General features: G+C 45.9%; 3 protein-coding genes and 1 pseudogene across 3 annotated transcripts; 1 reads left to right on the top strand and 3 right to left on the bottom strand.

The window, feature by feature from the left end:
- Window positions 1-4,066: 4,066 nt before the first annotated feature.
- Window positions 4,067-11,034, bottom strand: LOC132079169 (monocarboxylate transporter 1-like). The gene is made up of 4 exons (XM_059481652.1): window positions 10,774-11,034; window positions 7,255-7,398; window positions 5,931-6,791; window positions 4,067-5,537 (listed from the first exon to the last, which is right to left on the bottom strand). Exons 1-4 carry the CDS (start codon window positions 10,985-10,987, stop codon window positions 5,284-5,286), a joined length of 1,473 nt encoding a protein of 490 aa, XP_059337635.1. The 5' UTR covers window positions 10,988-11,034; the 3' UTR covers window positions 4,067-5,283.
- A 9,411-nt stretch (window positions 11,035-20,445) lies between these two features.
- On the bottom strand, window positions 20,446-27,415 carry LOC132079141 (monocarboxylate transporter 1-like). The gene is made up of 4 exons (XM_059481605.1): window positions 27,163-27,415; window positions 23,644-23,787; window positions 22,320-23,180; window positions 20,446-21,916 (listed from the first exon to the last, which is right to left on the bottom strand). Exons 1-4 carry the CDS (start codon window positions 27,374-27,376, stop codon window positions 21,663-21,665), a joined length of 1,473 nt encoding a protein of 490 aa, XP_059337588.1. The 5' UTR covers window positions 27,377-27,415; the 3' UTR covers window positions 20,446-21,662.
- Window positions 27,416-31,097: 3,682 nt separating this feature from the next.
- BEAN1 (brain expressed associated with NEDD4 1) lies at window positions 31,098-83,238 on the bottom strand. Its single transcript, XM_059481670.1, has 5 exons — window positions 83,092-83,238; window positions 81,474-81,548; window positions 44,687-44,896; window positions 42,212-42,353; window positions 31,098-31,791 (listed from the first exon to the last, which is right to left on the bottom strand). The coding sequence occupies exons 1-5, from the start codon at window positions 83,120-83,122 to the stop codon at window positions 31,533-31,535; spliced, it is 717 nt and encodes a 238-aa protein (XP_059337653.1). The 5' UTR covers window positions 83,123-83,238; the 3' UTR covers window positions 31,098-31,532.
- A 10,895-nt stretch (window positions 83,239-94,133) lies between these two features.
- LOC132079262 (pre-mRNA-splicing factor SLU7-like) lies at window positions 94,134-99,838 on the top strand (annotated as a pseudogene).
- The last annotated feature ends 10,501 nt before the right edge of the window (window positions 99,839-110,339 follow it).

Raw genomic sequence — 110,339 nt, 5'->3', positions numbered from 1 at the left:
TCAGACTAGAAAATTTCAATTTCCCCATCAGAAAATAATATTTGAGAACCCAAGTCTGTTCTGAAAACCCTGTGTAGGGCTGCTAGATATTTTAGAAAAGTCCAAGCATGTTAGGAAGTAGAATTAGGGTTTTTTTTACACCATGTAGAAAAGGTGCCACTCCAGCCTCTACTGAACACATTGAAGCTTTCAAACATACTTGGTAGTATTTGAAAAGTTCTTAGACCTCCATCAGAGATTGAGGACCTGATGTCTTCCACTCTCCTTGAGCTCCATGAGGTAAAGAAACAGCCACTTCTTGCAGATTCCTATGAGCTGCATCTTTACTTCATTTGCATTTTGCTGACCCAAAGCCTGGTGAATTTATTTAAAATCTCTCCTCAGGTTTTGACTGATTTAATCAGGCTAACAGAGAGCACTTACTGGGCCTGTCAGCACAGCTGCTGGCAGGGTGGTTTGAGTGATGCTGGAGGAAGTGTCTCTGCAGCCATGGCTCATCTCAATGCCTCTGTGGGAGTCAGGATGGGCACTGCACAGCTGTGGTCATCCCCATACACCCACCTGCAGCAGGAAGGTGGCAGCTAGCAGTAGCAATGTGGGTGGCACTGATCACCCTGCCATTTCTTGGAAGTGTTCAAAGCCAGGCTGATGGGGCTTGTAGCAGCCTGGTCTAGTGAAAAAGTGGCCCTGCCCATGTCATGGAGGGGAATGAGATGAGCTTTAAGGTCTCTTCCAACCCAAACCAGTCCATGATTCTCTAATTCTCTCTGCCTCTATCGCAGCCAGGGCAGACAGCCCCAGCCAGAGGCAGTGCTGGCCATGGGTCTGACCGGCCTTTGCCAGCAGCTGCCCACCCTGCTGGGCCCCACCAGCATCTTGGCAGCGGCTGGGAACAGCAGCATTTGTTTGCAGAGTAGCGGCCCAGAGTGCTTGGACAGAGATGCACACTCAGCATAACCCAAATCTCCCAAAATAACTGAATAAAGTCCCTGGGCAGAGCAGGAGCAGGCAGGGACCCAGATCCCCTCCTCATGCTTGTCACACGAATGAGCTCTGCAGCCAGGCTCCCCTCTCCCCAGGAAGGGGATTGTGATGTGTTGTGGGGAGGATTAGGCTGTTTCTGTTTCAGGAGGCTGGGAATGTCTGTCGGTGAAGGGCTGTAGGCCTGCCAGGCCTCTTGCAGAACCACAGGCACCATGGCCCCACAGAGTGGGGAAAACGGGCTCAAGGCAGCCATGGGTTTGGGGTGCATTTGGCAATGGAGGATGGCCCAACAGCACAGCAGAGGCAGCAGCGGCCTCCCAGCCCAGAACCACTGTGTTCAGAGGGCTCACAGAGGGAAGAAGGGAAAAGAGGAAGGACAGCTGAGGTCTGCCTGCCTTATCCCACTCCCACCATCAAGAGGCCTGGCTGCCACCAGCAGTCAGCAGCCAGCAGCAGTTCCAATCCAGCAGCTGGAGCACAGCCTGCTCCTCTAGGAGCCCCTCAAACCCTCCCAGCTGCTGCTGAGCAATCCAGGCCGGCAACTTCAGGTGTTTGGGAAAACAAACTCCAGGGGAATTAGCTCCCAAGTATTTCCTCAATTCTGCTCGCTATGAAGAGAATTTTATTTTGCTGTCCCTGGAGGAAGGAAGGCAACATGGCCAGGTGCATAAAGGAAACCTGTGGAAGAATGGTGGGAATCTGGCCAGCAATACTCCCACTCCTCCCAACTCCTGGCACGGGGAGCAGGGAAGCACACATGTCCCCACGGATGTACTGTGGTCCTTTGCAAAGGAACCACATCCAGCAGATCTCCATCTCCTCCAGTTAGGCAGCACAATGGGTTCAGCCTGCAGAGCAGCCCTGGAGCACAAGGGCTGGTTTGGGCATCCACTGTCCACTCAGCCATCATCATGGGTAAAGCCAGGGCTCCCATCTCCTTTTCGATCCCTGTGCCTAATTTTAGCTCCTGTTTTACAGGTACATAACACTGAGAGAGGCTCTGGGAGCCCAGGTCGTGTACTTCCCAGCACTGTAGATAACTTTGCTTGCAGAAATAACATGACTAAATAGAGCTCTCCTGCTCCTGAGAGCTGAACCAGGAGCAGGCACAGGGGCAGCCCCTGAGGCTGTGCCCTGAAGGGGTGCCATGTTGGAATTTATAAAGTTAGAGGGTTTTTAGGAAATGGTCAAAAAAGTATAGGTTTTAGATTGAAGTTTTGTTAGTATTGTAAATACAGCAGAAAAGTTTCCTAAGCAGTAGAGCATATGTGACAAATAACAATAGGCTTCTGTAGAATTAGTTTATGGATGGTAACAAGGTTATTTAATGTGTATCTTTAGAAGGTTAGCATGAATAGAGCTCTGTTCTTTGTCTCTTATGAACCAGTCTTTGTTTTACCTACCATCACGTGTGTTTCATATGATTAGATAGAATTCTTGTCAATATGTGTTGTTCTATGTATGATTGGGTGAATTCTAAGCTGAGATGGTTTTATGCTATGCTGTAATGCCACACCTCCTGGGCATTCCCTGTAGATCAGCGAGCTGTTAACATCCTGTCTCCATTGTCTAACAATGTCCTGAAACTGATGTGCTGAAAATAAAAAAGCTCTTCACTAGTGTGGTTTGTCCAGTATTGTCCATATCTAAATGTAATTACCGCAACCCATAATTTCCTTAATAATGCGTAAATTCCTAACACAATTAAACATATATTTTCCCATATATACACCCCCCACATGCCACACCTGCCATAGCAAGGACTGTGCTCCACCCCAATCAGGGCACTTCGTTTCTGGCCTAATACAGGGCCAGAGCAAGTTTCTCCTCCCAATCCAACCTTCCACTCTTACCTGCATTTCCACAGCATTGGATCAGAGGAACAAGTCCCACAGGAGATCCTGGAACAAGGACAGGGCGGACACCCAGCTCCAGAGAGGGCATGGAGGTCACCAGTAGAGAACAACCAGGATTTACTACTGAAGTGTTCCCAGCCAGCCACATCCAAGCAGCAGGAAATTATTTAAACACTTTTTTCCTTAGAAGCAAGGTTGGCTTCCTGCCCTAGCTAAGTGAGCCTCTTCCAGTGGCCCTGGCTACAGGAACACCCATGTCAGCTGTGGACACAGCCCAGACAGGACCCCCAATGACCACAAGAGGTAGGGACCCGCAGAATAGAGCTGAGCACATTCTGCATTTCACAGAACAGATGCTCTTCCCAACAGGCATCACCAATGTTTGATATGGCAGAAGAGCCCAGGCCCTCCTGCAGCTCTGTCTGAATCCCACCAGACACCACCCCACACACAGAGGGGACCTTGTCTGTAGATACAAAAACTTGGATAACAGGGCAAATTTCCCAGAGGTTGGTTATTGTGATGTGAGCCCATCTCTCTGGGGGTCCACCAGACACCCCATCTATAAAAATACAATTACCTGGCTTTGCAATACCACAGCTCAGTAACTGTACATCCTCTTTTGCAAAATACTCCCCTGGCTTAATAATCTACAGTCTTTAAAAAAAAAAACCAACAATTCAGGGTGCTTTATGAGATATTTAGACCAAAAAAAGCAAAATGGGCCTTGCAGACAAGGGAGAGCAAGGAGAGCAGTTGCAATGCAGGGCTTGAAGCTGCCACAGACTCAGAGACCCCAGAACAACTCCCTCATGACCACCTTCATTTAACCCCTCATTTAGTTTCAGGCCCATACAGGTGTGGTTCCACTCAGCTTGGAAGGAAACAGCAAGAGGATCTGCACACTATTCAGACCTTTAAGTGCACGTCCCTCCCCCTCACAATCAAGGCAGTTCTTGAGGCTTTTTATAGGTTTCTAAAACTAGAGTGCATGAGGACACTATGCTGTTGCCATCCTACTGCTGAGCAAAGCCTCCTCTTCCAGCTGGAAGGGGGCATCTCACCCTCTCAGTATGTGTCCAGCTTCCACAGGGTGCTCGAGCAGCAAGTGTAGAGTCAGGCCCTACCACAGCCCCCCTCACCCTATCCTCAAAATTGACCCTAAATCTATGCGATCTGGCGCACAGAAATCTCACTTCTAAGAAAGAAGTTCAACATCTGATAGGTAAATTGTAAAAAAACAAGTTTATTTGAAAAAACTCAAGCCTCTTAACATGAATTCTGATCAACATTACTAGAACTTGAGAGCCATTTACCTGCTCCATGTACGTTGAGATATTTTCCAACACTAAAAAATAAAAAATAAATATGTACAAATTCTTTCCTCCCTCTTAGGTGTCCTAGATGTGAGAGGTTCAGCATCCACTGCCTTAAGATCTCAGTTGAACAGAAGCAAGTAAAAGAGGTTTCTCTAACAGATAAAAGAGCAAAAGCAGAAAAAGTCTCAGGGATGTACCATCTCCACTCACCTCACCGCTCTGCCCAAGGCCAGGCACCCAAAACACCTGGCTGGATGGGATGCTCTGGTGGAAGCCCAGCCCATGGGCGGGATGGGCCAGCACAGCCACCAGCAGCGTGAATGCCAGCAGCACAACCTGAGCCCTTTTCACATCACCTAGCACTGGGCTGAGAAGAGGCACTCTTGAGGCAGAGTGGGGAGGCAGGGGGGACTCCAACAGTCCCCAAGGAAGGCTTGGGCAAGCCCTGGAGTGGGTGACACTGCCCAACAAGAACTCCAGCCATCTTTCTTCAACCTAAATATCCCATGAGAGAACACCTACAAAAACAGCGATTTTAAAGAACTACAATAGCTAAAGTGTTTTCAAAACAAATGCCTAAAGACCACCTAAAGAGCCGGGAGGCACTGGGCATGAGGGTTAAGGAGCACCTTGCCCCATGCCTGCATCTCCCCTGCAGAGGACCTGCAGTAAGAAGTGTATGAAGCAGTATTCATCCAAGGCCGGCCCTGAAGCACATTGTGCTTCAACAAATCCAGTATCCTGCTTTTTAAGGCTTTTTAACAAAAAAACTCCCCAAAACACACACATATCCCCCCGTCCCCCAACCCAAGCTAAAGCACAGTTTAGAGTTAAGGCTCGTTCAGATTCAGCTAGATATGGAGACTGTAAGGCACATATTAGTACATTCATGTTACTGTTAAACAGCCAGACTATAAAAGCCCCCTGCCCCTGGACACACGAGGATACTGCATGTGTAGTCCTGTTACCTTTAACACAGATGGAAAGACAATTCAGAGCCTGTTTAAAAATGAACACCCGGTTTAAACACTTCTTACAGCCCCCCAGCACCAGCGGAGCTCTGCCCTGGCTGCCACACCAGGGCAGCAGCACTTCCCCCACACTCTGGGGTTAAGACTGGTCCGTCACATGCGGCTCTCCTGCTCTTTGACATTCTTCTGAGGTGAGGAGGCTGCATCAGTTTTTTCCTCTTTCTTCTTCCCAGCCTCATCCATGTTGGTCTCGTCCTCCATCCTTTCCTTCTTCGCTTTCTCCTCCTTGGCCACCAGGCGATAGTTGATGCCCATCCCGATGAAGAGGTAGGTCCCGGCGATGATCAGGACAACCCCACAGGCCCAGTATGTGTACTTGTAGTCACCATACATGTCATTGAGTTTCCCTAAAAGACAAGAGTATACAGTTCAGCAAGAAGACCCCAAAGCAGCTCCAGGTCATGGAGATATTCCCAAGAGCAGCCCAAGCCCATCACCCTCACATTCAGACAAGGACCTGTCCCACATTCCTTTACTCCCTGCTCCCCTACCCTCTGCCACGGGTTCAGATCCCACTTCCTTGGCCATTCCTCAGTGGTCTACAGACTACTGCCCCAGTGCCATGGGCTGCCCATGGCTCAAGGGAACCCACCACCACTAAGGGAACCCACCAGAGTCAAAGAACCATAAAATCATTAAGGTTGGGAAAGACCTTTAAGATCAAAGTTCAATCACCAACCCAGCACCACCCCACTAAAACCATGCCCTCAAGTGAGTTCTCCAGGCACAGCACATCCTACCTAGCACAGGGGGTCCCAGAAGAACAGGGCAGCACTCCACGATGGTCACCAGGCCAACAGCACTAGAGAACCGCTGAGCTCCCACCAGGTCCATCAGGGTCTCAAAGAGAACCGAGCTCAGCCAGCCAAAGGCGTAGCCAAAGAAGCCAGCATAAATGCAGAAGCCAGTATAGTTGGGGGACATGGGGAGCAAGATGTGGCAAACACCATTGTAAATAATAGCAATGGCAAAGAAATATTGGATGCGGGGTCTGACCCACTTGGTGTTTGCCACCAGTCCCATGGAAGGTCTGGCAAACATGTCCACAAAGGCCAGTATGGAGAGCAGGAAGGCTGCCGAGTCACTAGGAATCTTCTTGCTCTTTGCATAATTGCTGAGGAAGACCAAGGGAGCAAACACCCCGAAGAACATTATTACATTGCCTGACAGATAGAGCAGGAAGCCCCTGTGTTTGAATAGAGTCAGGTCCAAGAATTTGTTGATTGTCTGGAAGACTGAGCCCTTCTCTTGCTTGGCCTTTCCATCAGTGGGGTCCGTGCTGGTGTCACCATCATCCTTTTTCCCCGCTTTCCCAGCCTCCTGCTGTGCTTCCTTATTGGTCTCTTTCTTCTGAACTGGCTTGGGACCTATGGGCCGCATCAGGGATCCAGCCACGCAGCAGTTCAGCAGGAGGCTACCCAGGATGAGGAAGCTGCCACGCCAGCCAAATATGCCAAAGAAGAACTGGTTGAGGGGTGCCAGGGTAGAGAGGAAGACAGGGCTGCCTGCCATTGCCAGCCCATTGGCCAGTGGACGCCTCTTAAAGAAGTACTTGCCAATCATGGTTAAGGCAGGGTTCAGGTTGAAGGCAAGTCCAAGACCTGCAGGAGAGAGATAAGGGGCTCAAGTCTGGGATGCCTCCAGCAGCACTGGCAGAAGGGCTAGTAGGACAAGTGGGGTTTTACTTCTGGGGAGTTCACAGCTCCATTTCCAACTTAGAATCATGGAATCATTCAGGTTAGAAAAGTCCTCTAAGAAAATGGAGTCCAACCATCCCCCCAGCACTGCCAGGTCCCCATTAACCCATGCCCCAAGTGTGACATCCACATGCTTTTTGAACACTTCCAGGGATGGTGATTCCACCAGTGCCCCAGACAGTCCATTCCAACAACTGACTCACCCACTTCCCAGCTGCCATAAGCAGGAGTCAGCCCCTGCTGCCAGCTAAAGAGGCACCCAGGCAGTGACAAGAACCAGAACTCATGCAAATTCAGACATCAACTAATAATTACTGGGTTGAAGTTGCTCCTTTCACTGCCCCACAAGGGCAGAGCTGTCACTTACCCCCTATGACCCCAATACAGAAGTAGAGCCCCTCCACCGTGTTGCAGAAGGAGGCTGCGATCAGCCCACAGCCGGAAAGGCAGCCGCCTACCAATATGATGGGCCGGCTGCCGTACTTGTTCACCAGGATGCTGCTGATGGGACCTGGGCAAACAAAGGAGATGCACCAGAGAGGAGTTATCTTTGCATGAGAGACCAAACACACACACAAGCACACTGCATCTTTACTGCCAGATGATTCCAGCTTTCACACAGCATTGTTTCTCCCAGGGAGGGAACTGGGGTAAGGGGAAAGGACAGAAGGTTCAGAGGCAGCTGGAGACAAGAGAATCACAAAATGGTTTGGGTTGGAAGGGACCTTAAAGATCATCTTGTTCCAGTTCCTTGCCATGGGCAGGGACATTTCCTACTAGAACAGGTTGCTGCAATCTAACCCAGTCTTGGCCATTTCCAGGGATGGAGAAGACACAGCTTTTCTAGGCTTCTCTGTGCCTGGGCCTCATCATCCTCATGGAAGAATTTCTTCCTAAATATCTAATCTAAACCAACCATAAGAGAGAGAAAATTGTTGAAGCCCAGAAAGCTTTGACTTCTCTGAGCAAGTTGCCTTCTGTGGGCTGAAAGAGGAGCTGCCCAGCCACCACCTGCCCCCAGAGACAGGGCTTTGGGACAGGCCGAAGCCACCTGCCTCATGCTGCACTGGGGGCTCTGCCCTACTTGCAGCCACCCACTCGCCATGAGCTGGGGTCTCAGCCACAAAGCAACTGCACATCTCCTGACAGAGGTTTCTGATCAAGACCAGATGAAGCTGTGAGGAAACACCTTCTCTGGGAGCAAGTGGAGCTCCTCAGGGCTTGGGGAGAAGCAGCAGTGCCCCAGGAGAAGGGGTGCTTCTGTTTTCACTGCTATCCCTAATGCAGACAGGGGCCAATTGCCCTTTTAAGTGCTTCAGTATCAGGCGCTTTAATCCAAAGCAAACAGTGATTAGAGACTGCCAAGCATGCTCTACAGACACTAAAATGTATTTAAATACACTGAATGAACATCCATTGAATATTAACAGACCTTGCTCTGCCATTAACAGACAGAGAGGTTGTCAACATGTTATTCATTGGTCCTTGGACGGTACTTGACCTTTTTGCCCAGTTTAAACAAAGTCTGGAGCAGGTTACAGAAGCCTTGGTGCTGCAGAGTCTGCTCCCAGCCTCGCAGCATTCTGCTCTCTGCTACCAGAAGCTCCAGTGCAATGCCACCAGGGATGGGCCATGGCTCTGGGTCCTGAGAGGGGGCAGCAGCAGCACCTGAGAGCTGCCACATCACAAGGTGCACAGAGCACTCAGCACTTTGCAAAACCTGAACCTTGAACTCAGCAAATGTGATGGCCCTGAAGAGTCTAAATGCAGCCACAGCCTTTCTTCCGGGAAGTCCCCCTGAAAATAGCAGGCTCCACAGGGCAATCAGCAGGAAGCCACGCAGCTGGGCAGTGCCAGGTACTCTAGGGGCAATTCTCCTCATCCCCCCCCTCCCTTTTCTAAAGGAAAACAATACCCATACCTGTTTTCTAGATTCACTGGAAGTGTTTTTGACTAAATGTTACCTGATCTAACTTGATTGCTCAAGCTGCCAAAAACACATAAATAATGGAATCTAATCCCAACATGGCGCTGACAAAGGAGCATTTGACACCATGACATCCATGCATCCTGATGGTGACTGCACAGGGCAGCTGGAGGGAAATGTGCTGCTTCCTCACACCTAGCCCTAGCCAGGACAGAAGCTGCCCCAGCTCTGTGAGATTCTACTACTCCAGAGGATGAACTACTTTTTCAGCCTCCAAGCAGGCAGGTGTCCTAGGAGACAGGGAAAATGGGATGCACACTGGGACTGCTCCAGTGCAATTCAGACTCTGTAAAGGGTCTGGTTTCAGGCAGGAATGAATGGGGCAGCAGCAATTCCAGTGCTTCAGCAGCTGGGGGATGAATAAAAAGTTCTGAGATGGAAGCGATCCTCAAGAATCGAGTCCAGCTCCTGGCTCTTCAAAGGACAACCCCAACAATCCCACCTTCTGCCTGAGAGTATTGTCCAAAATGCTCCTTGAGCTCTGGCAGCCTTGGGGCTGTGGCCACTGTCCTGGGAAGCCTGTTCAGTACTTGAACACCTTCTGGGGGAAAAATGCACCCAGGTAGATCTGGGGTACTTTCAGCATCCCTTCCACCAGCATATGACCAAGCAGACCAAGACCAGCAGCTGCTGGAATTTAATGGCTACAGCTCAGTGAAAGCAGGAGGGACAGAATCATCATGGAGGGAGGGGGACATGGGGACAACCACTAGTCTAGTACTGGAGAAGGGAGCTCTTATCCCTGCTGCCAGGCAGCTCCAGACAGTGCCCCCAAAAGAACCAGCTCTGAGCTATTGGGAGAGGAGGAATGGCCCAGATTGGGTCTCATTAAGGCAGTTGCACAGTTTACAAGCTTGCTACAACATTGGAGCAGGGAAAGGTGCTGGTCGCTTCGCTAGCTGAGCGAGGACAAAGCAGAGCCTGTAGAGGAAAAGCCTCGTGCTGAGCTGGGAGCTGATGTCAGCTCCTTTGGATGCACAAATCCAACAAGGCTGCAGGCAACCTGCCAGCTGGGGACTGGCAGCAGGGACAAGCTCCCATTTGCCTCTGAAGTGGCCACAGCAGCAGGCTCACAGTGTTTCTTTCAGCCCAGCACAAGACTGTGTTTGCAGGCACATACAAGACCCCAGGCTCTGGAGACCAGGAACACTGCATGCTGTTTGCCCATAAAAACATGCATGAAGGACTCAGCTAGAGAGTTAAAAGTCTTCAAAAGGCAGCTTCTGAAGGACAGGGGAGGGAGTGGAGCTGTTTTAGTTTATGTGGGTTTGCCTTATTCTGCTCATGTCTCTGCACTTCCAGTGCACACTACCATTCTCAAACAGCACAAGCTGCCTACAGCACTGCTTGGCACCAGCAAGCAGTAACATGTGGCACGAGGCTTCAGTGCACTCCAAGCACAACTGTGCTGACAAGAAACTGAGGACAGATGCCTACATACGCCCACTATTCCCTGAATTGAAAAAAAAAAAAATAAAAATCAATGTCTTATCTGAAAGTGCCCCTAAGAGCAGAGTTGCCACATTGCCACATGTGGCAGAGCAGCTCCCTGGCCTTCAGGAGGATGCTGGGAGTAGACACAGCATCTGCAACTCACTGTAACAAGGACAAGGGCAGAATTACACAAGTCATAATTCTCTGGAAAGATTTTAAAGCTTTGCAGAGGACACATTAACCCGGTTTTTGCATTCTGGGCATTAAATGGAACTTTCTGAGCAGCCTCCTTTAAGAAAACTCATTAAGGGAGGTTTTGCTCTCAGATAAGGAGAGAATTCAAAGTGTTAGCAAAATTTTGGTAGTTGTCACCACAGCCAGGTGGGAATCACCAGTCCCAGCAGGAGAGTAGCATCTTGTGCTGTGATGCAGGAGCACAAGTACCACTGCCTCCACCCCACTTACCTCCTGCATACATAACAGCCAGCATGATGGAGGAGATCCAGGACACTTTGCTGCTGGAGGCATTGAAGATGACCTCAATTTCTTTGAAGAACACTGTGATAGATTTGGGGAAGGCATAGGAAAAACCAATGGAAATGAAGGCTCCGACGACCACAGCCCATCCCCATCCTCCTTCAGGAGGAGTGTATCCTGCAGGGCCTCCGATGGGGGGCATCTTGAATCAAGTCGGCGATGACTCAGTTGGGGATCAAAGATCTGCAAAGGACAAAGCATTTCCTCAGCTGAAAGCACAATCCCTGCTCCTGGCACACAGCTGCACGGCTCAAGCTCTGTTTGCAAGGCTGGCATAGCACCGGTGTCCCCACCACCATGGGGAAAGTTGATCCGTGAGGTGAGAGCAGCCCAGGATCACCAGCGCAGTGGGCCACTCCAAAGCGCACGCTCAGATTGCAGCTGGCCTTTAAGAGCCCAGTCAGCAGTCAGCACACATTTTCAAGTGACAAATTTAAGACGTGACACCCTGACCCAAGCTGGAAAGGACAGGCAGTGTCTGTGACAGCAGCCAGGACTTATCTGCACAGGCAGAGCTCCCAAAGCATCTGGGTTGCTGGAGTGCAACCCCAGCACTGCAAAATCCCAGGAAGCCCCAGGCCACCTAGAGCTGGAGCTGCACACCGAGGATATTAAATGCAGAAGTACTGAGGGGAAGTAAGTCCCCATGCACGAGCTGAACAGGACACCCCTTTTTCTGCTGAAAAAGGGCAGTTGGGTGTCACAGCACACCCACCATCCCCAAAGGTCAGTGGCTATGGCTAAACTTAGCCTGAGTGCTGACCAAGGAAGGCTCCCATATGCCACCAGAGAAGGCAGAGGTGGATCCACACAGAGAAGTCCCAGCAGAGCCTGGTTCCCCTGCAGGGCACTTCTGGACCCAACTGCATCCAAACTCTCCTCCTTGATCAAAAAGGCTAAGGCAGGTTTCACAAAGCACCCAAGTATAAAAACAATTCACTTAAAAATTTCAAAACTAGAAGTGACTAGAAAACAAAAGGCAGATGGAAGCCAATCCCATTCTGCAATCCCATTCTGCACAGAGCCCCCTGTGCTTCCCTCTCTGCCGACTGCTCTGCCAGTAAACCTGACTGAGGCACTTCTGTGCATCTCTGCCCCTCTGAGCTGGGGCAGAGGGTTGTTTCTCTCATTGCAGGGTGCTGTGCATGCCATCGCTGTTGAAATGAAAACTTTATGGAGAGGAGCAGTTCTCTCTGTTAAAAACACAAATGTGAAATAGAGCCTTACCTTCTAGCAATGCGTGCCAGCAGTTCTGCAGTGCAAAATGGTGAATTGTTTGTTCTTTTGGGTATAGTACTGAGAATATTGAAAATCTTGCTGAACTGCAAAAGAATTGTCTCATTTTAGCAACATACATATTTACTGTCATCTACTCAGCAAAAAATGCATGCTTACCTTATATCTCATCATGTGCATATGACTCAGTAATGGTATAATTTATATAGCAGTAAGAACCATATAATTACTTCCCATCTAAGTATTAATTGTAATTGTGTCAATCTTTGGAGTGTAGAAATGATGATTACAGTTGAAAATTATTTAGTATTTACAGAAAATCCAAGTGCAATTTTAATAATTTGGATGCTGCTTCCTTTTAAACATCATTATATATTTACTGTACTGAGCTTTACATATCCTTTAGTGGGGACAGAAAATGAAGTCCATTTTCTCTGTGTAAAAATCTTTTTTTTTTTTTTTGTATGTTAGTGAAAATGCCTCTAAGAAATTTCCTGGAGATGAGCCTGTGATAACTCTGCTCCCCTGCCACAGCTCCTTGGCTCCTGTCCCTGGTCCCAGATGGAGCCCCAAGGGCTGGCTGGAGCTCCATCCCTGCTGTTGATGTGCTGGCAGCCAGTTCTGCTTCCTGCCAGCACCCAGACTCACCCTGGGGTTTGCCATTAGACACAGAACTTAAAAATTACTTTAAAATGTAGAGTGCGTTCCCTGCAGTAACACATTTCAAAACAACACAGCAAAGAAGTTTTCCAGGGGAAAGTCCCAAGGAAAGCACAGGGTTGAGCTCTCCTTGCTCTCATGTGGGTTGTGTGTTCTAGGCCAGACACACAGAAGCTTTCAGACACGGAATGGGACTATTTTAGAAGAGGAATGGGACTATTTCAGATGAGGAATGGGACTATTTCAGATGAGGAAAAGGACTTTCCAGGCAGAAGTGAACAACAAGATCCCAACTGTTTCATTTCAGGCGATAGACAGAAACCTGTCCTTGGCCGCCTGCTGTTGGATGTCGGGACTGGCTCCTAGTGTGAATCTTGCAGCATTTTTTTTGCTTTCCACACAAAGGAAGCAGATGCTCCTGTCCCACCCATGGATCGTGCCCAGCTCAGGATGAGCAGACCGAGGCTGGGGGATGCGCTGTCCCTCAAGCCCAGCCCCAGCCCCGGGAGCTGGGCCCAGCGGGCGCCTGGGGCTCGGCCAGCGGCTCCGGGAGGGGAAAAGCGGCAAGGGGTGCCCATGAGGGGCTGGGTACCTACTGCCCTGCCCGCCCCAGAGCCAGTGCCCGTTCTGGGAGGCCCTCGGTGCCACACTCGGTCCCCTCTGGCGGGGCTGGTGCAGGGGAGGCTCCGGCGAGTGCAGCCCCGGCCGGCCCTGGGGACGAGGTCTTGCTGTGCCCCGGCCCTGCCGTGCCTGAGCTGAGCTCCCACTGCCCTGGCCCCGCTGTGCCCCGGCCCCGCTGTGCCCCGGCGCCGCGGTGCCTGAGCTGAGCTCCCACTGCCCCGGCCCCGCTGTGCCCCGGCCCCGCTGTGCCCCGGCCCCGCCGTGCCTGAGCTGAGCTCCCACTGCCCCGGCCCCGCTGTGACCCGGCCCCGCTGTGACCCGGCCCTGCCGTGCCTGAGCTGAGCTCCCACTGCCCCGGCCCTGCCGTGCCTGAGCTGAGCTCCAACTGTCCCGGCCCTGCCGTGCCTGAGCTGAGCTCCAACGGCCCCGGCCCTGCTGTGCCCGAGCTGAGCTCCAACGGCCCCGGCCCCGCTGTGGCCCGGCCCTGCTGTGCCTGAGCTGAGCTCCCACTGGCCTGGCACACCGCCGGGGACCCACGCACTGCCAGCCCAGTGTCTGGCCTCACTCGTTGGGTTCCTTTTCCTGGTCCCTTCTCTAAAGCTGGGAACGCTCCGAGGCCCCTGAGGCTCTGTTACTGAGCCCAGCCCGGTGTCTCTGTTTGCACGGCGCTCACAGCGCTCCCAGAGCTCACCCGGGAACACTCACAGAGTGCTCCTCACGGGAAAAGAGCCGGGATTGTGTCTGGGAGTGCAGCCGTGTGCGGAGCCGGCCTGCAGCACCCTCTGGGGTCGCTGTGCCTCCCCCTGGCTGCAGCGAGGCCGGCGAGGACGCGCAGCTCCCGCCTGCCCAGCCGTGCTGTACCTGGGGACCCAGCGCCACTCTCCTCCACCCGTGGTGCGTGGTGGCTTTTGAGGAAAACTTGCAACAGGTTTGCAATGGCCGGGAAAGCCTGGTACCAAAGGAATAATGTGAATATTATTTTTTTTTCCTTTTGTTTCTAGTGGTACTGATAAAAATCTTTTTTTTTAGCCAGTGCTTTGCCTACTGAAACACACAGACAAAGAGTTATTTAAAAATGCTTTGTTGTCAATACACCGAATGAGCTGTACTAGTGACACCTGCAATGACAACAAAAGGCTCTTCTTTTTCCATCTGTTCTAAAACATGCAAAGTATCATAAAATCAACAAGTAGGCTTGACTGGATAATATTTATCTTCATTATGAGTGGCTAATTTCAATGGGTTCTGCAATGCTTCAGAAAGGTCAGATGCACTACTTGTCTCGGCTGCTCTTTTATGCTGTGTGATGCCATGGAACACTTTGAAGCACAAACGGGGAAATTTACGTAAACTTGCAAAATTCATTGTAAAAAAAAAAATCCCATTGGGATTCACAGGGGTGCCATTACATCCCTGTTTAAAGATATAAAATCGGTAAAACTTCCAGAGGCTTTATTCTTCTGTTGGTCCGAGTTCTTCAGGAGAGGCGCAGGAAAGCGGCGCTGTCACTGCGGTGCTGGGGCCCGAGGGGCAGCGGGGTGTTTGGTGTCAGCGGAGGGTGTTCGGTGTCAGCGGAGGGTGTTCGGTGTCCCCTCGGACACACGCCGTGCCCACACGCTGTGCCCACACGCTGTGCCCACACGCCGTGCCCACACGCCGTGCCCACACGCCGTGCTCACACGCCGTGCCCACACGCTGTGCCCACACGCCGTGCCCACACGCCGTGCCCACACGCCGTGCCCACACGCCGTGCTCACACGCCGCTGTCCCGCTCCCCGCACCGGGAGATGACGGCCAGGGCCGGGCCGGGCTCCCGCAGCCTCCCTGCGGCACGGGCTGCCCCCTCCTCCTGCCTGCTACAGATGTTTCCAGGTGTTTCAATTCTTTGGCAAGGGTCCGTCAGGGAATATGGGAGGGGGATCATCTGTGGGAATATATATCTGTGTTGCTCCTGGCCCCACACATTCGTCGTAGCTGGAAGAAAAAAAGGAATATTCATTAAATTCCTGGGAAAAAAAATGCTACAGTACATTACTTCAGCATAACAGAGGCAAGTAAAGTGAGAAGAAAACGAGTGTCTGGTGTTTTCCTCAGCCCACATCCTTGCTGAACCTGCCATGTCAGACACTCAAGCGTATAGCACTTAAAACCACCCAGAGGTGCAGTCACCAGAAGTGCAGGGCAGCCAGGGCTCACTCCCGCTCTCACCTGCCTGTGAGAGCCAGGCTAGAAAAGCCCGGGGGCAGAGGAGGTGCTACTGCTGTTTCAGCTGTGAAATGAGGCACGGAGGTGATGCAGTCTGCAGCAGACATCGCTGTGCTGCCCTGGCTGCAGTCCCTGGAGCTCAGCCCGCAGCCCTGGGAGGGAGCTGAGCGCTGCCAGGGCGGAGCTGCATCACTGCACACGCTGGGGCTGCTCACTCTGGGCTGGCACAGTGCCCCTTGCGCCCCTCCCAAAGAGCAGGGACAGGCCAGGTGCTTGGGGGGTTCCATGGGGTGCACCAGGCTCTGTGGTTCTGTCTGTTCCCTCCTCACTCTGCTCTGTGCTCCCTGGTACAGGCAAGAGCCCTAAAGAGTCACAACAGCATGATCTTAAATGTTAGACCTGCTTTGTGGCTGCTGTTTACCCATTCCAGCATCATTTTAACTCCAGTCCTGAAGAAGGAAATGTCTCCTATCAAATACCCTTTCTCTACTGAGTTAACCTGAAAAACATTTCTGCTGGAGCCAGACAAATTAAGAACCTATTTCCTCAGCCACACTAACTGCAGGGCAATTAAGATCTGGGATATTTCCTGAAAATTGGGATATTGAGCATGTGTCTTCTCAGCAGACTGCAGCACACACTGTGCCCCTGTGTTACTGCCAGGCTCCCAAACCCCAGGCTGGGTGATGGAAATGGTTCTTGGGGAAGGGAGAGGTTAGAAAGTGAAATCAGAGTGCTACATAACTAGACTCAAATATCCATGGGGGTTTTTATTTTTACCTCCATTTCATCTTACTTTTATATTCATCAGGATAATGGCTTTAAATTCAGACTAGAAAATTTCAATTTCCCCATCAGAAAATAATACTTAAGAACACAAGCCTGTTCTGAAAACCCTGTGTAGGGCTGCTAGATATTTTAGAAAAGTCCAAGCATGTTAGGAAGTAGAATTGGGGGTTTTTTTACAGCATGTAGAAAAGGTGTCACTCCAGCCTCTACTGAACACATTGAAGCTTTCAAACATACTTGGTAGTATTTGAAAATCAGAGATTGAGGACCTGATGTCTTCCACTCTCCTTGAGCTCCATGAGGTAAAGAAACAGCCACTTCTTGCAGATTCCTATGAGCTGCATCTTTACTTCATTTGCATTTTGCTGACCCAAAGCCTGGTGAATTTATTTAAAATCTCTCCTCAGGTTTTGACTGATTTAATCAGGCTAACAGAGAGCACTTACTGGGCCTGTCAGCACAGCTGCTGGCAGGGTGGTTTGAGTGATGCTGGAGGAAGTGTCTCTGCAGCCATGGCTCATCTCAATGCCTCTGTGGGAGTCAGGATGGGCACTGCACAGCTGTGGTCATCCCCATACACCCACCTGCAGCAGGAAGGTGGCAGCTAGCAGTAGCAATGTGGGTGGCACTGATCACCCTGCCATTTCTTGGAAGTGTTCAAAGCCAGGCTGATGGGGCTTGTAGCAGCCTGGTCTAGTGAAAAAGTGGCCCTGCCCATGTCATGGAGGGGAATGAGATGAGCTTTAAGGTCTCTTCCAACCCAAACCAGTCCATGATTCTCTAATTCTCTCTGCCTCTATCGCAGCCAGGGCAGACAGCCCCAGCCAGAGGCAGTGCTGGCCATGGGTCTGACCGGCCTTTGCCAGCAGCTGCCCACCCTGCTGGGCCCCACCAGCATCTTGGCAGCGGCTGGGAACAGCAGCATTTGTTTGCAGAGTAGCGGCCCAGAGTGCTTGGACAGAGATGCACACTCAGCATAACCCAAATCTCCCAAAATAACTGAATAAAGTCCCTGGGCAGAGCAGGAGCAGGCAGGGACCCAGATCCCCTCCTCATGCTTGTCACACGAATGAGCTCTGCAGCCAGGCTCCCCTCTCCCCAGGAAGGGGATTGTGATGTGTTGTGGGGAGGATTAGGCTGTTTCTGTTTCAGGAGGCTGGGAATGTCTGTCGGTGAAGGGCTGTAGGCCTGCCAGGCCTCTTGCAGAACCACAGGCACCATGGCCCCACAGAGTGGGGAAAACGGGCTCAAGGCAGCCATGGGTTTGGGGTGCATTTGGCAATGGAGGATGGCCCAACAGCACAGCAGAGGCAGCAGCGGCCTCCCAGCCCAGAACCACTGTGTTCAGAGGGCTCACAGAGGGAAGAAGGGAAAAGAGGAAGGACAGCTGAGGTCTGCCTGCCTTATCCCACTCCCACCATCAAGAGGCCTGGCTGCCACCAGCAGTCAGCAGCCAGCAGCAGTTCCAATCCAGCAGCTGGAGCACAGCCTGCTCCTCTAGGAGCCCCTCAAACCCTCCCAGCTGCTGCTGAGCAATCCAGGCCGGCAACTTCAGGTGTTTGGGAAAACAAACTCCAGGGGAATTAGCTCCCAAGTATTTCCTCAATTCTGCTCGCTATGAAGAGAATTTTATTTTGCTGTCCCTGGAGGAAGGAAGGCAACATGGCCAGGTGCATAAAGGAAACCTGTGGAAGAATGGTGGGAATCTGGCCAGCAATACTCCCACTCCTCCCAACTCCTGGCACGGGGAGCAGGGAAGCACACATGTCCCCACGGATGTACTGTGGTCCTTTGCAAAGGAACCACATCCAGCAGATCTCCATCTCCTCCAGTTAGGCAGCACAATGGGTTCAGCCTGCAGAGCAGCCCTGGAGCACAAGGGCTGGTTTGGGCATCCACTGTCCACTCAGCCATCATCATGGGTAAAGCCAGGGCTCCCATCTCCTTTTCGATCCCTGTGCCTAATTTTAGCTCCTGTTTTACAGGTACATAACACTGAGAGAGGCTCTGGGAGCCCAGGTCGTGTACTTCCCAGCACTGTAGATAACTTTGCTTGCAGAAATAACATGACTAAATAGAGCTCTCCTGCTCCTGAGAGCTGAACCAGGAGCAGGCACAGGGGCAGCCCCTGAGGCTGTGCCCTGAAGGGGTGCCATGTTGGAATTTATAAAGTTAGAGGGTTTTTAGGAAATGGTCAAAAAAGTATAGGTTTTAGATTGAAGTTTTGTTAGTATTGTAAATACAGCAGAAAAGTTTCCTAAGCAGTAGAGCATATGTGACAAATAACAATAGGCTTCTGTAGAATTAGTTTATGGATGGTAACAAGGTTATTTAATGTGTATCTTTAGAAGGTTAGCATGAATAGAGCTCTGTTCTTTGTCTCTTATGAACCAGTCTTTGTTTTACCTACCATCACGTGTGTTTCATATGATTAGATAGAATTCTTGTCAATATGTGTTGTTCTATGTATGATTGGGTGAATTCTAAGCTGAGATGGTTTTATGCTATGCTGTAATGCCACACCTCCTGGGCATTCCCTGTAGATCAGCGAGCTGTTAACATCCTGTCTCCATTGTCTAACAATGTCCTGAAACTGATGTGCTGAAAATAAAAAAGCTCTTCACTAGTCTAGTTTGTCCAGTATTGTCCATATCTAAATGTAATTACCACAACCCATAATTTCCTTAATAATGCGTAAATTCCTAACACAATTAAACAAATATTTTCCCATATATACACCCCCCACATGCCACACCTGCCATAGCAAGGACTGTGCTCCACCCCAATCAGGGCACTTCGTTTCTGGCCTAATACAGGGCCAGAGCAAGTTTCTCCTCCCAATCCAACCTTCCACTCTTACCTGCATTTCCACAGCATTGGATCAGAGGAACAAGTCCCACAGGAGATCCTGGAACAAGGACAGGGCGGACACCCAGCTCCAGAGAGGGCATGGAGGTCACCAGTAGAGAACAACCAGGATTTACTACTGAAGTGTTCCCAGCCAGCCACATCCAAGCAGCAGGAAATTATTTAAACACTTTTTTCCTTAGAAGCAAGGTTGGCTTCCTGCCCTAGCTAAGTGAGCCTCTTCCAGTGGCCCTGGCTACAGGAACACCCATGTCAGCTGTGGACACAGCCCAGACAGGACCCCCAATGACCACAAGAGGTAGGGACCCGCAGAATAGAGCTGAGCACATTCTGCATTTCACAGAACAGATGCTCTTCCCAACAGGCATCACCAATGTTTGATATGGCAGAAGAGCCCAGGCCCTCCTGCAGCTCTGTCTGAATCCCACCAGACACCACCCCACACACAGAGGGGACCTTGTCTGTAGATACAAAAACTTGGATAACAGGGCAAATTTCCCAGAGGTTGGTTATTGTGATGTGAGCCCATCTCTCTGGGGGTCCACCAGACACCCCATCTATAAAAATACAATTACCTGGCTTTGCAATACCACAGCTCAGTAACTGTACATCCTCTTTTGCAAAATACTCCCCTGGCTTAATAATCTACAGTCTTTAAAAAAAAAAACCAACAATTCAGGGTGCTTTATGAGATATTTAGACCAAAAAAAGCAAAATGGGCCTTGCAGACAAGGGAGAGCAAGGAGAGCAGTTGCAATGCAGGGCTTGAAGCTGCCACAGACTCAGAGACCCCAGAACAACTCCCTCATGACCACCTTCATTTAACCCCTCATTTAGTTTCAGGCCCATACAGGTGTGGTTCCACTCAGCTTGGAAGGAAACAGCAAGAGGATCTGCACACTATTCAGACCTTTAAGTGCACGTCCCTCCCCCTCACAATCAAGGCAGTTCTTGAGGCTTTTTATAGGTTTCTAAAACTAGAGTGCATGAGGACACTATGCTGTTGCCATCCTACTGCTGAGCAAAGCCTCCTCTTCCAGCTGGAAGGGGGCATCTCACCCTCTCAGTATGTGTCCAGCTTCCACAGGGTGCTCGAGCAGCAAGTGTAGAGTCAGGCCCTACCACAGCCCCCCTCACCCTATCCTCAAAATTGACCCTAAATCTATGCGATCTGGCGCACAGAAATCTCACTTCTAAGAAAGAAGTTCAACATCTGATAGGTAAATTGTAAAAAAACAAGTTTATTTGAAAAAACTCAAGCCTCTTAACATGAATTCTGATCAACATTACTAGAACTTGAGAGCCATTTACCTGCTCCATGTACGTTGAGATATTTTCCAACACTAAAAAATAAAAAATAAATATGTACAAATTCTTTCCTCCCTCTTAGGTGTCCTAGATGTGAGAGGTTCAGCATCCACTGCCTTAAGATCTCAGTTGAACAGAAGCAAGTAAAAGAGGTTTCTCTAACAGATAAAAGAGCAAAAGCAGAAAAAGTCTCAGGGATGTACCATCTCCACTCACCTCACCGCTCTGCCCAAGGCCAGGCACCCAAAACACCTGGCTGGATGGGATGCTCTGGTGGAAGCCCAGCCCATGGGCGGGATGGGCCAGCACAGCCACCAGCAGCGTGAATGCCAGCAGCACAACCTGAGCCCTTTTCACATCACCTAGCACTGGGCTGAGAAGAGGCACTCTTGAGGCAGAGTGGGGAGGCAGGGGGGACTCCAACAGTCCCCAAGGAAGGCTTGGGCAAGCCCTGGAGTGGGTGACACTGCCCAACAAGAACTCCAGCCATCTTTCTTCAACCTAAATATCCCATGAGAGAACACCTACAAAAACAGCGATTTTAAAGAACTACAATAGCTAAAGTGTTTTCAAAACAAATGCCTAAAGACCACCTAAAGAGCCGGGAGGCACTGGGCATGAGGGTTAAGGAGCACCTTGCCCCATGCCTGCATCTCCCCTGCAGAGGACCTGCAGTAAGAAGTGTATGAAGCAGTATTCATCCAAGGCCGGCCCTGAAGCACATTGTGCTTCAACAAATCCAGTATCCTGCTTTTTAAGGCTTTTTAACAAAAAAACTCCCCAAAACACACACATATCCCCCCGTCCCCCAACCCAAGCTAAAGCACAGTTTAGAGTTAAGGCTCGTTCAGATTCAGCTAGATATGGAGACTGTAAGGCACATATTAGTACATTCATGTTACTGTTAAACAGCCAGACTATAAAAGCCCCCTGCCCCTGGACACACGAGGATACTGCATGTGTAGTCCTGTTACCTTTAACACAGATGGAAAGACAATTCAGAGCCTGTTTAAAAATGAACACCCGGTTTAAACACTTCTTACAGCCCCCCAGCACCAGCGGAGCTCTGCCCTGGCTGCCACACCAGGGCAGCAGCACTTCCCCCACACTCTGGGGTTAAGACTGGTCCATCACATGCGGCTCTCCTGCTCTTTGACATTCTTCTGAGGTGAGGAGGCTGCATCAGTTTTTTCCTCTTTCTTCTTCCCAGCCTCATCCATGTTGGTCTCGTCCTCCATCCTTTCCTTCTTCGCTTTCTCCTCCTTGGCCACCAGGCGATAGTTGATGCCCATCCCGATGAAGAGGTAGGTCCCGGCGATGATCAGGACAACCCCACAGGCCCAGTATGTGTACTTGTAGTCACCATACATGTCATTGAGTTTCCCTAAAAGACAAGAGTATACAGTTCAGCAAGAAGCCCCCAAAGCAGCTCCAGGTCATGGAGATATTCCCAAGAGCAGCCCAAGCCCATCACTCTCACATTCAGACAAGGACCTGTCCCACATTCCTTTACTCCCTGCTCCCCTACCCTCTGCCACGGGTTCAGATCCCACTTCCTTGGCCATTCCTCAGTGGTCTACAGACTACTGCCCCAGTGCCATGGGCTGCCCATGGCTCAAGGGAACCCACCACCACTAAGCAAGTCCAGGCAGGACAGCCAGAGTCAAAGAACCATAGAATCATTAAGGTTGGGAAAGACCTTTAAGATCAAAGTTCAATCACCAACCCAGCACCACCCCACTAAAACCATGCCCTCAAGTGAGTTCTCCAGGCACAGCACATCCTACCTAGCACAGGGGGTCCCAGAAGAACAGGGCAGCACTCCACGATGGTCACCAGGCCAACAGCACTAGAGAACCGCTGAGCTCCCACCAGGTCCATCAGGGTCTCAAAGAGAACCGAGCTCAGCCAGCCAAAGGCGTAGCCAAAGAAGCCAGCATAAATGCAGAAGCCAGTATAGTTGGGGGACATGGGGAGCAAGATGTGGCAAACACCATTGTAAATAATAGCAATGGCAAAGAAATATTGGATGCGGGGTCTGACCCACTTGGTGTTTGCCACCAGTCCCATGGAAGGTCTGGCAAACATGTCCACAAAGGCCAGTATGGAGAGCAGGAAGGCTGCCGAGTCACTAGGAATCTTCTTGCTCTTTGCATAATTGCTGAGGAAGACCAAGGGAGCAAACACCCCGAAGAACATTATTACATTGCCTGACAGATAGAGCAGGAAGCCCCTGTGTTTGAATAGAGTCAGGTCCAAGAATTTGTTGATTGTCTGGAAGACTGAGCCCTTCTCTTGCTTGGCCTTTCCATCAGTGGGGTCCGTGCTGGTGTCACCATCATCCTTTTTCCCCGCTTTCCCAGCCTCCTGCTGTGCTTCCTTATTGGTCTCTTTCTTCTGAACTGGCTTGGGACCTATGGGCCGCATCAGGGATCCAGCCACGCAGCAGTTCAGCAGGAGGCTACCCAGGATGAGGAAGCTGCCACGCCAGCCAAATATGCCAAAGAAGAACTGGTTGAGGGGTGCCAGGGTAGAGAGGAAGACAGGGCTGCCTGCCATTGCCAGCCCATTGGCCAGTGGACGCCTCTTAAAGAAGTACTTGCCAATCATGGTTAAGGCAGGGTTCAGGTTGAAGGCAAGTCCAAGACCTGCAGGAGAGAGATAAGGGGCTCAAGTCTGGGATGCCTCCAGCAGCACTGGCAGAAGGGCTAGTAGGACAAGTGGGGTTTTACTTCTGGGGAGTTCACAGCTCCATTTCCAACTTAGAATCATGGAATCATTCAGGTTAGAAAAGTCCTCTAAGAAAATGGAGTCCAACCATCCCCCCAGCACTGCCAGGTCCCCATTAACCCATGCCCCAAGTGTGACATCCACATGCTTTTTGAACACTTCCAGGGATGGTGATTCCACCAGTGCCCCAGACAGTCCATTCCAACAACTGACTCACCCACTTCCCAGCTGCCATAAGCAGGAGTCAGCCCCTGCTGCCAGCTAAAGAGGCACCCAGGCAGTGACAAGAACCAGAACTCATGCAAATTCAGACATCAACTAATAATTACTGGGTTGAAGTTGCTCCTTTCACTGCCCCACAAGGGCAGAGCTGTCACTTACCCCCTATGACCCCAATACAGAAGTAGAGCCCCTCCACCGTGTTGCAGAAGGAGGCTGCGATCAGCCCACAGCCGGAAAGGCAGCCGCCTACCAATATGATGGGCCGGCTGCCGTACTTGTTCACCAGGATGCTGCTGATGGGACCTGGGCAAACAAAGGAGATGCACCAGAGAGGAGTTATCTTTGCATGAGAGACCAAACACACACACAAGCACACTGCATCTTTACTGCCAGATGATTCCAGCTTTCACACAGCATTGTTTCTCCCAGGGAGGGAACTGGGGTAAGGGGAAAGGACAGAAGGTTCAGAGGCAGCTGGAGACAAGAGAATCACAAAATGGTTTGGGTTGGAAGGGACCTTAAAGATCATCTTGTTCCAGTTCCTTGCCATGGGCAGGGACATTTCCTACTAGAACAGGTTGCTGCAATCTAACCCAGTCTTGGCCATTTCCAGGGATGGAGAAGACACAGCTTTTCTAGGCTTCTCTGTGCCTGGGCCTCATCATCCTCATGGAAGAATTTCTTCCTAAATATCTAATCTAAACCAACCATAAGAGAGAGAAAATTGTTGAAGCCCAGAAAGCTTTGACTTCTCTGAGCAAGTTGCCTTCTGTGGGCTGAAAGAGGAGCTGCCCAGCCACCACCTGCCCCCAGAGACAGGGCTTTGGGACAGGCCGAAGCCACCTGCCTCATGCTGCACTGGGGGCTCTGCCCTACTTGCAGCCACCCACTCGCCATGAGCTGGGGTCTCAGCCACAAAGCAACTGCACATCTCCTGACAGAGGTTTCTGATCAAGACCAGATGAAGCTGTGAGGAAACACCTTCTCTGGGAGCAAGTGGAGCTCCTCAGGGCTTGGGGAGAAGCAGCAGTGCCCCAGGAGAAGGGGTGCTTCTGTTTTCACTGCTATCCCTAATGCAGACAGGGGCCAATTGCCCTTTTAAGTGCTTCAGTATCAGGCGCTTTAATCCAAAGCAAACAGTGATTAGAGACTGCCAAGCATGCTCTACAGACACTAAAATGTATTTAAATACACTGAATGAACATCCATTGAATATTAACAGACCTTGCTCTGCCATTAACAGACAGAGAGGTTGTCAACATGTTATTCATTGGTCCTTGGACGGTACTTGACCTTTTTGCCCAGTTTAAACAAAGTCTGGAGCAGGTTACAGAAGCCTTGGTGCTGCAGAGTCTGCTCCCAGCCTCGCAGCATTCTGCTCTCTGCTACCAGAAGCTCCAGTGCAATGCCACCAGGGATGGGCCATGGCTCTGGGTCCTGAGAGGGGGCAGCAGCAGCACCTGAGAGCTGCCACATCACAAGGTGCACAGAGCACTCAGCACTTTGCAAAACCTGAACCTTGAACTCAGCAAATGTGATGGCCCTGAAGAGTCTAAATGCAGCCACAGCCTTTCTTCCGGGAAGTCCCCCTGAAAATAGCAGGCTCCACAGGGCAATCAGCAGGAAGCCACGCAGCTGGGCAGTGCCAGGTACTCTAGGGGCAATTCTCCTCATCCCCCCCCTCCCTTTTCTAAAGGAAAACAATACCCATACCTGTTTTCTAGATTCACTGGAAGTGTTTTTGACTAAATGTTACCTGATCTAACTTGATTGCTCAAGCTGCCAAAAACACATAAATAATGGAATCTAATCCCAACATGGCGCTGACAAAGGAGCATTTGACACCATGACATCCATGCATCCTGATGGTGACTGCACAGGGCAGCTGGAGGGAAATGTGCTGCTTCCTCACACCTAGCCCTAGCCAGGACAGAAGCTGCCCCAGCTCTGTGAGATTCTACTACTCCAGAGGATGAACTACTTTTTCAGCCTCCAAGCAGGCAGGTGTCCTAGGAGACAGGGAAAATGGGATGCACACTGGGACTGCTCCAGTGCAATTCAGACTCTGTAAAGGGTCTGGTTTCAGGCAGGAATGAATGGGGCAGCAGCAATTCCAGTGCTTCAGCAGCTGGGGGATGAATAAAAAGTTCTGAGATGGAAGCGATCCTCAAGAATCGAGTCCAGCTCCTGGCTCTTCAAAGGACAACCCCAACAATCCCACCTTCTGCCTGAGAGTATTGTCCAAAATGCTCCTTGAGCTCTGGCAGCCTTGGGGCTGTGGCCACTGTCCTGGGAAGCCTGTTCAGTACTTGAACACCTTCTGGGGGAAAAATGCACCCAGGTAGATCTGGGGTACTTTCAGCATCCCTTCCACCAGCATATGACCAAGCAGACCAAGACCAGCAGCTGCTGGAATTTAATGGCTACAGCTCAGTGAAAGCAGGAGGGACAGAATCATCATGGAGGGAGGGGGACATGGGGACAACCACTAGTCTAGTACTGGAGAAGGGAGCTCTTATCCCTGCTGCCAGGCAGCTCCAGACAGTGCCCCCAAAAGAACCAGCTCTGAGCTATTGGGAGAGGAGGAATGGCCCAGATTGGGTCTCATTAAGGCAGTTACAGGGTTTACAAGCTTGCTACAACATTGGAGCAGGGAAAGGTGCTGGTCGCTTCGCTAGCTGAGCGAGGACAAAGCAGAGCCTGCAGAGGAAAAGCCTCGTGCTGAGCTGGGAGCTGATGTCAGCTCCTTTGGATGCACAAATCCAACAAGGCTGCAGGCAACCTGCCAGCTGGGGACTGGCAGCAGGGACAAGCTCCCATTTGCCTCTGAAGTGGCCACAGCAGCAGGCTCACAGTGTTTCTTTCAGCCCAGCACAAGACTGTGTTTGCAGGCACATACAAGACCCCAGGCTCTGGAGACCAGGAACACTGCATGCTGTTTGCCCATAAAAACATGCATGAAGGACTCAGCTAGAGAGTTAAAAGTCTTCAAAAGGCAGCTTCTGAAGGACAGGGGAGGGAGTGGAGCTGTTTTAGTTTATGTGGGTTTGCCTTATTCTGCTCATGTCTCTGCACTTCCAGTGCACACTACCATTCTCAAACAGCACAAGCTGCCTACAGCACTGCTTGGCACCAGCAAGCAGTAACATGTGGCACGAGGCTTCAGTGCACTCCAAGCACAACTGTGCTGACAAGAAACTGAGGACAGATGCCTACATACGCCCACTATTCCCTGAATTGAAAAAAAAAAAAATAAAAATCAATGTCTTATCTGAAAGTGCCCCTAAGAGCAGAGTTGCCACATTGCCACATGTGGCAGAGCAGCTCCCTGGCCTTCAGGAGGATGCTGGGAGTAGACACAGCATCTGCAACTCACTGTAACAAGGACAAGGGCAGAATTACACAAGTCATAATTCTCTGGAAAGATTTTAAAGCTTTGCAGAGGACACATTAACCCGGTTTTTGCATTCTGGGCATTAAATGGAACTTTCTGAGCAGCCTCCTTTAAGAAAACTCATTAAGGGAGGTTTTGCTCTCAGATAAGGAGAGAATTCAAAGTGTTAGCAAAATTTTGGTTGTTGTCACCACAGCCAGGTGGGAATCACCAGTCCCAGCAGGAGAGTAGCATCTTGTGCTGTGATGCAGGAGCACAAGTACCACTGCCTCCACCCCACTTACCTCCTGCATACATAACAGCCAGCATGATGGAGGAGATCCAGGACACTTTGCTGCTGGAGGCATTGAAGATGACCTCAATTTCTTTGAAGAACACTGTGATAGATTTGGGGAAGGCATAGGAAAAACCAATGGAAATGAAGGCTCCGACGACCACAGCCCATCCCCATCCTCCTTCAGGAGGAGTGTATCCTGCAGGGCCTCCGATGGGGGGCATCTTGAATCAAGTCGGCGATGACTCAGTTGGGGATCAAAGATCTGCAAAGGACAAAGCATTTCCTCAGCTGAAAGCACAATCCCTGCTCCTGGCACACAGCTGCACGGCTCAAGCTCTGTTTGCAAGGCTGGCATAGCACCGGTGTCCCCACCACCATGGGGAAAGTTGATCCGTGAGGTGAGAGCAGCCCAGGATCACCAGCGCAGTGGGCCACTCCAAAGCGCACGCTCAGATTGCAGCTGGCCTTTAAGAGCCCAGTCAGCAGTCAGCACACATTTTCAAGTGACAAATTTAAGACGTGACACCCTGACCCAAGCTGGAAAGGACAGGCAGTGTCTGTGACAGCAGCCAGGACTTATCTGCACAGGCAGAGCTCCCAAAGCATCTGGGTTGCTGGAGTGCAACCCCAGCACTGCAAAATCCCAGGAAGCCCCAGGCCACCTAGAGCTGGAGCTGCACACCGAGGATATTAAATGCAGAAGTACTGAGGGGAAGTAAGTCCCCATGCACGAGCTGAACAGGACACCCCTTTTTCTGCTGAAAAAGGGCAGTTGGGTGTCACAGCACACCCACCATCCCCAAAGGTCAGTGGCTATGGCTAAACTTAGCCTGAGTGCTGACCAAGGAAGGCTCCCATATGCCACCAGAGAAGGCAGAGGTGGATCCACACAGAGAAGTCCCAGCAGAGCCTGGTTCCCCTGCAGGGCACTTCTGGACCCAACTGCATCCAAACTCTCCTCCTTGATCAAAAAGGCTAAGGCAGGTTTCACAAAGCACCCAAGTATAAAAACAATTCACTTAAAAATTTCAAAACTAGAAGTGACTAGAAAACAAAAGGCAGATGGAAGCCAATCCCATTCTGCAATCCCATTCTGCACAGAGCCCCCTGTGCTTCCCTCTCTGCCGACTGCTCTGCCAGTAAACCTGACTGAGGCACTTCTGTGCATCTCTGCCCCTCTGAGCTGGGGCAGAGGGTTGTTTCTCTCATTGCAGGGTGCTGTGCATGCCATCGCTGTTGAAATGAAAACTTTATGGAGAGGAGCAGTTCTCTCTGTTAAAAACACAAATGTGAAATAGAGCCTTACCTTCTAGCAATGCGTGCCAGCAGTTCTGCAGTGCAAAATGGTGAATTGTTTGTTCTTTTGGGTATAGTATTGAGAATATGAGAATATTGAAAATCTTGCTGAACTGCAAAAGAATTGTCTCATTTTAGCAACATACATATTTACTGTCATCTACTTAGCAAAAAATGCATGCTTACCTTATATCTCATCATGTGCATATGACTCAGTAATGGTATAATTTATATAGCAGTAAGAACCATATAATTACTTCCCATCTAAGTATTAATTGTAATTGTGTCAATCTTTGGAGTGTAGAAATGATGATTACAGTTGAAAATTATTTAGTATTTACAGAAAATCCAAGTGCAATTTTAATAATTTGGATGCTGCTTCCTTTTAAACATCATTATGTATTTACTGTACTGAGCTTTACATATCCTTTAGTGGGGACAGAAAATGAAGTCCATTTTCTCTGTGTAAAAAACTTTTTTTTTTTTTGTATGTTAGTGAAAATGCCTCTAAGAAATTTCCTGGAGATGAGCCTGTGATAACTCTGCTCCCCTGCCACAGCTCCTTGGCTCCTGTCCCTGGTCCCAGATGGAGCCCCAAGGGCTGGCTGGAGCTCCATCCCTGCTGTTGATGTGCTGGCAGCCAGTTCTGCTTCCTGCCAGCACCCAGACTCACCCTGGGGTTTGCCATTAGACACAGAACTTAAAAATTACTTTAAAATGTAGAGTGCGTTCCCTGCAGTAACACATTTCAAAACAACACAGCAAAGAAGTTTTCCAGGGGAAAGTCCCAAGGAAAGCACAGGGTTGAGCTCTCCTTGCTCTCATGTGGGTTGTGTGTTCTAGGCCAGACACACAGAAGCTTTCAGACACGGAATGGGACTATTTTAGAAGAGGAATGGGACTATTTCAGATGAGGAATGGGACTTTCCAGGCAGAAGTGAACAACAAGATCCCAACTCTGTTTCATTTCAGAAACCTGTCCTTGGCCGCCTGCTGTTGGATGTCGGGACTGGCTCCTAGTGTGAATCTTGCAGCATTTTTTTTGCTTTCCACACAAAGGAATGGGGGAGGCAGATGCTCCTGTCCCACCCATGGATCGTGCCCAGCTCAGGATGAGCAGACCGAGGCTGGGGGATGCGCTGTCCCTCAAGCCCAGCCCCAGCCCCGGGAGCTGGGCCCAGCGGGCGCCTGGGGCTCGGCCAGCGGCTCCGGGAGGGGAAAAGCGGCAAGGGGTGCCCATGAGGGGCTGGGTACCTACTGCCCTGCCCGCCCCAGAGCCAGTGCCCGTTCTGGGAGGCCCTCGGTGCCACACTCGGTCCCCTCTGGCGGGGCTGGTGCAGGGGAGGTTCCGGCGAGTGCAGCCCCGGCCGGCCCTGGGGACGAGGTCTTGCTGTGCCCCGGCCCTGCCGTGCCTGAGCTGAGCTCCCACTGCCCTGGCCCCGCTGTGCCCTGGCCCCGCTGTGCCCCGGCCCCGCCGTGCCTGAGCTGAGCTCCCACTGCCCCGGCCCCGCTGTGACCCGGCCCCGCTGTGACCCGGCCCTGCCGTGCCTGAGCTGAGCTCCCACTGCCCTGGCCCCGCTGTGCCCCGGCCCCGCTGTGACCCGGCCCTGCCGTGCCTGAGCTGAGCTCCAACTGTCCCGGCCCTGCCGTGCCTGAGCTGAGCTGAGCTCCAACTGCCCCGGCCCTCCCGTGCCTGAGCTGAGCTCCAACTGCCCCGGCTCCGCTGTGGCCCGGCCCCGCTCTGGCGCGTCGCCGCTGTGCCCCGGCGCCGCGGTGCCTGAGCTGAGCTCCCACTGCCCCGGCCCCGCTGTGGCCCAGCCCTGCCGTGCCTGAGCTGAGCTCCCACTGCCCCGGCCCTGCCGTGCCTGAGCTGAGCTCCCACTGCCCCGGCCCTGCTGTGCCTGAGCTGAGCTCCCACTGGCCTGGCACACCGCCGGGGACCCACGCACTGCCAGCCCAGTGTCTGGCCTCACTCGTTGGGTTCCTTTTCCTGGTCCCTTCTCTAAAGCTGGGAACGCTCCGAGGCCCCTGAGGCTCTGTTACTGAGCCCAGCCCGGTGTCTCTGTTTGCACGGCGCTCACAGCGCTCCCAGAGCTCACCCGGGAACACTCACAGAGTGCTCCTCACGGGAAAAGAGCCGGGATTGTGTCTGGGAGTGCAGCCGTGTGCGGAGCCGGCCTGCAGCACCCTCTGGGGTCGCTGTGCCTGCCCCTGGCTGCAGCGAGGCCGGCGAGGACGCGCAGCTCCCGCCTGCCCAGCCGTGCTGTACCTGGGGACCCAGCGCCACTCTCCTCCACCCGTGGTGCGTGGTGGCTTTTGAGGAAAACTTGCAACAGGTTTGCAATGGCCGGGAAAGCCTGGTACCAAAGGAATAATGTGAATATTATTTTTTTTTCCTTTTGTTTCTAGTGGTACTGATAAAAATCTTTTTTTTAGCCAGTGCTTTGCCTACTGAAACACACAGACAAAGAGTTATTTAAAAATGCTTTGTTGTCAATACACCGAATGAGCTGTACTAGTGACACCTGCAATGACAACAAAAGGCTCTTCTTTTTCCATCTGTTCTAAAACATGCAAAGTATCATAAAATCAACAAGTAGGCTTGACTGGATAACATTTATCTTCATTATGAGTGGCTAATTTCAATGGGTTCTGCAATGCTTCAGAATGGTCAGATGCACTGCTTGTCTCGGCTGCTCTTTTATGCTGTGTGATGCCATGGAACACTTTGAAGCACAAACAGGGAAATTTACGTAAACTTGCAAAATTCACTGTAAAAAAAAAATCCCATTGGGATTCACAGAGGTGCCATTATATCCCTGTTTAAAGATATAAAATCGGTAAAACTTCCAGAGGCTTTATTTTTCTGTTGGTCTGAGTTCTTCGGAAGAAGCGCAGGAAAGCGGCGCTGTCACTGCGGTGCTGGGGCCCGAGGGGCAGCGGGGTGTTTGGTGTCAGCGGAGGGTGTTCGGTGTCAGCGGAGGGTGTTCGGTGTCCCCTCGGACACACGCTGTGCCCACACGCCGTGCCCACACGCTGTGCCCACACGCCGTGCCCACACGCCGTGCCCACACGCTGTGCTCACACGCCGTGCCCACACGCTGTGCCCACACGCTGTGCCCACACGCCGCTGTCCCGCTCCCCGCACCGGGAGATGACGGCCAGGGCCGGGCCGGGCTCCCGCAGCCTCCCTGCGGCACGGGCTGCCCCCTCCTCCTGCCTGCTACAGATGTTTCCAGGTGTTTCAATTCTTTGGCAAGGGTCCGTCAGGGAATATGGGGGGGGATCATCTGTGGGAATATATATCTGTGTTGCTCCTGGCCCCACACATTCGTCGTAGCTGGAAGAAAAAAAGAAATATTAATGAAATTCCTGGAAAAAAAAAAAAAGCCACAGTACATTACTTCAGCATAACACAGTAATGAGAGAAATGAGAAGAAAACGAGTGTCTGGTGTTTTGTTCCTCACATCCTTGCTGACCCTGCCATGTCAGACACTCAAGAGTATAGCACTTAAAACCACCCAGAGGTGCAGTCACCAGAAGTGCAGGGCAGCCAGGGCTCACTCCCGCTCTCACCTGCCTGTGAGAGCCAGGCTAGAAAAGCCCGGGGGCAGAGGAGGTGCTGCTGCTGTTTCAGCTGTGAAATGAGGCACGGAGGTGATGCAGTCTGCAGCAGACATCGCTGTGCTGCCCTGGCTGCAGTCCCTGGAGCTCAGCCCGCAGCCCTGGGAGGGAGCTGAGCGCTGCCAGGGCGGAGCTGCATCACTGCACACGCTGGGGCTGCTCACTCTGGGCTGGCACAGTGCCCCTTGCGCCCCTCCCAAAGAGCAGGGACAGGCCAGGTGCTTGGGGGGTTCCATGGGGTGCACCAGGCTCTGTGGTTCTGTCTGTTCCCTCCTCACTCTGCTCTGTGCTCCCTGGTACAGGCAAGAGCCCTGAAGAGTCACAACAGCATGATCTTAAATGTTAGACCTGCTTTGTGGCTGCTGTTTACCCATTCCAGCATCATTTTAACTCCAGTCCTGAAGAAGGAAATATCTCCTATCAAATACCCTTTCTCTACTGAGTTAACCTGAAAAACATTTCTGCTGGAGCCAGACAAATTAAGAACCTATTTCCTCAGCCACACTAACTGCAGGGCAATTAAGATCTGGGATATTTCCTGAAAATTGGGATATTGAGCATGTGTCTTCTCAGCAGACTGCAGCACACACTGTGCCCCTGTGTTACTGCCAGGCTCCCAAACCCCAGGCTGGGTGATGGAAATGGTTCTTGGGGAAGGGAGAGGTTAGAAAGTGAAATCAGAGTGCTACATAACTAGACTCAAATATCCATGGGGGTTTTTATTTTTACCTCCATTTCATCTTACTTTTATATTCATCAGGACAATGGCTTTAAATTCAGACTAGAAAATTTCAATTTCCCCATCAGAAAATAATATTTAAGAACCCAAGCCTGTTCTGAAAACCCTGTGTAGGGCTGCTAGATATTTTAGAAAAGTCCAAGCATGTTAGGAAGTAGAATTGGGGGTTTTTTTACAGCATGTAGAAAAGGTGCCACTCCAGCCTCTACTGAACACATTGAAGCTTTCAAACATACTTGGTAGTATTTGAAAAGTTCTTAGACCTCCATCAGAGATTGAGGACCTGATGTCTTCCACTCTCCTTGAGCTCCATAGGTAAAGAAACAGCCACTTCTTGCAGATTCCTATGAGCTGCATCTTTACTTCATTTATATTTTGCTGACCCAAAGCCTGGTGAATTTATTTAAAATCTCTCCTCAGGTTTTGACTGATTTAATCAGGTTTTGATTTAATCAGGCTAACAGAGAGCACTTACTGGGCCTGTCAGCACAGCGGGAAAGTTTCCATTCAGAAAAACCCACAGCAAAGGAGTTTCAAGGGGGAAAATTTGGAATCCTTCTGCCAAGGAATGAAAAGGGAAGAAGCTTCTCTGTCTCCTGCTTCTGGGAAATCTGCCACTGACCTAAAGGAGAAATGGGCACAGTGGGAACTGTTTCTTGCTGCTGTTACCTGATCATCTGCAGATGATTCCTCTGCCTTGGGTTTAATTTAATGCATTTGCTGGAGCACAGCTCAGCTTTGTAGAACTGAACTCATGGCTGGGATAAACAGGGAAAGGATCCCTTAGGAAGGAGACCTTGAAGGGTCAAGTAAATCGTGGGAGTTATGGTATTAAGGAGTGGCATTTTAATGTTTAGTTCCAAATATCAATGTATTTGTGTTGGGGCATTTTGTCCTTCATACATATAATGCATAAAAAGAATTATCTTTTTTTCTCCAAAAGCAAGTAATGTTCTTTCCCCTAATTTTTGGCAATTAAGATCACATTTTAAAAAGAGAGTAAGGTAGTAAAAAACACATGCCAGACTTTCAATTAAGAAGCTTTTTGGCAGCTTCACAGCTGTGCCTGCAGATTGCTGTGGTCATGGAGAGAATTACAAATAATTCAAATAGTTGCAGGTTTTGGTTTTTTTAAATAACTTTTTGTATTTCATTATCAATTTATCATCTTGATGTTCATTTCCTGTGTTCTTTTCTGTGCATGGGATCTTTGCTTGTAGAGCTGGCACTGCAAACTGCTCCTGCTCTGCTGCTACAGATAAGGTTCTAGCACTGTCAGGTGAGGGCAAAATGGACGTGAATTAAGGTCATAAAAGAGACCTCAACTTTGTATATTTTTTCTTTGTTTCCAAGTGTTTTGTGGGTTTTTAAAAATGTTTTTTTTTTGTTTGTTTGTTTGTTTGGGGGTTTTTGTTTTTCTTCGTTTGTTTGTTTTGTAGTGTGATTTTCCCCCCTCTGTTTAACAGCTTCAGTACTTTGGTTGTGCTTTCTGACTGCTGTTATAGAGGCATTCCTGTAGGATGAATAATGCATTATCAACTCTACAAGCATGAATTCTATTCTACAGTCTCTCTTTCAAGGAGACTTTAATATGTAAACTTATATGACTTTACAAGATCTTTTTTATTAGAGAATTTAAGCAAGTATTATAAGAAATACTACTGAGTTGGACAGGCATCCAGGCATGGTGGTGTTGGAAAACCACTCCTCAAAAGATTTGAAGGATTACTTAGAAAAAATTTCAATAGCAATAATTTCTTTCAGGTGATTAGCAAGTATTGATGTGAGTGATGTTGGACTAAAACCTTACTGTCATCATTTTAAAATAAAGCCAGACCTTGATCCCCAATCTGGAGCTAAACAGGCAAAAAGATTTGGGGGTGGTGGTGGTGGGGAGGTTGGGAGGTTTGTCTTGGTTTGGATTTTTATTTGGTATTTAATGTGTGAGTTTTTTCTGGGCCAGATTTCTCCTGGTTTGGCTGCCTCAGTCAGAAGCTCCCAGTTTAGCTGGGGGGCACCAGCAACACCAGGGAAATGGAAATGGGAGAGACAGAGACTGCAGCTCACAAATCATCAAATTGCAGCCTCAGGAACCACAAAGGGGTGTGAAATATGTGTGTGTACATGCATATGTGTGTGTACAGGTATATTTATATGTGTTTATATATTCATTTACGTATATATGTTTTGCAACTGAAAATGCAGGACCATGAAGTGGAAAAACAAAACTACTTGTTCATCTTTTAAAAACCCACCACAATAGTTATATTTTATCTGACAGTCACTTCTGGGAAGATACTGGACGTGTAAAAAGTAGCTCAGGCTTGAAGTTCACTACAGCAGTCACAGGAAAATCCTTTTAGACAGGAAAGCAAATGCTTTTGGAAAGTGTTGTGTTACCATAACATAAATAATGGAGCACAGGGACTCATTACACTGCATCTCGTGGATACCAGCCCTGAAAAAATCCTTGGCTGCAGTACTTGTAGTGAATCCACTTTAATCCACAGCTTTGCAAAACTTGTATTGTCTGGAGGTGCAGTACCAGCAGGAGTGATGAGCAGGAGGGGGTTCCTGCCCTTGAAATGTGCTGCTGTCTGCATGGGTTTGGCCTTGGTTTTGTTACAATTCCCGCTCTGCTGTGTTCAGACACTCTACTGAGTTTTTAAGGGATAATTTCCCTGGGAAAAGCAAGGGAGGCTGATGTCTGTGAGCATCCTACTGCAGGTAAATGGGATCTGCAGGGAGGGGAATGATGCTCAAAAATGGAAAAATGGCAGCAGCTCTCCAGGACGACCTTGCTGACTCAGAGTGTGGCAGGAGGGGCAAGAACTTTGGGAATTTGTTTGGTCTCATTGCAGTATTAGGATGGGTTTGTTGCCAGGGAAACCCCACAGAGCTGCTTAAACTGGCTGCCATTCATAAATTAGGAGCCCCTCTCTGGAGCAGGAAGGTTGTGCTGACAGAACTTTTTAAGATGCAAACAACAAGAAGTGAGGAAAGGCAGAGCTGGGAATGAAGAATTTGTTGTGCTGTAGATGTCTCATGGTTCCCTTTGTTCTTTTGTTGTATGTTCTAACTCTGCTAAAATTGCTCCTGTTGCCCTGTTTGCATTTTGTGTTCTTTTGAAAATGGCAAACAGAGCCCCTGGATCTGGAACAGAGCTGGGGCTGGGACGAAGCAGCACGAAGGATGTTTGCATGATCATGTTACCCAACAGAAAAGCTGAAATCAGAACAATTGTGCTGTAACTCTCTGCAAGAAGGTTCACATAAAAAAAAAAATGATGATGAGTTTGATGCTCATGTAGGCAGCTGAGCTGATGATGCTGAACTCTGCCTTCTGTGATGGCACAATTTGCTCCCAGCCAGGATGGCAGGAGAGCAGCCTGGAAATCTGCCCATGTGTTCTTTGAGGTGTGTTTTCCTAGAATACAAATTTTCTTTCCTATATTCTAGGAAAGAATACATATTCTCTCCTAAAATACATTATTTTCTTTAATTTATTAATAATTTATTATTACCATGGGGAAGTATATCAGTTCTGAAAGAACTGCTTCTCTAATGACATTGTCATGAGCTAGGATATTTTCCTAGGTTTATTTTTAATACTGACACTTTCCATTTGAGATTCTAATTTTATGCATATTTATTTACATATTTATTTTAATGTTTTTAAATAGTAAAAAAAATGTAACCCAAGGTGTTGTTCAAGTAAAGATCTAGGGCTTAATTAACTTTACTATTAAAAAGACGGGAAAGGTGGAATTTAGTTTTTTTCTGTCTTTTTTCTGTCCCTAGTTATTTCTGGAATTTCCAATTCCTCAGAGCTACAATAGGACTGTTTGTGTTAATGAGCACTAAATGGCTGCATCTCTGTTCTGCACTGTGTCAAAATAATCTTGAGGAAGTTATGACTTTGATGGATTAATATTCCAGAGGAAAAATGAAATTAAGTGTAAACTGTTTTCATGAAAACATATATCAGATAACATTTGGAGGCAATATAGTGCAGTTTCATCATAATTGTGCAGCTTTAAACAATTGAAATAAATGTTTTAAATAAAACAAGTCATTCTAAGATGAAGATTTCATATGATACAATTCAGCCTGACATTAATTTTATACACAGTAATAACTGCTTGGTCACCAGCAGTGTTTGGTCTCTGGATTTCTGTAACCATTGCACAGCAAAGGATGCTGGGCACTGATTGAGTAACAAGAATCAGTTAAATAAAAAATGTGTAGCTTCCCAAGCCATGGAGTTAATCCACAAACAGGATTCTGAACACCACCACCAATTCCTGAATGCCAGCAGAACCTGCTGATGTCTGGGGAAGTTTTCCATTTGACAAGTTTTAGGATCATATTCCAAGAAAGGGCTTTGCTCTAATTATTCCAGGAACGAATTCTGAGCAGGTGAAGGAAATACTGGCTGCAATATGCAACTGGGAAATCAGAGAAAAATACTCTTTGCTTTTAAAGTACACTCATCAAATATTTGGCAGCTTTAAGTTGTGGTTGTTCTGCGTGGCACTGCAGATTTCTGGTTAGAAACCCTTGGTGCTTCCCTTCCATCGGGTGTTGCTGCTTTCCCTGCTGCAGGGGGGGTTTATGCAGCAATAATTCACACCTGCAGAGTGGAACTGGGGCAGGTGTAAATGGAGCTTGGGCAGAAGGTGCCCACAGATATTTTTGATGACAGAAAGAAAAGGGAATTTTGTGCCCCAGCCTCTCAACACACAGGCTGAGGTGTGAGAGCATTTTTGACTACAAAGACAAGAAAAAACAGAAAAGTGTGAATAATTAAGAGGAATGGAAATTCCACAGGAAAGAATGCTCATAAATTGGCTGTAAACAAAGTTAAGCTTGAAATAAGAAGTTTGCCAAAATAATTAGGAATTTGCTTGTTTCTGTCCCTGATACTGCTGAGGAGTAGCACTGGGATGTGAAGGGAGGGGTTTTAGAGTGTTTGGAATTTGGAGTTAAAGGAACTGAGAGTTTTAGCTCATGTCATGATACCTGATGGAATTATAAACCTGTCACATTTCCAGTGGCATTTTTTTACCTTACTAACTGAAAATCTCAGTGGGGGTATTGAAGTAAGAGCTGAACTTAACCCCAAAAGTCCATCTCATGCTTTGCCAGCTGTCACTGTAATGTGGCAAAAGCTCCCCACCTGGTTTGCTCTCAGGACAACAGCCTTGGCAAAGGAATACAGCACATCATAGCAAGATTTTGTTTCAGTCCCCTGCAAGCCTAATTCTGCATTTCAAGAAAATCCAGGAGGATGGCTTGGCTAACTTGCATCCTCAGAAGTGGGGGATGGAAAAGAATGTCTTAAAAAAGAAAGTCCCTTAAGTAGGCTTTTAAAAATATATATTTAAAGGGAAATTAGTGTCTGACTTTAAGACAGGAGCATTTCCTTTTGCCATTTTAAAGTAATTCTTAAATTGATTTGCCCATTTAAACAGTGCAGGCTGAACATGGTTATTGAGAATACTGGGATTTATCAAGCCTAAATAAGAGAATTTTCTCTAGAACAGATCCTGTAGATTAGGCAGGGTGACCAGCTGAGGAACAGTGAGCCCACACGCAAACCCTCACCCAATGTGATTTAATAGGAATGCTGGGATGGAGGGGGCTGAGGGGTTTTTACTTCATGTGCCCTGTGGGGAACATTCAGTGTGGAGTTTGGAGAGGATTGGAACCATTCTGAAGGTGAATCCCTGCATCTCCTGAGCAGCCATTCCTCAGGGATGCTCTGTGTCAGATACTCATGAGGCTCAGATGCAAAAGGAATCCCCTGGCTTGCCTAAAGCTCTGTACATGCCATTAATATCCAGTCACTAAGGAGTGAAAAAGCACTTATGCACTGGGGTGAGATGCATTTTCCCTGGCCACAAGGTGAGAAGTTGATAAAATTCCTTTCCTGCTGTGAAATCTCCTCATTGCTTGGATTTACTGACTCTCTTAAAGAAAATGCAATAGTTTTTAATTTACTTGGACTCTAGTTGGTATTGTAATTCAATCCACTTCAAACATGTGTTACTGAACTTATTTTTAAGCAGCTTTCTAACTACATCTTTGTAAGAAGATAACTAGCAATGCTCACTAGAAGTGTGTGTTACACAGAACTCAGCACAAAGAACGTGAGCTCATGATTTCTGTCTATAAAGGTTTCATCCCCACAGTGCCAACAGTGTGGTTTTACTCCCACTGTTGAACAAAATGCAGATATTGGATTTACAGACTTCCCAGTGTTTCTTTCCAAGCCATATTGACCAAGATGATAGGTAAGGTGTGGCAGGGAGATTGTGCTTGTCTTCTGTCCTGGCTGGATGTGTTCAGTTTGCTCATTTGGAGGGATTTGAATTCTGTGGTTTAGAATTGTTGGGAGATCACTTGGATCATTTTCTCACACTGAGTTTCTTAGAAACAAAGGCTTTGCCATGTCTGGTGACACAGACTGAGAAACATTGACTTCCAGCCCTGCTGCCAGTACCTGTCCATATCAGAAATATTCTCTGAAATACAAACCCCTCATATTCTGAAACTGTTTGGTTCATACCCTCTGTATTTTGTTTTTCTATTTCCCGTCTACACCTCATGTAAAATCAATGTGACAGATGCTAGCACAGATCTGAGATTCATTAAAAAGCCATTAACTGTCCTAAAGGGATGTTTATAGATAGCAGCACTGTATATTTTGGGCTGTCAAAACAAATTGACCAAATGGCTTCTCTGTGACCACCCTGCAACTACAGCAGGCTAATGACAGAATTCCATGCCTGGCATCCCTCTAAATCTAATGCAAGAAAGGGGTTAGTGGAAGTGTCTGTGGAGATAATCAGATTGAGTCACAAATGAAACTTGTGATTCAGAGATCAGAGCAAATACTAATATCCCAAGGCATTTTTCATAGATTAATTTACCAATAACATTTTGTCTATAAATAGTACTTTATATAAACAGTTCTTGGACTTCCAGCTGGAGAGTTGGGCAGGCCTGAACAGGGAGATCTCCCTCAGCCTAGACACAGGGACTGACTCTGTGTTTCATCAGCCTTGCCTTTAAATCCCTTTTCTACTCATTTTGTGGTTTAAAGCTCAGCTATAAAATCTAAATAACCACCCCTTGGCCAGACAGAGTGTTGTGCTTTCTGCTGAAACCACTGCAGTGTGTGGTCTGGCAGGAGGGGTGAGGAGCTGCACTGGGGGCTGCAGTGCAGCAGCACCAGGTGGATAAAAGGAAATTATCCTGGCAGCTCCCACTGCTTTTCACTCACCGAACTCTCTCACTTCAAAGATTTTTAAGAGTTATTTACCAGTGCAGTTGCTTTCCTTGCTGCTCTTCATTTCTGTTCTGCTGATGCCACAGCTGCATCATTAGCTTTTGGCCATGCTAGTTTAGCTTTAAATTACATCTTGCCTTCCAGGAATTAGGAGGAGGAATTACATTCATTTAGGCAGTGCTGTGTTTCAGAAAAACTTCTCTTCAAAATATTATCATGTGCAATGAGATTGATCCCAGGCAGTTAATATTTTAAATGCACAAGGTCAGGCATGCCTTGTTTCTGCTTCCAGGCCATGTCTGACAGTCAGCTTTCAAATAATTTCCATGATCTAATAATTAAAAACAGACACTGCAGTGTTATGCCACACGGGAGAATATAAAGGGAATGTACAGGAATTTTTCAGGCTTCACATAATGTAGTAACTCAGACAGTGCCTCTCACCCAGTGCTTTCTGAGCAGTTACAATCGTCTGGAGAATGCATTAATAGCAAGTTTGAAAGTCTCCACGTAGCTTTGCTTTCAGCCATCTTCTTTCCCTGAAGTCCCCCAAGTTGTGTTGCTAAGATATAAAATTTACTAAGATTTTGTTGATTTGCCAAAGCTACTTTTTCCAAAATATTGAACTGCAGTGGCAGTGAGAAAGCAGCCAAAGCATTCACAACAATCCTTCCCTTGGGCCTGTGATGCAGGGCTGTGATTGCTGGGATGAGCAGTGGTTTCAGTGTGGGCAGAGTGGATCCTCAGGGACACTGAGCCCAGCAGGGAACCTGAGGAGGCAGTGGCTGGACACCTTTATGTGTCCCAGAATGTTCTGAGAACAGGTAGGACAGCAGATAATTAACCCTTGCCAGGCTTGTCACAGAGCCACTGCAGAATTTACTGCAAACTGTGGATAATCTGTGCTGTCCTGTGTCACTCACATTTCCTTCAAACACAGCCACACAAAAATGGAAAAAACCTTCTCTGTGTCTGTTTCCAGCTGGAAATGGAAGCATCCTTTGGTACAATCTCTGATGATCTGTCAGCTAAAGAACTATATTGTCAGTTTGTTCTCAGCAATCTGGCCAGCTGCCCGCTCAGAGTTTGCTTGGGTGTCAGCTGGCTGCCTTTTATTAGGAGAGATTGTGGGTGTGGGCTCAAAATCCAGTCTAAATGCCTAAGTGGGTTTATATGAAATTCTACACATTTAGATGCCAGGCTCAGAGTAATTTTTCACATGTGAGCTTTCTGGTAAAATATTTACGCAACCCCTAAAAGCCCTTTAGTTATATAGGATGAGCAGGTAATACATAACTCCTGCTTGTAGAACATGCATGGAATAAACAAAGCAAAGATCCATGTCTGGTGTGCTCATAGTGCTGAGCTGCTTGATTTCACAGTCAGAAAAGGGCTGGTCTGATAGTGCTTTAGCTCAAAAAGAGTCTGCTTAAAAGGAAAAAAAAAAAAAAAAAAAGAAAGGGGAGCATGGCTGTCCAACCTGTGTTTGCTGTTTGTAACACACAGCACTGCAGAAAGCTTGAAGTGATGTTCTGCTTAAAGTGATTTCTGTTGGTTCATTGGAGGAGTGCCTGAATTCCTTCATTTCTGGACCTCAAGGGGCCTGAGGCACATAAAGGAGATGCCCACGGCCCAAAGTGCAGCTCCTGTGGCTCACGAGAGAGCCCGGACCTGTGAATGTGGGCACACAACTCAGCAGCTGCTGTATAATTTCTGGAATTTTGTTTTTCTGTTTCCTCTGACCTGAACATTCTCAAGGTCAGTAATAAATGTAACATGGAAGTTCTTGGGAAAAGTATGTATTTTTGACTTTGAAACTTTGGCTTGTAAATGCATTTCTTCCAAAGAAAGATGATTTTAAGTGATTCTACTTATGTGTTTCATTAGTATATCATCACTATGGTAAATTTTAATGTGAATATCACTGAATGAGAATTCCTGTCCATCTCTATTTAGTGAATATGTCTTCTGCTAAGGAGAACTTGAACTTACACCCAAGCTAAACAAGTTCTGTCTGTATTCAGAATTTGTGTGAGCTGAATTTTTGCAGTGAGCTTTGCCAGTGCAGGGCTGTAACCCTGAGAATGTCAGGCAAGTGCTTACCATGGAGGTGGATCAGGATACACGATGTTCACCTGAGAAAGGATGTCCAGGTAGGAGTCAAAATCACAGCCTGGGGGGAGCTCCTCGCTGCAGGTGGATCTCAGCTCTGCCGAGGAGCCGCCGTGGGAGAAACCATCGGGGGCTGCAAAACAAGAATTTACATTGGCTGCTCTTCCCCTCCCTGCTGGGTGCTCTGTCACTCATGTACAACGCTGAAATCAGAAAACAAACCCTTCCTGAGGCACAGGAGCTGTGGGTGTTTTGGAACAATCAGTTTTCATGGGATATTTTTATTTCTTTAGGAGTAAATGAAGCCCATCTGTAGGTGAGCTTACTCTGGCACACAGCACTATGCCTTTAGTGCTGCAGCTGGAAGTTCCAAAGCTTTTCTTGGGCCTCAAAGGCTGAAAAGGAGTGTGGGTTCCACCATGCGCAGCTTCAGCTGTTTGTGGGGTGACTGGAATTCCAACAGCTGCATCCATGGGAAGTTTGCACATCCTGGGAGGGTGTAACAGGAGGGGCAGGGGTTTGAGTGCTGAGAAAATGCTGCTCTCAATAAACACTGACAAAAATGGGGAAAGCTGGAAAATAGCGCAGAAAAATCACCCTGCTGCCTGCTCCAGGGATTTCTTAATGCTTCCATGCAAGAGCTTCCCAGCTCCACAAATATTAAGAGTTTAGTGCTATTTTCTGTGTTAGAGGGCAATTAGTGTGTGTGTGTGTCTCCATGTTATGTAGTGTGGCACAATTTAGTTTGGGATTATTCTTTTGAATATCTCCCAACTCTAGCATTGTTATATCTAACAAGGATTTTGGGAATTTTCCTTTCTGTTTTTTGCCTGGCTCTAGGCTTTTTCAAGGAGTTGAAGCTATCAGAGTAGTAGATTTAAACACAGTGATTAAAGCTTATTGGTCAGTATTTATCATGCCAAAATATTGGGCCAAACAGTAACTCCAGTTTGGGTTTAACTATTTAATCCTCGATGTAGCTGCTGAAAATTAGGACAATTGATATTACTGTAATAGCAGCCATTAGTTTTCTGGATTTTGTTTTTATTTTCCCTCTGTAGGTTGCCATAGGATTTTGCATTTCAAACTTTTTTTTACTCTAAATTTGATTCTCAAAATATAGACATTATTCACTTATCTGGATAAATATTTCTGGAAAAGACAAGAAGAAATTATTCCTTGCTGCAAGGGGACAAACTGATCCTAGGAGATTTGTTTAGTTTAGACATAAAAATTCCTGGTCCAAATTACTAAATGAAGTTCAATTGACTTCAATGGATACTTTATTTACCTCAGTGAAAACAACATTTAAGCCAATGCATTTTTATGTGTTTCACTATTATTGGCTTTTCTATGTAAATAAAGAACCCCTCAATGATCTGCACAGAACTGCACCCATAACAACCTGCAGGTGGAGGATGTGCTCACAGGGGATGTGGTTGGTGCTCCACCATTTATCATTGGAATTTTTACTGTCTAGAGAATTACACAGTAACTTCTAAAACTGTTTTTTTCCCCTCAAATAGAAACAATCTTCTCTCATTTCCTTGACAAAGTGGCTTCTTGCCAGCAAAGCCCAAAAGGGCTGAAAACACTACTCAAAAATTAACTCCTTGATATTCCCAAATTATCTTTAAGGTTTTTTGGTGATGTGCTGGTTTTGTTTTATGGGTTTTATCTTGGTTAGCAGGTAGGAACTGGCTCCTTTTTGAGTCTCTAACGATGATGGGTGTGGTGACACCAATGCCATCAATGACACTTGATGATGGTGACAGTTTAATGACATTTGGGTGCCCTGTTGTTCTGTTTCCAGGCAGATATTCACTTTTGCACTCAGACAAACTGCATTTACCCAGTGATTGTTGTAGGCTGGTGCACTTGGCTGAATGAGAACAACTCTGCCTTTCCAAAAAATAGAAATTCCAGCACGTGCTGCACCAAGGCTATGGGGGACGTGAAAATACAAAGAGAATAAATCTTATCCCATCCTGAGGGAAATGAGCTGTTCGGGAGGCGCTGGCAGCACTGGCTGGTTCTGTTAACCATGACCCGAGTGGGAACCCGGCACAGAGCTACGTTACCCTGACAAGCTGCTCTGACCGATCCCGTTACTGGATGTCATTCCCAGCCCTGCCCTTTCCCGGTCAGGCCTTCCCGGTGCCCCCTTACCGTGACCGATCCCGTTATTCCACATCCATTCCCAGCCCTGCCCTTTCCCGGTGCCCCCTTACCGCTGATCCCGTTATTCCACATCCATTCCCAGCCCTGCCCGTTCCCGGTGCCCCCTTACTGCTGATCCCGTTATTCCACATCCATTCCCGGCCCTGCCCGTTCCCGGAGCCCCCTTACTACCGATCCCGTTATTTGATGTCATTCCCAGCCCTGCCCGTTCCCGGTGCCCCCTTACCGCTGATCCCGTTATTCCACATCCATTCCCAGCCCTGCCCGTTCCCGGTGCCCCCTTACCATCTGCGGCCGCGGTGCCCGGGCGGGCCCGGCGGGCACGGCTGTCCCTTCGCAGGCTGCCCACCACGATGGTGGCACAGGAGAGCAGCAGCACCAGCCCGATCACCACGCCTGCCACCAGCAGCGGGGACACCAGCAGGCTGCTGTCACCGCCGTGCTCCCCGGCGCTCGGGAAGGCGCTGGAAGCGCTGCTCTGGTTCGAGGCGATGGCTGGGAACAGAGAGAGAGACGGGGAATGTGTCACTTGTCACAGGGGTCACAGAGCCACTGCACCGCCCTTCTCCTGGGGAAATCCCGGTTCTTCTCTATCACTGGGGCTGCCGGGAGCAGTTTTTGGGAATATTTTTTGGGAATATCCTGCTGGAGCCAGGGCTCTGTGATCCACAGCTCTGATGGCTCCTTCCTGCCAAGACTCCTTGTACTGAGTGATGCTGAAGAACTGAAGTGCACAAGGAGCAAAGTGGAAATTCCAGAAAGTGAACTGCAAGAGGTGTGGATGTGACAGGCTGGTCAGAGAGGGAAAGCCAGATAAACTTTCCCAGGAATTGTTCTGGGGCGTTTTAAGAAGGCTGAGAGAAAGAATTAAAGCAATCTTGCAGCTGGTGCTTTGAACAGTTGTTTTCTTTGGTAAGATGTTTGTTTTCATTGGTAAGATGTTTCCCAAAGGGTGCCTTCTTAATTAGCCAGTTGTGTAATGGGGTGTTGATGAAATGACCAATCAGGTCCACCTGTATCAGAATGGTGTATAAAAGAATGGGTTTGTAATAAACTCAGATTCTGCCTGCTGAAGAGACCTGGAGTCTATGTGTCACCTCAAGGGATAACACAATTTTCTCTTCTGACTATTGTGTGGAGTGAGTATGTGCTTTAGGAAGTGCAGTGCTGCTTACAGGGATAGATGTTATCAGAGTTCTCCGCAGGGTTTGCTCTTTTCCTTTGGGGGACACCTCTTGATTTGCAGTCACAATAAGTTTAGAAAGAAGATTGGCTCCAAGCCAGGGTCTGTTATCATTGGCTGATGCTTGAGACTGAGAGAACCAACTAGAAACACCAGGGGAATTAGCATGTAGAGGAGTATTGTTAATTTTCTGGAAGCACTTGACTGTTGGCTGAGGATCTTCATAGGCATTTAGGACAGACAGCCAAGAAATGTGCTGAGCTTTTACCAAGTATCTCGTGCCAAAAACCAAGAATTCATTTTCTGAGAATTAAACTCATGCTGTAGTATTAAATCAAAGGTTATGGACAAGTGTCCTACTTAATATTCAGTGCAAAGAAGTTTTGGGTATGGGATATGTTTGAGGAGTAAGGCCCTTGTGCTAGAACTCAGATTCCCAAAACTTTACAAAATTTGAATTGTGTTTCTCATTCGTACATTTTTAAAGCTATCTCTGTTGGTAATGTGTCCAACACACCCTCGCTGGCTTTCCAAGGCCTTGTATCTTCAGATTTTTGCAAATTCTGCCTTTGAGAGATGCAAATATCACAGCAGTGGCAGTTTAAATCCTGGCTGCAGGGATTAACTCCTGAACTGGAAGTAGTGGCAGGAAATTTATTGGTAATTTTGGCTGACTTGCAAAGGTAACAGGAGAATCAACTTCGTTGTCAGCATGATGAGAACATGAGCCTGGGGTGTGAGGTTGCCCCACACATTGTCAGGCTTGTGGTCATCAATTTAATGTCAAATAGCCCTGAAGTGGAATTGGTGATAAACTGCTGTCAAGTGGGGAGGAAGGAGGCTGCAGTGAGTGCTCTCAGATCTTTAAGAACTTGGGACAAATTTGGAAAGATCCTCTAAACAGGAAGGGCCTGGCTAAGGATATTTATCTTTTACTTTTTCCAGGTGTGGAAGCCAGCTGGAATATCCACACTGATGCTTGGGAGGTTCCTGTGGTGCCACCCAGTGTGAGCACTGATGTTTGGACCTGTTTTGCTTCACAGAAGTTTAACAGCTTTGAGTGACTTCATACAGACAATAATCACCTGCACTGGTGCTGAGGTGGTGTGGTGTGGTTCAATACACCCCATTTATCCACCACATTTTGGGGCTTCCTTGGCTGTCCCAAGTCCTGTCTGTTCTATCTGCTGTTTCTCACCAGTGTGAAACTTTCTGGTTTGTTTATGCTTTTAATCTAACTGAACCCAGTCACTCACATAGACAAGTTATAGTGCAACATTGCTTATATTAGAAGGAATGAATGAGTCCCCTTAGGCCAGCTCCTAACACAAAATGTGCTTGACAAACTTCTCCTGTGGCACCTTTTTTTAGTTTGACACTGTGAGTGTGATCCTCCAGACTTTACTACTGACTTACTACTGTGACAAACAACAGCAGGATGAGATGCTGTGTGGATATAAATTCTTTTGGTTTGAATTTTGAGGGGGTAAAAAGAGATGTTTATATTACTTTTGGCAAAAAAACATGTTGTAAATTTTCTCCTCTTATCCAAAACCATCTTCTTTTGATAAACTGTGCATTTCTCCATATAAAAATGCTATGGTTTTCATTCAGAATAGGAGTAGCTGCAAATGTATATGAAGCCCATAAATATAATACCACTAACAGAGTGCTAACACTTTTGTTTTGAGGTAAATTGTATCTTTTCCCATGAAACCGCAAATTATAAATAATACATACATAAATATGAATATTTTATATCCAATCCTCTAAATATGAATTATGTTGGATGTACACACCATGGCTTTTATGCACAGTGGGAGCTCTGTGCTGTGCTGTGCTGTACACAAGTGGCTGGCAGAACACTGACTTCAGAGGGAGCACCAGGGCAGAACTGCCTGGACTGCCCATGCACTGTCAGACAGTAAATCAGCATTTTGAAAAATCCCTTATTTATCACAATATATTACTTTACTCAGTGCTCCTGCATCTCAACAAACCAATTGGGAAGTACCTGAAGGAGGTGTAGAACAGCCTGGCATTTTGGGGGCATGTTGTTCTTTCTCACTCCTGTCTTTGAAGGGACAGTGACCCCTCTCTAGCTCGGCCTCAAGCGATGGGGAGGTTTCAGCTGGGTCAGATCCTGGTGGGTGAAATGTCCTGGTGTGCAGAAATGTCACCCAACGTGCAGCCCTTTGTTAGGAGTGGCTTCTCCCTTCCTCAGTGCTTGTGCCTCAGAGGAGAGAAGGGGAGCACCTCCACACACGAGTGCCTTCTCTCCACAGAGTTGAGTTTGGTGTTGGTGGTGGGGTCTTGTTCTGTTTCCTTTTGTCCTGAAGGCACATCAGCTCTGGTGAGGCTGCAACTGATGGGCTTTGGGATGATTTCAGAGCTGGATCCTGCTAAGACAACCAAATCTCTTCCTCTGGTTTCCAATGTATCATCTTAATAAAGTTGATAATTCATGTTATGACTGGTGGAGAGGATGAGACATGGAGTGGTTTTGTTTCCCAGGCTGAGAAGTGCATGACCAGCTCCTGAAGGAGTGCTGATGTGTTGTTCTGGAATCATCCACCTCCTCATCCCTGCCAGCCTGGGATTATTCCTGAGGGCAGGGTGGGCTTGGTGCTGCCTTGCTGAACTGCAGCTGAAGCACAAGGACAGGACAGGAGTATTCCTTGTCCCCCTGGGTCAGTAAAACTGTTTGGGATGGTGATCCAGCACCTCCCAGCACCCTTAAATGCACTGCCCTGACACAGGGCTGGGAAGGAGCAGTGGGAAGGTCAGTTTAGGAGGGTGCACAGCACCCTCTGTAATCCTTTGGTCTCCAAATGATTGCAGCAAAGCATCTCAAACTCTGAATCAACCTAAAGCACATTTCTGATATCCTTCCTCTCTCAGTCCCTTGGATTATGCGGTCTCTTTATCCAGGGGAGGTGAGTGACAGATGTCAGGAAGGAGCTGAGAGCACCCAGAGGCACTAAATCAGTACAATGATCTGAGATTTGGTTGGTTCTGCCTTTATGAACAGTTCCTGTTGGGAGATGGTTTAGTCTGGCCAAGAGTGACCAGCTGGACCCTGCCCTTGCTGCTGCCCTGGGAAATAAATCTCTGGAAATCAGCAGAAATTGCACTGCTTGTTTCTATGGCACAAAAAAACCCAAAAAAACCCCAAAAAAACAAACAAACAAAAAAAAAAAAAAAAAAAAACCAACAAAAAACTGGGGAAGGGTTTGGATCACAGGAGCATCCCAGGGGGAGAGGGATGTTACTCAGGCATTGAATCCAAGGCCCCACTAGAGCTGAACCTTAAATTAACTAAAAAGAAATGTCTCCGTTGGACTCAGAGCTATTCCATTGGATCCTGAGGAAGGCTGAAACTTCACTCAGGTGAAGTTCACACCAGGGTATCCTCTGCTCATGGGACTCAAAGGAAGCAATGAGGGTGCTCAGAACAGGGCAGGCTATTTGTCCTTTTGTATTTCTCCTATTCTCTTGTAGAAAAGTTGAGAAATGAATGGATGACCAGAACAGTCTGGGAAATGCCCTCTCTATAAAGCAGTTTTACACCAGCCAGACCAATAGCATGGGAAAAGGAATTGGCAGTTCAGGAGGCCCAGGAGCATGTTTGGTTCTCTCAAGCACAGTTCTGTTCTTCAGGCTTTTCTGCTTTCCACACAGAGAATTAAACTGCCTCTTAAGCTACAATGGATGTTCAACATCAACTCTATAGGGAGTGCTTCAAACTTTTACCTCTTATCTTCTTATCTGCTGGAATTGACATTTCATAGTTATTTGACAAAGTCAAGGAATAAATAATTTTTTCCTGTCAGTTGCTGCACCAATGACATTTAACAGTTTCCAAAGCAGATGATATTCATTATTATTTCTAAATTTGAGGTAAATCTTCCTATACAAATGGTTAACTAATCCTGCCAGTTCATTGGTGCTGTGGGAGATCCTCAGCACAATCCAAGCCCACACAATGCCATTAACCAGGCAGCACCTGTGCATTCACACTCAGTTTCTCTGCAGTTCAAAGACTCTTGGAACTTTTAAACTGCATATATAGCTTCTAATCAGAATTAAAACTTTTCACTGATTAATAGTAAAGAATGAAAATCACATTCAGACCTAAGACTTTGCTAGGGGTGGCTCAGTTTTATCTGAAGTGAATGTGGGACATCCTTCAGGTACAAAAGCTGCCCATGACCTTGAGGAGCCCCTCCAAGGCAGACAGGGTGGCCTCTCCCCCTAGACAGCAAACTCTGCTTTTCATCCTCTCTTATGCCTATCAGATAATGAATTTCTCCCTCCTTGCATTGACATCCTTATTATAGAGCCAGAATGAGGAAGATTGGATCACCAGCAGCCTGCAAATTGAGAATGTCAGAAGCAAAGAGAATGTGGCTGCAGAAGGGCTCAGGAAATAAATCTCTTCAGCTGCTGTGGCTTTAGGGTATTATGTTGATGTCACAGCAGCTTGTATAGGTGCTGTTTCAAATTAACAGGAAAAATCTTCTCATTTTCAGATCCATGGTCTCTTTTATCAACATGATAAATACCACTGCAGGGAAACAAATCACTCTGCAAGTATAACAGCCCACTTTCTGATGGACAAGGAATATTTTCCCCTTATTTTCTCATATTCAAACAACTTGGAACTAATACAGTTTTATAAGCAGGACCCAAAGCTATTACTTTTCTCAGAAACTTGTATTAGGGCTTGGAAACAGGTATGATGAGAATTCTCTTTTATCCATTAAAGTAAAGTTACCTTCATAAGCTCAGATCCAACATGGCTTGGTAGTGACTTGAATAGGACAAACCCTATAATTTTTGGGTTTTTTATTGTGGGAAACTCTGGGTTTTTTGGCACACAACTTTCTCATATAAATCTTTGGGAAAATGTTGCAATATAGTAATATTTCTTAATGCTTGAAAAAATATAATGGGCAAATTATTTTATATTTTACCTTATCAGTCTGCTTGAACTGTGACCTGCATGTCTCATGTCGTGTCTTTGGGAGGCTGAGCTCTGTCTGAACTGTATTTAATGTAACCTAAACAGGGCAGGTGGCAGCTCATGGGGCATGGAACCCAGGTAGGAAGTGTAATCTATATTGGGGCAACAAAAATCCAACCCCAAACTAAAAATCCAAACCCTCCCACAGAGAGGTTCCTTTCCTTAAAAACTTTTCTCTCAACCTCCACAGAGAAAATGGGAAGGAATGATGAAATTCCTGCCAGCTCAAACAGTCACAACCTGTGAGCACCTGACTTGTGCACTAAATGCATTTATGAATCTCCAAATCAGTTATCCACTTCTGATCACTACTAACCTGGCTCACATTCATGACTGTTTAAATGATGGAGTTTTGTGTTGTCCTGGTGTTTCAATGAATTGTCTCACTCTCTATCAGTCATCTTCAGCAATCCTTACCCTGCTCACAGGGGTCAAAGCTCTATAATGAAGATCCATCTGCAACTGAGTGTTGAGGCTGAGCTCAGCTTCAGGAACCAGATCCACCTTTGGTACACACCCCTACCCCAGCACTCCTCCTACAGTGCTTGTGTCCTTGTGCTGCTTCTTATTTAGGGCTCTTCTCATCAAAATTAATCCTGTTTCTTTTTCCAGCTCCATTGCCAGTCTTCAGTAGGAGTAATCTACTGAAAAAGCACATAGAGGAATGACTGATTTTTGCTGCTTAGAAAATAATGATGACTGAAATACTGATCCAGGGGGTTGTGTAAGGAATGGGGTGCTGAGATAGAAAGCTGTTAACAAACACTGGGATCCCAGGATCTTCCTTCAGGAGGTGGTATCACATGTGATCTATCTCGGCCTTTCTTTCAAGGTGACATGAATTTTAAAAAATAATTAAAATGGTTTGCAGTGGTGTTCTGCACTCCCACATGAGTTATGGTGATGGTGTTGCAGAGTACACAAAGCCTCTAGTGTGATTTACATCATCATTTGTACCTGTGAAAGCTCCAGCAGTATCTGCCTGCATAAATCAAGGGCTTTTCTCATACCATTAAGAAACGATTGAATTCCTTCAGATTTCATCTGAACAGGACTAGGATGTCTGCTTAGACAGATGCAGGGATGTCAAGAGTGGCAAGTCAGATACTGATTCTGGAGACAATCCCAATCACCTGGGTTCTTTGCTGCTAAAGGAGGCACTGAAATAAAGGACACTGAAAGATCTGTGGAAATGGGACACCCAAGCATCACTGTTCAAAAGCCTGGGGGTAATCCCTGTTGCTACTGTAGAACAGCCAAGGAGGGGTCACTGGGGGTGCAGGACTGGCCCCATGGCCCAGGAGCATTCCCTGATCTCTGCAGTGTTTGATCCCCACCCTCCTGTGCCCTGTGTGTGCCCAGCAGGGCTGGGCCAGGCTGGCAGGGCAGACACTCACCCTGAGGGGCTGGCAAAGCTGGCAAAGCTGGCAGGAGAGCTGGGGTGTCTCCTGGGGCAGCAGGACATTCTCCTGCCTTGCACACAGAGCTCCTGTTACAGGCTCCACACAGCTCCTTCCTCTAATTAATGCAATGATGTCTTTTATTTCATTTCAGGTGGCAGGGGAAAGACTTTAAAACCAACCAAAAACTCCCCCTAAGCCAAGTGCAGCCTTTGGGAAAGGACATTTATTCACTTTCAATACAAACTGCAGTGTCTCTATGTGAATATTTAAAATAGAAAATACAGTTCCCACTTCAAGGCCTGTTTCAGCAGGGAGTTACCACAAACATCTGCATCAGCTCCAGCAGCTCTGGGTGTGCTGGGGGCCAGAAGGGCTCTGAGCTGTCCCCAGAGAGAAGGCAAGCAGAGAAAACTGGGATTTTCAGATCCCTGAGACTCAGCAGGGCTTGCTGCACTATTGCTGACAGTCCAGGCTGTAGGTGTTCCAAACTGCTCTTAAAGGCAAACTGTTTATTGTTCTCAAAGATGATTTAAACGAGAGAATATGTCTAAAGGAGCAGGAATTGCAGTGTGCATTGTTCTGCATTGCCACCCAGTCAGATTGAGAGAGAGTCATCACTGAGGGATGCAGAGCCAGGCTGGAGCAAGAACTTGGACTTTTCCTGTGAGCACACTGTTCTGGAGATTATTCTCAATTTAAATAATTACATTGAGGGGAAGTTGATTAAATTTTGGATCCAAAGGATTCATAAATCCCTTTGTGATGAATGGTGCTGCACATAGATGAGAACCCCTGTGATGCCCTCAGAGCACCCTGGACAATGCTTTAACCTGGAACACTGACTGGGTTCTGTGGCCTTTTGAACAAAGGGCACCAGAAAATAGGTCAGTCCCAGAAAATAAGTGTGCCCAGCAGGGGTGCTTCTAATAAAACTATTTAAATAAAAGCTCTTGTAGGGATACTGCCTGGAAGTATCCAGGGATATCATCCAGCTCCCACCTTCCTGAAGTTCAGTCTGTGTTAAAGGTCACTAACTATTGCTGCTTTCTCTTAATATTCATAGTGGAAATGTGGCTGTTAAATTGTTCCCATTTACCCACTGGAAAAAAAATAGAGAATTTTTGAACAAAACTAGGGGATTCTTGGTAGAGAAATTCGTATCTAGGCTGATCTTCTATCCCCTTTCAAGTGCAAGGGTAAACACGGAGAAAGAAACAACTTTATAATAGGAAAGGAAACAATTTCTGTCCCTGTTGTCCTGCTCACACATGTTCACAAAGGTATTTTAATCCACATTCCTGCTAACAGCAAGGGCTTTTACAGTGTGGATTACCAAATTTGAAAAAAAAAAGAGAAGAAAAAATGAGAAAAAAAAGAGAAAGGAACCCCTTTAGTTTCCGCTCACCTGCCCTAATTATTCATTTTAACTCATTGCTGCACATCAGGGTTTCCTTGTTAGGTGCTTAATGAGGCTGAGAGCACCCACATGGTGTGGCCAGTTAAGGAGTTCCATCCAAATCACCTAAACATTCCTCTTCCCTACCTGAAGGCAGTCTTGCATTACAGGAGAATCAGAATGTCCTTCAGGATGAGGGCAATGTAAAGTGTTTGCATCGGGAGATTGATAAACTCAGGTTTGTAAATTGTATTCTCCAGCTCCTAGGGGGACTCAGAGCTGCTGGACACAACTGCTCTTCAGTTCTGGTGGGAATAGATGAACCTCTTCAGTTTCTGGTGCATGAACAACCAGATTAAGAGACATTTAGTTTAAAAACAAGCTGAAATTTTCTATTCTTTGCATTAGTAGACAAAGAGTTTTTTGTGAAGAAAACGACAGCATGAAAATAGCTCCTCTTTTATAGGATGCTGGAGAAACACAGGTGTGTGAGCTGCAGAAAAGTGAGTGCTGTTCTGAAAAAGGCTTGTTCACAGAAGTGATGGAGCACTGAAAGGAATAAAAGGGGTGAAATGGTGCTCCAGGGTTACCAGAGCACTATCAAAGCCATGCACAGCACGTGGGAAATATTCTCTGTGCTGGACACTGCAGGGTAACCCCACAGGGAAAGGCTCAGGGAAATCCCACCCAGCAGGGCAGTCCCAGGGCTCAGGGCAAAGGTGCTGTGGCTCCTGGAGGGCACCAAGAGCAACTCCCCAAGCAGGAATTCCCTTCAGCCAAACATCTCAGGGGTCCCAGAATCCTGAAAGAGGAGGTTCAAGGGAGCCTTGAACCTGACTGCCTAAAGCACAAGCAATGACAGCTCGCTGAGACTGCAATAAAATCAGTCTGGAAAAGGTGGCTGCTTCCTCCTCAGAGCTCTTGTGCTTGCATGTCAGCAGGGACTCCCTGTGGGTATTGTATCTGGGGAGTGAAATAGCCAAACAGCTGAGATGAGCCTCAGTAATTATTAAAAAGTTGACAGTCAGAGTGATCTGCTGTGGAGAAGGTGTGAATTTAGAATGACCTGTTGCCTCAAAGCAATGTTTAAATCTGTGTTACCTCTGAGAAGTAACTCTTCACCTGCTCCTTCAACGTTATAAACCCATGAACTTCACAGTGCATCCTAAATATAATGGTACTGGCAAAATGCCCTGTTAGAATGGCAGTGGGAAGTGGATACTTTTCGGATTGTTTTAGTTATTTATGGTTTTTAAAAAATCCAAAGTGCCCACTGTCCTGAAGCCTGAGGAAAACCACAAGATTGGGAAAGGCTTCAAATCTCTGCATGTAACAAACAGTTCCTTCAACTCCTCATTCTTGACATGTGCATCACAAGGTTCTTTTAGGGGGTCCCAGAGAGGGTGGTGGTGGTGTCTTTAAAGTGCTACAGAGATGTGGGTGCCTGCCCTGGGGAAGAAGGGTCCTGCCTTCCACTGAAGCTGGAAAGTGCTTTGGAGCCAGGTGTTTCTGGTTTGATGGCATCTCTGGGTCTGTTTTTGGTTATTTTTGGTTATTTGCTGTTTGTTGGGGTTGGTGTGTTTTAAGCCTCTTTTAGCTGCTGAAGATGAAGGACAGACTGCAGTGCTTGGCCAAGGAAGGTGTGAACTCTGCAACAACAAAATCCTGTTAGAACTCCTCCTGCTCCTGGATGGCTCCTGCATGGGTATTAACTGGAGAAATGTGCTAGAAATGTTAACAAGGTGATCTCTGTGTTTTATGGGGCTACATCTACAGCTTTGGAATGTCCAGCCAGTGGATGCTGACCTGCTGCAGTTTGTTCTGAACAGCACCTGGAGCAGGGACTCTCATGGTGATGTCCCCTGTGCTGACAGCACAAGAGGCAAGGAATACCCTGCTGTTGGGATTGTTACAATTATTGATGGATTCCTATGTACTGTGCCATTTGTAATACTATCCTGTTCAGCCCTTCTGGGAATGAGATCACAGACTTTTCTAAGTAGCAGCTGCCGCAGAGTTTCCTGAAACCCCAGATTTTCAGGCTGGGCCAAGGCAGGCAGGGCTGAGGACACAAACAGGTGCTTGGTTTCAACAATATGAGCCAACAATACCTGAGCCTGCAGCCTGGGAAGGTGTGGGCAGCCTCGGGGGTTCAGAAAGGAAACTCACTGCTCCTGCTCCCCTCCTGTGTCCCTTGGAGACAAACCCTGCCTGCAGAGAGGCTGGGGACAGCCCAACAAGGGCTGTGTTCATCCCCATGCTGCCCTTTATCAGTGTGTGATTACCCAAAAGCTCTGCAAAGAGAACCATGCACGTGTCACCCCTAAAAACTCTGTGACTGAGAAAAAAAGGGATGAACAATGACTGATGCATTAATTTACATCTGTCAAGTTGATTACTGACTGAATTATGGTTCCATTTCCTCTGATTAATTTAGCACAAATTCATTTTTTAATTCTTTCCCTGCCCACGGAGTGGATGCCCCTGATGAAGCACAGGTGAAGCACACGAAGCACATTCCAGGTTCCCTGGAATGCTTTTTGCATTATTATTCCTCTCTTCAAACAAGCCCTCCTCACCAGCAGCTCCTGAGTCGTTGCAGGAGGGAAGCATTACAGTGTCTGATCAAATTATCTGCTGCATGAGCTGCTATCTGCTCATGTCTCAGCTCCTCCCAGAGATGAAATTACAAAGCAGCTGCCACTTCACTGAGGAAGGATTCCAGGGGAGCAGGATGTCCCCAGATGAGCTGGGGGAGTGCTGGTCCTGGTCAGACAGTGTAGGAGCAGAAGGATCATGGTATGAGAGCAGATTAATTACTCATCCATGCATGCATCTGTAAGTTAGGAACATATCTTTAATCATTATTTGCCATCTTATTTAATTAGATTTGAATTATACTTTTTTGCTATGGTTGCCTTTTTTTCAGTGAAGTTTTAATCTTCCTTGAAATTTTGGAAAATTGTTTTTGTTTTTAGTAGTAGTGTAGTGTTTTCCCCCTAAACTTTAAAAGCAACTTTAAACAGAGAAATCTACTTTAAAGGTTTTATTTACTCTACAAACACTGTCCTTTGGGTTCTGACTCACGATAATTCAATATGAGCAGATCAAACCCATCTCTGTCTCCTACAAATATGTATAGATCAATATTATCACAAATAGTTCTGTGCCATGATCCCAAATCAAGATGAATACAAAATCAGTTTGCCTAATGTCGGCCTTTAATGAAAAGCTCTTCTAATTCTTGTTGGCAATTTCTACCAATAAAATTAAGGGGTTTTTTTTCCCACAGTGACTTAGCAGAAGGCAGCAGGATTTTCAAGTTTCCATAATGTGACTTTAAGGCTTGCTTTATCTCCATTTGTGGGATGCCAGTTTGCTGTGGGTCAGGGAGGGGCTGCTGGCCCAGCACAAACCATCCTGGAGGAGTGTGCTGGGAGCAGAGGAGTCCCCACAGGGCTCAGGGGCTGCAGGTGCCCCTTTGCTGAGGAACATGGAGCAGAGCACTGGGGCTCTCTGTACAACCAGTCATGTGGCTTTGCTGGGTTCCAGCAGGAAAACCTGTGGGTTTATTTTGTGTCAGCCCCCCTGTGCAACAGCTCCCCACACAGCAGGAGGAGGTGGCCTTGCTGGGCTGCACTAAAGGAATTTATCACCTGCAGAGCCAACTGAGCTGCTTCTGTCCCAGCAGAGCAGAGGATGTGCCAGGAACTTGGCATCGAGTTTCAGAAGGAAGGGATGGTGTCAGTGCCCAGGAGCAGCCAGCACCAGCCCACAGGGATCCACAAGGATGCTGAGCTCATGAGACAAGGCAGCTGCTCAAGCACCAAACAATAACCTAAATGTGCAGGATTTTAGCACATGGAGACTTCTTTTGGCTTGTTCACTCCTGAAATCCCCTGCTGGCCTCTGTTAGGATGCAGTGTGGTGGGGACAGGCTGCAGGGACAGTAGGACACTGGTGGCACCATGAACCACAACCCCTCGTGTGAGTGGGGCTCTGACTGGAGGCACTTCTGAGGGATTGTTCCTTTGGCTGGTGACTTAACTCTGCCCTTCCCTGCATTCCCTTGGGATTTCATTCAAAGCCCAATGGCCCTTTCTGTGGCACATGATCTCTGTCACACTTTGTGTTCAGTCACATCCTATTTCTGCACATTCTTCCTGCACTTGCTGTGACCTGTGAAGAGGGGTGAATTACCAGCACACTGGTTCCTTAAGCTGAGCAATTATTTTGTATGAATATTTCATGGGTTATGTGAAGATACAAAGTGGGAATAGAGAGACTTGCTATGGAAACAGGTTTTTTTAAAATTTTTCTTTTTTGAAGCTTTCATCTCTTCTGCAGTGGGGATTACTGTGCTATTTATTCTTAATGGTGAAAATATGACAGTTATGTCTGTTAGATTTTTGCATATTTTTCTTTATATTACTTAAAAAGTGAGAAATGTAAATGACATTCCTGTACTATCTTTGGGTATTTTGTTTTTATTCTGATGATGTCTCCTTACTCCAGGCAACAAAAATTAAGGTGTTGCATTATGCCCATCTCATTATGCACTTTTTCCATGTTTCACAGAGCATTTCCAGAATAGGGATTCTGTAAAACTTTGCAAAGTCCTGCTGCCTACTGTTTCCAGTGTGGTATTTATAGCAAGAAAACTTTTAAAGCTCAACAGAAGCTTGTGGATTGACATCTCTGTATTTTATCAAAGTGAATCTGGTTTTTATTTTCATTGTCTGATCCATGTGTTTCTGCACCAGTTATTCACTTCTGCACGTTTCTGCTGTGCTGTATAAAGTATTCCCAGTACTGAGAATCAGGACTCACTGAGCAAAGCATGTGTGCAAAAAGGCACCCCAGAAGCTCAGGGATCCCCACTTTATCCTCTTGGTATTAACCAAGTTATGAAACAAGAAGGAGAAAAGCATCTGTGCACTGCTGACACTGAGCCAGCAGTTTCAGTCTGAGAGGAAGAGAGAGAACAGTGATATTTGTAATCCAGCGCTAAATGCAAATAAGTTCTGTGTCTCTTTCTTCGGGAGATCGCTTCCCTGAGTCACCGGGGTTCATTTACATTCGGGTGACATCTACAACAATTTTGCCAACACAGCTTATTACTGCAAACATTGTGTCAGTTCTGACATTTCTCTTCGCCGGAGAATCCCCAGAATGGCTCTGTTTGTTGCTGGTGGCAGACTCGGAGTCACACGGGGAGCGGTGCCAGCCTCAGCCGCGCCCGCATCTGCCGAGCTCCTTCCCTGAGCTCTGCCTGCACGGCCCTGCATGGCAGGCTGGGAGCAGAGACCCTTCCCAAAACATGGGATCTGGGATTCTGCCTGCCCAGCCCTGCATGGCCAGGCTGGGAGCAGAGACCCTTCCCAAAAATCAGCACCTGGATCTGGGATTCTGCCTGCCCAGCCCTGCACGGCCAGGCTGGGAGCAGAGACCCTTCCCAAACCCTGGATCTGGAGTTCTGCCTGCAGAGCCCTGCATGGCCAGGCTGGGAGCAGAGACCCTTCCCAAAAATCAGCACCTGGATCTGGGATTCTGCCTGCACAGCCCTGCATGGCCAGGCTGGGAGCAGAGACCCTTCCCAAAACATGGGATCTGGGATTCTGCCTGCACGGCCCTGCATGGCAGGGCTGGGAGCAGAGACCTTTCCCAAAAATCAGCACCTGGATCTGGGATTCTGCCTGCACGGCCCTGCATGGCAGGCTGGGAGCAGAGACCCTTCCCAAAACATGGGATCTGGGATTCTGCCTGTACAGCCCTGCATGGCAGGCTGGGAGCAGAGACCCTTCCCAAAAATCAGCACCTGGATCTGGAGTTCTGCCTGCACAGCCCTGCATGGCCAGGCTGGGAGCAGAGACCTTTCCCAAAAATCAGCACCTGGATCTGGGATTCTGCCTGCACGGCCCTGCATGGCAGGCTGGGAGCAGAGACCCTTCCCAAAACATGGGATCTGGGATTCTGCCTGTACAGCCCTGCATGGCAGGCTGGGAGCAGAGACCCTTCCCAAAAATCAGCACCTGGATCTGGAGTTCTGCCTGCACAGCCCTGCATGGCCAGGCTGGGAGCAGAGACCTTTCCCAAAAATCAGCACCTGGATCTGGGATTCTGCCTGCACGGCCCTGCATGGCAGGCTGGGAGCAGAGACCCTTCCCAAAACATGGGATCTGGGATTCTGCCTGTACAGCCCTGCATGGCAGGCTGGGAGCAGAGACCTTTCCCAAAGCCTGGCTCAGCACCTGGATCTGGCTCCTGGAGCTCCATGGGCAGGTCCCAGGCCTCCTCCTGGGGCAGAGGCAGGACCATGTCACCACCATGGGTGGCAGAGCTCCCTACAGGCACCCAGCAGCTCCAAGCCCAAAGAGGAATTCAGCTTTATCCAGCACTCCCAGGGCCAGACAGATGAACCCATGGAAAAGAAAGGTTTTCATGCCTCTAGCTGCACTGAAAGGAGGCTGAATTCCCAGACCCTTTTCCAGTGTAACTCCCAAGTGTGTGCACAAAGGAGCGTTCTCTGAGTTAGAGCCTCAACTCCTTGGTGTCCCTTCCCGGCCCCTGCTTCGTGCATTTCCCTGGCTATCCCACAGAGGGAGTGAAGCAAGCACTTCCACTTTCCTCCCAGACAGGACATCCTCAGGCTTCCTTTCGTTTATAAACATCATTTACAGGTTCTGGGAATGGCTCTTGTCCATGGGAGTCACCAGTGATGCTTAACAAGAGACATCGGAATATTTTCTTGTCTACCACTTTATACACTTTTCCCCTGTCCTATTTATGTATTTATATGTAAAATGCATTTATTTGTCAGTCTCCTCTGGGGAACAAAGTCTGGCAGCTACAAACACTTCTCCTGCAATGCAATGATAGGAACAAGCCTCTTCTGGAAGCCACCCAGATGAAACCAGCCACATTATTTCAGTTATGACTCAAGGCAGATTTGAATTTAGGATTTCAAGGAGGTGTTATGTCCTCTGGCCCTGCTGGCTGTTTTCTATTCACTCTGTTCATTCTGTGTTTTTCATCTTATTCTCAGTTCCACAGCATATAGTGTTTTCCACTAACTCATATTTCATAATGTGCCAAAACCAGGAGTCTGCTATTTTTTATAAAGGTACTGAAGCTGGGCCTCAGTTCAGGAAGGTGCTCATGTGCATAATTTGTGCTCTGTAAATGCATCCTTGATTTTATTTCTACAATTTTTTCTAATTCAGAAGGCACTGAGATTCATGTTCTAAAACTGTCACTGTTCCACCACTTTAGATTGTGGGAGAGGGTTTTGCCTTGCTGATGGGCTTGTCTTCTTTTCAAAGTTTGTATTATAGAAGTGTTAAAATCAAAATTACCAGAATGTTGGAAAGTGCTTTTGCTGAAATTCATAGATTCATATAACAGATGAAGGAAAAGGCATAGCAAGGAAACTCCTTTAACAAGAACAGTTTCTTGGCTGTGTTTGTGGGTTTTTGGAGCAGCCTTCACAGATTGCTTTGATAGAAACTTTTAAACCTTGGCTTCTCCCCCCAAAAAAGGGCAGCCATTCAGAGAAATATGTTAGTATTTATTTCAGAATGTAACAATACTACTGATCATTTCTCACTATGAAACAGAACTGGTCATTCTTTATATCCTGTCAGATAATTTACTGTGGTTAAATCTATCTTGAAAATGGCTGTATTTAGCAGAACTGAGCATTTTCTAAATTCATGGGACAAGGGGAGTCATCATCCCAATGCCTGTCCCATGTCAGGAGGGGCTGGCACTGAAATCTTTGCTTGTCCCTGCTCCTCCTCCTGTGTTGAGGCTCCTTCCTGGCTTCCCTCAGCCATGGTCAGTGCTCCCAGGGGGAGGCAGAGGGGCCACAGCCCTGCAGCTTTGACTCTCTTGTTTCCTGTGGGCCACAACTCTGTGCTCAGTTGTTATTCCCAAGCCTCTGAAAAGATAAGCTATCAAATCAGAGATGCAAAACCAGATAAAAGTTCTGCTCTTATTAACAGAGGGCTATTGCACTTGTGTCCTTTGTTCATTTCTGCTTACAGAAGCTGATAGTGTGTCAGTGGGACTTTCTGTATCAGGCAAGATCAACAAATACTGACCCTCAGCAGCCAGCAAAATACTCATTAAATAAAACCCAGTGCCAGCTGCTGGAAGAAGCAGTCTTCCAAATGAGTCCTTAGAAAGGATAAATAAAAGTTGTAAAAGAAGAGGATATTGTTGTCATTAGTGTTGATAATCCAGACCAAGGTAATCTCTGAAATTTATAACCAGCCCAGCAGCAGGATTTTTACAGGCAAAAGGGATTTTGTTGTGGCAGGGAAACAGTAGATGGTGATTTCCACAGCAATCTAAACTCTCCTACTAAACACTGATACATGTTGTGAATGCTCCCAAGAACTGAAACCTGTCTGGAGGTCACAGCCTGGGACCATGCAAGTGAAGAAGAAGTGAGAGTTACAAGCAGCAGTAAATTCAGAATTAACTGCCTGACAAAGCCTGCTTAAACTATCAGTACAACAAATGGTGTGATACCTTAAGGAGCCTCAATTAGTCAGAGTGTTTACAAGAACTGATTTACTAAGTTGTCCCCAAACTGGATATTGATTGGGTTGTTTTTTATTTTCCCCCATCCCTTTATATTTTTCTTTGGGATGTTTAAGAATTTTCCTAATTAAGAAGATTGTATAATAAAGGAATTCCTGAATATAAGGAATATAACTTTGTTGCTTCATAGAAGTGCAAGGGTACCATGATACAGCAATTTGCCAAGCTGACAAGTACAGTTGCATTCATTTGCTGAGTGAAAAAGTGATGTTAAAGGCAGCTGAAATGACTTCTCAGGAGGAATCTGGCAGGCACAGGGCAGTCTGGGCCTCTTGAGTTGGGATTCTTTCCTGTCAGAGCCTCTGATAACTCTCCCATTTGTTCCTTCAGTGGTTCCTTAAAGCTAGGTGTTCCATCTCTTTCAGTGGTGTGTGACAGTATCCCACAGATTAAGAGCCAATATTCCCCCCTTCTGGAACTTCCCTTTGGAGCTGGTTTCAGGAATTTCTTGCTCTCCCATTTGGACGGTAAGAAGAGCCTGGATGCACCTGCAGGGAGGGGGAACCTCTCTGAAATGCCCCTCCTGAGTACCTGCCTGTCTCTGACAATCTGGAGAAGGTCTGTGTGCCTTCCCTGGAACTGCTGGCAAGGACTGGAGAAACCTGGCTACAAATCTGCAAGAGAACTGTGAAATGGCAAATTCCTTTTCTTCAGCTGGACCAGCTCTAAAAGGGCATGCAATGAAATTAATGGAAACAAAGAATGCAGTCATTTGGTTAACATTTAATGTTTTCAATATTTAGTATTTAAATTTCTGCTGTGTTTATGCAATTGATGTTTAAATAACAGTACCGTGCCTCTCTTGAAATCAGCTTTTTGGACAAGACCTGTCCAAAACCCAAGTTTTGGGTTCAAACATATCTGCCTCAAAGTCTCCTGTTTTTCATGATTCTGTTCACCACCCTGGTGGACTCCAGGCAGGATTACCTAGAGAGGACTTTCCAAGGGCAGGATTATATATGTGACTTTCTAGAAAGCTGCTGGAGAAGGATGGAGGTTATGAACCCCAAGGCCTGAGGTGCTGCCCAGAGAGGCAATCTGGGGGCTTGGCTGTGGAGATGCTGCTCTTGGAACAAACAGAAACCTCCTGTTAATGTGAGCTTTAAGTAAAATCTTCATGACAGAATAATTTTAAGCTCATGTGCAGTGTTTAATTATCTACTTATAAAATGAGAAGTGTCAAGTTACATAAACCAGATTTTTTTCAAGATGAAAGCCTCCACTCCTGTAACCCTTGGGACTGGCAGCAATGATTACACATTGAGTACACAAGAATTGAGAACACATGATTACACAAGAATAACAGGTTGTGATTCTCTTTGGCTTCAGTGGGTGAATTCTTTGGTACTAATGAAAATGTGTGTTTAAACCTGAAGCAGAATTTTACCCTTTACATCTACTTTCTCATGGTTTCAGGAAAGTCTCTAGGTAGAAAACACAGCCTATAAAAAAGGAGAGAGGTAAACTGAGACACTAAAAGCTCAACTCTTTGGTGCTTTAGCTTCATGCTAAATGAGTGGTGGAGAAGGAGACAAAGGGGAGATGAAGGCAAGAACACCTCAAGTGCTTCAGGTCAGCACCACTTTTCCAAGAGTAATTTCTGAGAAATGTGTGGCTAACCCTTGAGCAAAGGTCATACATTTGATTTCCTCTTCCAGCCAGGGAAAGTTTAGCTTGTTTTCTCAACTGGAACAAATCCATGCATTGCTTCTGAGGGCAGCTTCCCCTGAATGCACACAGGACAATGCTTTTGTTAAGTCCTAGAAGTGGTTCTACTTCCCATCCAAGAGGATTTAACAGCAAAACCCACCCTCAATCAGAAAAGAGAGCAGAGAAAGAGAAAGGGAGAGGAAGAAAAATATAGGAATGTGTTTTTTCATCTGGGAATTCTGGTTGACTGAGCCAGAAAGGAACAGGCAAATATAATCACACTTGCAATACACTTGAAAGCAGTTCATGTTCTTTCCCATTAGGCTGAATTTCATGGTGGATGCACATTAAATGCAATACTTTTATGCAAGGGCTTTGCTTCCTAAATGTTAAAATTAAGCTCACAGTAAGCTAGGAGGTAACAATTCTGTTTCTGAAAGCCAGGACAGCTATGGAGGGTAAAAATTAACTGAATTCTGGGGACCTATCCTGCAATATGAACTTTTTATTTTGACATTATTTTTTCTTAACAAATTAGTCAGCATGATTATAAGAATTTATTTCCTAAGCTGCCCCTGAATTGCATGCTGATTTTTTTTTTTTTTTTTTGCTTTCCTCCCTCCTTTATCATTTTACCTAGAGAGGACTTTCCATGGGCAGGATTATATACATGACTTTCTAGAAAGCTGCTGGAGAGGGATGGAGGTTATGAACCCCCAAGGCCTGAGGCAATCTGGGGGCTTGGCTGTTGAGATAGAGCTCTTAGAACAAACAGAAAGCTCCTGTTAATGTGAGCTTTAAGCAAAATCTTCATGACAGAATTATTTTCAGTTTTTCTATGCAGGTTTAATTACTAATAAAATGGGAAGTATCAAGTTATATTTGATTTTTTTTCTGCACAAAGCCCCTCCTGTGCAGAGCTGTGTTTGTGTGTGCACACTCAGCTGCGGGAAGCACACACTGGAATTTTCTCCATAAATCACACATGTGGCTTCTCAGGCTCCTGTTGGTTACTGTGATCCCCTGCACAGCCTTTCAGGAATTTTGGAGCCTGGCTCAGCACTCCAGGACTGATATTCTCCCATAGCTATAATGCCCAGGAGCCATGGCTGGGAAACTGCATGTGTGAGGTGCTACAAAAAGAACAAAGATTCTCTCCTCCCACATTCTTCTTGTTTGCTCCACCACTTGCTCAGGCTCTTCCTGCCAGCCTGGTTTGTGGCAATGGCACAGATGTTTTCCACATATGCTGAACATATGATGGAAATCCATCCTGGAACCCAGCCTCCCTGGGAAGTCCACTCTTACTCTCAGGAGATACTGTGGATTTTGATTTTGAGGATCTGAGTTTTTCATCTATTCCTTCCCTGAAAATTCACTCCACTGTGGCTGGCAACAAAGCTTTTTCTGCACATGCCTAGGTCTGAAAGGATGTGTAAAATACAGTGGATCCTCTTTGTTTTCCAAGCACCATTCTCTGTGTAATGGGGGAATCTCTCTCCCTGTCCCAAACAGAGCACATGGGCTGTCTCTCCATTGCTCATGATTGTTCAAACAGCACCAGAGCCCCAGTGTGACCACACTGCTCCCAACAGTGGTGGATCTCCTCAGAACCCCTTGGCTTCATTCTCACAGCTGTGGCCTGAGATTTCCATGAGTTTTGTGACATTAAAATTGGTGTGATATGGCTGAGAAAGAGCTGCCAGCTTTGGGTTTCCCCTTTCCTCAGGATTTATTTCTGAACTCCTTCCTCAGCATCTCTTTTTGCTTTGCCCTTCCCATTTCTGAGATCCTGCATGGCTGATACAAAGCAGTCTGTTATTTGATGAGTGTTGAGGCCTCCTGGTCACTGCTGTAGACACCACTAAATGTGATTTTATCATTGCCAGAACAAAGGGTTTGATTCCCTCTGAGGGCCAAGAGCAGGATATTGGATTAGGCACTAAGGGCACAGTGGGCTGCAGGTTTTTGAAAGTCATTTCCCTTTCCCTCTGTCACAAATCTGTTCTGTGGCTGGTGAACTGCCAGTGTTTTAAGAAGCAGATCTCATGAATATTCTTCAGTGACAGGCCAATCCAGAAGCCCTGCAATGAATGCACTGTGGGCACATGTAACAGACTGAGGAACTTGGCCATTTATGTTTGTTTAAAGAAAAAAACTTTCTCAGACCAAAACCAGAACTGGACTAGATGGGTATACAGTGGGAAAGCTTTTTGTTTTCAAACCTGCACAAAGCACAACCTTCCATGCTTTGGGACTCTAGAATCTGAATTTAGGGTTTTGTTTAATCACACCACAGCTCCAGTTTGAACCTAAGTACCACCAGAGAGGATCTAGTCCAGTCCAAAGCAAAACCCCACAATGCTTCTGTGATTAATTTTTAATAACTCCAGCACTGGCAGGAATAATTGACCAGTTTTCAGACTGATGTGGAAGTTCTCTTGGGGCAGCAGGAAATACATCCCAATACTTTGGTTCCTGTATTTTATCCCAGTTCTCAGGGTGACTGGTCTGTTCTGTTAGCTGATACCTAAGACTGAACTGCTGGGTTTTTTTCCAAATAAAGTTGCACATAGTGAGCTTCCTTGGGAATCCCTGTACAGCTGTAGTCCACCAAAAATTCCATTATCTCAAAAGCTAAAGCTAGATTTGCTTGTGAGTAGAAACCAAAAGTACCTAAGTCCTGCTTGTAGGCATTTTCTGGGAGGGTAACCTGTTTTTCAGAAGCACCTGAAATGGTTCTCATTTTCCAGTTTCATGTATGTTTGAAAGTCAAATTATTGCACAGAGTTTTCAACAGGGTTCCAAAAGACAAAGGAGCTCTTTAAGGTGCTGCATAACCAACAGCTGCCATTACTGTTCATAACACAAACTGTTTTAAAAGGCTGTTTCGGCCTTACTGAAAGATAGTTGGGTTTCTGGAAAGCCAGAGGTGGGGGAAGGAATTGGAACAAAATTGAAATAGAGCAGCCCAAAATAACACAGTAAAGCATGTTATCATCACTGAAAGGCCTTGTGACTTTGATAAATATTCCAGATAGTGAATTTAGGAGACAGAGTTCTGCACACCACGTGGCTCTATCACCATCTGCCTAGCACTGTAATTAATTGATTCTATCACAAAATTGCTTTGCTAATTAGATGGAACACAGTCTGGCAGTTGTACTTGGAGGGCTGATCCCCTGGCCTGGTGAGTGCTGTGCAATATTGGTGTGTCCAATCCTTCCCTGAGAAGCAGGGATTGGGATCCCAGTGGCACTTAGGGACACTTTGTCTGCAGGGGACAAGGTGGGGGCCTCCTGTGCTCGCACATTTTTAGGCTGAGGAAGTAATGTCAAGCCTGCTTAGTCTGGGTCAAGCTGTCAGCAAAAACAGATGCTGGTGAAGATCCTATACCTGATAGTTCTTCCCCTTTGCTGTGGGTTACCCTCCCTGGAACTCTTGGGGTTCACAGAAAAATTTCTGGTCAGCTGCAGGGAAGATCTGAGGAGCTGACTCAGCCTCCTGTAGAAATATAAAGCTGTCCTTCCTGGCTGGTAATGAAGAACTTTGACAAGGACTGTTTTCACAGACAGCTCCAAAAGGGGAATTTGCCTTTATTCTGATTTTTACAATGTAGAAATTATTTATTTGTAACACACTGAAAATGGCAATGTTAACCTATCTATGCACTAGTTTTACATTATGATTTATGATTAGAATTACAAACTTCCAGCCCAATGGAAATGAATTTCAAAACATCTGCTCAGCATCCACTGAGGCATTTGCAGTCAAGGAACTGCATGCATATTGCATGGCAGAGATCTGGACTACAGGTTTTGTTTGGGTTTAAAAAAATCTTAAACAACAGCTGTCTTCTTCCTCCTCCTTTGCAGTTAATTCATCACAACTGCAGTGAGTAAGAGGTCCTGCTGCACCCTGCCCATGTGAGTCAGAAACACACAGAGCAGTGGGAGCACTGCTGGCAACCAGCACTGGGAATCAGAAAATATTGTGTCACTTCTTGTCCTTGAACAAACAGCCATTTAGCAGAAGGTTCCAATTTCCACTGGGAATTTGTGAGTGTGAGGGTGGGGGATGTAGATGTGACCTCTAAACAAAGGTAGGGAGATGATGGCTGTAGGGTTTTAGTACTGACAGTCTGATGGCTGTACCTTTATAGAGTGCTGCACTTGCCTGTTGTTAAAAACTAAATTTAAAGTCACTTAAAGCCATTTATCAAAAGATTTTTAGGTTGTTGAAGTAATAATATGAAAGTAAATTTCATCTATCTATCTATCTATCTATCTATCTATCTATCTATCTATCTATCTATCTATCTATCTATCTATTCCTGCTTTTATCTATATAAAATCCTTTTCAATTCAAAATCCTCGTGTCTCTGAAAACCTCTAAATAAATAAACAACAATCTTAGGTGATAGATCTACTTGTATGCTTAATCAATGCCCTCAAGCAGCATGAGAAATTGTCCAAGGACACACAAGTAATGGATAAGTGATATGATGGACACAAGCTTTAAAAGTATCTATTAATAATGATTTAACAGAAAAACATGCTATAAAAGAACTATACTCCCTTCTTGGTTCCTGGTTTTTATTTTTTATGGGTTTCATATGAAGTAGATGAAGTTTATGTTGGCCAAAATAAAAAGAAAATTAAGTTACTGAATCGAGATACCATTAACTGTAAAGTAAATATAAGGAATGTGAGATGAGAAATAATGATAACTAACATGTAAAAATCAGATATTTTCATTCATGCTTTATGGCCCAAGGATGTAGTTCAGCAAAACGACTGTTGCTTTTAGATGACAACACAAGGTGCTTGGATCCTGCCAGGAAGTCCTAAATGTCCTAAAATATATTAGGATGAAACAGGTATATCAAATGCATCAAATCTATTCTGAAGGAACCAAGGTGTTTTCTACCCTATGGGCTAAATATTTAGAGGTCAGTATTACAAAACCAGAAAGTCAGAAATTAGAACAGTGAATGATTCAAGTGCAGTGCCTCTATCCTGCACACAGATAGGAAAAAAAGTAGTAAATATGATACATATATATGATATATATTTAGATATATACTCATCCCTAAGATATTAGTTAATAAGTATGGTATATAATTATATACCATATATTACATATATAAAAATATACAACATATATTTATTATATATAATACACTATACTAAATATAGTAAATAAATATATACACTAGATATAGTATATATACTATATATATACTATATATAATAGTATATAGTATATAGTGTATATATATTTAGTGTGTGTATATATATATATACACATTGTATACTATTTTTTAATATATATATATAAATATGTAATGTATATAATTATATAAACCTTACATAATGTTACCTATGCATTAGTCACAAAGGTGGGGGTTTTATACCCAAGCAGTTTTTCATGTGCTGATTTAGCCACACGTTCATGGATGATGTCCTGATGTGGACACTGCTGCTATGGAGATGTGCCTGGCAGCCCTTGGAGCCTGTCTGTCTGCCTGTCTGTCCGTGTGTCCTGCATTGCTGGGCAGCAGCAGTGCAGCTCTGGCAGGCTGCCTGGCAGGGAATGCAGCAGGGGAGCTCTGGGCAGCTTTGCTGTGCCTGCTGCTCCGTGGCAGGGCCTGCACAGGGCTCTGGAGTGTCCCTGTGGGGTGGCAGCTGCTGCCGCCTCAGGGGTGACTCTGCTCTCTGGGTCACTTGTGGACAGTCAGTGTGTGAAGGCTGGACATCATCAGTCCAAATAATAACTTTTCCCCCAGGCAGTTTCTGAGTTCTGTGCACTCCTGTAACTACTGCAAATGCTCTGTTGGTTTGGAGCTCTTAATGGCTGTAATGTGTTCAGAGCAAACCTGTGAGTACTTGACTCTTTGTTTTGTCAGCTGTCATTCCTGTAGCTTTTTACTAGCACTGAAGTGACAGTTTTGCATTTAGAAAAAAATATATTTACATATATTAAGAAGATTGTTGCCAGTCACTGCTTTGTGCACACCTTTATAGGAGGGCAGAAAAGAACATATCTTATGTGCAATGCAATTGATTAAAGGGTATCATGAGATCCTGGCAAAATGCAAGATCATCCACACTGATGTGTTCCCATTAAACCTTTCACAGCCACACCCAATATGTTTTCTCAGAGGAAAAACCACAACTCCATGTCTAGCTGTAATCTTTGCTGATCAGATTACAAATTCAGAGTGTAACATGAGATCTTGCCTAAATTCAGGTCTTATGTTCCTCCCACGCACATTAACTGCAAACCTTAGGAATTCTCAGGGTAAAGTCATAATCTTTTGTGCTCCTTGGATCTAACCTGGAGGCTGCTCTCTTGTCAGAGTGCTGTGTGGGGCTGGAATTGCTCTGGGAAGCCTGGGAGTGGGTGGTGCTGAGCAGGGAGGGTGGTGAGGACCTGCTGTTCACACTGCATGGCCAGAGTGTGACATTTTACTTTGCAATTTTCCTCCATGCATCTCATGCCTGTTGGAGGATGGGGTGTATTATTTACTCCTGAATCTCAATTTTTGGGTTACTTTCACCTGAAGTGTCTTTACAGTCCACTCTGCCATTGTAACATCTGGTCCTTCTGCACAGTTGAGGCCAATTGTGTAAAATGTGTAAAATGTCATGGTAACTGAAATCCACAAGTGATTAGTGACAGCATGTGATCAATGCTATTTGTAGACTGTAGAATAGAAGTCTAAAAGCAGTTTGTCTCTTAGATATTGTTAGTCACAAAGTGGGTATGCTAAAAGGAAGGGTTCAGTGTTAAAACTGTAGCTTGACATTAACGTGTAAACACAACAAGGCAGGAGCTGAAGAAGCTGAGGTGGTTACATCTCCAAGTTTGCTGGTAAACAGCAGCTGCTGAGACTGCAGCACTCTTGTGTTCATCAGAGATCTTTCAACACCTCCTTCAACTCCTTTGCAACAAATCTGGTTTTAAAACAAATGGCTGAAACTGTCTGCACTCTGTATCAAAAGTACCCCATGATTCCTTTAAACACACTGGGTATCCCACAGTGATTCTGCCCTCTCCCTGGCCAAATATCACTTGCATCAGCTCTGAGGTGGTTTGGTTATTCACACTCCACTTCCAAATGCAGAGGCAGAGCCAGGAGCCACTGCTCTGCAGAGCTGCCAGTCCCTAATTGTTTCTGGCAATGGCAGCTCCCTTCCTTAGGCTTTTTTCTCCCTTCTCCCTCCTCAAGTGGCATTTCAGGGCAATAGCTTTCATAATACATTAGCTTAATTCACTCTGAGCTTGACCACAGCTTCCATTCCCACTGCTGCCTGAACCACACATGGTCCTTGAACTCAGCATCCAGTATGAATGATTTAGACAGATGAATAAATAAGCCTCTAAACATCCATGTCCTTGCAACAGCAAAACCAGATGAAACCTATTGTTCAGAGCAGCCTATTGCTGCAGACACTGAGCTGGTGAGCAGATGGATTCACATTCCCAGAATGTGGGGGCATGATTCAGGAAAGTGAAGGGTAACTCACTTGAGCAGAGTTTCAAGGACATGTGGACCCTGCCACAGTCCCCTCCTAGTGACAGCACAGCCAGTGTAAGAGGCAGAGTCTGTCACCACAGTGTGGCTCATTTTTACTCAGCAGAAGGCTCAGTTTATCTGAAAGGAGGAGAAACAATAGATTGTGTAACAAGCAATTCCTTCTGAAAGTCAATCTTGCTGCTTTTGAAAGGCCAGGCTGGATGGCAGCTCTCTCTGCCTTGTCAGACCTGAAAAGGGTCTCAGACTGGAACAAACCCTTCCTGTCCTGCTGTTCTGGGCATTTCCCATGGGTTTGAGCCATGGTTTGAGAGGAGGTCCAGGGGAAGCACACCAGGGAAATCACAAGGCTGAGGTGCCTCTGAGCCTTCTGCTGCCTGATGTGCTTGAACATCCAAACCAAAACAATGCATCTTCACCCCAGCTGAACACTCAAAATGCTTAAATGGGGAAAAAAAAGAGATCTGTTATCTTCCATAAACCTATAGGACTGGATTAAGACCTCCTTAGCTGTAAGTTTAACTCTGGCATGGTCCCTTTCCAATTTGACAATTAAGGGTAGGAACTGAGTCTAATAGAGTGGGGAAGGATTTTTTCAATACTCTTAATAAAGCCTAGGGTGAGTTTATGGAGACATAAACTCAGGGTTGGTTTGCAGAGACATGAAATCCTACCCAGTAGGGTCAGCAGCTCTGCCTGAAGCCAAATGTTTTCCTGGCCCTTCAGTTAAATGATTGAAGATATGTCCCAGGGCTACTGTTGATTTTGGGTGGCCAGGTAGAAAACTGACTCACTCCTCTCTGCCTAGAGAAGGGAAAAAAATAATTTTCTCTTGTCCTTTGATAGTGCACTGGGTTTCCTTTGCACACAGACATCAATGAACAGACATTTCCCCTCTCAAAGCAGACATGGTAACAGCCAGAAAAGCAGTTTCAGGCCATGCATTCACCTGTACAAAATATATTTGCATGAGAAATGGGAGTGTGGGTGGGACTGGTGCCACTTGTCACATCTGAGCAGGGCCACCCCTTCCCATGCCACGAGCTCTGAGGGTTTGCCTGCAGCAGCAGCAGCTTGGCTTTCACACCCATCAGCATTCAAACAGCAGCTGCATGACACTGAGTTTAATGGGAACTGGGGAATCTCTGTATAAGGAAGTGTATGGGGTTTGCTTGTGTGTTTTACACTTCACAATACAAAATATCCCATGGAATTTCAGTGTCCCACTGAAACATCTAAACTACTGAGCAAATAATTGAAAAAAGAACTTATCATGTAAATAAATTCCAGTTTCTTAGGGTAGAAATCTATTAACAGACTATATGGAACAAACAAAATTATGGAGATCAGGAAGTCAGAAATTTCTTCAGGAAAAGAGAAGTAAAAACTTCCTACATTATTCAAAGAATATATTATTTTATAATGTTTTCCCATTTCACCAGAAGAGCTATTGAAGGTGCTCTTGTTTGGATGGTACAAAAATGCAAATAATTGTCTGACAAGTGTATCTGAGTGTGCACTGACACATGTAGAGTCTTCCAATAAAGAAAAAGAGAAGTAGACCAGACAGAAAACAGCTAATTAATGACCAAATTAATTATTTTTAAGTTTGGTAAGGCAGAACTTTGTGCAGAAAGATTCTTTGGGAATCAGCTTTAATTTTCAGCAGAGTATTATGAATTCAGGTTGCATCCAGGCCACTTTATGTGAACAATCTAAAACCTTCCAGAGGTGAGCAAAGGCTCAGGCCAGCTTGAGGAGCACACAGGCCCAGAGGTGCAGGCTGGCACTCAGCAGAGCACAGGCACTGCTGCTCCTTGAGCTTTGGTAGCTCTCCAGGATTTCCCATTTGGAACCTTTTGTCACCATTTCCAGCTGCAAATCCTGCTCTTTGGGTAATTGCTGCTGGTTTTCTCTCCTGCACAGCTGCTCCAGGGGAAGATGGCAGTGTTCCCAATTCATAAACATTGTGGCACTGCCACAATGCCACAGCAAATCTCAGCCTGGGCCCTTGCACCTGGCAGCTCTGCCACCTGCCAGGATCACTGTGTGCCTTCAGAACATCATCTGCACCTCCCAAATGGCCTCTGCTTTTCTGGCAGGCATCTCAGACAGTTCCAGGTAAAATGGCATGGAATTCCCAGAATTAACCTTGTGGGGGTTCCTGTCTGGGCTTGCGTTGTTTTGCTTGTTTGTTTGTGGGGTTGTTGTTTGTTTGTTGATTTGTTGATTTTGGGGTTTTTCTTAGAGTTAATAAAATAATAGAAGCAGCTGCTAAGCAATAATACTTTGTGGTACCAAGGGTAGTCCTTGTCTAAATGGAAACATCTTTTATTGGTGTTGGACGGATTACACAGTCATTGCAAATGTCAAACAGAAAAATGATGCAAAAGGAAAAAATAATTTATTAGGAAATTTATTGGAGTAGTTGATCCTGTTAATAATTGTCATATTAATTGTCATTTGTAAGTAACAGTCATATGTAAGTAATTGGTGATATCATCCATAAATCTGTTTAATTCCTAATCTATTTCAAAGTTGCCCTGATGATTTTAAACCTCTATGAAGTTGCTCCAGTTTACACTCTTTTGTATCTTTATCACTGCCCCTGTTTTTATCAGTTCAGAACAACTTTCCTCCACCACCGGCTGTGATGTCACCCCTTTTTGGACACAGGAAAATTCTCTACAGTTCCTGCAACATAAAATTCCTGTTTTATCTTTCACCACTTCACTGGCTCCACTCTGAAGGTCCCTCTAACTCAAACCCCTCATGTCCCATGAGGTAATGTGTGCTTTGTGTGCTTTCAGCTGCTGTGGAACTGGGGAAGCCACTTTGGGATTTGGCCTTTGTGAGAGCACCAGAAACCCACAGTGATGTTCTGTTAGCCTCAGGGATTCAGACTGTGAACTGTAAAACATTACATGGGCAGGTCCCATTTCCTTTGGGCTGAGCAGAAGTGGGGTACAATGATTAAAAATGGGGTACAATGGTTAAAAATGGGGTACAATGGTTAAAAAATGGGTGTTCAAACCTATCCCAGCTGTAGCAAGTGCAAATTATGTGTCTTGTGAATCCAGATGATACAATGTCCCATGTATTCTCAAAGGGAGCTGTAAAATAATCCCCAAAATGATGAAGACTAAAAACATGTCAGTGTTTTTATGAGGAAGAGAGTGAGGCACAGCCAGCAGGGACAGAGGCATCACAAACTGACTGAGCAAATAATGAGCTTTCAGTTCTTTACAATGAAAATTCTTGTGAGACTGATTGTTTCACTGGTGGAAAAATGCATTACTTCCCAAGGTGATCCTTCTGTCCCAGCACTTGCTGCCAAAAGGTATTTTGTCTTCAAAGCATGTTTTAAAACTAAAATTGATTTGAAACCCGTTTTTCCTGTGGATGACAGGGAGCTAAGAAGCCTCTCTCAGAGGAGCCCTTTCTGGTTCCTCACCTGCTCCCATCAGAGAGGGCCAAGCAATGGGGTGCAGGGTGTGGATTCCAGATCAGCCCAGTTTGATGGATTTAGCAAGTGGAAACTGGTAACTTAGGAACATCAAATGGCCATGTCAAATTTAGGCTAAGGGGCAGTATGATATAGATGTGATCAAAAAAATTGACCCATGAGTTGAAAACTAATCTGCATCAATATTAAAATAGAGTGATAAAAGGTAATAGTTTTGCAGCTAATTTTCCTATGTCAATAAAATCAATTTTTTAGCCACATGTCCCCCATTTGAGTCTCTGTTGGAGTGGGTACCCAGTTGTCACCACAGCCAGTGAGTGATATTGAATGAACCACTCCTGGCCCAGGCTGGGTTGATATTTAAAGCTCTGTATCTATGATCTAGAGGAGCATGACAGAGAAATCTGTGCCAAACACAATGTAAGGAGGACAATTCTCATCTCTGGTGACTTCTTGTGTCCACCAGTTCCTCCACTGATGGCAACCAAAAGAAAGTACAATAACCTTAAAGCAGAGCACAGACACAGGATGTCCTTTCAGTACTACTACAGCACCTTAACACCACCTTTGTCCCTGCATTTTACCACATTGCCTTTGGCTGTATTTGGGAATCATAATTTGAAAATCTGGGGAAGAGTTCTTGTTTTTACCTCTACAGATGCTGCAGCTCTCCTTAGGAGTTGCAGATCTTATGTCTCCAACTTTAGGAACATTTCCAATTTACAGCTTGCTTCATTCAATAGAAACATGTTTGTTTGGTTTTTTTTTAAATCAGAAGCACAGAAATAAAGGGATCTTTTCTATTTTCAGCTATCTTTCAGATTGATTAACAGGATCAAGTAGCAGAAGTGCAGTTTCCACTCATGTTTCCATTTATGATTGTACTGTTCTAAAAGGAAAGTCTTTTATAAAATTGTCTGTGTAGTTAAAAAGTACTGGTGATATTTTGATTTTGCTCTCTCTAAACACCTGGGCATTTCTGGTGGGGATTGCTGCTCAGAGATGTGCTGTTCAGCCAGAGCACCCAGCAGGATGCACTGGAACTGTTTTCAGTCTACTATTCAATGTCCTACATTCTTTCTAAAGGAACATCTGATTCCACAAATGTGTTTACTGTGAGGAGAGCGATCATTAGTGCAGTTTGATGTACTCTTCAAATGATGCACAAAAATCACCCCAAAGAGCTCCTCCTTTTTGCTCCTCTTTGCAGTGTGTGTGTTCCTCCCTTAGAACCAAGTTCCAGGCCAAACCAGAAATCTCTGGGTTCACATTTCTCTCTGGATGTGTCTCTGGGGCAGAGTTGGAATTACAATATCCAGTGACTAGATTTTGTTGGGCTACTTGTCAACATGGCTGCTGCAATAAAGCAGCAATTTTTCTTTAAACAAAAACAAACAAACAAAAAACAAAAAACCAAAAAAAAAAAAAAACCCTACAGTTAATTTACCTTTCAGAACTTTTATTGTCTGGTCTTATCCTTTCTCTGCTGCCCAGGGAGTGAGGGTCCTGTGGTTCCCTGTGTAACCACTGCCCTTGGAGCAAGCTTCAGGGTAATACATTGAGGTGACAACAAGGAAACCTGTTTTGAAAATTTCTGGAAACACATCATTTATCATCTAACCATAAAAAACATTGCATGTCCTTAGTAAGTGGAAACAGAATTCAGAGAATTTCTCTCTTTTTAGCAAGAGTCAGTGGCAGGCACCACCCCAGCAGCCAGGAGAGCTTTCTCCTAAAGTTCCTGTGTAATTTAAAGCAATTGACTTTTCTGCCAGCCTTTTTTTCCTCTACTCACCTTCTGGTTTTTAGATACCTGTCAACTGAAAGGACAGGGCCAGTTGTTTTGTGCAGAACCTGAAGTGATTAAGTTGCAATTCTAGTGGGATTTAAAGTAGAAGTGGGATTTCTAAGTAGAAGTAATCTTGTAGCAATTTTGCAGCTAAATCAAAACAAACCTGGATGCTGAAAACCTGTGAAGATCAGATGCTTACAGAGCTGCTTTTCTTAAACTACAAAACTAATAAAGATTACTTGTTGATGAAGGAAAAACAATTGCTGAAAGACAAATCTTCATTTTAAAGATGGAAACAGAGGGATTAACATGCTTGCAACTAAAAACAGCAATTAAAAGATAAGAAACTTAGAATTAAAGAGCCCACAGAAACAAAGTGTCATAGAAGAACTATTTGCCTTAAGAGTAGAAAGAGATCACAGGGCTTTGGCTGAAATGTCCTTTAGTGAAATATCTTCACACAGGTTCTTGAGGACTGTAGGCTTTCCTATGTCATATAATGTAATTAAAAAAGAAGAAAAAAAAAAAAAGTCAGGGGTATTTCATGAAGTGCCAGCAAGAAATGTATTAAGTCTTGGAGCTAAAATTCCTGTTTGTATAAATGCTGTCAAAGGCAGCTGAATTGTTTCTGCCAGCTCTGAGCTGTAGGCCAAGTCTCCAAAACATCTGAGGACAGAGTGTAAGGAAACTTTACAGAGGAGTCCACCTCTCCTGGGGAGCTGCTCTGCATAAAGGTACTGGGCATGTGCCTGAACACAGCTCAAACAAGATCTGAACCAAAGCTCCCCTCTGAGAGGTTTCCTGATAGAGCTGCTTGTAGCAGCTTGATGAGAACCCCTCCAAAAACTGAAGCATCCTTTTATTTATTTGCTAGAGAGCAAGTTTGGACTAGACTCTGCATGTTTGCAATGCAGGTGCATGGGAACTATGCAGATATTATTTCCTAATCTGTTATTTCAAGTGGAGAAGTGTGAGTTGGGAGAAGCTGCTTGAAATGAAAGCATTAAGTTAGTAGGCACAATGGAAATGATTGAATTGGAGTTGTCAGCCTACATCTTCATACAGGAGGATAAGAAACTGTCAGGCTCGGAGAGAAGTGGATCCCTTCCCAGTGCAGATTCCATTTAAAAGTTGAGGAAATTGTTATTCATGTAATAGATGATTTCAAGCCATCATAAAGTAAATTGATGGCAGAAAGATGCTGGCTATTACTTAGTAGAGGAGAGGAACAAAGGATTCCAAGGGGTGGTTCTGGAGGTATTTGAGCATCCTTCCCTCCTGCCCAGCTGGAGTCACTAAAACATGAAGTGCAATGTGGAAAACTGTAGGGAGATATGGGGTATGCCCTTAAGGAAATGGGGATGGGAACCTCTTTGCCAGCTTCAGAAAAACATCAACACTTGGAGAAGAAATAGAATGAAGGAAGAAAAGAGCAGATTATTCTGGGGATTAGATTTTGCTCTGCACTTAAGAGGGGGCAACTGCAGTGCATGTCTCAGTGTCTGGCACACTGACCTATGTGGCTATCTGGCATTTTGGATTATGGGTGCTGCATGTTGGTGCTTTGATCACTGACACAAGTGCAAGGGATGTCCTGCTGTGCTGTGCCCAAGTCTGGCTGCAGATCTGTCAGGCTCTCTCTTAAACTCCTGTCATCCTGCACCTCCCCAAGCCAGCAGCCCCCACCAAAGCTGGAAACAATCTCCTGTCTTTCTGTAAGTCTCAAATCTGGAACAGCCAGGAGAACTCCTGGGGGTTGCACAGAGCCCAAATCACCCAGGCTCTTCCCTGGTTTGGACTGAGGCACTGGGCTCTGTGCTTGGGGATGTAAAGTTATGTTCCTGCTGATGTTGTGCATCCTGTCATGGGGAATTGTGTTTGTGCCTCAGACAGCTGCACTAAATGGCTCAGTTTGGAGTGGGAAAAAGACACATCAGGAGCTGCAGAGTCCCAGTGGAGAGGACATTTTATTCTTGCTGTGTGCAGAAAGATTTCCTTGTTTATGAGTAGAAGTTTATTCATCCTTTCATTGCTGTGCTGGGGTCTCAGGGTGCAGCTCTCAGTGCTGGCAGCCAGATGTGCTCTTCTGCTGTCCCCAAGCCAGATGCTGGGGACCTCCAAGGTGTTTCTCTGGTCCCAGGATGAGGATTTTCTGCACTTGTCCCTTCAGGAGGTGTCCTCTGGGCCTGTCTTAGGTGGGATTTTGTGCACAAAGAGCCACAGTAGGAATGCTTCTGCTCCTTCTTGGTTTGGTGAGAGAATTCTGGTTAGTTAGGACAAGTCTGTAGACTCTCTGAAGATTCTAAGACAGGAATCTTAGTGCTGGACTTGGAAATGCTGCTTGACTTGTATATTTTAAAGCTTTTTTTTTGTCATTCATGCCTGCAAATGCACATTTTACATATCTCCGGACATTCCTTGTGCTCTTAGATATAAAAGCAGGGATGTAGTTGAATTGGACTATCCTATAATATTTAAATACATAGAGTCACTAAATAGCTGGAGAAAACTGTCTTTTTATAATACCACATATGTATTGGCAATCTGCATAATTGATTGAATAATCAGTTGGCTTGATTGCTTTTATTTGCGTCTACAACCAATTTCCTCAGAGATAAATCTCAGAAGTGCTGGGAAGGAGGTGGAGGAGGCAGGCACATGCAGAAAGGCAGTTTGCACAGAACAATTTTTCTGCCTTTTTATTTCACTGACAGTTTTTGGACCCCTTCATTTAAGCATTTGAAACACTGACTGAGGTTCATGACTGCTGATTAATAATTTATCTTCATTGTCATTATTTTCTAGAGATAAATCTGACTTTTTATTCTGAAAACCAACCAATCATCCAAACACAGCTGACTAAAAGCTGGAAACAGTTTGCAAAGAAATCCAGTGTCTCTCTCAGAAAGAAACATCTAAAGCAACAAAGTCAAACCAAATTCTGTTTCTGACTAGGAAGTTCTGTTAAGCTCTGACCCTATCAGCCCACCTTGGCTCTGTGTTGTTGCAGTCACTGGGCTCCATCCCTGAGTGTTCTCTTGCCTGGACTTTGCTTGGGTGACTTTTCCCTTTGTCCTGGGCTAGAGCAGGGCTCTGCAGGCTCAGCTGACTCTGTATGGGCAGAGCTGCAGTCCTGGGCCTTTGCCCTTGCTTAGGAAATTCAGTGTTTGGGCAGCAAACAGGGCTGGTACCTGGCCTACAGGAGAGGCCACTGAGGAGTCTTCTTCCTGTGGTGCCTCCAAACAGCCTGGGATAACTCTGGTCTCTCCACATTTGCTGTAAAAGCATGCCATGAGCCATGGTTTCACTTGTGGCTAATGCCCACTGGTGCTGTGGTAATGTTATCTGTTCCTGTCAGTGGAACCTGTCAGAGCCAAGGCATTACAGGAATTAAAGCTGAGAGCCCTTGTGGAGAGGGCCAGAGTGTCAAGTCTGGCTGAGCTGGACTCAGTTAAGGCTGAAGGAAAACCATGATCTAAACCACTTAATTCTGTATGCACCTGTGTGGAAATGAGAGCAATCCTCAGACTCCTCTGAACTGGCTGCTGCAATTGTTCTGTCACAGAACTCTGCTGATCCAAACCCAGTGCAACACAAAGCTGTCCTGCAGTGAAGCGCTGGGAAACATCACTTTGTGCATTATGTAAACCCAGCATTTCTGGGGGAAAATAATCTCAGCATTCTTTTTGCAATATTGACCTGTAACAACACCAGCACAGCACAGGGATTTTCTTGCCAAGCCCACAGGCAGCTCACTCACAAATGAGGAGACTGCCAGTGCAGCTGTACCCAATGTCCACATTACACATTTTCTGTGACTTGGGTGATGCCACTTGGGCTCCATTAGGCAGCAGCTACTGATTTTGCAGTTGCTCTTCAGCCCAGCTTGAATGTGGTGTTTTGGAGGAGTTTAAGGGATTAATCTGAAAGACAGCACTTGGCATTTACTTGGTTTTGCACTGTCTTCACCTTTAACAACTAAACTCTGCTCTCAATTACCAAAGTTATCTTAGGGATAGATCCTAAAAATCCCTACTGTGGCCAGAAGCTGGTTCTGACTCCATGAATAATTTCTCCAAGTTTGCTGTCATGATAGGTTGTGACAGCAAACATTAAAATGGGTGTGATTTCTAGTGTGTGAATGATTGTAGCTGTGTCTGTGTTCCTCCATGTGTGTTCCAAAGGAAATTAAGGGAACTTCTGGTCTGTTCTTCCTTTAAACTGCACCTTTAGTTGTAAGATTCCTCAGCCATGATGGGCATGAACAGTGCTACAAAGTCACAGTCTGATTATAACATTCCAGCACAGCTTTTCTTAAGCTGCAGCCCTTGCTCCAAGAGGGCTCTTGGTGGGTTTAATTGTTCAGTATTTTTTTTATGATGCATTCTTCCATCCAAGGCACTGGACATGCTGCCCTGCTTCCCTGTGTGCATGTGGTTTCCTGCCAAAATAGGACCAGTGACACGAGGATAATTGGCTCCTACAATGCTGTATTTCCTTTTCAAAAAGCCTTCATGTAATGACTACAAAAGGCAGACATAAAAAGGAGAGCAGAAGGAAGTCAAATGTCAGGAATTGTTTTATTTCAATGACTGGAAGTAATTTTTAGCCACATTTGTTTCACTAGTGAATGCCAAAATGATATAAATTTTGACTGATGTCAGTGTGCTCCATTTGTCAATTTGCTAGTTTGCTGTTGTGGGAGAAAATGCTGAAAGGAGGATTTTTTAAAAAAAATAAAATATTGAAGTACTTGTACCTGACACTAAATTTTATGGTCCTTTATTTCAGACAATTCTGTCATTTCTGTGAGTTTGGTCTACCTAAAGATGACAAGGTTAAGGACATTTCTGTTAACTCAGTTTTTTCTCAATCAGGAAGCTATTTGCTTTTTACTGGATTGATGTTTATCTGCTAGAGAACTTGAAATATATTATTTCTGCAGCTGTACATGACTGCAAAACACGCCAATAATACCGTTTTTAAAAAAAGAAAAAGACATTACTTACGGAGATTGGAATAATTGCTGCCTATCCCAATACTGATGGAGCTTCCAGAGATGAAAGAAAGATGGAAGAAAATAACTAAAAAGGGAAAAATGAAGAGAAAGGTCCTTAATAACAGTTTGGTTTTGTTTGGTACCAGATGTGAGTTGAAGGCAATTGAGGTAAGGTTCACCTGCTCTCTCTGGGCAGGACTGCACATCTCAGACCCTGAGTGCACACACAGATGTAGCTCAACTGGGGGGAAAATGCCAAACAAGGCATTGTTTAATACTTCTAGGAATCCCTCCTGTTCAGGAAATGATATTAATGCCTCTCAAATTCCAAACCCCATGTATAAACAACAATGTGTTATATAAATATGCTAATTATTGTTAAGTCATTCACCAGTCTCTGAAACAGGCACCTACCACTGTAAAACCAAGTAACTTCCCTGATTTGTGTGAGTGCAGCTTGAATGCATCAGGCATGTGTGTGCCAAACTGGGTTGGAATAAATTTAGTCTAAAATCTGATACACATACTCCCCCTATGCACTTAGGCTTTAATATTTATAACTTTGCTCTTCAAAGATTTATATTTACAGGCAACAAAATGCACACGAGTAAAACTTGTCCTAAATAACCAGATCTTTAGATTTCTTTAAAGATGAGCTCGTTTACTAATGCAGGCGAGGATTTAAAGCCTGATTCCCGAGGGTCGCTCGCTGTGTCACGGACTTCTGCTCGGGGTCTCGGCGCTGCCCTGCCCTGCCCGCGGGCACGGCCGGGAAGGGGCTGCTCCCTCTAGGGAGGGGGCCCGGCCCACACAAAGTTCCGGGCAGGGTCCTTTGGGCTCTGGGATCCCCGCACTCTGCACCCGCGGCTGGGCGGCAACACACGGGCTCCCGGGGCCCCTCAGAGCCTGCCCCACCCGGGAGCGGCCCCGCAGAGCTGGGATCGGCCCCTCAGAGCCGGGATCGGCCCCTCAGAGCCTGCCCCACCCGGCTGGGATCGGCCCCTCAGAGCCTGCCCCACCCGGCTGGGATCGGCCCCGCAGAGCCTGCCTCGGCCGGCACGGCTCCTGCTATACCCCGGCACGGCACGGCCCCTACCTTTTACCCCGGCATAGCTCACGCCTTTCCGTTCCTTCCTTTCCCCGGCTCGGTTCAGGCTCTGCCTGTCCCCAGCCCGCTCCAGCCCGCCCCAACCCCTGCTTCCTCTCAGCCTGGTTCAGCTCCAGCCCCTGCCTTTCCCCATCCCATCCCGGCTCAGCCCGTACGTTCCCCCGGGTGCTGCCTTTGCCCATCCCGGCTCAGCCCCTGCCCTCCCCCGGCTGCTGCCTTTGCCCATCCCGGCTCAGCCCCTGCCCTCCCCCGGCTGCTGCCTTTGCCCATCCCGGCTCAGCCCCTGCCCTCCCCCGGCTGCTGCTTTTGCCCATCCCGGCTCAGCCCCTGCCTTTCCCCATCCCGGCTCAGCCCCTGCCCTCCCCCGGCTGCTGCCTTTCCCCATCCCGGCTCAGCCCCTGCCCTCCCCCGGCTGCTGCCTTTGCCCATCCCGGCTCAGCTCCTGCCCTCCCCCGGCTGCTGCCTTTGCCCATCCCGGCTCAGCCCGTACCTTCCCCCATGCCGCCCTGCCCTGCCTTACCCCAGCCCGCCGCCGTGCCCGCTGTCTCCATCCGCCCCCGCCGCGGCTCCCCGGGGGCCGGCGGGGCCCCGCCGCCTCCTGCCGTGCGCGGGGCCGGAGCGGGGCCGGGCCGGAGCCGGCGGCCCCGGGCTGGGGGCCGGGGGGCGGGTGACCCCCGCCCCGCGGGCAGGGCCGCACATGGCGGGGGCAGCGCGGGGGGGCCCGGGGCCGCACACGCCGGGGCCGAGCCCGCCGCTCATCGCTCCTGCGGCAGCGCCCGGCAGCGGCGGGCGGCGGCTCCGGGGCTGCCGCGGGGATTCGCCGCCTGCATGCGGAGCTGGAGGCGGACAGCGGCTCCGGAAAGCCGAGTCCAGCCCAAGTGCTGGAAGGGAGGGACTGCCTGGAGTAAACCCACGGGGACGGACGGGATTATCCGGCTGTGCGGAGGATATAATGCCGTGGGGCTGGATGGGGGCTAGCAGGAGGATGTAGTCCAAGCCAGAGCTAAACCCACTTTACAGTAGTAACATTTATTTGTTACCGGGAATCTTGGGGACGTTTCTCACTGTGCTTGATAAATGTCGTAGTGCTGGATACAGGGGGAACAGGGCTGCAGCAGGTACTGAAGCGAATAAGCTTTCATAACTGGTTGTTTACCTCTAGGAAAAGCATCATTAGCTTTTTAGGTAAAGAATGTGTGAAGCGGGGCTGCTTTTCTGAATGTTCTGTCAGCAGTTTGGGGTATTCCATTATCCAAGTTCCATGGGCAGTTTCTGTCACCCACGCACTCATTAGCTCTGCAGGACACTGCAGAGTGGTCCCACTGTTTATAGAGACATGGAGCTAAAGAGCCTTCTTTACTTCCCTGTCCCTGGGTGGTTTCCACAGAATCACAGAATAATGGGGCTGGAAGAGAACTCTAAGACCATCGAGTCCAACCTATGCCCTAACACCTCAACTAGAATATAGCACCAAGTGCCATGTCCAGTCTTTTTTTAAACACATCCGGAGATGGTGGGACCACCTCCCTGGGAAAAGCACTCCAGTACTTTATTATTCTTTGGGTGAAAAACTTCTTTCTAATATCCAACCTGTCCCTTCCCTGTCGTATCTTGAGACTGTGTCCTCTGGTTCTGTCAGAGACCGACCCCACCTGGCTACAACCTCCCTTCAGGAGTTTTGGAGCCTGGAGAGCATGTTCTCACAATCAGAATGGCTTTGCTGTCAGTATTTAGGCTGTTCAGCTTCTCCCTGGTTTAGCAGTGATGGATGCAGACCTGTAATGAAGTTTGGGGTCGATCTGGACTCCCTGGTAAACAGTTTCCTGCTGTTACTGATCACCTTTTTTTCATTTTCTTTTCTTCTTAAATCCAGGCGAGCATTAAGGGAATCTGAGGCCATTGAAATCAGGATTAATGGGAATTTACAGGTGTGTTTCCTTATGGATCACAGAAACCTGTACCTGTTGCCAAAACTGTAGTACCTTGGTACCTTAAAATCCCTTAGAATGCTGCTGCAGAAGTTACCTTGTAATAAATTTCTTCAACCCCTCAAAACGTCTGACTCCATGAAAAACTTGAAATTGTTTATAATTTCAATAAATGGAAACTGCATGGCTTCCTTTTAGGGGTCTTTGTTGTTTGGTTATGGCATGAAGATGTGAATCTGTACACACAGAGAAAATCTGATTTTTTTTTTAAAATAAAATATTGAAGTTTTATTTAGGGATTTTGGTTTACGTGCCCTGTGGCCTCGTTCTGCCAGTCAAGAATCATGTATGTGTGTAATGCTGCACTTTAGGATATCAAAATATTTTCTCCACTTTTAAGTTCAGGAATTCCTAATGTTTAGTAATTCTACAAATTTTGGTAATGACGTCTTTGTTCAATGGCACCTCACATTTACTCACAGTATCAGTATTAAGTTTAGTCCTGACAGACTTGGGGTCTTAAGTTTGAGATATCCACGCTCAGACAATTAAATAAGCTCACAAATCGTGGAATGTGCCCTAGTAACTGACTTTGGATGCAGGGAAATTGCTCAGTGTTTGCAGTTCTGAAGAAATCTCTCAGCTTGGATTTAGAGCCCTTTCTGTGAGAGTCTCTTGCCCTTTTGCTGCAGTAGGAGCTGCAACTGCTTCTGAGACAGAGAACATTTGTTTCTGGGTCAGACAGCAGGATCCAGTGCCCAACAGGATCCATCAGAGCCTGCAGGAACATCCCCACAGCTAATGGTGTCACGAGCCGTCCGCACAGACGGGTTTCGTGATGTTTGTGGGGGATCTCAGGGTGCAAAAAACCGACACGGTACAAGGGGGTTTGCAATGATAATCAAAACAAATGCACATCTATTGAAATAACCACAGCAAAATGCGTTGGGGAGGAATTGGGGGAAAAGGGAAAAATAAGGAAAAGAGGGAGAAGGAAAAAAAAAAGAAAAGTACATAGCTACCAAAAGTAGAACGGCAAAGTCTCTCAAGGGAGTCCACCAAGTCATGTCTGAGGAGATCTCAGTGGTGCAGTCCATCTGAACTCTTATTATACTCTTTTTTGATGGAAGGAGGGGAATGAATTTTGAAACCAAATCAAAGGTAGTTTATTGTATCTTCGGGGAAAAGAATGGTGTTTAGAAAAGGGTACACACAGTCCATGTTCTCAGCAGTGGGCCAGAGCCATTGTCTTCTTGGTCCACTGCTCACACCTGACACATCCATCTTGCTTTGGTCAGCTTGCCTCCCCCACACACCTCCCCTGGGTTGGGGGTTTCAGTCCCAGTCCTCTCAATAGGGGTTTCATGTCTCAGTTTTTCTTTGCTGAAGAGGCTCCTTACATCTCAGTCTGTGTCATGGTGGTTGCAAATGAGTGAGAGGGGTCTTCTGCAGGGGACCCCCTGAACTCAGGAGAAGTCTGGCCAGGCTGAGAGGTGGGGAAAAGTCTGTTGCAGACATCTTTTTATGAAAATCCTTTCCTTAGGATTTTTCTCCTGAGAAGCTGAGAGGCCTCAGGAACAAAATGTACACAATGGTTATCTGCTGCTGTGGAATGCAACAGGTGCATCTGTGATTGACTCATGTGGTTGTTTGTAATTAATGGCCAATCACAGTCACCTGGCTTGGACAGAGAGTCTGAGGCAGCTGCCTTTGTTATTCATTCCTTTCTATTCTTAGCTTAGCCAGCCTTCTGAGATGAAACCTTTTCTTCTATTCTTTTAGTATAGTTTTAATGTAACATATATCATAAAATAATAAATCAAGCCTTCTGAAATATGGAGTCAAATCCTCATCTCTTCCCTCATCCAAAGACCCTTGTGAGCACCATCACAAAAATCCCAGAGCTATTGTTGCAAAAAGGGGAGGATGTCCTTCACTGAGCTCAGTGTAGCATACAATAAATAGACCTGTGAAAACAATAACTTAGCAATGCTCTCAGGTCTCAGGGCCCATGGTGTGTGTAACTTTCTCCTACAGAGCCAGAGATTTAAGACAGGGGGATCTTTTCTTCAGTAGTCCCCAGTGACAATTGTGAGGCAGATGAGGGAAAATTCGGACAGAGTCTCACAAACGGGAACCTCTGGAACCAGCAGTACTCGCTGTGCTCAGCTGCAGTGGACTGGAATGGAGTGGGCTTTGCTCACCCCACTGATTTCCAAATCTATATCACATACATGTGGAGGTGGGGTCATTTTTTACCCTTTTTCCTGTGTGTTTTTCAGCTTTTAGACCTTCCTGTTTTGCTCCTTATGCTGTGCAGCTGAGTGGAACCTGGCTGTGGAGTGGGGCTCGGGCCAGACTCATGTTTGCACAGCCAGTGCAGCAGTGCTGTGTTGTGTCATGGGCATGCTGTGAGTAGTTTACATCATTAGTTGTTTCTTCTGGTAGCATCTGCTTTTCTGTTTTGGTAAAACAGATTTGTATTAAAGAAAACTTGCCACAAATAAATGATTTAACACATAGGAGTTTGCTTATGGATGGTATTTGGGACAGCTGGAACAAAAATAAGAACTATTCAGTATTCCTGCTGCTCTTATCTATTGACTTTGGGTTAGTTTTTCCTTCTTGGGACATCACAGAGCAGGTGAGACGACAGCAGTGCCTGTGTGAACCTGAGTGTTTCCAGTCTGAATTCTGCCATCTTCTCATGTTTTCCCAGTCTACAGAAATGGGAACTGTGACTGATGGGGAGCCCAAGCACATTTAGGTGAAGTTTGGAATGCTATTCTATATGGATGGAGCTGCACAGAGTTGCTGTCCACAGTGGCTTTTGCCCAGTTTACTGATAAGGAAAAAAAACACAGACTGATAATTCTATTCTAGGATGATTTTACATTTTGTCCATCAAGGGACTTCATTATAAAGCTGCCGTCAGCGCAGTGACAGACCTCAGCTCAGCCTCCCATCTCCTGGGGCTTGCTTTGGGATCCTTGGGGCTGAGTGGAAGCTGCAGTCTGGTAGATGATTTTTGTAAGGCAAAATAAATTTTCTTGCTATAATGAGATCACTTTTGACTGAGAATTTTTATGTATTCATAACAAGATGTTTGGGGGATACTGTTCACTATGTATTTTTTTTTTCCTTTGTGGAAAAGGTGGTAATGAAATAAATGTCAATTGGATTATACAATTAGTCACAGATAAAACACCTCAGAATGAGCAAAATTGATTTTAGGAACAGGAAAGTCTTTTCTACATGGAAAATCTGGAAGCAGTGAGATTTCATCACTGCTGTGGAGTCTGCAGAGCTTTCTGCCCTCGCGTCACCTCGAGCCAGCTCATCCTGCACTGTGCTGGGCATTGCTGGAAAAGCTGATTGCACCAGGCTGGGCATTGCCAGTGCTCTGGCACTGTGGAAAAGCTGATTGCACCAGGCTGGGCATTGCCAGTGCTCTGGCATTGCTGGAAAAGCTGATTGCACCAGGCTGGGCATTGCCAGTGCTCTGGCACTGTGGAAAAGCTGATTGCACCAGGCCCTGGGCTCAGGGAATTCCTTGCTGGAGTCTCCACGGTGTGGTGGAGGTGGCTCAGTGAAACTGTGCCTGCTGCTGAGAGCAAAGGAGGTCAGGGAAAGAGGCTCTGGAGGTTTTTGGGAAGCATTTGGTGCTTTCACAGCCCCCTGGGTCCTGAAATGTCATAAGAGGAGTTCTTTGAAGGGAAAGTTTGCAAATTTTCTGAAAAAACTCAAACAAACAGATGTTTGCCAGGTTTTAAATACTTTCTGAGTTTGGTTTTGTTGTAGAATTACTAACAAAGGAATTTCCTCCTTGCTGAAAGCTATTTTAATGGAAAGGGTGGAATTTTAAAGGTATGCATTTACTGTAGAACATTTTTCAGCTGGCATTTACAGGGCAGGTAAATTTATTTTGAATAATATTTTCTAGACTTTAAATCAAGTGGTTTTATTTTTTAGGCATAAAATCTGTCAAGAGGAAAAATAATTTTAAATTAATACAGATGAAGCATATCAGTAACAAATATTTCACAGCAGCCTGAAGACCCAGAGGCAGAAGTTCTGTTCTTTTACCTGCCATGTAAAGGAATGAGACTGGAATGAAGGGGCTCTCTTTCTGTAACTGCCATGGCAGGAAAGGATTCTGTAGGAATTTTATGTCATGCCCAAATTCTCAGAGGCTGTTTTTTCTGATTTTTAGCTTGCCAATTGTCCTATTCTCTGGAACAAAAGATGCTCTTGGGCTCTGGGGCCAGATTAAGTTTCTTATTTATTCACCTGCTTGCAGACTTTTGAGGAAGATGGTGAGTTATTCTGTCAGTGCCTGCTGTACATTTTTTTAAATATCTGTATATATGGTAAGAAATAATGTGGTCCAAGATTGTTATTGAAGATACAATACTTTCCCTAAATGTATTCAATCTTCCTGATGCCAGTTTTAAGGATGTAGAATGGAAAATTTCATCTCAGTGTTCTTTTCCCTCTCATTCTCTGACTCCTTAATTAAATTTATAGCTAATTATGCAATTTATTTTGTGTTGACCTTTCAAAGACCTTAGAGCACCTGATGGTGAATGTGGAGTCTCAGGGTTTATTTCCATGGGTCCTTGAATGGATTTGTGATAAAGGCTAATGGCACTTTGAGAATTAAGGATGGCCAATGGATTACTAGCAAATAGTAACATATGTGTCCCTGGAGATACAAGACTTTAAATATACGTAAATATACAGAAAGAAATACTGAATTATGTTATACACAGCATTTAAAATAAGGTAACAGCACTACCACCAGCAATAACAGTAAATGTGCATGTCAGAATGGTTATGTTGTAGGTCCACTCTTTGACATGGGTGTTGCACTTGGTGCTGGAAATCCTACATTTGGCTGATCAGAGCCTCCAGTATCCCATGAAACATGGATACACCTGTTCCTAAGGTGAGGGGTATCCATGGCCCTGGGGGGGGGACCAGGCTTAAAATCTGTTTTTTTGGTGCAGAGTCCCCGTCCTGTACTGGCAGAGCTCAGTGTGTGCATCAGGTGTCGGAATGAGCAAAGAAAAGGGAAATGATAGGAAGCTCCACACTGCAGAGTAGTTTATTGACTATTTAAAAGATTGCTGGTCAGTGTAGAGGTTGGCAGTTTTATGATTTATTTCTTTTTTTTTTTACACTGGAATGAAGTATTTGTCATTTACTCTCAGGATGGTTTTTAAAAGAGGCTTTTGATAGAGGGCAGAGAAGACAGCCCTGCAGTGCTGTTAGTGCAGGCAAGAATGAGAACCCAGCCATGCCTTTGTTCACCTAAACCAAAAGCACAAGTGAGGAGAAGGCAGCATGGCAGCAGCCCAAAATGTAATTGTGACCCAACATTGATTTTATCTCTCTGACACCGCTGTGTGCTAACAAGAAATACTTCGTTCACCTTGAAGTACAAACCCCATAATTCATGGTTTGTGTTTTACCAGTGAATGCACAAGTCAGTACCCCTCCACTTTATTACTACTTTATTTATGAAGTGTTTGTGAATCTGCAGAGCCTCAGGAGGTGGTAAAAAATTTACAAATAAGCAGAGGTGCAAAGTTCCTCACTGGAGCTGTGAACTTTTTCATGGTAGTAAGGAAGAGAAGCAGACTGGAGATCAAAATGCTTGGGGAGGAACCCTAGGGCTCATGAAACCCTTGTGCAATCCCAGCTTGGTTTAAATGGCATTGGGCTGGCAAAAGGGAGGGTAGAATGAGGCCCTGGGAGGCTCCTGCCCCTGAGGAACTGCCATGAGATGCAGAAACCAGTGACAGAAAAGAACTTGCACAGGGAATGATGCAAATACAGACAGATTTTATATGAAACACGGAAAAAAAAAAAAAAAAATCAGCAGCCTCCAGGTTTCCTGACAGACTGGCACCACTCCTGAAATGAGACGTGTATTTATAAACTATTTAATAATTGTTAAAGTAAGGGTATACCCTATTCTTTTGTTTAACAGTTTTGCCCTGTGGGAATAAATGTGCAGTAGGATAAGCAGTCTGGCAATTAGTGTAAAACCTGAAGAGCAGAGGAGATCATGTGCCAGGAGAGAGGAGCACTGTGATAAATGATGTGGAGAGGTGCAAACCAGGGCAGTCAGGTGCCTTGTGCAGTTCCTTTGCAGAGAAATGCCAGGCAGGCTCGGGGACAGAAGGAACACAGCAAAGCAAAGGAGAAGGAGCAAATCCAGAGGTTTGCAACCCAAAAAGGTTCTGCAGGGGTTTGGGGTAAAACTTGGACAGCCTGGGCAGGTGTTTAATGCAGTGGGAAGAGCAAACAGGGTGGCACAAACTGATAAAGAGATACCAAAATCAACCCAGAGGGGCTGGGGTGCTGCAGCCCTCAGACTGCAACAATCTCTGGTCAGCCTTTGTGTAGGTTTGGGACAGAACATGGTGTTCCCAAAATTGCTGGTAAGATTACAAAGGAGCAGTTGTGAATTGAGCTCTCCAAGGTAGAACTGAGCCAGAGCCAGTCCAGCTGTCTGCAGAGGGAAATGATGACGGAGTAGCTGGGAAAAGAGAAAGGAATTGAAGGGGAAGGAAGGCACAGGCTCCCTGAGCTGGTGATTTTTATTAGGACAGCCACTTCTTTTGTTCCTTAGTACTTAAAAGGACAATTGACTTTTATCAGAAGCCAAATAGAAACAATTGAATGGTACAAACACAAGCACTGGAGATGTGTCTCTGCCACTCTTGCTTTCATTATTTTACAGCACAAGGTGGACAGAGGAGCTTGCCCTTCGTACTGACACAGATTTGGTCCAAGCTTAACTGAAAATGTGCTGAATGTCGAACAGGGGATGAGGAAAGTAAAGGGCAACCAGATTTTTTAATGCTTTTTTTAAAAAAATTGATTATTAGCTTGACAAGGGGCCAAATTTGGTTTTGGAGGGGTTTTGGTTTGGTTTTTTTTTCATTGTTTTTTGTTTGTTTGTTCTCTTTTGCTTTGTTTTAAAATTTCATTTTAATTCCTGTGTATGCTTTATACTTTATTATTTGGAATAGATTATATTTTAGAGGCTCCTTTATTCTGGTTGTTAAAACTTCTTATCACTAACTATCTGTCATTAAGGATTAAAGTATAGCATGAGCATAATGTGCAGATTCTCATTCATGAGCTCTGATGCTACTTTGCTTCAGATCTGTAACAAATAGACCACTCCCAAGGTCAACAAAGTGTCCCAAATGAGCACTTGTTAAATCCTAAAGTATTCACTATACCCTAAGAAGCTTCAGAATTGAGTCTTGCTGTTATGACTTGTTAAAATATTTCTTTGTTTTTGAAATTTTTAGCTAAATTATATATATATATATATATATATATATATATACACACACACACCAACAGTTTTTCAGGTCTGCTACACAACAATGTAGTGTCTTTGGGAAAAAAGCTGTAATGAGTGTATTGCTCCTTGCTCCTTTTGGATCATCCAGCATGAGAAACAAGGATGTTGTCCAGTGTTGATGTGCTCAGAAGTCACCAGGAATGTGACATTTGCTCATGTTTTTGCACTGTAACATGAATTTGATTCCAATGCCTTACCTGGATCTCTTCCAGCAGGTGAACATCTGCTTAAGAGTATGAGCATGCAAAGGGAACAAAACTAAATAAAATATAGTATAAGCAGCTGACTTCCATGCTCATCTAAAACTGTCTCACACTAGTCCCTGCTTGTGCTAATAAAGCATTCAGAGCTCATTTTACTATCTCTGAAAGTCACCTTTACTCAGCCCATCACTGCAGAGGAAAGCACTCAACCTGTGCTGCTTTCTGCTTCCAGATACTGCATGAGACTCTGGGAATGAGCTTGAGAGCCTTAAAAAATAACAAAGAAAAAAATCCCATGCAATTTTCAGGTGCTGGAATATAATAAAAAGGTCAAGTCTTGCTTATTCTGGGGCACTTGGATTGCTGATACCACCAGTAACAGTTTGGATCTGAAGAAGTTATTTAAACAATGCTAGACTTGGGTATTTTATATGTCATAAATTCATTGCAGGTCCATCTTCAAAGTAATATCTGTGGCCAGAGGTTTGATAACACATTTTTTTTTTTAGTAGTGAGTAAGGGTCAAGATCAAAACCATATTGCTATTAAATCTTAGAACTGAAAACATTTATTCATATATATCTATATCTATATCTATATCTATATCTATATCTATATCTATATCTATATCTATATCTATCTATAAATACAAAAATGATTCTACATTATCTCTATTGTCACATTTTGAAATACAATGTAAATATCTATTGAGCAATTGTAGCATGTTTTACCACCAGAAATACTTGGTTTAAATGCCCAAGTTTTAAGAAGGAGAGAGAACATGTGGATTTATAAATTCCAGATGCATTTGCTGTCCTGGCAAGGAAAATACCTTGTTGCTCTTATGAATACAGCAAATACTAACAACATGAATGCAGGGGGTGCAATGCAGTTTTTCCAGCCAGTTTCCAGTAATCACACTTTAAAATGGATATGTCTCCCCTCTGCTCTGAAATGTGAGATTGAACTGGGGGATATTCCATTAGAGCTGCCCAGGAACAGGTGATGTCCCCCCTCTGATGCTGCCTGTGGCTCTTTGGCAGCATGAAAGCCAAAGCCAGCTGACACATGCACCTGGCTTGGCAAATATTGATAAAAAAATTCAGTGTTGGGCCTTGATATTCAAGTCAAAATTTAAAAACTCTCCATGGCTTTGTAGAGAGGCTGTCCTTGAGGAAGAAGAGGTGCATGAAGAGAGTTGGAGCATGCTTTAAAACTGTGAGATGGCCTTGTTAATGTTGGACACGTTGAGCTAACATTGCTTGCAGTGCCACAGCAGAGTGACCATGGCTGCTGCTTGTGGATCTCCTGGAAAATGAACACAGGGACTGGGAGCCAGGGCTGCCCAGCACGGGGAACCCCAAACTGTGCTGCTGCTGGGGCACCAAGGTCCTCATTCCCTGACTGATGCTGGTGCTCTGGGGCTGATGCAGGGAGAGTGCAGCTGAGATTACTGTGTGGGTGGCTTCTTCTCAGGGTATGAAATGCATGGAATGATCACACATTCAGTCAAAAGCCCTGGGGAAAGGCATTATTTACCACCCTGCCTCCTGATGGTGTTTGGTCTGGAGCTAAGTGCAGCTTTGGCTGCAGTGATCAATGTGCAGAGCCCGTGGGGCTGCCAGGAATGGGTCTGGGAGCCACGCTGAGGACACTGTTATTACACTGCTTTTCTACTGCTTTCAAAATCACTTTGTATCTCACAGTGTGAACTGGTGCTGGAATAAATCAGCCAAGGCCCCATTTTCTACATGCAGAAAGACAATTCTTTATTCACAAAGCTCATATTTGTAGGAAATACCAGAAGGTTTAACAACTAATTGGTGTTATTGGTCAGCAATACAGTGAAACTCAGTTCATGGTCAGTAAAGGCTGTTGTATATATCTATCGAATTTTCTCTCTCTAGATATGTTAACGTTTTTCCTTTGTGGGTTCTCATGGAACAAATCTTATTGTTTACACAGGTGCATTTGTTTTTCACCCTCAGAATAGATTGTTGTGTTAAAGGAACTTCTCATTCGCAGAATAGCTTCAAATGGGAACATGCAAATTGCTTGTGAGCTGCACCTAGAAGAAATGACAGGTCAGTTTTGTCAATTTTAGCAGAGTGAGGCCTGAATTCATAAGGCCTTTCTTTTATAATTCTTCTACCTGTCTATGACATCTCACCCGTTTGGTTAATTTAAAAAAGTTTCATGTGTTCTGATGTTAAAACAGCTCACTCTTATGAGGGTATTATGTCATTAAGGTTATCACTGGTTATCAATTAGATATGGGATAAGATTCATAAAAGACCGATTACAATTAACAAAATGTATCAAATTCTATCAAAGTATTGACACAGGGTTTCACAGCATGAGAAAAGTAAAGAATAATGTCCAATGTCTCTCAGGAAAATGGAAATAAATGACCATTGTTTTAAAGTCCAAATAGTTGACACTCAGGAGAAAGTTCATTAGCTGGAAATGTTGATCTTTGACATCACTGAATGTCCTCCTGGGTCCTGGAACAGGGAATAACTGAAGGAGCACTGTACCATAAGGATGCCATGAGGCTTTTGTTGGCAGATTGCCTCTGTAGTTTGCAGACACAGCCATGTCTTGGCAGTCCCATTTCTGTTCCTGTTCTGGCCATGAGGGCTGCATGGTGATTAGGTTATTTCTCTTTGCACTGGGCCTCATTTCTTCAGAGGCAACTGGTGTCTGATGAATGAACGGGTGACTTCTTTGAACCTGCTGATGATAAAACACAAGCACACTCTCTCTTCAAGTCAATGAATCAACTAGGCTTTGCTGTGGCACACTCAATTGGGATTTAGATTTGATGATCTTTATTCCAAATCTCTAATGCAAATATTGCATTATTCAAAATGATTTGTTGTCTAAGTTTCTAATGCACATATTATATTATTTGGATGTTCTTAAGGCACTACATTCCCCTTCTTTTATTTTTTTTTTAATGAGATACATATCTTTGGTTATGAGCATGAAGAAACATCAAGGCAAAACAATACATGTAGTGAACAAGAAACTGACAGCAATCAGGAATCAGTCAGGTACAACAATTAAGAATATTTCAGATAATACACATATTTAATAATACATTTGAAATTAGGTAATTCAGAATCTCTGAAATACTGTACCATCATCCCAGAGTCTGTGAACAGCTGACAAACCTCAATTTAGCGAGGGCTTGGATAATTATTTCCAGATAGTAATTCCCAAGCTCACTCTAAAAATAGGTTCTGCTGTCATATATAAAGGGTCAAATTGCCAAGTCAAAGTGACCTGAATCTAGTTTTGATGCAGAAAACATCTGGGTTTGTTGGCAAATTCCCCATCCAGGTAGAGCCAAGGCCTGGCCATTGCCCAAGATCCATCTGGGAGGGAATTCCCTAAACACATTTTAAAACAAGGCTCTTAATAGTAGCAGCTATGAGTAAAGGCCTTGGGGTTAAAGACTCATCAAACCATCTAGTACTTGTATAGCTCTGAAGTTTCCTTCAGGATAGAGATGCTTCAAACACAGCAAACTGCTGGAGTGCTTCTGTAATAATAACTGGGACAAACTACAAGACTTGCAGTTTGGAGGAGGCTTTTAACAAAGCTCAGGTATCTTTTCTTGGAACTCTGAAAAATACTTAAAATTATGAGACAGCATTGGGTCAAACCATAGAGCCAGTGCAGGGACAATCCAGATAGCTAACTTGATATAAGAGATGCATAAGCAGCTAGAGAACAAAAATGAAACATCCTGAAACAACACGTGTCTTTTACATAATTACACAAAGATGTTAAAGCATATAAGAAGCTAGTTATAAATACAGTAATAGCATATTATGAATAATGCCTATTATAAAATCAGTAAATTCACATCAGTATATCAGCAGTAACCATCTTAGGGAGCTGAGACAGCACCTTTCTAAACAGTCATGTACCTGTGACAGCAAAATGAAACAAAGGAAAAGCTTACAATCATTAACAGCCATAATGTAGAATCATAACTGACTCTTCTGTGTCATCTATGGAACATAAAACAACAGAGATTGTAAGGAGCAATAGAGTCTTTGACAAAATCAAGACTGTATCTTCTTTATCCACAAACAGGTGTTTGTCATGTTTCATCACAGCTGTTTTAGTTGGAGTCATCACATCCCTTAAAAGAAAACAACTACATATCTTACAATGTTGAAAAGTAATATTTTACTGTCTTAGATTGCAATGCAGGATGTAACCAGAAGTATGTGTTATATCACCATCTGTTAAAACCAGGTGAGGAATGTTCTTTATCTCTTCCATGACCCATCCCTTATAACTCCAGGGGGATAGCTCCTGTTAATGGGCCTGGAAATGTTTGAGCTGTTAAAACCAGGTGGGGCAGTTTTCTTTATCTCTCCCTTGACCATCCTCCCTCCCTCCAGGAGATATCTTCTGTTAATGGGCCATTGAGTGTCACTGCAGTGTCACTCCACCCAGGGGGAGGAGCCAAGCATTCCTACCCAGATATAATCTGAGATGTGGAACACCACAGTTGGCCTTTTTCCACTCGATTTCCCAGCAGAAGACCAGACCTTTCTAGGCTTCCACTGGATCTTCAGAGGAAGACTACACCCTTCTCCAGGATCCCTGCTCCAGCAGAGCCACAGCTGGCACTGCAAGAGGGCTGAGCCATCATGGAATGGAGCTGTGCCACCACCCTGACCAAGAGGGTGTTTGGTCCTATCCTGACTTTATCTGCTTTAGCAGTACAAATTTTTTTTTGTGAGCTAATGATTTCTAAACTTTAAAGAACTCCTGTAGATAAAGTTTGGGTTATAGGACTTAGTTAAGAACTTAAAATTAATTGCTGCAAATAATCTTGGGAGAAGAGGAGAGCCGCAGGAGCATGGGGAGGGGTGCTGTGGTTTGGCAGGAAAAACCCAAAATGGCTCAGGTGTGGTGGTGAACACCCCCACTGCAGGAGAGTATTCCAGATTGCAAGGCAAGATGTATTCTATTACCATCTGTATGGCAGCTGTTTTTTGTTAAGTGGGCAGTTTGCTTTATCTCTTCCACAATCACTCCTCCCTCAGGAGGGGACATCTGCTGATAACAGCTATTGAATGTCAGTGCATGACTGATAAGAACTACAGCATCTCATTGGGAGATGTGAGCCCAGAGGGAGGAGCCAAGCATTGCTACCCAGATATAATCTGGAGATTCTGGAACACCAGCACAGCTTCTCCACTGGATTCCCCAGAGGAACAGCAGCTGCCTCTTCTTCCACTGGATCTTCAGAGGAAGAATACATCCTTCTCTACAGGATCCCTGCTCCAACAGAACCACCCCTGACACTGCAGGAGGGCTGCAGCCACATTTCCAGTTGGGTTACTACCAACATCCTGACCCACAGGATGTCAGGTTGGGTTCTGACTCTGTCAGTGTTGTTCTAGTGTACTGTATTGTTTATTTTATCCCTTTATTTTCTTCCTTATTAAAGAACTGTAATTTCCTGCTCCCATATTTTTTGCTTGAGAGCCCCTTAATTTAAAATTTATAGCAATTGGGAGGGGTGGGGAGGGTTTACATTCTCCATTTCAGGGGAGGCTCCTGCCTTCCTTAGCAGACTCCTGTCTTTCCAAACCAAGACAGAGGGGGAAATGATGTGAGCCTGGAGGAACCAAAGAAGATGACGAGGGAAAATTGGAGGAAAAAGAATTAGAAGAGCAGAGAAAACTAGGGAATGCACCTGCTGAAGTGGATGAAGAAGGAAAATATATCAACCCTCAAATTCCTCGGTACATCTCCTCAGTACCATGGTACATAGATCCTTCTAAGGGACCCACAATAAAGCTTCAGAGACCTCAGCCACAGAAGCAGGAGCAGTATAACTCCTCTGGATATCGTATAAATGAGGAGTTCAGGAGCACCCTGTGGCCATGAGGTATGGCAAAGCAGCCTGTGAGAACTGCAGGGCACTGACACACAAAAAAAAAAAGGCTGCATGGAGAGACCCAGGAAAGTTGGAGCAAAAATACATGAATATTTTGATGAAAAAAATGAACACAGCCTCAGCTGATGTTTGATTATGATGGGAAGCGAGACTGGTGGAATGGTTATGACCCAGAGAAGCACATGAAAATTGTTGAGGAATATTCCAAGGTTGATTTGGCCAAATGTACACTGAAAGCACAGAAGATTCAGGAGGAGTTGGCATCAGGGAAGCTGGAACAAGTGAACTCCCCCAGTGGGGAGAAGAGGAATCAAATTCACAGACAGAAAGAGATCATAATGGTGAAGATGAAGACAAATACACAGATGACATTGATATGCCTGGGCAGAACTTTGACTCTAAAAGATGCATCGCAGTCTGAAATTTACGTATTTTGGAAGATATTGCTAAATATTTGAGGAATCTGGATCCAAACTCTGCTTATTATGATCCCAAAACAAGAGCAATGAGGGAGAACTCTTATGCCAACACAGGCAAGAATCCAGATGAAGCTGGTTATGCAGGTGACAACTTTGTTTGCTACACAGGTGACACCATTTCCATGGCACTGACTCAGCTCTTTGCCTCGGAGGTTAAGACAAAGGCTCTGAATTTCATCTTCAAGCAGACCCTACAAAATTAGAGTTTCTTTATAAATCTTTCAAACTGAAAAAAGAAGATTTCAAGGCTCAGCTGAAAGAAAGCATCCTAGAGAAGTATGGAGGACAAGAACATTTGGATGCCCCTCCTAGATGAACTGCTGCTAGCTCAAACAGAAGATTATGCGGAGTATTCTAGGCATGGAACAGTCATCAAAGGACAGCAGAAAGCTATTGCTTTTTCTAAGTATGAAGAGAATGTGAAGATCATCAACCACACATGCATTTGGGGTTTGTACCAGAAAGAAGGCAAGTGGGGTTATAAGTGCTGTCACTCCTTTGTCAAATGCTCCTACTGTACAGGAGAAGCTGGGAAAGAAATTGCTAATTGCTAATACAGAGGCAAGTTTAATGGAAGAGCAGCCTGAGGAGGAGGAACACATGACAAAACCCAAAGCACCAATGGAGATCCACCAAGAGAAACAGAAAAAGAAAAAAAAAAGAAGCACAAGAAGAGCTCAAATTCCAACAGTAAGGGTGAAGAGAAAAAGAAGCAAGAAAAACTAGAAAAGGCTCTAAATGCCGAAGAGGCTTGATTTCTCCACATCAAAGAAATAATGCAGTTAGATGAGAGGAAGAGACAACAGCCAATATGAAGCCAGGGAGCCAGCAGAAGAGGAGAGAGAATGAGTTGCTGCAAGAGAAAAGAACAGAAACAAACCAACCAGAGAACATACAACATCATCTTCTGTGTCTAAGAAGCCTCAGCTAGACCAAATTCCTGCAGCAAATCTTGATGCAGATGATCCTCTTACTGATGAAGATGATGAAATTATAAAAATGATGAATATGAGGATGTTGATACTGCAGCTCTTCTGGCTGAACTGGAAAAAATCAAAAAAGAATAAGCTGAAGAACATGCTCAAAAGGAACAAGCACAAAAGGCCAAAGAAGAAAGAATTTGGATGGAGAACATCCTGACTGGTAACACTGCTGAACCTTACTGGGCCAGCACAGCCTCAGGCAAACTTCAAAGTTAAAAGGAGGAGAGAAGATGATGATGTTGTCTTCAAGAACTGTGCCAAGGGGATAGATAAGACAAAAAAGGAAAAAAGATTCATCAATGATACTCTGAGATCAGTGTTTCACAAAAAGGTCATGGAAAAGTATATCAAGTAGTACAGTTTTATGTGCCATAGTGTGCAAGGACTTGGTAGGTCGTGGCCCTTCCTTCCCTTTCCTTCAGAATTTAAGGCTGAATATTTGGTTATGGATTCTCAAATGCTTTTCCAAGATCAGCAACAGCTTCATAATTAATAAGTGCTATGTATCTGGAGTTTTTATTCCTGCATATTGTTTTCCTTTACAGTTTTAATTAAACCAGTTTGTGTCTTAAGAAAAAAAAATACAAAAAAAAAAAAAGGGAGCAGAGCTGCAGCAGCCAAGCCACGTGCTGGGGCAGGGTGGAGAGAGGCCTGCTGCACCACCCCATAGCTACAACAGGTCTGTCAGATGAACAGCAGTTAAATACAGATCAGCCAGTCCCAAGTGATGGGCAGGTGCTGCCCCAAAGAGGGGGAAGGGGGCTGAGCCACCCTGTGCTACTGCTGCTGCCAGAGAGGGAAGGGAAAACTCCATCCCTCTGTCCTGCACTGCAGCACCTCTGCTCCCCCCCTAAAACACTTGCAGTTGAAAAAGAGGAGGGGAAAAGGCAATAAAAACAAACCCTAAAAACTGCACACCATAAAGGGAAAAATACCAAAATACAAATGTAGAGAACGCTGGAAAGGCACAAAGTGCTCGTGGCTCTTCTCTTCTGCTTTGGAGTGTGTGAGTTCCATAGGGGAGTGCTGACTGAGGGGCCCAGCCCCAGGGGAGCCTCTGGGTCTGGAAAGGAGCTTTGCTACAAAAATACTGTCTGGCCTCTGCTGGTCCTGCCGTTTACAGTTCTGCTGGAGGATGAGACCTGCTCAGATGGCTGCCACGCTACCCCCACAGTCACCCCAGGTGCCAGAGAGCAGCCGCTGGCCGGCCCTGTGCCGCCTGTCCGTCCCATCTGTGGGGGTAACTCAATCACACCAGAGGTAATTTTGCAAGAGCACACAACCAGTTCTGGTTCCAGGCTCCTGGTTCTTTGTTTCTCCATGAGGTTTGAATCCCACTGCACCTACCACTGTGTCTGGCCCTGGGACAGAAGGGAGAATGACTGACACAGGGCCCATGCCCTCGAGAGCATCCGCAAGCAGGGACACACACACAGCCACTGTCCCGGGACCAGTGTAGGCTCGGGCTCTGCTAAATACATTAGCCAAATCAGGAACCAGCCCCTGGACCACACAACACAGTAATAAAGGTATCAGCACATACTTATGGTACCTTCTCTCTCCTTTTCCCAACATATTTTGCCTCTTTTAACTCACAGTTTGGCTTTCATTCAGTGACATGCATGTTTCTGTGTGACCATGTTCACAGGGGTCTTAGGTTGAGGAAAAGACGAGGGTTTGACTCCATGTTTCAGAAGGCTTGATTTATTATTTTATGATATATATTATATTAGAACTATACTAAAAGAATAGAAGAAAGAATTTCATCAGAAGGCTGGCTAAGAATAGAAAAAGAAAGAATAACAACAAAGGCTTGTAACTCGGGGCAGAGAGTCTGAGCCAGCTGACTGTGATTGACCATTAATTAGAAACAAGCACATGAGACCAATCACAGATGCACCTGTTGCATTCCACAGCAGCAGATAATAATTGTTTACATTTTGTTCCTGAGGCCTCTCTGCTTCTCAGGAGGAAAAATCCTAAGGAAAGGATTTTTATGAAAAGATGTCTGTGACATTTCTGCACAGTTGCTGCTCCCATGTGCCATTTCCACATCATGGTTCTGTTATAGATGAGTAATGAGATGGTTGGCCCTCACATTTAAGGGGTGAACATTAGGTGTATGTTAAGAGAAGTTTTGTACATGTATAGTTATGTTATTGTAATATGTCCTCCCCCCTGCATTGTTATCACAGGATGGCCTTGGTACTCAGGGCATTTGGGAGGGTTGGCCTGGTACTGTAGTAACACCTGGCCTCCTACCAAGATGTAAGGAAGTGATCTCCACCATTGGATGGCAAGGCAGGAGTCAACTGACAAGACTTTAAGAGGAGCTAGAAGTATAAAAGGCAGAGAATCCATCTTGAAGATGAGGATGCGGCTGTTAATCACAGGGGCTCCCAGCACTGTAATTTTTCCCTATTTAGTTCTTTTTTCATAGTTTTTGTTAGAGCTTAATAAAATTTTCAAAAGTGATCAGTCATTTCTCACAGTTCTATTCTCAGACTTGTTTCCCCACACCTTAGCAGATGTACTTTCTGTTTCTTGACTGTTTACTCACTACTGTTCTTGAGGCTGTTGTCCCCATGACTCGCTAGGCCTCTCTCTCCTGGGCAGCTCCTAGGCTGCCTCACCCTCTGTGGCTCTTTTGCCTGCTTATCCTCCGTGGTTTAGGACAGTGTTTGCATGCTGTGATTTGCAGTTTTGTTCTCCCCAAGTGTGCTCTTTCCCCAGCAGTTGTGTTTGATTTTGTGCATCCCACACTGTCTGTGGCCCTGCGCACTCGCTGCCTGGGTTCTGCTCCAAGGCTGCCTCTTGTCTTTGCTTTTCTGTGCTGATCCTGTGGCTGACCATAGCTGTAGCCTTTTGATACTTAGTAAATTCACTGCTTGGATCTCTGCTCATGCTGCTCCTGCAGCCTGCAATGCTGTGGTAGTTGTGCTCCTGTGCTGTGTCTGCTCTCTCTGCAGACACAGGCTGGGCTTGGCCATGCTCATGGCTGGCCGCAATCTTCCTTTCCCACTTTGTATATTCCATCTCTACGTCCCATCTAACTTCCCAGTCCTGTGGTCAGCTTGGCTCGTTTCACCTTCTTCTTTTATGACAGGCTGTTTTTCTCACATTGATCACGTCTTCGAGGTCACCATGTGTTGGAATAAATCAGCTGAGACTCCATTTTCTACATGCAGAAAACCAATTCTTTATTCACAAAGCTCATATTTGTAGGAAATATCAGAAGGGACTGTGCTAAACCTAACTGGTCAGCAATACAGTGAAACTCAGTTCATTGGCCAGTTAAGGCTCTTGTATATGTCTATCAAATTTTCTCTCTCTAGATATGTTAACATTTTTGCTTTGTGGATTCTCATGGGACAAATCTTATTGTCTACACAGGTGCATTTGTTTTTCACCCTCAGAACAGATTGTTGTGTTAAAGGAACTTCTCACTCACAAAATAGCTTCACACGGGAACTTGCAAATTGCTTGTTAGCTATGCTTAGAAGAAATGCCAGGCCAGTTTTGGCAATTTTAGCAGAGTGAGTCCTGATTTCATAAGACCATTCTTTTATAATTCTTCTACCTGTCTGCAACAAACTGGCAGAATAATGAAAACGTGTCCCACCCACTTATGTCTTTCTGTACATGTTCTTCCTTTCTTTTCCCTTTAGCTGCCCCATGTGAGGGGCTGGGTCTAGATCTTACCCTCACTGGAGACCAAAATTCAGCTGCATTTAAATGGTGCAGACACAACCCTATGGGGATTGGGAGAAAAGAAGGGGAATTTATTGCTGGAAAATGATTAGTGCTGCTGTGAAAAGATCTATTTACAGAGTCCACCCACCCTCAAGGGGCTCTGGATGTGGACTTGGATTTGGGAATTGCACAGTGCTTTTTGGGAGGCCTTGAAATGGGCACCAGAGAGAGGGAAACCAGGCATTGTTATGTGGGATTGCGCATGGTTTTAGAAGCTTACACAAGGCACAGGAAAAGTACATCTTTGTGTTTGACATTCAATTTTTCAAGTTTTATTACATAAAGACTCCTAAGCCCCGTTAATTCACAGAGAAATCCTCACTGAAGTGATCAGTTTATGAAAATTGTCTTCCTGCCATTGAGTGGAATTAATTGCTAATGAAAAAATAAAAGTGCATCAAGACACGAGACAAGCTACTATATGAATAATGTATTTTTGCTGTATTTGCTAAGTCAAGAAAAATTCAAGTGATTTGACCTTACTTACTCCTTAGGTATATATATAGCCCCACAATCATCACTCATATTTTAAAATGCTTTATTAAAAAATAAGCAATTAGTTGAGCTGATAATCCACCTTTTTTTTTTTTTTTGATAGAGCTCTAGGCTGTTAGGTGAAAAACAGGATTACTTGTGAGAAAAATCAGAATCCTAGAACAGCTGTAGCTAGAGATGGGATTAAACAAAATGTCTTAATACTGAAACATGGCATTAAGAGGCTGGGGATAAATGCAGACAGTTGATGAGAAGGTTTGTATACAAATTGCCTTGGGTCATGCCTTGCCTTTGAAGGTGAGTCCATTGGAACATTGAAGGTGATGGACACAGAAAAGCTCTGCTCTCTGCAGTTCGGGTCTGTGCTGGAGGCTCTGGTCAGGGGCTGCTGTCCCTGACTCTGGGCTCTGATGTGGCCAAAGAGGGCAGGGATTCCCTGGGGCTCTGCTGCCATTTTTCAGCTGCAGAGAGTTTCTCTTTCTGTAGAATGTAGAAAAACAAAGCAGATTTAATGAATTCAGATAGGAACCTCATGATGTTCAATGGGATGGGTAGAGTGCAAGAAAAGGGGTTTGGGCTCTTGTTTGGCAAAGGTGAGGGTGCAAGGGCAGAGAAAGGTGCTGGGGATTTGTGTGGAGGGAGCAGTTCCCAGTTTGGGAAGGTGGGATAAGAATAACAAACTCCAAGCTGGGCAAGCACAAACTGTGCTCTCAGAAGAGAGGACTCACATTCTTTTTTGGCTCCCCACTGTTATCAATGAGTAATGAGGTGGTTGGCTCTCACAATTCAGGGGTGAACATTACAGGTATGTTAACAGAAGTTTTGTAGATGTGTAGTTGTGTTACTGCAATGTGTTCTCCCCCTTGCATGGTTATCATGGGATGGCCTTGGGCACACAGAGGCATTTGGGGAGGGTTGGCCTGTTGACCTCAAATCAAGGTGTAGGAAAGTGATCTGCAACCCTGGACAGCAAGGAAGGAGTCACTGACAAGACTTTAGGAGGAGCTAGAGGTATAAAAGGTGGGGCATCTGATGCCTCAGGTTTTAGCTTTTATATTTTTCAGATTCTGTTCTGGTTTAGTGTGTTAGCCTAGGTTTCATATTAAGGGAAGGTGAGCTCTGTGCACAGAGCAGGGAGACAAAAAGATTCCTGCTCCAGCTGGGCACCAAGGACAGCCAGTCCAGACCTCAGGCCCAAGAGCACAAACAATGTGGAATGAAGAGAGAAAAACAAGAAGGATGGGACTGCATGGGCTGGAGCTGTAACTGGACAATTAGCTCCAATATGCAAATGGACCAAATCTTATAAAGTGAGAGACTCTGTGACCAGTTGTCCATTTTTATGGCCATTTTGGGTTGTGCTGCCCAAGGTGGATCCATTGAGGCCTCTTAATAAATCCCTGCTTTATTCTTTAGCTCTGTTCTTTAGCTGTTCCAGGTCAGCCTTCACAAGGCATCACATCCATTTTGTAGATGAGCACATGGTGGTTTATTCCATGCTCTCAGTGCGGTCATTTTTCCTTATTCAGTCATTTTGTTGTATGTTTGTTAAGGTTTAATAAACCTTTGAAATTTTAAAAGTGAGTATTGTTCCTCACACCACTGCCTGATGTCATGGCTGGGAAATGTGTTTCTCTTGATGCCCCCCACTCATTCTGAGTTATTCCTTCCTTTGGTTGCTTCTGTGGAAATATCTGGTGGGAGTTCCATTTTCTCAGACTCCTTGGGAGGGTAAGTCTTGCAGCTTTTTGATACTTAGCAAGGGAAGAGTTTCCCAGGTGCAGTGCAATCCCATGCACAGCATTCAGTAGGAAACCTTCAGTTTCTTCAAATAAATGAAATATGTGGAAAAATACTTATTTGATATTGAATGAAGCTCCTCCAAGCTGAATCTGAAAATCACATCTAACTGAAAATGGCAGAAAAAAGGCATTTGTTCTCTCTAGAGATGAGGGCAAGTGATATGGATCAGCAGAAAAAAAAATCTTTAGAAATGAGTTTATTGGAAGGAGTAAGATCAGCTGGTGTAATGTTCTCTGTGTTGCAAACCTGCTATTGCAGCTCAGGCTGTTCCTATTGCAGGAAAGCATTCTTGAAAGGGCTGGAGCTGCTTGCCCAGCCGAGCTCCATACAGCAGGATCTCTGTAATTCAGCCTCCACCAGCATTTCTGGGACTCACCCATCTCCAGGGCCCCATAACTCAGTTTTCAGGTCTTCATTTGGTGCTTGCAATGTGCTGTGCTGTGATTTAACATTTGCCCAAACATCATGATGTGAAACTGTGCTCTCCTAATGGTGGAGCCCCGTTCAGATCAGAGCTCTGTAGAGTTCTATATTTCTATATTTGTATTTATTCCAGAGGCCTGTGGCCATGTGGCCTCCTTGCAGACTGTCCTTGCACCTGAACACCAGTAGCCAACACATATTTTTGAGTTGACTAAGAGACTTATTCCTGCAGGATGAAGTAGTTGTGCTGTGCTCAGAGGAGGAAAGTCACATAGGGCCTCTGAGCCTGGTGACTGAGAACATCAGAGGTGGGTAGAAATTAAAAAAATACAGTCTTAGTTATACAAGAAAAACAGGTGAGTGTTGGTTATTTTTTGTGGTTTGAAAAAGGCTGATTTGGGCAGCTGCACCAAAGCTCTGATGTGAATACTGCAAATGGCTAAGATAAACTTAGAGGCAGAATCAAAGGAGTGAAAAGGCACTGAAACTTGGATCCCTTGACTAAAAGTAAATATTTTTCCATCCCATACAGAGCCACATGAGGTGTGTTGTTCATATGTTCAGCATCTCATAAAAATAACACTTTATTTCCCACCAGTGTTTTCTGCTGTAAATTCTCTTTGTGGCTGTGCCATGAATTATAAATGCCTAAGACAGTAATTTTAACTTCCAGATGTGTGTTTGACTGCCTTGTTTTAAGTGTTACCCCTCACTTTGGCCACAGGGACCTGTGAGGTGCAGGTTCCCCCCCTGTGCTGTGCTGCAGGTTTTCTGTTAATTGCAGTGCAATAATCCTGTACATTCCATGCAGAGCTGTAAATATGGGCAGGGGAGCATGTGTCACTTACAGGTTTTTGTAGATCTTTTGCAAAATTCTCTTGTGCCTGGAAATTGCTTTAAAATGATGAGTGGTACTAAAAATTTCATCTGTAAAATGAGTAAATGTAAGAGAAATTCCTTATTCAGGATGCATTGGTGTGTGTTAACTAACCCTTGTAGTGTGTCTGTGTGGCTCCTGTGGCACAGGAAGGGCCTTTGAGAAGGGAATCCCACTTTGAACACTTGATGTGAAAAAGCGAAAATTGGCCTGCATGATGTACCTGAGGTGGGAAGGAATTCTGTGTCCCAGTGAGGGTACAAGCCCTGAGTTCTGCTCTTGCCAGCAGGCTTTGTTAGTGCATGGCGTCTATAGGGCCTAATTGCCTCCTAAAACACCAAAGGCAGCTTGGCATAGTCAGTTTGGTCACCATGTGATGTTCTGCCAGATCCCCTCTCCTGGAAGGCTGTGAGTGCTCCCACTGCCCAAAATACCAAAGGTGACCAGCTTGGCATCATCGGTTTGGTCACCATTTAATGTTCTGCCAGATCCCCTCTCCTGGGAGCTGTGAGTGCTTCCCCTGCCCTCAGGAGGGGCTCTGTGACAGCAGGGGGGTCACACACAGCCCTGCCCAGGTGCTTGGCTCAGTGTTGTGGCAGCACTCTCTGGTCACAGAAACACAATTTTCACAGGCATTGTTCTGGGAAGGGCTGTGAGAAGAGCAGAGCAAAGGATGAGAAACAATTCTTGTCTCAACACCTGGTGTTGTGCACATGTGGAATGTGTTATGGGGATTTGTTTACCAAAGGGTGGTTTCTTAATTAGCCAGTGGTGATGGGGTTTGGATTGAAGGACCAGGATGGGTTTTGATTGAATTAGGTCCAGGTGTATTGTAACTGTCTATAAAAGCAATGGGTTTCCTAATAATGATTTATAATAAAGAGATTGATCAGCCTTCTGTGAATCATGGAGTCAATGCTGGTTATTACCTGGCCAGGGGCCTGCTGTGACAAGTGTGCACAAAAATCCAGAAGTGGGGATGAAACCCAAGAAGTTCTGATTAGGGTTAATACTTAATCACCTATTTATAGGAAGGAATTCATTGTGGAGATGGTTTTACCAGGATTGAAGAGAATCACTAATTTTTCCAGCTCACTCAAAGCTCTTCCAGTGAAGGAAAAAGAGGGGCTGGCTGTTCTTTCATGGCCCTTCAGGGAGGGTTTAATGCTTTGCACTTCTCCAAGTGATTTCCCTGCCTGCCTTGAGCAGCAGTTTTGCCAGGTCCAGGCAGGCCCTGAGGGGCAGATCTGAGGGTCTCCAAGGTGGTATTTCTCAGGGCATTTCTCACTGCCCAGTGTTTATCCCTTGGCTTTCCAGGTGTATTCCTTGGTGCCAGCTCTTTCCCACAGCTGAGTTTCATGTGGATCCCTGCCAGCCTGGCTTCTGCTGGTGCTGGCAGCTGCTGTGGAGTTCTAGCAGGACTGGCCATGGCCATCTGAGCCTTGTCCTGGCTGCACTGGGCACAAAGGCTGTGGTTTTGCTGCTCTGGGTCCTCACCTGGCTGCAATTGCAGAGCTCAGGTCATTCCCAGGCTGGGAAATCCACGGAGAGCAGGGCCCTGCTTGTGTCTGCAAGGGCAAAAGGCTGCAGGAGTGGGAGCCCACCCAGCCCCAGGGCTGGAGCAGCCAGCAGTGACATTTGGGCACTTTCAGTGTCCATGTGGATGGCTCTTTTACAGCTGGGTGACACAGACGAGAGCTTCTTGTCCTGCCCAGCTGTGTCACACACTCACATCATCCACCATTATCCATCCTCCCTCCTGCTCCAGCAGGATTCCTCAGCCAGCAAGGCTGTGCTCCAAGGCATGGCAAAGCCCAGCTGCAGGGAGTGTGTGCAGAGAACCTGCCCTTGGTGGCCTTGGAGCAAGCCCAGGCTGACAGCCAGGTCAGGACGTGCTGGAGGTGTCACCTGTGCTGTCCCTGGGCCAGGACAGCAGCCCTGGGGGACCCTCACTGCTCTGGAGAGGGGAGCTGGCAGGGAGGGAGCTGGTCAGGGTGGTGGTCACCAGGCCCTGGACAATCTGTGGGGACAGGGAAGAGCAGGGGGGCCAGGATGGGATCTGTGGGGCAGCAGAGGTGTGGGCTGAGCAGGCTGAGGTGGCTCAGCTGCTGTGAGCAATGGGGCAGCCGTGTCCCTCCAGGCTGGCTCTGCTCACAGGGAATTTTCTACTTGTGTACAGCAGAACTTTTTGGATCAGAGGGAGAAATAACATTTTAAATTTACCTGCTGCTGTTTATCTTTCCTCCTCCCTTTGTATCCTGCTTGCTGTCCAGGGCTGTTTGGGACACGTTGTCAGTGTGCACAAACACTTAATTTGTCACCTTTGTCCTTACCTCAGCCCAGTGAAATGTCACAAACAGATCCTAAGCTGACCTGGGTGTTTGCTGTTGTTCTTTGTGGCTGACCTGATGATCTGCAGGTGATGTGGATCCCAAAGGCAGAGCCAGCCCCTCCCACTGTGCTCCCTCTTGGCAGAGCTGCTGGATCAGCAGGAATCTGTGCAGAGGAGGGGCAGGAGAGAAGATGGAGGCTGATTGACTTCCTGAACTGGATCCACTTGCAAGAATTCTTTGACTTGCAGGTAGTTATTAATCTGTAATTGTGTGTCAGGATTTCTGTGAATATTTCCAACTTTAGGTGATCACTGAAAGGTTCCTGGTACATTTTTGGTACTGGTTTGTTTCTGTGGCTACTTGGGAAAGTTTTGCTGTGTGGTTATAACATAGAAATAATTAACAAATTGTAACTAGTGGATGATATATGTGCTTGTAAACAAATGTTCTCATTCAAGGCAAAACAGAACCAAGAGTCACCAAAGATATAAATTATTTGGTGTTGCTTCAGAAAATCCTGTTTAGTAGTCATAGTTTGGTTTGGAAAGAGAATAACCTGGATAAATAGTGTTGGACATCCTATTTCGAAATCCCCCAAACCAGAGTGCAGTGTCATGTGAAAGCAGCAGATTTGGTGCTGGCTCCTCCTGGCAAGCAGGCCAGTGTGCCCCAGGGAGGATGGTCTGGACTGAGGTTGATGGAAGGAGACATCTGGAGATAGCATCCCCTCAGAGCCCTTCCTTGCCCTTCATGCCCGCCAGAGCTGCTGCCTGAACGAATCACTGCCTTTCCCTGCAGCAATCCAAGCCTTGCAGCCTCCCTGGCTCCACAAATGTCTGGGAATTCTTGTGGAGTCAGCGCTAAAGAATGAATGGATGGAATGACCTTTGGGGCATCACTGATTTCACTGACCATGGCTGGTGTGAGGAGGCACACAGGGAAGTGGAGTGGGCAGTAGTGGGAATGCAGCAGGGATCCATGGGGGATTCACCATGAATCCATGGGGATTCCATTGCGATCCATGGGCGATCCATGGGGGAATCCATGGCGGGATCCATGGGAGATCCATGGGGGAATCCACGAGGGATTTATTGTGAATCCATGGGGATTCCATCAGGAATCCATCAGGAATCCATTTGGGATCCATGGGGGATCCAGCGGGGATCCATTGG

The sequence above is a fragment of the Ammospiza nelsoni genome, chromosome 13 (assembly GCF_027579445.1).
Source record: "Ammospiza nelsoni isolate bAmmNel1 chromosome 13, bAmmNel1.pri, whole genome shotgun sequence".
In the NCBI taxonomy this organism is placed as follows: domain Eukaryota; kingdom Metazoa; phylum Chordata; class Aves; order Passeriformes; family Passerellidae; genus Ammospiza; species Ammospiza nelsoni.
This window is presented reverse-complemented; position numbering and strand designations above follow the sequence as displayed.

Bases quoted from the DNA above. Each gene is read 5' to 3' on its own strand.
- LOC132079169 (XM_059481652.1), bottom strand. From the start codon at position 10,987: ATGCCCCCCATCGGAGGCCCTGCAGGATACACTCCTCCTGAAGGAGGA. The intron at 6,792-7,254 runs GTAAGTGACAGC...TCTCTCCTGCAG, and splicing joins CTGTATTGGGGTCATAGGGG to GTCTTGGACTTGCCTTCAAC. The intron at 5,538-5,930 runs GTAGGATGTGCT...CTTGTCTTTTAG, and splicing joins TCTGGGACCCCCTGTGCTAG to GGAAACTCAATGACATGTAT.
- LOC132079141 (XM_059481605.1), bottom strand. From the start codon at position 27,376: ATGCCCCCCATCGGAGGCCCTGCAGGATACACTCCTCCTGAAGGAGGA. The intron at 23,181-23,643 runs GTAAGTGACAGC...TCTCTCCTGCAG, and splicing joins CTGTATTGGGGTCATAGGGG to GTCTTGGACTTGCCTTCAAC. The intron at 21,917-22,319 runs GTAGGATGTGCT...CTTGTCTTTTAG, and splicing joins TCTGGGACCCCCTGTGCTAG to GGAAACTCAATGACATGTAT.
- BEAN1 (XM_059481670.1), bottom strand. From the start codon at position 83,122: ATGGAGACAGCGGGCACGGCGGCGGGCTGGG. The intron at 44,897-81,473 runs GTAAGTAATGTC...CTCTGTTCCCAG, and splicing joins CAGCAATTATTCCAATCTCC to CCATCGCCTCGAACCAGAGC. The intron at 31,792-42,211 runs GTAAGCACTTGC...TTTTTCTTCCAG, and splicing joins TATCCTGATCCACCTCCATG to CTACGACGAATGTGTGGGGC.